This window comes from Lemur catta, chromosome 24 (genome assembly GCF_020740605.2).
Source record: "Lemur catta isolate mLemCat1 chromosome 24, mLemCat1.pri, whole genome shotgun sequence".
NCBI classification, from domain to species: Eukaryota; Metazoa; Chordata; class Mammalia; order Primates; family Lemuridae; genus Lemur; species Lemur catta.
Window position 1 is genome coordinate 5,676,322 of NC_059151.1, and position 140,483 is coordinate 5,816,804.

At 37.8% G+C, this 140,483-nt stretch overlaps 1 protein-coding gene across 5 annotated transcripts; it reads right to left on the reverse strand.

Annotated features, from left to right (window-relative positions):
• Positions 1 to 43,841: 43,841 nt before the first annotated feature.
• SNCA (synuclein alpha) lies at positions 43,842 to 113,857 on the reverse strand. Of its 5 annotated transcripts, XM_045536834.1 has the most exons (7): positions 112,783 to 112,851; positions 112,436 to 112,478; positions 111,192 to 111,337; positions 104,327 to 104,368; positions 99,909 to 100,051; positions 45,773 to 45,856; positions 43,842 to 44,443 (listed from the first exon to the last, which is right to left on the reverse strand). In XM_045536834.1, exons 3-7 carry the CDS (start codon positions 111,310 to 111,312, stop codon positions 44,411 to 44,413), a joined length of 423 nt encoding a protein of 140 aa, XP_045392790.1. In that variant the 5' UTR covers positions 111,313 to 111,337; positions 112,436 to 112,478; positions 112,783 to 112,851; the 3' UTR covers positions 43,842 to 44,410. The 5 variants fall into 5 exon arrangements, with proteins under 5 accessions (XP_045392790.1, XP_045392793.1, XP_045392791.1 ...); XM_045536837.1 differs by lacking the exons at positions 112,436 to 112,478; positions 112,783 to 112,851 and adding an exon at positions 113,753 to 113,857; XM_045536835.1 differs by lacking the exon at positions 112,436 to 112,478.
• Between the last annotated feature and the right edge of the window lie 26,626 nt (positions 113,858 to 140,483).

A 140,483-nucleotide genomic window follows, 5' to 3' on the forward strand; every position in this document is an offset into this window, starting at 1 on the left:
TTCTTTCCCTGCCCGCCATGTTTGATATTCCTGAGTCATTTCCATGGGTGAGCACTGGGACTTCCAGTGCTTCCTGCCAACAGGGCTAATGTCTTATCAAAAAGGGGTAGGGGAGGGTACATTTTGTGAGGTACCATACTACTACCCCCCCCCCCCTTTTGTTGAGACAGAATCTCACTCTGTCACCCAGGGTAGTGGCATCATCGTAGCTCACAGCAACCTCAAACTCCTGGGCTCAAGTGATCCTCCAGCCTCATCCTTCTGAGTAGCTGGGACTATAGGTGTGAGTCACCACACTCGGCTAATTTTTTCTTTTCTTTTTTCCCCAATAGAGATGGGGTCTTGCTCTCGCTCTTGCTCAGGCTGTTCTTGAACTCCTGACCTCAAGTGATCCTCCCACCTCGGCCTCCCAGAGTGCTAGGATTACAGGTGTGAGCCACCGTGCCCGGCTGACTGCCCTTTTTAAATAAATGTTGATGTTATTACAATTAACATTTATTGAAATAAATGTGCTTTGAAATGGTGCTTGGGAATCTTTTGAGCTCATACAGAGATTTATGGTCCAATAAAATTTTGAAAATGACCCTATGATTTATCCAAGGCTCATTATATGTCAGGTGTTGTGTTGTTTCATTTAATCATAACCACAATCCTGTAAGGTAGATGTTTGCGGAAGAGAAAAGTGGTCCAATGCACTAAAAAACTTGCCTGATGTTACCCACTGGAAAGAGTCAGTACTTGAGCCCAGGCTTCCTGGATTCCTCGTTCTGGGAACAAATTTCAATGACCCCTTTATGTTTTTATAATCCTTTCCCTTAACTAACTACCTGAACTTTTGAGTTGTTTCCCAGAAATGATGGATTTTCTACAAGACAAGGGAATTGAGGTTCCGAAGTCCCCAGAGCAGACTTCCTGAGCCTGGACTCACCAGCCCCTTCCACCTGCCCCAGGCACGTGGCCCCCCCCTTGAAAAGCCCATAATCTCCATCAGCCAGAGAGACAAATTCAAGGCAGTTTCTCTTGTTCTCCCTACAAGACATCTGTTGTATTAAGTATTCTTTTCTTCCTTGGCAATCCTCATTGTCTCAATAATTGGATCCTAGTGATGAGCAACCTGACCTTGGCCAAAACCCGCTTGTAGTTTTGATAACAGGGACAGAAGCCTGGTTGGAGTGGGTTTGTAAGAAAAAGGGAGGAGAGAAATTGGAAAAAGGGATAGACAAATCTTTCATGGGGTTTGTTGCAAAGACAGACAAAGAAAAGAGAGGTAGGAGCTGGCAAAGAAAGTGGAGTCATGGAAAGGTTTTTCTAAGATGGGAGAAATACCATTATATTTCAGTGAGGATAAGAATGATTGAGTTGGGGTTGGCAATCTGTTCTTGGTTTTTGGTGTGCTCTTGCCTGAAGAATGACCAGACACACTGATAGCAAGGCCAGCATGAAAAAAAAAATTTTGGAGGAAGAGCAAGATAGGTTTATAGAGCAAGAGCAAGACACATTCACCATAGATGACAAACGGACCCGCTGTCATTACAAGAGGTCCTCTTTATGGTCTGGGGTCCTGTTTTATATTGTCTGTATTGGACTCTCCTCGTGGTTCAAAACGTCACCATTGAACCACTCTGATGAACAGTTAATGACATAATAATTAGCCTTGGGTTACTCTAGGTCATTTTCCAGATCCTGTTGTGCCTGGGATGTCTGGCCCATGGGCTGGGGAATTAATTCCCTGCATTCTTTTGCAGATTGGCATTGCCTGCCACCTTCCCTCAGGTGTGGCAATTGCTCGGGGCAGGATCCAGGTGGGACACCCACTTTTGTCGTTAGGAGGGCCGAGATCCCTCACTACCTAACAGCTTTCTGTTTTCCTCCAGCTCCATTTCACTTCTTGAGCACAGGCTTGAGTTATGGAAGAGTCAGATTTAACCAGAGCTGTGGTATTAGCGCCACAGATGGAGTGGGAAAGAGACAGGGAATCCAGGCAGTGAGGGAATCGATGTCACTTTCCTGGCTTCAACTACCATCTCCTCTTGCTAAAATCGCTGCAGCAATCTCCTAAACGACATCTTTGCCTTAATCCTGCTCCTCTCAATTTCCTTCTCTGCACTACAGCCAGAATGATTTTTCTGATGAATAAATTTGAGATTAGTCTCTTATTTAAAACTCTAATAGTTATCCACGTCCCTAAGGATAAAATCCAAAAGTCCTTAAGATGCTTTCTATGGACCTTCATGACCTGGCCTTTGCTTACTTTTTAAGTCCCATTTTTTCCCCTTTTCCCTTCACACTCTTGAATTCACTCACAATTAATGGATTTTTAACTCCATGCTATTTCTAGCCTCTGGAACAATCTTCTCTCATGTCCACGTTCTTCTCGTGACTCCCATTTGTCCCCTCAGGACTCAGCTGAAACATTGATCTATCCAGACAGTCTTGTCTGCAATCCCAAGGCTGTGCCTTGACCCTCTACTCTTGTCTGTTTTTACTCATAAGATTTCCTTCGAAGAATGTTTTTGCCCTATTTAAAAATGAAAAAAAAAAAACTTGGAATACTGCTAATCTAGATTCTATATTAACGCTTGCATTTCACAGGGAGAGACACTGAGGTTCAGATTATGGGTAATTAGCGCGAGAGCCAATTCCTTTTCCTTTCCTTCCAGTGTTCTTTCTACTCATGCAGCTGTGACGCTGCCCTGGCTACTGCAAGTCCTTTATTCCCAAACACTCATTGGTTTTTTAGAGTGTACAGTGTCGTACCTCGACCTCTGACAAGCAGAATTACAGCTGCTCTCAAAGAACTTCTAATCTCAAGGAGAAACAGATATCAACCAACAATTATTAAATCATGGAGGAGGTGCCATATTAGAGATAGTCCAGATGTTTCTAATGTCTAATTCTAGTGTATTGGCTGTGGTTTTCATATGTGTTGATGGGATTGATCCAACTTCAATGTAAACTCTTTGCACACAAAGTGCATCTTTGGTTTCCTTTGTGTCTTCTGTCATTCTGCTTACTGTGTACGACAGGGTCTGCCTCATACCAGGACCTTGATAAAACTTATCGGTAGGGTGGCAATAAGTCACTGCTCTCTATTTCCTTTGAAACAATGAATGTGTGGCTATACCAAGCAAGGGATGTAAACCATTTTCTGAATCAGATTGCCTCTAACTCTGTTAGGAATGATAAAAATTACACTGAAAAGAAGTTCTTCAACTTGAAAGGGAAAGTGAGATAATGATTTTAATTCCTAACATGGAGCTGTGTGCTCTCCACAGTACTTTATTTATATTATCTAATTAAATAGTGACCCAATTCTGTCATTATTATTATTATCATTGTTATTTTACAGCTAAGGATATCAAAGCACAGAGACTTTAAAAAACCTTTCAAAATCACATAGCCAAAAAATCACAGAAGCTGAGATTTTAACCCAGGCAGTCTGACTATGAGGCATATATTTAATCAAATTACTATACTCTTCCCACTAATCTCCTTTAGGTCTTACCTAGCAGACCAAAACATCTATTGAGGGCCTGTTGTTTTTTCCAAAATTTACTTTTTTTTAGGCAGCAGGACCTAACCAGATTATATCTGGTTAGGAGAATTGTATCATAAGGATCTTCCTATAATTATAGTATATTATACTATATTCATGTCTGATTAGAGAGATTTCCTTATATTTTATGCAGGACTCATAGTTTTACCACTATTGATATTAAAATAATTACAATGCAGCTGATCATTCACATTTTCCAAAACTGATAATTACATCAGAAGATTTGAAACCCAGATATTTTTCTGGTAGAATTGAAAAGAGTAATCGAAATCAGATGAATTGAAAACCTGATTAATCTGAATGAAATGCAATTCAGTATTTCCCCCAAATAAAACTATTACTAATTTAAAAATCCTTTCTTCCCTGGTTGTCTAGTGGTTAAGAAGAAAAAAAAAAATTCTTTCTGCATCATGAGGTCAGCCCGTTATGCGGTGATTAATAGCCGGGGCAATTTGTTTTCCATCACACAGAGGCTAATATTAGATAACCTCTACTCATAAGCAGACAGGCTACTTTAAGCTTTCCTTTCAGAACTAGGCCAGCTCTCCAGAGAACCCAGGCTCCCTTATTTGGAGACAGATCTATAAATCGACTGATACTCACACATACCAAAAAGGCTTTTGGGAAGGCCGCTGAGAAGGTCAACCCTCCCGCATGATATTCACTGTAAGATAAATGAAGGAAGACAGCTTTTATAAGATATTTACTTTTTTGGATGAAAGTGTAAGTTCATATTCACATATAGGATCTTCGTATAATTATAGTACACTATATTCACATATGGAATCCTCCTATCCTTATAGGATACTATAGTATATTCACGAATTTAGGCTTAGGATTCATGGTTCTGCTGTTAGGACAGCCCATCCTACAAATGTTTCTTGTGATTTAAGGTATCTTAGAGATGTTTCAGACATTTTAGACAGCCACTCTAGCCTTTCAGTCAGCTAAAGGGCAAATGGAAAGCCCTATTGCCCCTGAAAAAGCAAAAGACTGGGAATGCAAAGACGATAAAGATTTTTAAAGAACAAATGGCAACTTAACAAGACAGGCAGTGGTCAAACGTGCAAGAACATCAGTGGAAAGCTATTTATTGCCTTTTGAAACATCAGAGAAGTTCCTGCTTTAAAGTCTTAATCTTGTTAAGATAAGAATTTGTCAATCAGCTCAGTGGGAAAATCGAATTATACTTTGACCTGTGGTTGGATGAGTTGCAGAGTATCTTTCAGGACAAGAAATTAAATAAAATAAATTCAATAAATTCAATTCTTCCTTGATGTAGGGCATCAATATTCTCCAGTCATCTTCTTTTTTCCTACCGCAAAAGATAAAATGTTGCTTAAATAAAGAGCTCCAGAGAATGAGCCAACATATTCTCCAGGAAAAAAAAATTTATTTCCCCCTACTCAACTTTTACTTGAAATCCTGCCACAACTGCTGGTGTTTTCTTTCCTCAGCTATAGTCCCCTGCATCTGCATGGTCTTCCAGCTTTTTCACGGTCCCTGTTACAGACATCGGTGATTGTCTACTTAACAGATATTTCCCTCTTCTTACCAATGGAAGTCTTTTTTTTTTTTTTTTTTTTTTTAGGTATCAATATTCCTTCAGGTGAGGGTATGCTTCAGAGAAGGCTAGCCCATGCCACAAGGCAGAAATCTTGATAACTCAATTACGTTTATTGCATAATTATGGCTTGACTAAGCCAACTTTGGTAATTTAATTGCCTATTGACCGTGATCCGTTAAAGCGTACTATGTGCCCTAATTTAGGCCAATAACACCCAGGTAGATAGCCTAGGATTCAGAAAAGATTTTTCTAGATCTTAAAAAGACACACCACAAGGATTTGTTTTGTTTTCCTTCTGTGAACTAAAATAAAATCTTAAGCCTCCCTCCACCCCCAGCATACTAAATGGACTCCCTCTTGGCCAAAATGACCCCAGTAAAACCTTAAAGCTAAAGCTAAGTTGCCAGCCACGAGAAGGGTATCAGATAGGCCTGATCATGCCCCCTTCTTTTTGGAGATATTCTCCACAACAATAGATACTAAATTATTAACAGCCTTAAGGCTATACAAGGCAAAGCTTAAAACACACCTGCAGGCCATCAATTTATTAACACTTAAGAGATCACTTGAGTTTCTAAACATTCAGTGGTTGTCTCTGGTTAACAGACATCCTCAAGTTGAAATACTCCAAGGCTTTAGACAAAGCTTCATTTCTTTAACCAATTACAAATCCAAGAATCTATAAAGCCACCTATAACCTATAAGCCCCCCACTTTGAGATGTCTCCCCTTTTGGGCCAAACCAATGTACACCCTCTACTTACTGACTTAGGCTCTTACATATAATTCCTGTTTTCATGAATGTGTAAAACCAAACTGTAACCCAGCTCCTCAGGTATATCTTCTCAGGAGTTTTTGAAGCTACAACGCTCCAGGCTGGTCATACAATTTGGCTTAGAATAAACCTCTTTAAATTATTTTACCATTTGGGTTTTTTTTTTTCTGTTAAAACCTATTTGTTTTACCTCCAGACATTGATGTTTATGCATGTGCTGTTTGGCACTGCTACACCCATTCTGAGACCAGGATAAGACATAAGTGACAAAAGGACAATAGCCGAATGGGAAGTAAGCCTTCAAGTACTGATTTATGTTTCCAAAAGCAATCACAACATTTCATCAAAAGGATTTGAAATGAAAGTATGAAGAAACAAAACCAATATCTATTGATTACACACATATGTATGTAACAGTAATGAATTTGTTATTCTTTTCCCTTGTTAACCAGTTTTTTGTTTATAGGGGTGTTGGCCATAATCTTCACAACAGGGAGGAAAGGGATTACCCCCTTTTTTCCTCCATAACTCTCAATATCTCAATGACTATTTATATTCTTGTATATCCTTTTTGTTGTGATATTTTTCTGTATCTGGATGTCCTGTAAGTGATGTCCCTGCTGTCCATAGGACGAGTTTTGTGACTCAGGTCTCTACCGCTTGACTTTGGTCAATGAAGAATGTGTAAGTCAGGAGTGTGCATAAAAGCACCTTCCTACCTCTCCATCTTCATTTCCTATGACTCCTCACACCATTTGAATCTTTAGCTAAACACAACCAGTATATTTCTTTGATACAGATATCCTCTCTCCTCCATCAGTGCCATTGTGTATGCATATGAGACAACTAACCCTAAGTACCTCAACCGCTAAAATCACTGGATGTAGCCTTCAAATGATGTTATGGGAACTGTGGGGTTGCTGAGCAATAAAAAAATCTATTTTCAACTCTCATTGCAAGAATGTAATTATTCTTCCTAAAATAAAAGGAGAAAGCCCTTCTCTTTAGCAACATGGTAGAAGAGGCAAACAAAAATACAGCTACTGTTCTGATCAAGGAGAAGAAAAGCCACTTCAGGGGTTAACAGGTAAAGCGATTTATTCAGCACGCAATTTGCAGAGCAGATGGGTTGGGGGAGGGTAAGAGAAGAAAGCGAAGTCTTTGTAGAAATCATTTGGTTAAGAATTCTTGAAACAAACTGAACAATAGCAGGGATTCAACAATAAATCTTCTAACATGATAAAATGGCTCCATCACAGACAGCATGCATTTAGACACTAGCATACACTAGGAGAGGTAGATCTCAGAGGATACGGTTTCTCACAATTTCCTTAATTCAGAGGGTGGTTTCAACAAGTTGGACAAAATAGTGGGTAACGTGGTAACCCACCACTTGTGGTTGGTGTCTGAAATCCGGGGGGCAGGGAGCAGTGTGATAGGACTGAAGCCTTAACCTGTAGGATCTGTGCTAACTACCCCACAGGATAGGGAACTTTAATATCAGAATTACTTGGTGTGGGAAAATCCACATATCTGGTGTCAAATGTTCTGTGTTGAGTGTGAGTATAGAGAAATAACAGTCACAACAACCTCCATGTCACTAACCCAAGCTCCATCTGGCTAAAGATCTAGTTCAAGACTCAAATCAAATGTTCCCTCCCCTGGGAATGTAGGGTCTGTTTGTGTCTATTCCTGATCACTAGCGGAATCAGTTAGAATTAGGATCAGCTGCATCAAACAGAAAGCCCAGTAAGAGAGTGGCTTAAATGTGATAGAAGTTTATTCCTTACTTATGTAAATTAGGTCTACTCAGGAAAACCCACAAATCTCAAGGAACTGTCCTGTAGAAAATGCATGAACTCATCCCACGTACTGGGTCTAAGCAGAAATGGTCTTCAAAGCTTATAATTGTCAGCTCACAATTTTAAGATGGAGAAAAACTAGTTACTACAGGCTTGTAGTATGTCTAAAGAAGAATCACTAGATAATATTTAATCACAGTGCATTGTTTTATGTTTTAAAAAGAAAGAAAAAACAGAATAAGAATAACTTGAAACATACTGCAAACACATTTTTCTTTCAATAACACACAATAAATGCAGAGAAAGAGGGATCTAGTCATGCCAACTCTTCATTTGAAAATTGCTCTCCAAATAATTGGCCCTCCACTGAAAATAAGCATTGCCCAATTATATGGTTTTCTGTTTGCGAGTACATTTAAGGAACTGGGACAGAGGGATATGAACAATTCAGCTAATGATGGTCAATGTTTTCAAACTACATAAAACCTGGGGTAATAGTTAAATCTGTTTGCTCAGTTATCCTGGCTAATTGTCCCAAATATCAAGTAAATGGGGAAGTTGAAGACATCTGCAACCAGACATCACCAGCAGGAAAATCATCTCATGTTCATTGCTCCAGTGATATCAGATTCCATTTGAAAAGAGGTAACACTCACAGAGACATCCTGCCATCTACCATTATTGCCCTGGATTTCATCAGATTCTATTAGCTCCTGGATTTCAGTACTAATTTCAAGAAAGTGCTTCTCAACAACAGAGAGAAGAGAGAGCTGCGGAAAGTGCTTCTTCTTAATGCTTGAAAAGATAATTTTGGAGCAAGTTAAACTCTTTTTTAAAAACTAAGATTATAGAAAATCGTTTTAGAGGAACTAATTTTGCTCATTAGTATTTTTGCAGTGACTGTTACAATACTGGGGGCACTTAAAGAAAATATTGTGATTACGCTCTGAAATGTGGTTGGGATTTTGTGCTTTCCCGATTGCTCTTGCTTCTGCTGTTACTCTCTCCCTTCCTGCCCACCCCAATGCCCATAAATGCCTCTTACACCTTATATTAAGTAATACACAGAGTTTAAAACATTATTTTGTCTTATGGAGAAATAATCTATGGTTTCTAGAGGAAAATAATTCTAACTATCAGGAGAGGGAAAGGGGGTTGAGTAGTTAGATACATTCATGCTTGAACACCAACTTTATTAGCTCATGAGAATTCAAGAAAGAAGGGAAGGAAGAGAAAGGAAAGAAGAATGAGAGAGGGAAGGCGGGAGAGAAGAAGGAAAAGCGTAGAGAAGAGTGGAATACAGGGATAGAATAAAAGAAGAATAAACACTCATGAGAGCGTTTGTGGAAGACCAACTGAATGAATTGACTCAGACCAGTACTACAGCTTTCGAGACTCTAACAAATACAACTTTTTAAAGACATTTTTCAGATTGGTAAAGCAGTAATTTTAAAAGGAAATGTGACGGTACCTCGCTACATTTAGAATGTGTTTGGTAGAATTCTGGGGAATTTTATTCAATTGGCAGGGACTTAACACATTATAGCTCTCCATTAAATTTGAAGAGGAGAGATGGGAATAAAATTCTAACTCGATTTTTTACTGCTTTTGGTGCCATAAAAGGAAAATATATCTCTCTATTATGATTCATACATTGTTCTCAGGCTGGCTTTATAGAACTGCATCTAAATTAGGCTTAACTTTGCTACAGGTGTTCCAGAAAAGAAGTATGGATTCTGGTTTAAGTGTTAACTCTCAAATCAAAAAGCCCCAGGTTTCCTTTCATATGTCTTGGTGTAAATCAGCTACAAACAGTTTTATCTGTCCTTGAAAAAATATTTCAAAATTGGCTCTAAAGTTTCATCTTCCAGATGGGCAGCCTTAAGCAGGCCCTGCTGAGATGGAACATTAAAGGCCTAAATATGCCATCAGTCAGCACATGAATTCCCCAGGTTGACAGTAAATATTTAAAGAGTTGGTGGCGTGTCACGAAAACAAAACTGCACCTTGTGTCTATGTAGGATGGTTTATAAATAAATCTGTTTTCCACTTTCTCCTGTGTAGTCGTTTGTATTTAAAGGCGCTGGGCCAGAGGTATTCTCAAGGGCTCACCAGTACCTTGAGTCACAGAGCTGGACCGGTATCCAGAATCTACAAAGAAGTCAAACAAATTAGCAAGAAATAAAGAAACAATCTCATCAAAAAGTGGACAAAAGACATGAATGTAAGTTTTTTGAAAGAAGATTAAAAAATGTCCAAAAAACATATGAAAAATGCTCAACATCACTGGAGGGAAATGCAAATTAAAACTACAGTGTGATACCACCTTACCCCTATCAGAACGGCCACTATTAAAAAGTCAAAAAACAATAGATGCTGGCTTGGCTGCAGGGAGAAAGGAATGCTTATACATTGTTGATGGGATTGCAAATTAGTACAACTTCTGTGGAAAACAGTATGGAGACTCCTCTAAGAAGTAAATGTTGGCCGGGCGACGTGGCTCATGCCTGTAATCCTAGCACTCTGGGAGGCCGAGATGGGTGGATCATTTGAGCTCAGGAGTTCGAGACCAGCCTGAGCAAGAACAAGACCCAGTCTCTACTAAAAATAGGAGGAAATTATCTGGCCAACTAAAAATATATATAGAAAAAATTAGCCGGGCATGGTGGTGCATGCCTGTAGTCCCAGCTACTTGGGAGGCTGAGGTAGGAGGATCGCTTGAGCCCAGGAGTTTGAGGTTGCTGTGAGCTAGGCTGATGCCATGGCACTCTAGCCCAGGCAACAGAGTGAGACTCTGTCTCAAAAAGAAAAAAAAAAGAAGAAGTAAATGTTGGCCTACCATTTGATTAAGCAATCCTGCTGCTGGGCATATACTCAAAGGAAATGAAGTCATTTAATCAAAAAGACACCTTCAGTCAAATGTTTATCACAGCACAATTCACAATTGCAAAGATATGGAATCAACCTAAGTGCCCTTCAGTATCTGAGTGGATAAAGAAGCATCTATCCTGAGTGAAGTATCTCAGAAATGGAAAACCAAGCACCATATGTTCTCACTAATAAGTGGGAGCTAATAGATGGGTACACATGGACACAAAGTAGTATAAAGGACATGAGACACCAAGAAGCGGGGAGGGTGGGGGTGGGATCAAAGCTTACCTATTGGGTACCATGAACAGTATTGTGGTGATGGGTACACCAGAAGCCCTGGCTTAAGCATTATGCAAGATATCCTTGTAACAAAAATACTTGTACCCCCTTAATTAATATTTTGAAATAAAAGAAAAATTTTAAAAATGAAATATTTGTCAACGTTGAAAGCTGATGATTATAAAATTGTTTGCAGTTATTAAGACATTTAAAATTTTCAACAACAAAATATTTCAGCAAGTGGGTGGGAAGTAGCGAGACTTTGAATATGCCACAGTAAGCCTTCTCTTTCTAAAAATCCACTCCTAAAGTTTTTTGCTTTTATTTTTTTCTAAATTAATGCAAGGGAAGGTGGAATTTACTTCTTTCTGCTTTTGGTTTCATTTTCACTGTCAGTGGACTATCACTAAGATTGCCAAATGCTGATCTTTTGTGGAGCTTAAAAGTCCTTTGGGAGAGCCAATCAGGAGACATGAAGTTTTTACTTCACAATTACAGTTAAATCCAGTGAAATGTGTTATCTCACGTGCTTGGGAAAGTAAATGCAACCTAGGACCAACATTCTGAAGGGCAGTTTGAAACAATATAAGGAGATTGAAAGTTACCATTGTGTTGTAAAGCTCTAATACATTAACATACAAACGAGGCTTTTATTTGGGATATATCATTGCCATCTCACCGAGCTGTTTTCTTTGCGTTAGTATTTATTATTTGATAGAACCATACTGTCCTTCTCACTCATTACTGAGGCTCAAACTGACAAATATACCAAGCGGTTCACAGCCCCATCTTCTCCTAGCAAGGACCAGTCACTAATGATGGTTGCAGTAAAAATGTAGAGAATTCTCTCTTGCTTCCTTATTCGAGATGCTCATGTGTTTCTTCATATGTCATCATAATACTAAAAACTACTCAGTAGCTTTAACGTAATACATTTCACTATAGAATTTTTCTACTGAAGAAATATTTTTTAAAAAGTTGGAGAAAGTTACTGTGCCATGAAAAAATTCTTGTTTGTCTACTCAAATATGGCTGGCTCCAAGTCCCTAAGTTCTCTGTCCCTTACAAAGATGGTACCATTATTGAATTGAGACAGCCATGTGTGTTGGGTCAGGGGTGACTCTGAGCTCTTCACTCAGCCATTACATGAGGGTGAAAGGCAGGGAAGCGCATTAGGTGTGACCTTAGTTCCCATCCATGCAGATTTTGCTGGATTCTGTCTTTCTGACAAAAATTCAACCAGTAGATGGCGCTCTTCATTCCAGGGAGAAGAGTGCACGTTCAGGGCCATCCAAGTAATTGCTGAATGTGAAAATGAGCGGCATCCTTCACAGATTATTATGGTCTCCGCCGACCGACTTGCATTCTAATGCCACAAAGAGACAGAAGATCAACACAGATCTATCTCCTCATTCAAGAACGACCCAGTGCGCTTGCTCCTGGGGATGTCTATGTGTTTTTAAAATAACAATGTAGGAAAAGATATGATAAATTTAAAAATATTAATTCAAGGACTCTGTTATCAACCTTAAAAATATAAAGTATATATGTATATACACACACATACATTGATGTACAAATCTATTTTAAAATATAATTCGGAGAACCTTTCTCTAGCACTAAATTTGCCTTAGGAGATAATACTGGAAGTAGTATAATTGTGTTATTTTTGTGTGTGTTTCTATAAGCCAGAAAATCTAATTGGACTATTTGTGGAATTTGAGAAAACATCTAAATTGGCAGTACTTACTACTAATGAAGACAAATTAGCCTTTCCCAAATTTAAGGCTTACTTGATACACATGACTAGTTTGGAACATAAATAAATTTAAACCTGGGCATTCTAAAAGACATTAGGGATTACCCTTAGGTAAGGGATCTTATCCCAATACCATATAACTTCTAATTCTGATATGAATAAGATTTTTAAAGTTTCAGCTTGCATAAAATCAATCAATAATTCTCCCATGGAGAGAAAAACTACCTCGTTCATATTCAGAGGCAGCCAAAAATTATGCTTGGGCCCAGGACCAGGTAAAAAAATTACAGAAAACCTTCGAACACCAATATGATTTGAAAGGCCTGATGGGAAAAAATAAACTCGGGTAAATAGATTAGAAAAAGGCATCGGTGCCCCGACTGGAAATGACAGATTGAGCAGCACACGTTCACTCCCGTAGCCTGCCAGCAATTCTATTGATGTAACAGAAAATACATTTATAAAGAATAAGCCTGTAAAACAAGAATGAATTTCAACAATAAGCCAGGAATTGTGAAAAATTCTAGAAGCTGGAAAATAGGATCAGATGGTAGAAAAACAAGGATAGAGAAAACTATGTCGAGAGTGTGTGCAGAGATGAGGGACTGGGCAGGAAAGGGCAGTTTAGCTCACAAAGCCCAGAGAAATTCCACGTTCAGAATACACAAATACAAAACGGGAAGGCACTCCAGAACAACCACCAGGATCATTCAGTACAGGCTGCAGTCAACACAGAGGCTGCAGACGGGTCTTCCTCCTGCTCATGAAGATGGAATGACCAACCGTCCCTGCAGTGATGACGGGTCCCCTGCATGAGTCAGTGTGGCCCAGAAGGAGAGAACAGGGAGAATGGAAGGAAAAATTAATCCAAGAAATAGTAACAGAACATTTCCAGAGGCAAGAAAAGATATGTCTTTAAAGGGCCTACCTCGTTATATTTGTATATATACTAGAAAAATTTTAGAAGCCTAGTGTGTAAGTTTCCTAGGACTATCATGACAAATTATTAATACCATGAACTGGGTGGCTTAAAACAACAGAAATTTCTCGTCTCACAGTTATGAAGGCTAGAAGTCTGAAATCAAGGTGTTGGTTGGCCCAGGCTTCCTCTTCATAACATGGTTACGAGGAAGGTATTTTTACCTATTTTGCAGATGCAACTGAGGCCCAAAGACATGAGTTACCTTTCTCTAAAGAATATCCCTGCAGCAAACCGAAGAACAAGAACCAAATTCCAGGTCACTCTTCTTGTGCCCGGGAGGCAGCAGTGACTGGGGCAGGCAGGCGGGTGACACGGTTCCAGGCTGATGAGCCTGGAGCTTTACAGCGTGGGGAGCATGGGAAGGGAGCCCCCTTAGAGTCACAAATCAGCATCGGATAAACAGGTGGTAGTTAGCAAAGATCTTGGAGGAAGTTATAGATTCCTGGATGTAAAAGAGGGAGAAACAGAGTCCTTGCCATTCCCAAATGCACGGTGTCTGTGAGAGGGAGATGGTGTTTAATAAGAGCATTCGATCGTGAAAGACAAAAGCTGGAGTGAAGGCTGGGAAAGGGTGAGCAAAGGGTGAGCAAGATGAGGCACAGAAGACCGGTTTTGGAGACATCAGTCCTTTGCCTAGAGTTTGTGTTGCTTATCCTTTTCTGGGCAGAGACAGAGCTGTGCCGTATTTAAACAAACTCTGTCATGCTCAGCTCTGAGTGTAGGCAGCTCTGCTTAGAATAAGACTTTATTATAAATGCAGCATTTCCCCAGGGATATGGGGTCACTTGAGAAAGTTATATTAAGCCAGGGCTCCCTTAGTTTTGGGGTGTACTTAGAGCGGGTCTAAATGGGGACTTCCTGAAGGGCAGAGAATTGGGAGATCGCTGGAGAGGAGACAGGGGACAGGATGCAAAGGGCCGGCAGAAAGCGTGGTGGCGTTTCTCAGTTTCCCTCTCCTTGGTCTATTAGGCAGATCAGATGGACCAAGTCAGTTGGAACATCATTTAATTTAGCCCCACGGCCTACGGGCAAAGGAAGAATTCCTGCCTGCAGCAGTCCTGGGGTCTCCCTTTAATAATGCATCTGTTCTGAGAGCAAATTTGAAATATTAATAAGCTCATTCTCCTTGAAGACCTTGAAGCTGCTTTTAATTATCATACCTTCGATTTTATGATCTGATTTCTTAGGCTTTTTCTACTTTCAGAACAAGGCCCAGATTTTTGAGTCTCTTCTTCCGGTTCACATAAATTTCATTCTCAGACTTGCTCTACCAAGTGCCTAGAATACTCATGCTCCTCACCCAAATGTACGCAGCCTCCTGTCGTCACAGTGGCTTGTCCCTGGTCCAGTCCCTGCTAATCACCTCAGGAGAAACTCCTTGGAGGTGTTGAAGGATGCTAAAGATCAGTGTACTATGCCTAGCAGAGCTATTTACATTTTATCCAAAGATACCTGAAGATGGAGGAGCCTTCTGATTTATAAATGCATCTTTAAAAGTAGAATTCCAGGTACTAAGGCCAGCTATGGCAAAAAGATTTGTAAACTTTGTAAAAAAAAAAAAAAACAGTGTGTGCATGTGTGTTTAAACCGACAAACCAACAGAATTCCTTCACAGGCCCTGTGGTAATATATTATTTTGAGCTGCATTATGGAGTATTGGGAAGATGCATTCCTTCCAGGTGCTCCCCTGACTGTAGCACAAAGGATTACTGCAAAGCTGCATGCTTCGTCTGTGCATGAGGCTACCTCTAGCTATTGCCATTGGACACGTACCGCAAACGATGCCAACAAACTGATTTTACCACTTTCTACCTTTAGGAGAAGTTATCTATTCCTCCATTATAGTTTTCAGGTGACACATGAGAACACGATTCGACAGACTGTACAGCTTTCCTTCAATACATCGGGAGAGTTTTGCTTTATTTCGGGAAGAAGTTCAGAAAGGTGATGGTTGTGATGACTCTTCTGGTGAATTCAAATAGCCATGTGGTTCAAAAAATAAAAACAATTTTCAGAAATATAAAAATCATAGTCAACATGGGCTTTTATAGTCATGGTCATTCAGTCTTCAAGGCACAGTTTGTTCTATTTTTTTTTCATAACACGTGCATTTTTATCATTTTTATCGCATTTTTTATTTTCAGGACACATTCCTATCCAGCTGCCTCCCTTTAACGTTGCAAGACTGACCTCTGACGTGCTCATTAGTGCTAACAACCTAAAGTTCGTTCCGATGGAGAAAACCGATGGCAGACTGGGAGCGGCCCAGGAGCGCGCGGCTCTCGAGGAAAACAGTGCAAATCGCGGGCGGATCCCGGAACATTGTGCAATCCCAGAGAAGCAACACAGGATACTCAGTGTGGAAAAGAAGTTGATGGGGTGATGCATTCAACAGGATGGAGGGGACATCTGCACGCAGGGAAGAATGGGAGGACAGGGCACCGGGGCGCCATGTTCACCCCGCAGGCCTCTGCCTGGATGGACCGGGGACCCGCCGGGGGTCCGTGTGGAGTCGTCACACTGGGCCACAGGCCTGGGGACGGGTGGAGAGGCAGCCGATCCGGGGTTTCTGCAGCTGCAGCCATCCTGTGCGCTCGGGTGCAAGGCAAGAGGCCAGCATGGTGCTCAGCTTTGTGCTGGTGGCCTTGACATCGCCCCCCACTGCGCTGGGGAGGGCGCGGGTTGAGCAGAAGCTCCTCTGTGTCTGGGAACCCAGCGCCCCCCACCTCCAGCGCACGCGGATCTGGGCGTGGGAGTTGACCGGGTCGCTGCAGGCTGGGACCCGGGAGGCTTTGGGTGAGGGTTTCTATGGGCCCCTGGGAGGGCAGGGAGGATTCCGTGCTCAGAATGAAATCGGTACCTTTTTTTTTCTCATTTGCGCTCTAAGAAAGAAGCTACCTCACAATTGTCCTGTAACAATACATCCCAAAGCATTGTGGCTTCTAACAGCTCATCTATCTGCAAACTGGCAGTTCGGACAGAGCTCAGCTGGGTGTTTTTCTAGGCTAATAATGTGTGCAGAGTCTGCTGCCGGGTCAGCTGGAGGCTGGGAGGCCCGGGGATGCCTCAGCTGGGACAGCTCCTTGCCTCTCTGTGTGTCCTGTCCCAGCAGGCTGGACCAGCCGCGTCCACACGGGGCTGGCAGAGTTCTGAAGACAGTGTGGCATGAAAGGCTTTTGAGATCTAGCCTTGCAAATAGTGCCCTGTGACTTCTACCACATTCTATTTAGCAAGCCAGCCCAGATACAGAGGTGAAGAAATGGACCCCATCTTTTAATGGGAGGAGTTGAAAATCAATTGAAAAAGGGCAGGGATAAAGAAAGGACTGAGGATTGTGGCCATTTTTGCAATGTGTCACGCTTATCATTGGCCAGGAAAATTGATGGTATGTCAACACTGATCTTGGTTGAGGGCAATGACTTAGGTCATCTCCCATGCAGGTAAAAGATTACCTCTGTGGTGTGGGACAGGTTTGAGGCAGAGAAGGGGCCACACATTGGTTGCTGCTTTGTCAGCAGATTTTAAATCATGTGCTGTCTTGTTGTTATTGTTCTATTGAGGAAAAATAAGAAACACTTCCAAAATGTAGCAGCATGCCACTCTATGCTTCCGTTGGCATTGAATAAAAATTTCCTTGCAACAAAAGACAAGAGAGAGACATACAGACAATCGTGACTGTTCTACTAAATTAGCCTCTTCATATCAAAATCTGTCAAGTTTGTGATTCATTCGGATAGCACTTGTTTTTGGTATAATAGCTAAACTGTTGCTTTAGTCTCCTGCATTCTCCTCTATTATTCTGCATTCTCCTCCTCATTATTTTGTTCAGGCAGGATCTTGTGCTGAATTGAACCATGAAATGAACTGTATTGAACATCACCAACAACCGAAATGGTCTGGGGTATCATCTGCATTCTCATTTCTGGCTGTTCAATTCTTTCTACAGTTATCACTTTGATAATAACGTAATGTTTTTCATTAGATATCAAATCATGGAAGACGATCACAAAGATGTGTTAAGTTAGCCCAGTTTAATGTAATAAAGGAATCAACAGCAGCAGTAAAAGCAGCAGGCACTAAATAAATCTTCACATTCCATTATTTTACAATGTACTTTTTGTTGACTGTTCTTGGCAATGATGCCCAAGGATCATTGTTTAACCCCAAGACATAATATTTGAGAACGGCTTGAAGCAGGTGAGAGAGTAAGCCAAGCAGGTGTTAGGGGAAGAGAATAACAGCAGGGAAAGATCCAGAGTCAGGAGGACTCCTGGTGTCCTCTAGGGACAGCAAGCTGGTCACTGTGGCAGGAAAAAAATCGAGTTAGGGAAAAAGAAGCAGATCAGATCAAAGGGGCACAATGGCGGGGGTGGGGGGGCAGATCATGTAGATGCCGTAAGGCCACTGTGATGACTTTGACTTTTACACTGCAAGATGGGAAGACAATTGCAAGATTGGGGGTAGAAGAGTGAAATGATTTGTCTTTATTTATGAAAGGATCACTTTGCCTACTCTGTCGGAACAGAACACGTATGTATTGATTGGGGAGTGGCGGTGAGCTGACAGCTATCATGGAAGCTGGGGGACAAGTTAGGAAGGATGATGTTTTCTCTCAAATTCCTTCTCTGCCTCTCCTCTCATTAGATCTATATAGTAGAAGTCCAATCCCTGCAAAATGTATTTCCCAGGCTCCCTCGCTAACTGGTTTCAAGTTGAGTTTGGCTAAAGAGAAGTAGTATCATAAAGTTAAAGGCCCAAAGTAGGAAGAGGCTAGAGTGTCGCTCCCTTTCTCTGTCTGGGGTTGTGCCACTAGTGACTGCCACACATGCTCCATGTCAAATCCCTGCTCCAAGGCCACGGTAGTTGACACATATTGGGTGATCTTGGCTCTTGGGTTCCAGTAATCCCACCTCTAGGGGTAGCAGCTGCCTGTAATAACTGATGTCTGGATTATCCTAACTCTGTTTGTTCTTGCAGATATCCTAAAATTCTTCTAAATAAAAATTTAATTTAAAATGGTCTCCAGTTAGTAGTTTCCCCAAAATGCCCGGCAGAGCCAAATGCAAATCCAGTCTTTTGTTTATTTTTATTTATTTATTTTTTTGAGGTGGGGTCAATGTACCTGGATGCTACCTGCCCATGATTCTTCTAAAACAGAGCCTGCAAATTCACATGACTTCCTCATGCATCCAGAGATGACATTTTTTTTTTTCTTTCAAGAAGGAAGACATTTAGGGAAACATATACATAAGGACAACAGAATTCTGTGTCAACTGGCAATATTAACCAAATTAGTTCTCCATTTATAATTAAGAAAAAAAAGCCGGGCGTGGTGGCTCACGCCTGTAATCCTAGCACTCTGGGAGGCCGAGGCGGGTGGATCGCTCGAGGTCGGGAGTTCGAGACCAGCCTGAGCAAGAGCGAGACCCCGTCTCTACTAAAAATAGAAACAAATTAGCTGGTCAACTACAATATATATAGAAAAAATTAGCCGGGCATGGTGGCACATGCCTGTAGTTCCAGCTACTCGGGAGGCTGAGGCAGCAGGATTGCTTAAGCCCAGGAGTCTGAGGTTGCTGTGAGCTAGGCTGACACCATGGCACTCACTCTAGCCCGGGCAACAAAGTGAGACTCTGTCTCAAAAAAAAAAAAAAAAAAGAAAAAAAACGACCACCAGACATTTGCAAAAAATCAATAGCCCAAAAGAGAAACACAACTGGATTATAATTTTTGGTCTAAGGTCTCTAAAAGGCTGGATAATTTTCAGGACATACTGTCCCAAAACACCATGACTTCGCTAATGGCAACAAAAAGTATGATAAGAAATGCCAGGGAAAAACTAAAAGCTGCACAATAAAATAATGATTTTAATATTAAGCAAAGTAAAATGCGGCATGATTTTGAGTGGTCAATGGAATGTAAGAATAAAGAATCCATTTGACTTGGTACTTGTGGCTGTGACAGGTGTCACAGAATTGGGTCTACTCAGAAGGAAAGGTAAATGCTAGTACATTACTTGGCTCAGAGTGAACAAATCATGATAATGAAATTATAATTTGTTGTTTTTAAATATTTGATCAAACTTTTGATTAAGCACCGATGAATTGAATGTCATTTTGTTGTCCTTTTGGGATTATAATAATGGAGGTATCTACATGGAAGCTTGAGAGGAGAAGATAATGATATAATAGGATCAATCACGTCCACCTATTACATAGCAGGTAGCTCAGATATTTGTCTAAAGTTACGATCAAGAGAAAGAATGGCTTAGGAATATTATTTAAAATTACTAAGGTGACCACAGAAGAGTTAAAGTATCAAGTGCAACAATGACAAAGGCAAGAAGAAATGGTAAATAATGTAAATCCTGATCTTTCAAAGAAAGAAGACAACGCATAATGTCTAATATTGTTAATCCAGAAAATAGAGCTGTAATTATTTTGTTCAGAGGTAAGGAGATAATCATCAGAATAGCACAATATAGAAGTAGCAAAAGTGGTTACCTCTGGAAAATATGATTATAGATATTATCATATTTCGTGCTGTCAAAATCTGCTTTTAATAAAGAGGAGTCACAAAGAGAATAACTTTGTATTTGAAATTCATATTCTCAGGGAATGTCAAGAAATTTATATATCCACAAAAGAATAATAGCTGCTATTTGAAAAGATAGCTTTTTGGAAAGTTAAAACAGTCATAGACATCTAAATTTTTTTTAGTTTTGATTTTCTCTTTATTCTGAGTTATTTAGAAGAGTGTTTCTTTCAGATTAGGCAGGTTTATTTTACTGCTTTTTCTGTCTTTTCTCTATTAAACTAGAGTTTTATTGTGCTCACAAAATGTCATGCATTAAAAGTCTACTTTTGGGAATTTTTAGAGATTCTCTTTGTAGCTGAAGAGACTTTTGTAACTGTACCATGGGATTTTAAAAAGAGTGTAAACAATCCTATTTGTCAGGTATAAAGATTTATGAAACCTAGATTATTAGAGTACTGTGTAATACTCTAGTACTGTGTTACTCTTTCTTGGCTATGTGCAATGATTTCCGAGCATGATTTCTCTCTCTACATCTACATTTTTCAAAGCCATGTTGTTTGCAAGGCAAAGACCATATTTATTGCATATTTAATCAGAATAAACTATTTTAGCTGTTTATGTTTTCACGTTGAATGTTATTTTGTTGAACATACATGCTGTCGGTTATACATCCTTTCATTATTATCAATCACCGGATACCTTTGCCAATGATTGGAAAAGGAAGAGGGAGAATGGGGGAGTAAAACTCGTTTTGTAAAAGCAGTGAGAATGCTGGTGAAGATTGCGAAAGTCAACTTTTTCAGAAGTCTGGAAAGTAACCAGAGGCTTTTAATAATCTGAGGAACATCTATTTTATAAAAATTGTTGAATCTTGGTTAAAAAAAAAAACAAAACCAGTGAGCTTTGTGGAGTTTTAACTTGCTTTATTCTCATTTCCCTTTCATCAGCTCCACGATACCCTTGGAAACTAACAGATTCAAGCCACAGTCATCGTGAAAGTCACCAGCCTGGCAGTCAACAGAGCGGGAGAAGGGGTTTGGAACTCACCCAAGTCCCCATCCCGCGTGACTGTAACCACTTCACCTGTGCAGAAGCCATCTGAAAACTCCGTTCTCAGGGGTTGTCCTTATCCATCCTAGTTTAGAGCCTTCTCTGTGGGAACAGCCACGTTCCCAGGTGTGTGTACGAAACAAACATTGGCAGTTGTTTAATATCACAGCTTCCGGAAGTGGAGATACCACTTAGGGTTAAGAAGAAGCTAAGAAACTTAAAAGGAGAAACTGGGGAATGAGAGGGCTTTAGAGGGCTTTGAAAACCTCTGCATATTCCTGGAAAGCTAGAAGACCACGTGCAGGTGCAGGACTGTGAACGTGTCCAGGAAACACCTGAGGAGGCTCTGATCTCTCACCTGTGGCTACGGCCGACCTTGAGTCCTTGCAGGATCAGGAAGTAAGGGTGAAGGCAGAGTCGGAGGCTGACAGAATGTTGAAGATGGGCCTGAGCACAAACAGAGTCCATCAACAAAAGCTGTGAAACTCATTGGTCCAAGGCATTTAAGGCGATCTCTGTCCAATCATTAGCTGATGAGGAAATTAAACAATGCAGACCTAATAGAATTAATTGAAGAAAGTCACAAATAAACAAAAGAAAAATTATAAACAGAGAGAAACAACAAACAGCAATAGCATCAAACCTTGGAAGTCTGATTTGTATATCATTTTCAGAGTTGTCACAATATGTTGTTTTAAAGGCCTCATTTTTCAATTAAAAAAAATATGAGACACACAAAGAAATGAGATAGAAGCATGGCCCATACACAAGGGAAATAAACAGGCAATAGAAACTATCCTTGAGAAAGGCCATTGGAGAGTAAGACATTTGAATTACTAATCCAAAGATTTTAAATTTGCTATTACAAATATCTTTAAGAACTAAAGGAAACCATGTCTAAAAACTAAAGAAAAATATGAGACTATTTCAAATAGAGAATATCAATAAAGACATAGAAATAATCTAAAAATTAAATACAAAACCTGTACTTAAAAATTACAATAACTCATATAAAAAATTTACAAGAGGGACTCAAAAAAGGATTTGAAATGGCGGAAATAATTAATGAAATTGAAGATAGATCCATTGGATTATTCTGTCTAAAGAACAAAAGAAAAGTAAATGGAAAAAATTGAGCAGAGCCTCAGGGACATGTGTGTTACCACCCAACATACCAACACAGGCACAATAAAAGTCCCAGAAAGAGAAAATTGAGAGAAAAAGGTAGAAAGAATAGCTGAAGACATAGTGGCAGAAATTGTTTCATATTTGATGAAAAACATTAATCTGCACATTCACGAAGGACACACACAGACACACCCAAATACACATGAATACACAAAACCAGTAACATTCATCAGTCTTAGTTGTGTAGCAGCAATTCATGTGTGAGAACCAAGCAACAAATGAGCCAGATCTGCTAATAGCTATATACGCTTGTCCAGTCTCTATCAAAAATCTTCTAGCAAATTAGAGTCTTGTCTTCAGCCTCCGAGATTCTCTCTTCTCCTTGGTTTAGCCTGTTGTTGGAGCTTTCTGCTGTGTTTTGAAATTCCCTAAATGGCTCTTTCATTTCTTTAAATTTTATCATATTCTTTCTTACGTTTTCTAGCTCTTTAATGACTTTTTTGTTAATTTCCTGAAAATTTTTTTGGCTTCTTTTTGTAATTTTCACCTTTCTCTTCAATTCCATTGATTTTATTTACCATCCCTATTTTGAATTCCAATTCTATCATTTTGGCAATTTCCTTTTGGTTGGGGTTCACTACTGTAGCTCCACTGTGATCCCTTGGGGGTGTCGAACTGTTTTGTTTTTTCATTTTTTTTTTTTTTTTTTTTTCTGATTTCTTCTCATCTGAAAACTCTTTTCTCAACTAAAGGCTAATAGGTTTGCAGGTCACCTGTTCTTTGCTGGGAGCTCATCTGCTTAATTAGAAGGGGCGGTCCCTGTCTGGAATGTTGACATGGCAGGGGAGGGGCGTGTGCACTAAAAGCCTGTAATGCAGCTGTTCTGATTGTCCTGTTCACCTGTGATTGTCACTGTTCAAGCCTGTGCCGGATGGTCTTTGGGCTGGGTGTCGGGTTTTTCCCCAGATAGTTGTAGGAAGTTCGAGCTGGGAGCTGGGTGAGACCCTCTCCACAGAGGCTGGCATGGTGGGGATTGCTCTGCCTGGGGTCTCCCCACAGAGGGACAGTGCCACCTGGGTGAGGCAGCGGTCATGGGTTCCTGGGCTGTGGGCATTTGCTCAAACCAGGTCCTCATGTAGTGGCAGCCGGAGGCGGGGCCATCCCTGGCGGGGGTGGAACTTGGCGCAGCTCTGCTGGCCCTGCGGCCGCGGTGGAGGTTCCAGGGTGGGGTGTTGGGGTCCAGGTGCAGTGCTGGAATCTCGGGGGTGGTGTCCTGGGCCTGGCAGGACCTCTGGAGCCACAGGGGCTGAGCCTCGGTTTCCGGTATGAGAGCCTTGGAGCCAGGACTGGGGAGGAGCCAGAGCAGGGCCGTGTGGCCGCGGGCTGATCCGACCTGGGGGGCGGAGGCAGGTCCACGCAGGCAGCTGGCTGTTCTGCAGGCGGCGGATGCCAAGTCACGTGGGCAGGCATCAGTTCCAGTGGCCCGGGAGGTGCAGTGTGATCTTTAGTCCCGCAGGCGACTCCTCTGCTCGGATCCCACCGCACGGGAGGGGAGGGGGCTTGGCGTCCAGCCGTGGGGACAGCTCAGAGGAGCCTCTGCTTGGTCTGCGCCCTCCCCGGTCTGGCAGGGGCCATGTGACGGCTACTGCTGCACAGCTGAATCCTGTGCCCACCCAGTGCCGTGCTCCTGAGAGCACAGGGTGACATCAGCTGCACAAACCTGGGATTGGCTGTCACCAGATCCTTACTGCCCCTGTTGTCCGGCTCGATGACTCCGCACAGACTCTAGGCAGCTCCCGGGTCTATGCAGACAGAGGCCTGTGGCAGTGCGGGGAGCCCTCTCGCAACTCGGCCACAGTCCCTGCAGGGCGAGCAAGGCGCCAGCGCTTAATCCTCCTAATTCTCCCACGTGTAGACGCCTCCCCACAGATCGCTTCCATCTTGTCGAATATATGGCCCATCATCTTCTTTTTCACACTGAGTGTCCCGTGTCGCTTCTCTGTGATTTCACAACGTTCCTTCCTGGAAGAGCTGTCCATAGGTAGGAATCTGCTTGCAATTTGCACGCCTTTCCTGAGCAGCGCGCTTGCACACTGCTTCTACTCCACCATCTTCCCTCCCTCCGGTCAAGTATTTAAAAATTGCACCGCTCTGTGCTGTATCTGCCACCGCCTGGCCTCCCTTCCTGGTGACACTTAAATCCTGAGTTGCGCATAATTCATTATCATGCTCTTCTCTCTAGCTCCCAACACAACCTACTTCACATTCTCATTATTTTCAACCGTCACTCAAATGTAGACTCTTTGGAAATAAGAGTCCCTGATCCTGTCTTGTTTCTTCTAAACTCCTTCCCTAAGTCCACTCTTCCATGATTAGTGGGCTGTGGAGATCATTAAACTCTTTGCAAAATATCTTTCGCACCTGGGATGCAACTGAAATCTCATTCTCCCTGGAAGACTCTAACATATTCCTTTTTCAAGCAAAGCTGTGTATTCTCCTGTATTTTCCCTCTTGGCATTGAGAGGCAGGGTCTGAACACTCTGTGCTCTTCACCATCATTTCAGACTCTTATTCTTTTGCCTTCTCATAAAAATTTCATGTTTCCTCATGGCTCATACCAATAAGCCCTACTATCTTCCTCTCTTTTAGAGCTAAGGAACAATGGAGTTGTTTATAAACAACGAGGACTTGTTTTATAAACAGTGTCTAATTCTCTGCTATGGATGACATGATCTTGTTCCAGAACCCTTAGGATTTGTGCTGTGGAACTTCTACTGGGGTTTGTAAGAAATTTCACCCGACATGTTTTTCTACTACAAATGGTGTGTCCCATTTTTAAGTTTGAAGCTGTGAAGGATCTGCGATGTTACTCTACTTGCAACATAACAAGTTAGGCTATTTATCGATTTATCTATCTATCTATAGAAATCTCTGGATGAGAGAAGAGACTATTTTTTTTACAGAGTATGTCAACCGTGTCTCAACTCCCCGCTGAGTAATGCAATGAAAGGCAGAGGTTGCATTACAGAAGAGGAACCCTGAGATTGTGAGTCGGAGTTTATACAGAACAGCTGGTGCATCTGTTCCTCCTCTCTAGGGAGAGACTTGTGCTCTGCAATGTAAACAAACCTTCAGGGAAAGGAGGAGAATGTCTCTAGCTTTTGTTTACCATTTTGGGATATAAACAAATGGCTCCAGGGGACAGTCATCTTTACTAAAAGATATTTGGTATTGCTATTCCATCATCCTTTACTCAAAAAGCCCAGATCATGCAGAAATGGAAAATATCAGTTTCACGACACTGTGATGCAAATCGCAGAACTGCTTCCATAGCAGCCTGGATCTGCTGCAGGGCACCTTTCTGCTCTAGATGCCTTCAAATTTGGCTGCCTTCCTTCCACTAAGGGTCAGAGCACTATTCCCAAGGATGGAATATTCTGCCCTTTGGACACAAAGATGCTCTATACTTAGCGGTGGGATTTGTGAGATGCAGTGATTTTTTTTTATTTATTTTGGAGGGGACATTCAAGCATCGTCCAGACCATTGGGCCCCTGAAAACTTTCCAGTGTAGTTGGTCCTGATTCTTCTCAGGGTTTACCTCCCATCTTGTGTACTTCATGCATTTAGCAAAAACTGTATTTTGTTAACATATTTGCTTCCCTCTTAATGGGAATGGAAATAAAAACATTTGCCAGATCAATGGCCACACACTATGCATTTGAGCCCATGTGAATTATTCCACATCCAGCACAGCAAACAGAATTAATCCGGTTGATTACTGAATCAATTTGGGGTATAATGGGGACCATCACACCTGCATTTCTTAAGCCTTTAAAAGTGGCACTAATCTCTGCCATTCCCTCCAAGATGCAGTATCGTTTTTGATTTAACAACTTGGCCGGTGGAGAGGGGGTTGTTGACAGTTTCATAGGCTCTGTGTGGCCTTCCTCATCACTGTATATTCCAGCAGTCAGGACAGGAACACACGTGGGAGTTCTAATAACAACCTAGCATATCTATACCAACTATAGATTTGGGACTAGCACTAGAGAAAGAGTTCTGGGGACCCACTGGATTCACTGTGGGGACAACCTGTCACAGTACTGTATTTATCATATGCTCCATGAACATCATTGAGTAAATGGCTGTAAATCCTTTGAGGAAAGATGTTGGGAGTCATTTTCCTACATACTTGCCCATTTGCAGGGTTAGGCAGGGTTCTTCCTCCTGAAGTTTGTCCTTCCTCCTCAGTTTGTCCTTTAGCGCATGTGTTTCAGATCTGAAAACTGACTCAGATATGGAAACTGGCAAGTCTTTGAACGCTTTTACTAGGCCTAGTAGCCTCAGCCTCCTTCCTTGATTTATTTTGCTTATATGGACTGAACAATATCATCTTAAGTTACCAGTGGATCTTGCCCCTAGGGAAGCTATGTTTTAGTAACCATTTCCATAGTGCCTTCTGGTATGGGCCTGCTGATTGCCAAGTCAATCTTGCTGTTCATTGCATCAGTTGTAACCGCCTTGATTCTGACAGGTCAGCACCACAGCTTAATATCTATTAGTTTGGAATTCTGCCATTCCCAATTGTATTATTAAGCCCAGTTCTGCAATAGAATCTCCTGCAGTTTTTCCTCACCTACAGAGGAAAAGTCACCACTGGGTTTACCAGTGATGTGGATACCTTTCTCACTAGAGCAAAATTTATTCTTTGGTAAAAGAAGTGTCCTCCAGCTCCACCCGTGGAATGTGGTCAGCTGGTAGGCTCTCTAACCTTACATCAGTATTCACTCTAGCATGCCGGTTTCCCCTATCTGCCATTGCAATTGTTCCATTTCTATTTCATTAATTGCAGGCCACTGCTGTCCCCAGACTACTAAGTGCCATCCTAGCAGCATATTAGCATGATCTCCTGGAGTTCTTACCAGGTAATTAGACTGTGTATTATGGGAGAATACTGTGATGTCAATAAATTCTTCATTATGTAGACTTTTGTTCCATCCATCCCCCAACTCTCAATCCAACACATGCAGGATCTAGGCCGGTCCATCCTTTTCTGGCTCCTGCAGTACATGCTGCCTAGATCATGGAGCTTCTTTGAGATATAGTCCATTTCCCCTTTTCTATTCCCAGCACTTCCCTGGCCAGTTCATGTTGAGGCTTGATGGTATTTATTGGCCTAGTGCTTGGGAAGGAAGGTGGGGCTAGATTTTTAAGTGGGGTTGCAAGCTAGAGACTGCTGCATTGTCTTCAAGCAGAAGAAAACTGATAGTCTCCAACAGGAGGTGTGGGACCTTCCTGTAGACCCAGAGAATTCAGGAGGGTCTGGGGCTTCAACATTTTCTATCAGGCCGGGCATGGTGGCTCACGCCTGTAATCCTAGCACTCTGGGAGGCCGAGGCGGGAGGATTGTTTGAGCTCAGGAGTTCGAGACCAGCCTGAGCAACAGCGAGACCCCATCTCTACTAAAAATAGAAAGAAATTAGCTGGACAACTAAAAATATATATAGAAAAAATTAGCCGGGCATGGTGGCGCATGCCTGTAGTCCCAGCTACTCGGGAAGCTGAGACAGAAGGATTGCTTAAGCCCAGGAGTTTGAGGTTGCTGTGAGCAAGGCTGACGCCAAGGCACTCACTCTAGCTCGGGCAACAGAGTGAGACTGTCTCAAAAAGAAAAACAAACAAAAAACCATTTTCTACCTACATGGCACCACCCACTTCTCAGAGTCTCACTCCTCTCCAGCCAGAACCTTGACTCAATGGAGCTGAGAATTGAGCCTCCCCTGGTGTCTGCTACTGGCCCGGATCCTCTGCCTTTTCTGTCGAAAGCTGTGAAAGATAAGAGTTACTTTATATGCTGCCAACAAGGACCTCTGACTTTCACATTTTGCTTTTGATCTGTGATTAATTACCCTCAGCCTTTCCGTGTCTTTCTCCAATGCATCAATTATGCTCTGCAAGAGCCATCTGATTCCATTGTCCTCATAATTAGTACTTGCACGGAGCCTCTCGAAAGCCTGACATGCCGTACTAGCCTGCGCAGTTCCATTTGCTGGTGTTTTCTTCCATTGCAAATGAGAAAGCTTAATAACCATCACTCGCATCAAACTTCGTTCTATCTTCTTGTTTCATACCTTTCTTCTCCACCAGGCAACACTCAAAAGCACACAGTTCAGTGTCTGGCGCAATGTAATCACTCTATTTATTGAATGTGTAAATATTAGATTTCTTTTATAGCCTGTGTGATGATTTTCGCTAAGTCCAATAATTGGTTGCTTGTTAATATAGTGTAAATAGAATAAGGCTAATTCTAATAGCTGATATGCTGGCATTGGATTCTGTCTATTGCAGTCTGATTCACAATAAGAAATAGATTGCAGTTAACCTAACGGTTATCATTTCTCTAAAACTGACCCGATCAGGCCAGTCTGATGTGTTGGGGGGTCTAATCTAGACGGCTCCAAGCTGTACCTCTTTTGTTCAAGCTTGTTGGAAACAGACACAAGGATTCTTGGCAGGGGCCCATCCACAAATAATAACATAAACTCCAGTTAGGTTCATTTTAAAATCAACTATGTAAAAATTACTTGCACCAGACATTTTAATTACACAGAGAAGTTATCACCTTTAACTACACACAAACACACACACACATGCACATATGTATTTCCTACTAACATTGAACTGCTCTGACTCATAGTGGATACCAGTGAGATGCCAGCAATGCTGCCTGAACCACTTGGAGCACAATGGAATCAGTTGTCACAGCCCCATTATCTGCACTCACAGAAGCCTCTGCTTTCCGTGCAGTTCCTCTGAGGCAGCCTGGCAGGCCATCACAGAGGGAATGCCATTCTGGCTTGTTTGCATCCTTAAGGGTGGGGTCAAGGGCTCCCAGGATGTTTTCCTTCTTCCAAAGAAAAGAAGCACAAGAAAGATGGAGCTTTGTGGAACGACCCTGGTGTGTCCACACCTGCCATTTGCCCGTGTGCACAACAGCAAGGCTTTCATTTCCTCATTGGACATCCATGCTCGCTTCCTGTCTTCCATGTGCTGGTGGTATCTGGCCCTGAATCTAACAGCCCCGCGGCACATATGAATACAAAGGCTCCTGTTGTATTTTTTTTTTTATCATTTCTGCTCTTGCTCCAGCTCAGCAGTCAGCTGCCCCGACAATGAGAGCCTGTCTCTTCATCTTGCAATTTCCTGTTCTCCATGCTCTCCTCCCAAGAGCCAACAAAAGGAATTCATTAAAGGAGTTAAGTGCTTGATTATTATGGGAGAGGGGGAGACAAATTTAGCTACTTTTGACCACAGAGGTCTTCACAAGAGCCACTGAAGTCAGCTCTTTCCTCAATTAACAGTAATTATAAAGAGTCCCCCACAATTTCCACTGTTTACTTCATTATGCTATTACACGATGGGCAGAAGAGTGTGGTTTTCGTTGTTGTTTAAACGTCAAGGACAGATTATGCAATTATTTGAAGAACTTATGTTTTCTTTGTTCTTTGCTCACTCATGTGCCACTTGTATAGTCGCTGGATTCCTTGGTAAGTTCTGAATATTAAAGCAAATAAGGCTAATACATGGTTATCAATTTCCTGCAGAGCAAGTCAAATAAACTTCTTTACTAACTTCATCAAGTGCAGTTAGTAACGCAGTAAAATCCTTTAATCTAAGAGCAGCCAAAAGCTCTAATACCTTATAATTCAGAGAAGGAAACCTCAGCTTATTTCCAAAAAGGCATCAAACCCATATATTTTTAATAAATGTATCAGTATATAGAAAAGTTACTTCATTCTTTTATCATACAATTAAATTTCCAAATTCCTTTAAAATTCAAGAGGGTTGAATGATTACATTTCACATCCAAGATTTTGCAAAAGCATTGAGTAGAAAAGGAAAAAAAAATAAAGCCAATTGAGCTGAGATTTTGATCAAAGTGTTTACTTATAAAAATAAATTTGAATACATTTTGTAATGTTGCTCTCCGTGTACTACAAAGGAAGACTGAGCATGTATTTTACTCGTATGCTTAATAGGGTGATAACCTGCCCATAATTGGTGACTAAATATTAAGTCTTAAAGGTATAGCCATCAACTTTGATAATCGTTACAATTAAATTTGGTAAATTATCCCACTCTTTTCTCTCGGATTGTAGGAATAGCTCTGGGGTTAGTATATGGCAGTCAACAGAACTCCCTCTCTGAAAACTGCCTGTCCACCAGTCATGGCTCTGCTATATAAACCACTTCATCTGCTACAGTTGACTGGGTCTGCCCGGGACACCTCATTTAAGCTGTGACAATCAGATGATGCCAGGACTTTAGAAAGTTCAACTGAAAGACACAGAGGCTGAGAAGCTTCCAGTAGCTGAGTTTTTTGCATTGACGGCAGTTGCCCCTGAAGCCTACAAATTCCCGTAGCCAGACCCTGCTCTGACACTGGCTTTACCTGAGACTGGGCTGTTCGATTCTAGCCTAGCTTCTGTGAGCTGTGACAGCATCCTCCTAAAACATTATTTAATCTAAATCCAGTTGGCGTCTGTTTTTGCAACCAAATGAAACTTAATTAATACCTTGTCTATTTTTATCATGCATATACATTTGTTTTCACATTGTAAGCATAATGTCATTTTACACTTCTCCTGCCTACTAACAAATGTAGAACAAATAGTTTTCCCTGAAAATTTGCGCTCAGATTAAAATGTTCGCATTAACCATAATGCAACAAAATTTCAGGTATATCAATACTAAAAAAAAATCCACATTTAATATTATAGTTCACTAAAATAATATTGCTGGCACAATATGCCCTTAATCTAAATATGCAGAAGGTTTTCTGTCAAAATATAATGAATTTAAATAACTTCAGGTGCTGTATTTTAGACAAATATATTCTTAGAAAGCTCATTTCTGCTGCTTAGTATACCACATTTCCATAATTCAATGTTCTAACTAACGACAGTAGTATAAAAGATAGTTGCTAAAGAACGCAGTACAATAAAGATCAGCTCAGCATTTTAAATATTATTACACATCTAACATAGAGCTTTTTAACAATGTAAATGCCCTAAAAATATTCCATGTTCATAATTCTTTTTTTAAATGTACAACCTCTTGCCATTTCACAAATAAGGAATAATATCAGCTTCCATAGCAACCCTTAGGTCATATCAAAATAGCATTTTACAAGTGAAGAATCAAATTAGTGATGCCATATCTCATTTACTACAAAAAAAAGCCACTTATTGAAAAATTTATCTTATTCTTGGATAAAGAAGCTGCTATTTTTGTCCTTTGCTGCCTTGTGAGATTGTCAGCGCCCTTGGTCTTTGGAATAAGTCTTGCCAAACACATATATTCAGTGCCATGCTTGTCATAGATACTCCATAAATATTTGTTGAATGAAGGCTTACCTCTCTGGGAGGCTAATGAAGAACAGATGCAGGCCAAAACAGGATGGGGACACCAGGCAAAAACATGGTAGCTGAAAAAACATTAGCAGGAGCAGAGAGAATGAAAGAAAAATACCAGTTGTCAGCTTAAATGGAGTTGGTGGATATAACTGAACAGCATAAAGTAGAAAGGAAGGAAAAAGAATGGCCTGCAAGACTATTTTTTTCTTTAAGTTACAGCTGTGATTTTAGTAGAAATAAAAATATGTTTCCTATTCGTTGATAAAGAACATCAATCCTACAGGTTTTTATCACACTAGAAGCAGTTACGAAGAATGTTTAAGTCTTAGGAAGTACGAAAACAGATTTGTTATTTTCAAGTTTAATTAGCAGCAGTGTGTTTGAGTCTCTGCTAGTCATCTCTTTCTTTTTGAGTTTTGTTTGTTTTGACATAGGTTTACAAGGGATTAAACTTCAAGTACTGGTAACCCCGAAGCTAAAGTACAGCTCTTGGCTATAGGTATCACATTTTACGTGATTTTGCCAATGATTCTATAATTCCTGGAGCTTGCAGGTAAAACAGTCTCTCTTTTTTTCTCTGTGTTTTACTGTTCTGACCTCTGTCTTTTTCAGTGTACCAGCTGATACCTACAGAAGAGATAGTAAGGATCCCTTGGGAACAACACAGTCGGATGATATGTTTTTTTAAAGGTAATTTGCCTTGATGATTAAAGAATATGTGAAATATTCATCGAGTCAGGACCCACCTGTCAGTTTACCTAGTTGTGCAAAACTATGGTCGTGCTCACTGGAGAACGGCATGGTGCCAAAAACACAGTCACTATTTTACTCACTAAAAATGGGTTGATTTGAATTTAATTATAAAATCGTCACTTGATTAACATTCAGTGTTTGGTCATTAAGTGGAGTCTTAGATCACCATTTCTCCAAGTCCTTTCTGTGGAATATTGGAGCAAGGCAATGATCCCTAGATAAGGAAGTTTCCTCGGGTACGTGAGTTTTTGAGACACTGTGCATGTATCGTGCTCTTGGAGATGAACGATGCTCATTACGATGTTAATGGCTCTGAAAAATACTGCAGTATAGAAGTTTAATTTGTTCATCAAATTCTTTTATATCTGTATAGCTCCTGGGAACTTGTGTTTTATGCAATACATTTTGTGAAAATAAGGTTTTAGTCAGTGATCCTGAGTAATTACACAATATTATTCTTCTTTTAATTCTCAATCTATTCTGGGTCACATCCACTTTAGAAGTGGATGAAGAATAGAAATGTTTTTTTAGCCAGAAAAAGTTATATAGACATATGGACATTAAATTTTACGTAAAATTCAAAAATTTGCATATGACTTAAGGATGATACTTAAAATCCACCATTGGCACTGTTTTGAGGAAACCTGAACCTCTTGGTTCACTTACAAAGTAAGCTTCCTTTTTGGTACTTCTATGGTAAGGTATATTTAGCTGTTGATATCGTAAGGTTTGTAAAGTTTTACTACAACCCTTTACTTAATGTAAATGTGCCTTTCACTTTTGTCATGCCGTTTTGAATCAACTTGCAAGGGGAAAGATATAGACATTATCAAAGAACCAAGAACAACGAAGCCAAGGTTGTTTATCCCTCCTTGTATGTTTTCTGACATACAGCATTTAGAATACTAAATCTTAGATGCATTTCTTTAGTGGATAAAATTCCAAGATATATTAGGATGTCCCTACTCCGTTTAGGTTATGACATTGGAAAGAATAATATTGAGGTCAGTTCAACAATCTGTAGAACATTTCTTTCGTGCTCTGTTGTAGCTAAAAGTAAAGACATGCAGACTGCATTTAGTTTGTGTGTAGTCTATTTCAAATATATCTAAGGATGAAGTACTTTTAGCTGTTCTATTACTTTCTCTTTTTCTCCATGTAAATTAGGACGGTATAAATATATAAAAAGATGTTGCTTTCCAATGTTTTTTAAATCTCTATGTCTGTGTACTTCTTACCAAATCAAAAGTCTTTTTGGAAATTGAGATAATGTGTGGGGAGATATTCCTGTATTGGTAATAAAGATTGAAACATTATTTCAAACATACTTCCTTTGGCTTCTTTTGCCCTAAACTCTTATTGCTCAAGGTTTTCTTTTTAAATTTTCTTTTCTTTTTTGCATAATAATCACCATAGTAATATAAGGAATTATTACATTGTAAGCTCAAACAGATATATTTATTTAAACTGCATATTTATTTGAACAATATCAATATCATTTTAATTGTATTACATCTAGCTGTTAAAAATATGACGTTTTGTTACATCAGTGAAGATGAGAAAATGGAAATGAATAAATAGTAGGTATTATTGGGTAATTTAATTATAGTAGATTTCATTTAATCTTTAAAATGAAGTGCAGTGAATATCATTATTCCCAATCTATATCTAATTTTTAGAGAGGCTGAGGTATTTTTTAGGGTCACATAGCTGGAATGTAGTAGAGCTAAAAGTTGAACCCAGAGATTCTGGTTGAAAGATAGCCAATATGTTTTTATTTTTTAAATAATTTTGAAATAACTGGCAGGGCAAGTATTTGGGGTGAGGTCATTGAAGTAAATATTTGCCTTTAGAGAAGCAGATTACTAAGGTTTAAAGCGTAGTAACTATTAAGTTAGTTTGCACAGTAGGCAGAAATAGGTTTCTTCTTTTTACTTTGGTGTAGAACTCTTATCTCTGTTTTCCTTGCTATTATCCCTGCCCTAGGATCTAGACAGGGATATATGTCATAAAAAAAAATGCTGTCACAGATTTTAATGCATTTTACACATATACACACAAACAGAGACACTTTTATGTCTTTTCTAAAGTAAATCCACTCCCTAACCTCAAACGTGGAGGACCTGAAGTGGCTGGCCTAGTTTGGAATCTTGTCTCTTGTATAGTTGCTGAGTTCACACCTGCTGCTTCTCCATCTGCTGCGCTTTCAGATCAGTAAGACCTTCTTGAAATATGTGGAAAATGTCAAACATAGTCCCAAAAAAGCGCTGTCTTCTTTTAAGCTGATGGTGTCCTGAGATGACCGAGGTTTCCTCTTTCCTGAAGATTAGCACTCACCCCTTTTTTTCTTTCTTTTTTTCTGGTGACCTAGAGTTTCTTTCTTTAAAGGATCATGACAACTTGGTCATGGTTTAAAGAACAGAGAAATAGCATTTCCAAAGTAAATGTCATTGTACTAGATGATAGGCTCTTGAAAGTCATCTATCTCTATACTTTTGAAGATATTAATTGTATATCTGAATGATATAGTAAGTTTGAGTCATTTTTATTTAGTGAATGTACACATGGGTTTATTTCCATCTCAATGTCAATATATGCAGTACAAGAAATTTTATGTTTAAGAATAACATTTAATGGTCTTTGATTCATTCGTTCAGATATTCACCCTGAGCAACATTCTACCAGGCAGTGGTAGAGCCCCAAAAATGTGTTCAGTGAGGAACTTAATGAAATTATATTTGTATGGGTGTATCGGGGGTTCCTAATCTAAATATGAAGTTCTTATTTCTTGTGCTGAATAGTCAGATATGGAATTTAATGTGTTTTCTTATACATTTACATGTAACTTCTATTGTACTTTTCTTAGATTACTTAAAAATTACATTTTTTTTTCCAACAGCAAGAAAAAAAGTGCAGGGGTAAGAGTGGCTCAAAGGAGCAGAAAGTAGTGAGTCCTGAATCTATTATATAGGAGAATTGCCAACATCTGGGGGCATTATTATGCTTCCAAGGTATGTTGTATCTCAGTGTTAATATTTTATATTCTTATTACAGACATATTCTGGAATATTGTCACGATTTCAAATGAAATCCACTGGCCTTAGTATTTGTGGCAATATAGTATTATTGGCTGAAAGTTTGTTTTCATTCTATCAAAAATAACAAGACACTCTGTAATATTGGGTGTTTGCTTATTTATAAAATGAAGGCATTGGACAGTTATAAAGGTATGTGACTCTCTCTGATCCTCAGCCAACCCACAGCTTCGTAGTCACACTGGGGTAGGGCTTCTTCACCCCTGGGAAGGGCTGATGGGCTGAAGGATCAGTCTTCTGGGACAGCTGTCAGCACTAATTGTTTGCCAAACCCTGACGTACAGAATTGCTCAGACTGATTTTTCTTTCTACATCTGTGTTAGATTCTAAATCCTGACCTGGTCTCACTCCTGATTTTTTTGTACCTTTTAACAATCTTAGACTCTTTTGCATTGTTCTCTCTTTGATGGCACTCAGGGAATCTCCCTATAGCGATCCCACTCACAACTCCTGTCTGAACTTAGCAGGATAAACACATCCATCAAAAAGAAAACAATGGTTAGCCAGAGGCAACACCACCTAGGAGCCTGAACTTTCTCAATGTACCTTTGAGGCTTTTCAGGATGCACAAGGCCAATCAATTTCGTTCCTGGAATTTGCATGTGGTGGCTTTGATTTTTCCCTGAAAGAAAAGATAACACAGAGTGGACTAAAGTGTGCATTTTATTTTAGAGACTATGAGTCCTAAACATGGCAAAATAGCAGTTTTCATATTTCTGCTTCACCTTGGCCTCAGATACGTATGGAAATATTTGGTCCTAAACAAAATTCTCAACGGCAGCACCGACCCTTATTAAAAATTTAAAATTTCTCAAAGTCTCAAGAGCATGGTAATAGCTTTGCTTTTGTTTTGCCAAATGCCTATGAGTCAAAGCTGACATTTTGGGCTAGCTGGAATGGTGATAAGGCATTTTAATAGAGCTTATTGTTAATCTGAAGGGATTAACAATAAATTAATCTCTTCAGAACCCTGGTCTTTTAGTCTGTAGCCTGAACTTGGTCTTGCCAAATTCACGGAAGGATCCAGAATCCCAGTGCCAAACTTCTAGCTCTGGAGGGGGATTCATGCAGCTGCTTGCTGTTAGACTTCCCTGCCCCCGTCTGGGTGAATAACACTTGTTCCTGTATTTTTAGTGCACTCCCTGCATGCTTCTGGCTACTTCTTGTTGGACCATTAGTGCATTGTCACTTATTGGATGTTCTTCTCCCTATTGCCCCCTCTAGACTTCTTCCCAGCCTTTCCTTCTCCCATAGATAAGTAAATTGCAAAAGGCTTTTCCTACACATCTTGTACTACAAGTACCTGAGTCTTCTATACCTGAATGTTGTGAGATGACTTCCCAGTTTGCACAGGTCATCCCACTGGGCCTTAAAGAAAAGAAATGCTTTTAACTCTGTCACTCGGAAAGCAGTGCTTGGGACATTTTTGGCTAACTGCTTCTAGAAACTTAGAAGAACTGACAAACTGAAATACTTGTCCCTGTCTATTCTGGCCTTCCTGTGGCCTGCCCTAAACGGGAAGTCACTGCAGCTTGCCCGGGTCCCTGCATCGTTAGGATGGCCTGGAACTTTTACTATTTCTTTCTCAGGAAAGATACTGGTTATAAATATGCTTTGACTATCTTTATAAAAGGAATTATGACTTGGAAGGGTGCTGTTTGTGTTATGTTTTTAAAAGAGCTGTTTGGTAATTTCTACTGGATATAAAAATAGGAAAAATTAAAATGGTTCTTCTGCCCCTCTGCAGGATAGTATTAATAATAATGATCACAAATAATAACAAAATGTCTTCTTTCTATAAACATTGAAAATTAAGTAATCTTTGTGTTTCTTATACAGATTTGGCTTCCAAGGAACTTAGATCTAAGTATAGGGTCTGAACATTATTCTTTACCATATGCTCAGTAATCTAATTTCTCCACTATCTATAAATGATATCTCACTTAAAAAATTTAGCTTTATTTCATTGTCCAACGTAATCTTCTGTTTGTTTGGTAGTTTGCTTGTTTGTGTTATTGAAAGTGAGATCTTGGTGTTTTGGGGATAAGTTAGATATAAATAAAAAATGTATTTAGAAGCCAGATGTATTAGACATATATCATTAAGGATTAGCTAGCAATATTTTCATATTGAACACTTTCCATGATTAAATATGCAAGTTTACAAATTGGTCTGCCCTAAACTGGTAATATGCATGTATGTATGAGGATAGGATGGAGAGGTTTGTCAGGAAAGAAACCGCTTGAGGAATTCAAGTCAATTATAAACTGTCAATATGAATTCTAATCTATAAAAAGGGGCCTATTATGTGGAAATCATTGTTATTCCAGACAGAATTACTTTGAGCAAACTGCTTCTGGCACACCCAGGGACTGTTGGCATGAAAACGACGACTAAAAGGTACGTCTAGTGGCCTGGAATGAGGTCTGATTGTGAAAAACTAGCAGAATGTAGCATTTGAATGAACGTTCTCACCATGGGCGGTGAGACAACAGTCATCAAAAACCCCATAATAGGGATTGATGGAGGTGTTCTTAGACATAACTTTGGGTTGTGTTAGATTCCTTTTCACAAAGGCACCAAATATCCACCAGTGTTTTACCTTCAAACATTGCTGTAATAATAAGAGCTCGGTTATTTAGAATATATTACAGGATTTACAGTTCCTTTAGATTATGTGTTTCCTTTTGATTTAGATGACATTAAGAAAATGGTAGGAAAGGTCCTTCTCTCAGCTCTTACCCCTTTGCTCATCACTCTGAGAGGTCGGCCTAGCTGGACACATGGCACCAGCCACTAACGGTGCCCAAGGCTGACTGCCAGGGCAGTTTGCCCAGACGACGTGCCAGGTTTCTCATCATTCAGATTAACTAACAAGAGTTAATCTTTGTTAGGAAATACAGTATTGAATACTAATTTTCTACGACTCTAGCCTAGGCTGTGACAAAATGTCCAGAGGGTAAAAGGACAAGTGTGCATTGTCCTACTGATCGACCTTCAACACTGCTGCACGGGCTGAGCAGACAGCGTACACCCACAGCCGGCCTCTCACCTGCTCGCTCGCTCTTTTCTGATCCTGATTCCCAGGGACTCCCCCAAAAACATAAGGAGGAAACAAGCAATACATTTCCTAGAAAGGTAATTACTGGTATCTGTTGTTTCTAGTGAAATGTAGAAATTGTCAGATAAACATTACTTCTTTTTAGGTCCAAAAGAGATTGAACCAAATGGAAGGGGGATGGAGGAAGATGATGGGAAATGGATTGAATTTGGGAAATCAATGGAGATTCAAGTGGCTGATTTTGTTTTTCTTTGCAGTTGGTAATCTGTTTTAGATCAGTGAGATGTACTTATATGTTTGGTCCTTTTTTTCTCTCTATATATGTAAAACACACCTCACTTGGATGAGAAGATATATGCCTTGATGAATATAGCTGAGTCTAAAGATATGTGTTCTATAAACATATATGTGTTCTATAAACACAGTGTTTATGGATTCAGTGCATATTCACCTCTTAGTAAATTATGCTTTCCCAACTTTTTTTTTTTTATACTCAATGATATTCTACTATGTACACACAGCTATGGCACTGTTGGTTATGAAACTATTAAAATGTCCCCAGGCTATTGGTAAATAGTCACTGCCTTATGCCTCCAAAGTGTCTCATCTTGATCTTGACTACTATTTTTGTATTGAGAAAATATAAATGAATGTATCTGAACATTTTAAAGCTTTGTTATGAATATTTCTTATTTCTTTTAAAAATACAGTATACTAGTACTACTACTACTGGTAGCATCATTGACTCATTGATCACCTGCTACCAGCCTAAGCACTCTACTTATATTAACCCATTTAATCCGCACAACGATGCTATGATATGCTATTATTATCATCCATATTTTTACCAGTGAGGAAACAGAAACACTGAGAGATTAACTGGCTCAAAGCAACACAGGAAGTGACATGACTGGGAGTGAAAGTTACATAGTCTGGTTTGAGAATCTAGGATCTTCGCTCCTACTCCTGCCAGCCTCATTGAGCAAGCATCCCTGACTGTTGTAGGTAAAAAATACTGTATTCTTTTCTAAGACAAACACATAGACTTGCTACTGTATTTGTTTAGATTCGACTCTCCTGGAGCCCAGCTTAGCTTTGACATTTACAGACACCGGTTAGCTTTCATCTTCTGCAAGAGAAAAAGTAAGTTGGTATTTAGTTTACCTGCAAAAGGGAGTTAGGAAGCCCTAGGGGAAAACTAATTAAAATGCAGCACTTTTCCAAGGCACTGTATCTTGCTGTGTTGCCATAGAAACAGAGGGAATTTCTGGTCACTGACCTTTGAGGGAATCTGAGGGTACATTTTCCTAAGGTTCGGAAGAGAAGCCATCCCAGTATGTCAACTTATAGTTGAAGGGTCAACATTTTGAAATGCCCTATGCAATCCTAGCTGATTTTAGAACCAAACTATATTAGCAAAACTTACCAGAGACTCAAACTAGAGCTTTTTGAAGGAATGCACTTAACTGCTTCCAATATAGGATTTAGAAAAATCAAAGATACTGTAGTAGCAATAAAAACATTAAAGAAAATCATAGACAATTATACAAGAAACATTGGAACTACAATCATATTTAGAAAAAGTCTTAGTGTTATATCTATTCTATTGCATTTTAGGTTCTTCAATTCTATGCTTACTCAAGAAATAAAATATATAATTACTGCATCAAAAAACACACCTAGAAGCCAAAGCGTATTATAAAATATTAAGATACAAATGTTATTTATACCCACAGATTCTTAATTCATGCCCTTTACTGTTTAATTTGTTTATAAATTCAGTCATTAAGTTATTAAATATATATAATTGAAAATCCTAGTTATACCTTAAATTATATTTTTCTTTGGCTATTTGACAGAAGCCAAGTACGCATGATTCAACAGGGAAAATGACAGTCTGCCTTCCTGTAGACTGTTGTTATTATTATGTTAACATATTTATTTTCTACTGAAAATAAATTACTTAATTCTATAATCAGGATAACCATAGTTTAGTTACAAGGAAATAGGTATCAGATACTGACAATTTTTGCCTAGAATTGGAAATATATCTCCATATGTATAATATCACTTATACCAGACATAGACATCTAAAGAAAAATAGAAATACATTAATAATTATATTTAGAAAGTAGGACTACTACCCCATTCCCTAGACTGCTGGAAGGTTCTCTTACATGGTTGTGTATCCTCCCTCTGAAAGCCTACGAGCCAAGAGCACAGATTATGGTGCTATATTGATAGAAACTCCTTGTTCTGTCACTTAATAGCTGGGTGGCCATGAGAATTTACGTGGCCTATGGGTGCCTCAGTTTGCTCATGTATAAAATTAGAATAATAATGGGATCTCTTAGAGTTGTTTCGAGAAATAAATGACTTCATACGGATAAATCACTTGCATCTATATTTGACACAATAATCTTTTTAGAAAAGTATATCCAATTTCAGGGACAGAGATCATGTGAAAATAAAAGCCAGTCCCGTTGCCCTCCAGACCTGCCCAAGACAGAAAGAACAAAGTAGGATGAACTCATCCCAGATAAAAACAGAGTGTCATTAGCGCGGTGGACAGAGGCAGTCTGCCAAGTTTGCAGTTAGAAAAATGTTTTTCTCCCTCAGTATGGACTTAGACGGCACTAACTCTGAGAATTAATGGTTGGCTCTTCGATGTATGAGTTTGTATGTGTATATGTAAGAATAAAAACTATTTTTTGCTTCTATACTGTCACTCACATCACTCAATATTTCCAGAACACTTCACTTCTGACACCAGATGTGTGCGGTTGTTTCCCTAAACCAAGCAATTCTGCAATTCCCTGTGCAGACCAGCCGGGTGTCCTGTTATTCTAGTCTGACACTATCCACCTGGAGTTAGACAGACCTATGGGTTAAGGGCTCAGTCCCCCAAGACTGCTCCCCACGTCAGAGGCCAATCACAAGTGATGGGTCTTCAGCTTACCCACAACTTTTGTCGGATGTGGCTCTCCATCCAAGGTCCCCGTGACTCTCTCCTCAGGTTTGGTATTAATAACTTGCTACACTGGTTCACAGAACTGAGGAAAAAAGTTTGCTTCCTGATTACCAGTTTTTTATAAAAGGGCACAAGTTAGGAACAGCCAGATGGAAGGAATGCACAGGGCAGGGTATGGGGGAAGAGCGTGGAGCTCTCTCTGGACATACCTCATGCTCCCTGAACCTCCATGAGCTCACCTGCTCGGAATTGCTCCAAACCCTGTCTTTTCAAGATTTTTATGGAGGCTTCTTCATATAAGCCAGATCAATTATCAACTCAATCTCCAGCTCCTCTCCTCTCCCCTTCCCAAAGGATGGGGTTGGGGCAGAAAGTTCCAAGCTTCTAATCCCTGCAGTTTGACCTTTCTGGTGAGCAGAGCCCACCCAGGAACCCACAGAGAGTCACCTGATTAGAACAGAAGATGCTCCTATCACCCAGGAAATTCCAAGGGATTTAGGAGTTCTGTGTCAGAAACTAGGGTCAAAGATCAAATATTAGAACAAAAGATGACCCTGGTGTCCCTGTTGCTAGCGAAATTACAAGGGTTTTAGAAGCTCTTTGCCAGGAACTGGGGACAGAAACCAAATATATGTATTTTTTTTTTACTATGTCTCAAATAGCTATTTACTGGCTGAACCAGAAAGATGAGGAAACACACTTACATCTCGCATTGGTGGAGAGATTTTGAAAAAGATCCAACATTTCCAAGCTAAACCACACATGAGGTTGTTCTGCTGTCAGTTGTGTGCCAAAGCCCTCCTTGAACTTTTAGGTAAAGCCCCCAATGGAGTTTTATGAGGCTGAGCAACTCAGACTTGTGGAGAATATATATCTGCAAAATAAACCTAGGACCAGACTAATCCTCAGTCCGCTTGTCAGGTGAATGTCTCAAGAGTGAATGTGGGACAAGCTTTCTGAAAAAGGCTTGCATTTTAGTGCCTGGTGCAAAATAAACTATTAAGATAGACAAAATAATTCACAAATAACAGCCAGATAAATGTTAAGGGAAGAAGCATTTTAGAGGAGAATTTCTACCAATATAAATACTTAAGTTCATGGTCAAACTTTGCTAATCTCAAAGTACTTTCTATCACTGTTGCCAGTCTGTTGTTCTCTTTTTTATTTTAATACCAACAACTTGTTATTTTTTAAAATATGATGCTTTAGGTAGATTTAAAATATACACTAACCATCATTTTCTAACCTGCTTTGAAATATATTGTTCAATTAACAATCCTTTCCTTGCATAAATATAACAAATGAAACAGACTTACCGCTTCTCTGTAGTGCAAGACAACACACAGCTTAGACTCGGTAGTAGTCTCTTTCCAATTAGGCAAAAAAAGAAGTTGCTATGGTGATCATCCTCATACTCACTCATTCTTCCTTTCTTCCTTGCCAATGCCCGATATACATCACATTATTCACGAGGACACATAAACTGCTGACACCTCTAGAATGTTCTTTCTTGAAATTATACTTTCTCCCATTGACTTTTAAAAGTGACTCTGTCATTTTTTCCTGCATAATTAAAAAATATTAACTGAATAATTTTGCAGTTAATTTATATAGGGTTTTTCACAGTCAGGTTTATTGTCAGCACCCATGGGGAGTTATGGATTTTCCCTCTAGAGAAAAAAATCTTCCCTAGAGAAAGAAGTATTCTAGAATTAACATAATTTAGCAAAATTTTTTAAAAGTCCATTAGATTTCTGTAAATCTAGAGAACTGGCATTTCTTAGGTTGATTCTCTAGGGATGTTAGTTCCCAGGGATGTTTTAAGGCATTTCCTGGAGAAGAGTATTTCTGATTATTTTTAAAAAAGCAGGGGGCAGGAATAATGAGTTAAACAAAGTTAACCAGGTTGTCTCAGAGCCTTTTATGTGCTAAGTGTTTTCTGAATATTTAAAGGGAATGTAGTAAAAATCATCGTTTACACTTCTTAGTTCCATATAACCCATTTTTGCAGTATAGCCTCTTAAGGCATCAATGTATATCAAGACACACTTTGGACAGTGTTGTTCAGGGAATTCACAAAGTGTAGGGTTAATAGTCTATCTCTTCTAACTCCTCTAAATTTGCTCCTTCTTCAAATGGCTGTTAAGAACTTTATATTTAAGCTCATCGTGTCAGTCTTCATTTCATATTGTTTATAAGCATGATATCAATATTAAAATGAGATGGGATAAAAATCAAATAGTTTTGTAATGAGATATTTTATTTTAATTTTCACCATTTATATACAAACGCAAGTTAATAAAACACTTCACAAAGCGGTAAAACTTCATAGTTCATATTTATAGGTGCATAGTTTCATGCTCTTTTTAAGTATTATATGTATTAACAAATTTCACAATACACTATTATTCTCGGACAGAAAGAATCATTAAAAGACACCTAAAAATCTTATAATATATGATAGTAAATCACAACTTCTCAACAACAGCAACCGAAAAATAATGGAGATTTAGAAATAAGTGGTAGTCACTTAGGTGTTTTTAATTGGTTTTAACATTTTTAGGTTTGAAGCCACAATATCCACAGCACACGAGGACCTGCTACCAGGTATTGGCTTCAGCACGAGGGAAGCACCGGAATGCTGGGCGGGGGCAGGTACGGATGGTTCAATCACTGCTGAGGGAAGACTTCAAAACACACTGTAAAAACTTTGAGAAAATGTCATGACTGGGCACACTGGAACTGAGCACTTGTACAGGATGGGACGTCTGTCAGCAGATCTCAAGAAACTGGGAGCAAAGATATTTCTTAGGCTTCAGGTTCATAGTCTTGATACCCTTCCTAATATTAGGAAAATCAAAAAGACAGCATGCAGTGTTAGTGTGAGTGGTCCGTCGTCTGGATTTACAGCAAATGAGATAGACATGGCTTGCCACTTTGAATAACATGTATACTCGCAACAGTTCTGCAACTATTGTGCTACAAAGAAACATAATCTTATTTTTAATAGTTTTGTCTTACCTGTCAAAAGTGAATTACGGTGGTAGCACTGTGACTTGCATAAAAAAACCCAACAATATTGGTAAAATTTTATTAGACAAATAAGTAATTTAATCCTATAAATAGGATTATTATCAATATGCCTTTAACAATGTCATTAAGAATAATATATAACATATCTGTAACACACTTGAACTCAATTTTTAATGAAATAATAATACATTTTCTTTTCTTGTGATATCTTTTTTTGGTTTTGATATCAGGGTGATATTGATCTCACAGAATTAGTTGCAAAATGCTCCCTCCTCTTTTAATTTTCATAAGAGGAACTAATTGGTATTAATTCTAATTAATTGGTATCAATTCTTCCTTAAATGTTTGATAAAATTCACCAGGAAAGCCATGTGGGCCTGAGATTTTCTTTGTGGGTAGGTTTTTTATTACTAATTTAATCTCTTTACTGTGTTATAAATCCAGTCAAATTTATTATTTCTTCTTGAGTCAGTTTTATTCATCTAAAAGTATTTTCTAATTTCTCTTTTGACATACTTTTTATTAAAGATGTTTTTATTTTCAAACAACATAAAATTAACAAACAAATTATGCTTCTTAAAATGCTAGACTGAAATATATCAATTGTTGCAAACCACACATTTGTCTTTCTACTCTGTAACTTTTGCAGGGTACTTTTACTTGCTATGCCATCATCCCTCTGGAAATGTATGACAATGCATAATTGTCTTCCTTTGACATTCAGGTGATTTCTCTAACTTTCCATTTTGGAATTTTTTTCAGAATGTAAGGTTTCTAATAAAATAATTCTCTAATGCAGGAGTCTGTAAACTTTTTCTACAGTAAAGGGTCCAGTAGTGAAAATTTTAAGTTGTGTGGACCACATATGGTTTCTGCCACATATCATCATTCTCCTCTTCCTTCTTTTTTCAAAACCTTTTATAAATGTATTATAAAAACCATCCTTAGCTTGCAAGTTGTCTACACAATACATATCCTGGATTTGGCCAACTTGTGCATGTGGAGGGCAAATGCTTCTCAATAAGGACTAATGCAAGAGAAATCTGAAAGGGACAGAGTTTGGATATTGTCTATTAGAAAGACCCAACTTGAACTCCTAAACTTTATTTTTGGAGCTATATGTATATAAACTGTTACCTCGGAAGGCATTTCATAAGCCTCACTGTCGGGATCCACGGGCGTATCTTCCAGAATTCCTTCCTGTGGTGCGCCTTCTTCACTCTAATATTTAAAGTGGGAAGCACAAAAAGAACATGATGAGGTGCCATTTTTCACTTTTTAAAAATCACAAACCTATTTTGGAAAAATCTTACATAAATATAGATAGGAATTTTGTAAAAATGGCACAACAATATTATTGCTGGCATTCTAAACCACACACTGTCTTCTGGAAAACATTGTGGCAACACAGGTTACTAATCCTGAGAGTGTACAACATTTTTGCCCAAGTAATTCATTATTCAGGAAATAATCCACAGTTATAGTCCAAAGATATTTTTCACAAGTCAATGATAGCAGTAAAACAATTAATAAAATGTTCAATAGATACTGAAGAGTTAAAAAGATTATCATTCGACTGCTCTAGATTACTGCAAAGGCATGTATTACTATGACATGACAACATGAGAACTTATTTATGGTATAATGTTTAGCAGGATATAAAATATTGTAGATATGGTGGACACAATCTATGTAGAATTCAGATGCAAGCAAAGGTAAAAACACTGGAAGAAAACACAACAAAATATGAAAATCATTTTGCTGGGTAGTTACGTATGTTACTTTTCCTTTTTCTAGATTTTTGACTTACATAACCATTTACAATGTAAAAGCATATATATTTGATAAATTATTTTCAAATGACAGCAAAGAAACAAATTCTTGTCTAAAATTTGAAGATTGAGACTATACATATTGGAGAAAGAAAAGCAAATGTATGGCCAGATAAGTTTTCTTAGGTATCTCTTCTTAGAAATTTAGCACAACAAAATTCAGCCTGAAATGGTCATGGCTTCAATAGTATTCTTCATTAAATACTTTGGTTGCTTTGCATTTATTCCTGCAAGGTAATTTTGAAAAGATGTAGTTCACTGAAAATTGAAAGCACAGAGAGGCAATGCGACTAAATGGACTTACTCAAAGAGATCAAATACTCCGTCTGCCAGTGTGGCTTATGTTTGACAATATGATGTGACTAAAGCCGCCCCATGGCTTCATCATGGAAGTGACTGACAGTTAGGCAGAGGGATAAGGAAATGGTTGACAGAGAGAAAGGTCAGACTTAACGTCACGTTTATGGTAGTTGGACAGAGAAGCCTATAGATATTCTCCCAGCCCAATGCCCTTTTCATAAACCAAAGGAATCCAAGTCATTTATAAGTTAAACCAAATATAAACCATCCCCAAACTACCTCACTTGTAAATAGGTATTGTTTTCATAGCATTCCACTTTGTGGTACAAGTCAAGGATACAAACTTTGCTGTGTGGTCACTAGTCACAAGGTTTGTAGTGTCACAAGACTCAAGCTCAAATTCTAGCTTCTCTAGATTACAGATCTTTTGTGGTGTTGACAAGTTTCTCAGGCTTTCTGTGAGCATTAACTAGCCTCAGTGACAACATGGGGCAGCAATACCTTCTTTATAACTGGGAGAAACAAATAGCATCATTAACCCTCTCATTAATATTTAGATAACTATTAGTGATAGCCACATATGAAGAAAATAAGACAAATTTCCTGTTTCCATGAATTTTGAAATTGAAAAGTAGAGATTTAATTTTCTAATATAATTTGTTAGATTTTGGATATAGACTGGACAAGCATAAATGGTATTAACAGATTTGGCTCATTTGTTGCTTGGTTCTCACAAATGAATTGCTGCTACACAACTAAGACTGATGAATGTTACTGGTTATGTGTATACATGTGTATTTGGGTGTGTCTGTGTGTGTCCTTCAAAGTTCAACCAAGAAACATTCGGTGTTGCTTGTGAATTCTTTGACTAAATTGATCACGTATTGGTATCAACTGAAATCCCACCCCCATGAACTTTAAATATTGAATGGCTGCTTATTTAAAAAAAATACATGCATTGCTGAGCATGCATTTACCTAATTCTTTTAAAATTGCACTCTATATATCTACAGGTTATAAAGTAAAATATGTATTACTTATTTTGAACTTAATACAGAGCATAAAATTGTGCTCTTATGCATTGTGCTTGAAGTCCATTGGACTAATCTGTTCTTTTTGAGGCAATTATGTAGACAAAAGAGATGGAGTTGCAACATTATTAATACTATTTAATATATTGTAATATATCTGACATATTATCATATAATATAAATATAATTTATAATACTACATCTAATGAGACAGATGTAAAAGAGAATGGTTTAAGTGTAAGGGCAAAGCATCAGCCTTGTACAGAGTGACAGGCCTGGTACAGTCAGACCTACAAGTCTATAATTATAGTATTTTCAATATTTTACACTGCCATATCAATATAGCAGCATTTTATTAATAAATTCTGTTGGCCTGACTTTACAAGATAAAAACTTGCAAATTTTGATGATGTAGTGTCCATTGTGTTTTAGATGCTGGAGTCTGTAATTTCTATCAACATTTTCTACTCATTTCTTGTACAAGGTGTGCTTTAGGATATGAGCATGCACACACACACACACACACACACACAGATTAAAGCAGACCACTGATCATCTCTGGTGAAACCTCTTGAGATCATCTTGAATCTCCTAATTAAAAAGTGCAACTGTAGCATATGATTTGTATCATAAATTTCCTTTGTTGCAACAAGCAAGACCTAGCAGCAAGGCTGAGTGACCTAGATGTAGCTCCTGGGTCATGTGCTGGGCTTCCTTACTGGCAAATGGACTTACTCTCCCTCGGCTCTGTTATACGCCTACTCAGAGTGTGTCTCGGCAAATTTACAAATTAGTATGTCATCAACCATCTGGGTCACTTGGGAATAGTCAAATTGCTGAATACCGTAAGTCACAGAGTAAACATGTTAAACACATTATACATTGTTCATACCTACAGGGAAGCTTTTCAGATTAAGAATGCAAATCTATATTAATTAAATGACATTTCTAGAGAATCCAGTCTGGCATAGAAATAATACATATTTAGAAGCCATTCACACTCTACTTTGAATAATCTTGGCAATCTCTTTGAAAGGAAAGAAAGATAAAGGGAACAGATGAAATAAAAACTAGTTTATTTTACTGTTTTTAAAGGTTTGGGAGTGGAGGAGAGAGTAAAGCTATTATGCTACATTAAACATATGCGTGATTATTTTTGGATGTTATTTATTAGTGTTATCCCTGAATCCAGTTTTAAATACATTCAACCATAAATTTAAAAAAAATTGGTGTATAAATCAGAAATCAGTATAAAATCTTTAAGAAGAAATTTTATTATATAGCAAAGAGGTAGTATGCTATCTTAAATCTTCATCCTCCTTAGCAAATGTAACAGGCAGTACAGTGGTTGCTGTATTTATGGTAGCACCATGTAATTAGCTGACTCACCTAATAAGACTTCACAGCACAGCAACAACTGCCAGCTTTCTTCCCTGTTATTTAGATATAGACCTGGTTGCAAATACTAGCATGCAATAGGAAATCTGGGAATAAACTATTTTCCCCTTTCATATCTAAGAATTGATCCTCCTCTTATATTAGTGAAAAAATATTATTATGTATCTTTAAGCCTATATTTACATTTGTTTGTTATTTTAAGCTTGCATGGAATGGATTCTTGAAGATCAGCCCCTTTGGTGGTGAATGAATAAGACATCAACAAAGTGCAAGTGGATTAAGCTGAGAAAGGTCTGCTCTCGTGTTGAGCTCAGAATCTAGGAGTCATTTCATCTTTGCAAACGCATTGATATTTGGAGGCAAGTCTTAAAGCTAAGCAACTGGGTAAGGGATCAGTGGAGGGAGAGGCTTTGACAAGGTATGAGATAACGAGTCTGCTTCTTTAGTTTAAACCTAGAGAATGCTTAAAAATTCTTAGAAAAGAGGAAATACACTGTGAAAATCTTGGTAAATCAAGGCTCTCAAAAATAGATGGAAACTGGTCTTAATACCTTACTGGGAGAAAGTACATCAAACAAAACAAACTGCTCATATACAAAAGGGTGGATAGGACTTATCGAGCTCTGATAGTGAAGGCAATAGCTTCAAAACCAGTGGATGTAAAACCCAGAAGAATCTTAAAGAGTAAGAATGTGTCTTCATTCTCAAAGAGAGTAAAGAATAGGAAAGGCTTTAAGAAAGCCAGAGTAGAAATATAGAACAGTCAGATGCATGTGATACCTTGAGGTCCCAGGAGTCCCTACACTAATGGAAACAGATGCCAAGTGAAGTTTGAGGAGCCCTCCGGATCTAGAAGGAAAACTCTTCAAATGAACCTCAGCCTTCAAGTTGGACTATCTTTGTTTATTTAGCATCTACCCCAGATAGAGGGCGCTGCGGAAACAACACCCCACAGACCCCAGTAGCCAATTTCGAATGGCGTTGCAATTACTTTATCCTGTAAATTCTTTTTTTGTTAAGTTCTGTCACACAGGTTGCAGTTGCTAGAAAAAGTTTGGTTACTTAGAAAAAGTTTCCTCTGAAAACCTCTATCCATGCCTTAACAGATGGGCTAGGTGTTTTCCTAAAAGGTCATTCCAATGACGTATTTAAATGCTTAATTTTCCATCTGACTCTGACTTGGAATAACAGTAATAGCTAATGTTTATTTAGTGCTTACTCTATTTGGTACCATTCCAAGAGTTTTACATGTATTATGTGATCTTAAAAAACAACCCTTTGAGGAAGTTACTACTATTTTCTCCATTTTATCAATGAATGTACAGAGATAGAAATGCTGGCTCTAAAGGCCACACTCTCAACTATTATGCAAAATCATTTCTTCTTGGAAAAAAAAAATCTTCCTACTAAATCATTAAGTTGGGCTACTTAAGGTAAAATTAAGTTCCCAAATAGTAATCCTCTCAAAATGCTATATAAAATATTTTCTGATTAAACATCTGAACTATCTCTAGTACTATTTAGAGTTTGTCACTATTTTTATAAAAAAAAAATAGGAGGCTAAAGGAACTGTTGAGATTGTGTGTGTGTGTGTGTGTGTGATATTTTTGCAAGGGCAAAAACCAGACATGTATATATATATATGTGTGTGTGTATATATATTTCAATTTCAATCACTACATGATTATTAAATCTGCAAACACTAAGTTGATGAACTTTTTGTTACAGGGAAAAATAGCTTATTATGAATTCAATGCATAGCATTTTCTGGTTAATTTAGACCTTTCATTAGAGTATGTTCTAACAGAGTAAAGACGATAAAGTTGTCGGAAATAAATTGTTCCTTTTGTTCCCTAAATGTATCACCCTAGAATTTTTTTTAGATCGGTTTGAAATATCACTTCAGTTTCCTACTTCACTCCTTTTGACCAACCAATAAATTTTTTGACTGGGTCCGAGGCCTTATCTTTTTTAGATCCCTCCCAAGCCCCTGCAACAAGTTCATATTGATTATCACAATAAAACATAACGATCCGTTAAGTCCATAGGGTAGATGTTTACTTATTTACAACCTTGCCTTATTCCACAGAGAATTTAAAGAGGAATAAAAGATTATTTCCTCATCACAACAAATGAATATCCTTTGCTTTGTCTAATATTGGCTTTTCTCTTTCTTGAAATAGAAACTAAATGTTTGTGTTCTTTTAATGACTTTTAAAGCATCTATTCCCTTATTTCTGGATTACATTATTGAACTCTCAATAAATCAATACACAGTTCTGTATTTAATTTTTTTGAACAATTCTCCCTTCTTTAATTTGATTCATTTGCATCTTCCTTCGGGGTATACTGAGTAAGAAACTCTTGATTTATGTGTCAGAGGAAGAACAAACAACAGCACACAGATTATTCTGTGTTTAAATTCTGCAACTGTTTCCATGGTTGCAAGGTGTAGAAAGGGTGTGTGAAAGTATGCTCGTGCTTGTGTGTGTCTGTGTTGGGAAAATATACACTGAGAAAATATACATCGTGACGATTTCTAATTCTATCACTTCGTTACGGAACTGAAACTGTGTTTACATAATCAATCTAAATACTTTGTACCTAGTCCCCTCCTTCCAACAGTTGCATACAGTACACTATTTGCTGTTTGGAAACCCAGGACAAGATATACTTTTAAAAGCATGGAATTTGGGGGGAGACTGACCTAGTGAGATCTTGAGCAATGCAGATGTCTCAACTGGAAAACGGTGATAATAAAACCTTTTTTGAGAGTGTTATCATACTAAATGAGATGATATATTAATACATAATGTAGCCTATAATGACCATTGCACAGTTGTAATAGCAAATATTTACTGAGCATCTACTATGTGGTAGATTCTTTTAAGCAATATTTTTGAAAGTATCCCCATAAATGTATATCATATATTATCTCAATAAAGATTGCATCATTGTTGTATTTCATCATATTGCTAATTTTATTTGTGGAGCAAAATTTGTCTTGGAAAGGATTGAAACAAAACTCCATTATTTCAAAAAGTGGAAACTTTTGCCTTATTTCATTGACTATTGCATTTGAGTCTACAATGAACCTCAGTATTTTGCCTTTCTCCAGCTGTGCAAGGTCTTCCTGTTTGTTCATTTTCTCTCAGCTGTACAGGAATACAGCTGAAAACCTGAGTAATGGACAATAGGCCTGTTGCATCCTAAGTACATCCTTGTGACATAGACAAGAAGCAAATGCTACAGAGCCTTAAGTGCAAATGCTACAAGAACATTGTGTTAATCACTCTTAACAAAGACTTACAAGCAGAAGCAGTGAGCTAGTGATATATTTATACCATAATGAGAGTGAGAAATACTCGTAGCACCAGTACTCGAAGATGAATATGCTTTTATCGATATTTATAATGCTGGTAAGAAGCATCTCTTATCCTTGCAATAATTTCTTCTTTTAATTGAAGCAAAACAAGATACACAATATGTTAAAAGCCATAGTCTTTCCTTTGTAGTCTCTTGGCTCAACCTCACACAAGGGTCAGTACTATACCTGTGAAATTCTAAACTGCTATAGCAGGCAGTTAAAATCTTGACATAGGAAGCACAACACAGGAAAAAATATAGAATATTGAGATCTTAGAAATGTCAAATACCAATAGTGTCATGTTAGTATTTATGACAATATGTCACAGTAACTGGTAGCATTGTGACTTGTTAAAAATATGCAATACATTTGTGTTTAAAGGGCTATAAAGTTTTGGCAGGAAAATTTAGAATGCAAGTTGTTCTGTACTAAAAATTGACCTAATAGTTATGGTTTTAGTGACATCACTATTAATTAATAAGCAATATATTTTCAAATGAGATGAAAAAATTGAAATTTGATCTTTGAGATTAAAAATGATTTGATACAATTTATCTTTATTTAATTTTTCTGAACAAATATTACATTTGTTTTGCACCCTTTTCCTACAGAAACTTTTCTTGTTTTGCTTACCCGCCATGTTTAGATTCCTCCTACTTTTGTTTAATTTTGATATTTCTGAATTTTAAGTGTAGGGAATGATTTAATTGTCACTAGACCTAACTTTTCCAGTGCTAGTATTTTTTTTTTTTTTTTTTTTTTGAGCTGTGGCTTTCCTATCCCGTTTTTCACATCTCAAAAAATAATTTGTTGCGGAATACCCATCTGTCCTATCTCTATGGAAACGAAGACGTAGGCAGCACAAAGATGATTTTATTAGAAAGTGCAGTAGAGCAGAAGAGCCAGTGCATACAATTGACTTCCTTGCAGACTCAGCAAATTTCACCTGGAAAAGAGTCTCTGCCTCTGTTGAGTTTTCCTGGGCAAATAAAATATTTGAAAGCCACTAATGTTCCAAACAGCAACAACAACGAAGAACACAGCCAGGTTATAGAACTGTGTTGGTGTTCTTGTGTGCTTATGCCCAGAAAATAAGCAAGTTGCAACTTCTCTGTGATTAAACGTCATTACAGTGTAACAGTTCTGGATTTGACAATCTAATCATTGAAACCTTTGTATCCTCATCCCATTATGAAGTATAAAAAATATTTCTTCCAAAGACATTTTTTAAAAAAAAATCTCTGTTGTAAATGAATAAAAGTGGTCCTTGCCCATCATTCTTTCTCCCCATGGGGCAGGAGACTTAGGAACATCTAAGGGTTCCTTGGAGCTAGTGTGAAAACCACAGCAATGAACTAAATAAACGTCTCCATCAAAAGAAAGATATAAGCATATTACATCAGAAAAGCCAGCATGATATAATGGGTTATCATTGATTAAGAAACTTGAGGCCCCTTTCATGCCCCATTGATAAATCATTATAATTTGACCACAATATCTAATGTCCTTTGACCTCTTCTGCGTACCTGTAAAATGAAGACTTTCAAAACACAAACTCCCATTAGTTAGAGTCAGATGTTACAAAACAAGTATTCAGTGAACACCCAGATGGGAAAGCTTAGAACTTCAGTTTTATTTTCTGCAAGGCCTACCACAATATACAATTGAATGAGCTAATAAATGAATGAAACAGATGGACATGGGTTAGTTTTAATCATATTCAGAACAGAAATCACTTCCACAGACTATTTAATGATGAACCTGCACATTATCACTCCTAAATCTCTCAGTAGGTGATGCCCCAGTTTCACTATTAGCTCTTCAGCCTTGGATGTTAAGCACTGCACTTTCCTCTGGCCCCCTCTTTAAATGTCACAGCTATTTCTGGCAGGTAGATGACTGCTTTGGTTAGTGTGAACGCACACCACCTTGGAGCAAAAGGGCACCCGAGAGAAAAGGAAGCCAACACCAGAAAAATAACTTGGAGAAAAAAAACTACAAAGTGCTGAAAATACAACAGAGATGCATTTGTCTACTTATAATCTAATGCATGTCAGTCTTAAAAGAATATAAGATGTTTAGAAAATACAGTGTTGCCCATGGCTGTACTTAATACTGTGGCCATTTGATACAAAGCAAAGTGTTCTTGCTCTCACAAAGAACAATTTAGAATTCAGAGCTCAATCTCTAAGGAGGGCTTTTAGACTCTATCTTGAAGCACACCGAGGAGATGGAGTTTACCGTTTTTGGAAAGCATAATTCAAGTGAGGGAGAGGGATGATGGAAGATATGTAGTAGACTTAGAAAGATCAAGAGGGCAAGCTGGCTTTTGATGGAAACAAAATATTACTATGCAGTTTCCAAACTGCTAAACTTATAAAGTCCAAAGACTTACCTGAAGGCTAAAACCTTTATTTTTTTTTATTGTAATGGAGGAAAACTGGATGTTATTTATACTGCCAATTGTGAAGTAAGTAAAAAGGAGATTTTGCTAATGGGTGATTTTAATATTCATGAATATAGAGGCTCAGCAAATTTCCTCCAATCTTTTTCATTGCAAGACCACAAATTAATAATCATCTTTACAAATGGATTTAGCGATATTGCTGTCTGATACTAATTTTTTCTTTGCCAACAGCAAATGCTTCTTTTTTTGGATATGTTTTATGGAGTTCACATTTCTCTATTCATTTCTACCTGAGCATGTCTTGATTTTTTTATTCAGTTCTCTCACTCTCACTATAGAATTTTTAAAAGCTGGTTTATTATATTGATATCCTCCCACCATAAATTCAGTAATATTTTGAGTTCCAGGTTTCCATCGACATTAGGCTGACTTTGTCAAGCATTGACACAAAAGAAAAGATTTTAAAAACAAAAGGCCTGAATCAACATGAGAGGTCAAATTTTGTAGGGTGTTTTGTGTCTTGAAAATTTTCCTGCTGTAATTATCTGAAGCCCTTGGTTAGATAATTATTGAGGGACTCTTCCAATTGTCCCTTTTCTCTACATAGATCACCACATTAATTAAGAGAGCCTCACTAGGGAAAGGTTGCTGTTCTGCATCTTTAAGTATTTTTAGTCCTTTACTCTCAAAAGAGAAAAAAAAAAAAAGCATTGAGAAAAAGATTGCTTCTCAGCCAAATTTTCTGATATGAAGATATTCTCAAAAAAGAAAAAAAAAAAAGAAACCCTCTGGAATGTGCCTTAACAGTCTTATTTCTGCACATTTTTAAAAGGAGGTCATTATGAAATTTTCACACATTTTATGACCTGCAATGTACCTTTCTAATCTGATTAAATTAGAGCTAATAAAGAAATATGAATCAGGTGTTTGCAGTGATCAAGACACTAAAGTTATATTTACACTGTTTCACAACTATAAGGTGTCAAAGCTTACTGAGGCAGGAAGTAAATGTACATTGTTTGATATTAAATTCTTATACCACATTGCAAGTTTTTAAAAAAATTATCTAGCTTTTATGTATATATAGTTACAGAGCATTAAGTACAACTTGCATGGGTATCACCTGAGATATTTATTATAAATGCAAATGCCTCGGTATTTATTTTAAATGCAAAAGGGGCTTTCAAATCCCATTACTGATGGCCCCATCTTCCATTCCTGGTGTTACCGATGGGACTCTCCGAGCAGTTTAGGAATCTGGATAAAGGAAGGCATGCATAAAACTTACAGTACTTCATTTTAAAAAGTGGTCTTTCGGAATTGCAAAAAAGTGAATGAATATAGACAATGTTTAAATGGAAAGTATCTTGATAATGGTCACTATTATTTTTTAAAGATTTACTACTTGATAGATACTCATTAGGGGCTTTATCATAACCTTAGGAGAGAGGTAGGAGGATTATCTCAGTTTGTAGGAAATGGAACCAGGAAGCTTGGGTCCAGGAGTTACGTTCTGAACTACCAGGCCAGGCGGCCTATCGAAGCACGTCTATACGTACATGAGCACGTGCCTGGGCATACATGCATATCACAGTGTTATCGATCTTGAAACTGCATGTTTGCATCAATGGCTGGAATTCCAGATGAACAAGAAAATATTTTTCCCTTCTAAACCATTAGTAGTTTATTGGAATTCATCACCAGTCTGTATCTCTGTGTATCTTTCAGCAGTACATTTAAAATATAACAGCTAGATGGGAACTTTTATAACTGTATGATATGAACACAAGTACAAGAAATATTCAAGTTCACACAAGAAGAAAAAACACTTTCTGTAGAAAACATTTACTTATTTACTTATAAACCTTTAGTTCTCTCTGGATTTGACTTTAAATCTTGTTACATTTCCCAAAAACTAATATCTTCTAGCTGACTTCTATTAAAGATTCAGAAAAAGAGAGAAGATTAAATATAACTGCAAGAGATTATTATAATACTGTCTATTCTCTCATTCTCTCTCTCTCTAGAGCACACCACTTCCTCCAAAATCAGTTAATAATAGTCTAACTCCCAGCAAGTTTTGTTTAGTTAAAAATATACGTGTACACAAATATATGGGTAAATACATTTATATCAGATATATGTACATATATTTTCTTTCTTGCATGTGATATATAGTGATAAAATACAGTCAGATTTAAGATTTCTCTACTCTGAAATAGACATTTCACAATTTTAATTCAAGACCCCTGGTTTTTTGAAAAAAAAAAAAAAATCTATGAAAGCAAATGCATCTGAGAACTTGGCTGAATCTGAGCTCATTTTGATAAGAAGATTCCACATTCACTTTTGAGTGATGATTTGAAAGCTGTCAAGACCTACCAGTTACAATTCTTTCTATTTATAGCATTACTTGAAAGTGTTTCACAGACATTATCTAACAATTTCTTCTCATAGCATTCTAGGATTATAAAAATGTGCATGGATTTAACTCAATAGGTATTGAGATGTTTCCCATTAGTAAGTTGCAACCATGCAATGAATGCCATGCTTAGCAATATTCTCCAATAAACTTCAATAATCATAAACTCATGCATACTGAAATTTATATTAAAACTTAATAAAATATTTTTGCTTCATTAAATGGATATATATGTGTGCATTTTGTGGCCAAAACCATCGGCACACTTCCACTGTTGCTGTTCTTCTTTTTCTTCTTTTTTTTTGTTTGTTTTTTTTGTTTCTGGCACATTTTGGGTTATAAATCAGAAATGACATGAAAATAACAATGTTAATCCTCTTTTTATAAAACCCAATGCTTTCCCACAAGTCTATTCATAAAATCCAAACTTCTTACTATGGCTTATAAGATCTAGAATAGTCTGTCCTATCTCCAGCCTTCATTTCTTCTCACAGTCACTATATTCTAGCTACTCTGGTATCTTTTATGCTATAAAAAACACCAGATTCACTCATCCTCAAAGCCTTCACATGCTCTGCCTTGGATACTTCCACCCTACATTCTACTAAGCCCACACCCAAACATCCTCTCTCTCATCATATTGGTTGGGCCCTTCTTGCCCTCCTGATTTCAATTTAAATGTGACTTTCCTGTATAAACTTTCCTTAAGCTGGGGTGTCTGACTGAATCCAAACAGCTAATGGGTTTTCCTTTTCTTATTGCTTTCTCTCTATGCTTCTATTTAGGATGCTTTGCTTGGGGAAAACAATAGGAAGGGGCAGTGTCTGGAGCATGGAAGTCACGGTGTGGAAGTACAAGAGGGGAATGAAGTCTATTCCCCAGTCTGGCTCTTGGGATCAGACCCAACATCCAGAGAGAGAGAGAGAGACCACTTCAGTAACTGCTTATGCTGTTGTTTTGATTGCAATAATTGGAATACTTAGGGGACAAGACACAAGGTCACTGGCGAGGGTGGCAGTGGCATGATTCTTCCCTTAGTAACTTGAAGGCAGCAGATTTCAAAAAGGAAAGCCAGGCAGATAAAAGTGAGCAGATCTGTTCTTGAGCATATTGAGATACCCTTGGAGATGCCAATAAATCACTGGGGAGATTGTGAGAGAGGCGTAGGCCCTGCAGATAGACTTTGCAATGGCGGGAAATCATGTTTATCCTCAGGGTGTCAGGTCTGAAGATACCTGGGTTAAGTAAATAATCCCCGGGACAGTAAGAATCAGCGATTACTAGCAGTTACAGATGCATCTCTGTACCAAAACAGGTAACAGCATCCAGGAATGATGCAAAGCCACACATCAATCTAATGTCTTGTCGTGCACATACGTGGTGCTTTTCCCTGTCAAATAGACAAACGAAGAAGTAAGAATAAATGTTGCTCCCAAATTTAAGGTGAAGCATTAGTCAGACTGGGTATCGTCAGGGAATTTTGTCTGTTTTCTAACTAGCTTTATTTTAGCACAGCCATAAATCTGGCTGTAATTGTCTTTAACTCCAGTGACTCATACATTTGAGCCTTTCACTTGACTCTCAACCGTGAAAAATTGCAGCTGATTTGACAATATGACTATGCTCTCACTCACATGCATGTGATCATATGAAGCTGTCAGTACATCTGTTTTTGTTCTTGGGAGGTTGACGGACTATCACGAACCATCTTATATCTTTTCCAGTCCCTTGTGGGTCCAATCGGATGCATTTGAGAGGCAGGTAGAGTTTGTGGTCAGTAAGTAGGTTTTTTCTGAATACCAAACAAATGGACATGTATAGAAATTGAATTGAGCACGAACATTTTTTTTTCCTTTACAGATTTACCTACTTGAAACATCATCTTACTCAATGAAGAAACTATACATGTTCTATAACCGATAATAAAGATCATTATTAACTGAGCTATAAGAGACAAAATTAATGTTTTAATCACAAGGATTACTATTTAAAATAGGTGAAAATTTACCTTTTCATCTAGAAACAAGTTAAAGCAAATAATAATTTATATTTAAATCACATTTGACACTTTTTTATAATGAATAGCAAATGGTTTCAAACTTTAAACATGTATTTGATATTTTCTTGGGTATTCCTGAACATGATTAAGGTTTCATTTCTCCAGGTATTTTTATTCATTCGCAGAGTCAAAATATCAAAACTTTATAAGGTTTCATCAAGTGCTAATTTAGCATTTTGGTTTTTATAATTAATTTGTAAAGGAGATAATAATGAGAGTCATCATCTGTGGATAGCTCCATTTCCAGATTCCAACAAAACCATGAATACATTTATGGCGCTGGGACTGAGTCAGACGGGTCTTATGTGCTCTCTGGTGTGTGGCCGTATTGTGTGGCAGTGGGGGGTTAGAACAACAAGGCTCAGTCATCTATTCGGACTCCAGTTGGAGCTCAGGCAACTTCAATTTGTGGTTATGATGATAAATTTCAAGAGAGTTGCACTACTTGTAGAACCATGTTAAAAATGATGCAGTGAAACTAAAAAGCCACCTATTTGGAAAATAAAAAGGCACCAATATACAAATACAAAAGAAATTCATTGGAAGATTTGGAATGCTTGTTTCCAATATAAGTGTCACAAAATGCAAATGTAAAATAATAGCACATATGTGTTAACATCATATTTTCATTTCATCAGTTCTACAAAAGAAAATATATGAATTTTTTGTATACGAAAAAGAAACTCCACAAAGCGTACTCTGTATGACCACTGAGTAAGGTTTTTTATGATTCTTAGCATGGAAAAATTGTGAACACAATGTATGTTAAATAATTTAAAATTATTAAATATTTTAAATATTGAAATATTATTTTGTCAATATTAATAATCTCAATTTTAAAATAACATATGATCCCAAAACATACAGTGTTACTTGTCCTGAAAGTTACAATTTTAAAAGAATTCAAGCTTAAACATTCTTCTAAATGATTCATGAGACTTAAGATAAAATATAAAAGGCGGACAAAGAGGGACAATAAAAAGCAAAGATTTTTAAGGAGCTCAGGGGAAGTTGAAAAGCATTTGTTATATATTCCTTAGATGTCTAAGCAGCAAATGGATACATAGCTTTCTAGGGAGTCCGCAAAAGTGCTAAAATTAAATATTTGGACATAAATGTGGGATGCAGAGTTAGCTACCCTTTTTAAAATTTAATATTTTCAAATAAAAATTAAAAGCAATTGTATATTTTTTCATTGCTGAACTCTAAATGAATATTATCCAAAACTGAGACTTATAAGAATAATACATTTAAAGGCCCTAGATGACTATAATACGAAAACAAGTATATTTACAAATGATGCATTTATTTTAAGTGTAGTTGTCCAGCATTTTCAACACCCTCCCCACTTTTGACCTGTTTTATCTTGACATTCAGCTAATGGGTGAGCAAAAAATTAAGTGGAATAATTGGGAAAAATAATTAAATAAATCATTATCTGATAATCTAAACAATAGTAATGTGAGATAGGTACTTTAGGCATTATTTGGACTTATAAATTGTCTAGTGATCTAATAGACATAATGGTTTATTCACTAATTGCTACTGTCATCTTTAGACGCTATTAACAACTCAAAGCAGTGAATTACACCCAAATAAAGGGTGCTTTTGTATAGGCATTTGTTCCTATTGCTAGTCATTTATTCTTCAAATATCTTTTAGGCACCACTTACAAAGATGACTGAAAATATAAAATCTGTCTATATAATAGAGAGAGCCAGTCATTGAATAGAATAGGTGTAAAGTACCAGGAAAAGATTTTTATCTAATGCAATCTGAACTGGACAACATATTTCTTTGTTGGAACTATTTCTATTTCTAGTCCTTAAAAAGTCACACACATTTACACTGGTGATTTGGTTTATAACTTCTCTGCACCCGTTGTCTTAAGCACAAGTATACACATTTGCAGCAATATCTCTGCGTAAGACATTTTTGATGGGATGAGAAAGTTTAAAATATAGATGTTTATTTCAGAGATGCTGAAATGGTTTATAAAAATTCTATGACTACAAGGAGTTCATCCAGAATGCAATTTACCAGGAAGGAACAATGTCATCTTCACATAAAAATAATACATGCGTGAGTGTTTTGAAAGGTTGGAATTCACTGTTTTGTGTTATTTTTTAAGCTGTGCTTGACTCACTACTGATGGCTTTGGCTTGAAATAGCCTTTAAAACAATGCCTGTGTATCAGTGCCGTGGATCTCAACATGAACTTTGTTGGAGCTGACCATGGTCCTATATACTCAAACATTTATGGGAGGAATGGAAGGTTAGAAACTGAGGCATTAAGTTGCTGTGATAGTTATTCTAAACAGTCGAGTTCAAAATTAATCTGTCAGTCCTGTTATCAAATGTTATAAAACATGAGGTTAAAAATAAATGTTAGGTAATTTATAAACTAGTCAAACTTATTTCAGACAACTGCTAATTTCCTAATATATGCACTGTTTTCAGTGTCTCTAAAACTGTCGCCTCTGCCAATGTGACTAACAGATGATGATCAAGTGGTCTGTGTGATATTATCAATTATACAGTAAGAAATCAAAGTCTTTCTTTCATCTTCTAAGCTGTTTGGGAAGAAGGTGTATGTATGTATAATGCGGAGCAAGAGGAGATTAACTTGTAAGCCATTATCTGATGCAAAAACAGACATTTACTAAGTTATCTATGAAGAGATGGTTCGATAACAGCTGAGCATTCGTATAACTCTTCAGGGACCCGGATTCTCTCAAGTGTGACAGAACACTCATCTCAACCGCCAGCACTCTATTTAAAAAGATCACATTTGGCAAGCGGCAAATGGTGTTTTGAGCTCTGCTCAGTGACAGGTTTGCTTTCTATTTGATTAACATTATCTGTTATCTGAGGACAATAAAATGACCTTCAGTGAAAACCCCTTTTAAATTCCATCTACCTGAGCTCCACCACGGATGGTCTATGGCTGTACTTTAAGAATCTTTAAAATATTCGAAGGTGACTATGAAAGAGAAATACGGGAAGCCACAGAAAATAACCACTGTCTAATGCTGTTCTGGGCACCACTAGGAAAGGACAAAAATTTATCCAAGAAAGAGAATATTGTCTACCCACCAAAATCCAAAACGGATTCAGCACAATTGAGCAATACACAGCACAACTGAGCAATGAATGAAACAGATTTGTGGTGAAAAACAGGTGGTGCTTGAGTGCCTAGTCTAAGGTGCTTACTTAATTCCTTTCCAGCATGGAATCTGTTCGACATCTAGTCTTTTGATAATATAGTAGATGAAAAAAGCCCCTATTATAGAATTTTTAGGCATATGCTACACATTTCTCGAATTATGCTTGTGTAATCACAAACAAGTGGGCAAAATGCTCCACCAGGCTACCTTTACATCCCTGTCTCTACTTCCACAGTGGTTTTGGTCTTGTGCCAGGAAAGGTGGTGGTTTGCTAAGAACCACAAGCTTTTTAAAGTTGACTTTTTGAATATTTTCTAATTTTTAATTTTTATGGCTACATAATAGTTGGACGTATTTATGGAGTGCATGTGATACCTTGCTACAGAACTCCCATGTCCATTCACAATTGCCAAGATGTGAAATGAACCTAAATGTCTATCAATGGAAGAATGGATAAACTTGACTTTGATGTGTGCTAACTGCAGGTTCAGGAGAACTGTTTGAAGTGACGAAATGGTGAATGAATGAGTCAATTAGCTGCCTGGCGGGTTTCTCATAACACTTTACCTAGAAGTTTTGCCTTTCCTCCCAAAACTGTAATAGGCACAACCAGTCACTATCCTAAGGTCTAGTTGGTGTGAGTCAAATGAAGAGAGAACTAGCAGTTTTATCTGAATAGCATTAATATTATGGTGGCTAGGAATGAGAGGTCAGGAAAACCTCTATTCATACTATTATTGTAATATTTTTAATTAGAAATATTTACATACGATTCATTTGTAAGAGAGCTCTTCCCAAAAAAGTGATGACAGTGCATAAAAAATAAATTCCATTTGCTTCTCAACCCCAAAGTACATAAAAACTGAAATATTTTCTAGCTAAATATCAGTTATATGTTCCAGCAGCAGCTTTAATTTCTCTCACATCCATTTTCTGCTACAATAAAGTGACAAAGCCAACTTATGTTGCATGCACATTTGTTACATCTAATTCTTTGTTTTTCATTTAGATAAGTATGCTTTATGTCCTAGGTACCACAGGAAGTCCCAAAGCTCAGAAAATCACTAATGAGAATGGAAGGAATTAGCCATCATGAAAGCTGCAGCATGTAGCTACTATGCAACATTGCTCAGAGTTCATGTAGCAGGTTAATCAGTGTAGCAGCTGTTCAATGAGCTTTATTGCAACTGGAGTCTCCTATCCTAAATCTGACACATCTGTTTTTTTTTTTCAAGACAGAGTCTTGCTCTGTCCCCTGGGCTAGAGTGTAGTGGGATCAGCTTAGCTCACAGCAACCTCAAACTCCTGGGCTCAAGCAATCCTCCTTCCTCAACCTCCCGAGTAGCTGGGACTACAGGCACACACCACCACGCCCAGTTAATTTTTTCCTATTTTTAGCTGTCCAGCTAATTTTTTTTTATTTTCAGTAGAGACAGGGGTCTCACTCTTGCTCAGGCTGGTCTCGAACTCCTGAGCTCAAGAGATCTTTCCACCTCAGCCTCCCAGAGTGCTAGGTGACATATCTATTCTTAAGAAAGATAGTAACTTTGTGTCTTGCAAAGAAAAGAGTCCTCCAAGGTTAGTTTTTAATGAATTAACCCTTCATCTTTCCTCAGACCTTTTCTCTTCTTTCTTTTCCTAGTATCCTCAGAAATATTTAAAGGATAATCCTATAAAATAACTTACATTGCCTAGCCTGGGTACAATGTCTCATGCATTGTAGGCACTCAACAGATATTTGTTTAATAAATGAATAAGTGAAGGTCGAGTGGGAAATTATAGTGTCAAATTAAAAATGGGTTTAGAGGTCATCATTAAGTTAGTTGAATTATTTACTATTAGCACCCTGTCATATTTTCACTGCTAAATTTCATATTATTCATTAAAGAAATGTGTTGGAGAGTAATATAGTTAATATATGAATTATCTATAACTTCCAATATATCCATACAACATGAGGTTCCTAACGTATGTCACTTTTCAAAGGTAAATTCTACACCATTTAGAGTTATAACACTTTTTATTCATCTTTTAAGAAACTGCAGATCAATGCTTGCTTTCTATAAGTAAAAGCTTATTGATTTATATAAGATGAGAAACTCTAGTGCAATATAAATTACATATACTACTTCTACAATAAATCTATAGGCATAAAATCATGCTTATAAAAATCGGCAGACCTAAACAAATGAGTACATATTTCTGTAAAGTTCATAGGCACCAAAGACATTCAACTTTTAAAACCCCACTGTGTAATATTAAATGGAAAATTATAAAAGGACCAAAGCTATGGCTACACACAAACTAATATATTTTAATAGCTGTGCTGGAACCAGTATGTCACCTCCTTTAACCTCAGCTAAAAAATATTTATACAAACCTTTCTATGCAGAGCTATCTTTAACAAGAGCATCCCATTGAGAAAAAAAGGAAATAGAAAGATATGAAAATTTTCACTTATTTCTAATTCCAACAGATATTACTTCACTGATATTCCATTTCTGTATAAATGCACATAGAATATGAACATTCCTTATAGTTCATTTTTACTAACAAATTGCCTAAATCATTTTCGGGCTATGTGCTATCCAGAGATATTGTCCAGTTAATTGGCATCATTAAGTAACATTTTGAAATTATGATGAGTTTGAATGTATCAGCTAAAGGCTTGATTGAACATTGATAAACCACGTGCTAGATGTCTAAAGAGATGGAATTCATCCCTTAGTAGGCTTTATCCTTATGTAACCTGTCTCAAATTTGGAAACCATTTCTTTTAAGTTGCAAACGTTATGTTCATGTGGGAAACTTAAACTATAATTTTAACAATTAAAAGATGATTTGAAAGGTAATGCTGCTCATGGCTGCCTCTTATTTTGGGGGTTTCTTATAGATTCTTTTAAGGAACAAGAACTACATGGAAACCAGATGCTACCATTGCTCTGATTTTTAATGCTGAATTTCTCATTTCCATTTTGGCAAAGGAAGCCAAAGGCATAAATAACCTTTTTGATCTGATTTTCCCCTATGTCAGTTCCCATGAGACCAGCGACTCCATTCTTCCCGTTATTGAAGGTTTACGTTTTGCGGCCACCTCTTATTCTTCCATCACTATACTCAACCATCCTGTGGCCAGTTCTTCCCAGGTCATTCTCTAACCTTAACCTCTATTTCAGAGCTGCAATCCATATCTATCCAAATATATGAAACATGAAAATAAAGCTAGTCATCTTTCCTTTAGGATAATAACCAGCATTGAATTGCCATTGCTATCGGGTTGGTACTATGCTAAACACTTTCTTTAAACCCTATGAATTAAGGGTAATTTTTATTCTCATTTTACATGTCAAGAAATCAAGGCACATAAAAATTAAAGCATCTTGCCCAAGGTCTCGCAGCTGGCAAATGATCTGCTACTAAAGACAGAGCTTGCAATCACTATGCTATAAGGCCTCTTGTGTCATCATTATAAACCTTCCATTGCATGGTCTATACATGTGGGCTCTTCAGCTTCAAATTTATCTGTCATGCAGTCATGACGCTAGATTTCCACTTGCACTGAAAATCAATCTCTGGAAAGACAGTCTGCAGAAGAAAAGAAATGTAGGCCTTAATGTACCTGAATGTGTTTATGAAAGGTTGAGACTTTATTTTGCATGGGCTGGGAAATCACGGAAGGATTGCAATGGGGGCTGAGCAGAATTGCATTGCAGAGAGAACTAACTGTAGATGAGGGGAAAGATGAGGGGCCCCTAAACTATGTTAATGTCGGCAACCTTGACAGGTGGGACAGAATCAGAAAATATTTGGAAAGCGAACTTTCTAGGCCCCTGTTATTAATCGGATGGAGAGAGCGAGAGCTGTTGACTGCTACGTCTCAGACACTTCATGACTATTACTGTAAGTCCACTAGGAGAGGGTTTTCCTTTGGGCTCTTCTCTCAGCCTGGACTGGGCCCTCCCAGTGGCTGCTTCCCCAAGCAGTAGAACTCCTCTTTTCCAGTCATCCAACATATCTGGATCATAGAAACTGCAGGGAAAAATGACAAAACCTGAGGCTGTGAGTGTGTTTGCCTGTTTCGAGGTGCATATCTTAGACATTGATAAACTTGTTTCCAATAGTGTTATTCATAACAGAGATCAACAAAACCCAAAAAGGTCAAACACAGGATTTAATTGTTTCTTTATATTTCCAAGTAAAAGTCCTCCTTGCACCCAAGCTGCGTTCACCATTCTATAGATATCTGGCAAATTCAAATGACTAGCTATTGTGGTTATGTTTCTACAACTCAAGGGGATTCTTAATTACTCATACACGCACACATATACACACTGTATAATTAAAATCATACGATGTTCAAGACAGTTCCCTAGTTGCAAAAATAAAATAGGTATCGTAACTCTTTCCCCCCACCACTTCACCAGAAAGGCTAATTTTAAAATGCGTGTTCCTTAGAGCTACCCATGAAATCCCATGACAAGCCACGCTTCATCACCGAAAGGTTAGCCCGGGCGGACTCTGGAGTCCCGTCAGCTGTGCTCAACTAGGTCAAGGTGACAGTAAGGATCAGGTAAGAAGCAAAACGAAATAAATGTGCACCAGACAATACGCTTAGTATAAGAGAACCTAAAACATACGCATGTGAGTACGTATGTCTATTTCTGGAAGGATGCTACAAAAACTTTTAATACCAGTTTTATTAGGATAAAATTTGTATTTTGGATAAAAATAGTTTATTTTGAAAAAAATGATTTTGAAGAGAAGACAACAAAAAGATTTTCATTTTTTTTACTTTATGTGTTTATGATTTGGGGAGCAGGGGAAGCAGATGAAGACAGGATAAGAAAAGGCATAGAAGGCCAGGGGCTGGCACAGAGACCAGACACGCAGCGGGTGCTCCGTGGAGAGCTGCTGAGTGATGAATGGAAACCAAGTAGCAGTCGCTAAGGTTTTTATGCAAGTGACATACAAACGAACTTCTCAAGGTGCCACGTCTAAGTTATGGCTTTGACACTGGCTCCTGGCTTTGACGCATTTCATTCCCAGGAAGGGCAGGCCTACGTAATAAACACCCACCACACACGGCATTCCCTGGACTTAAAAATACCTCTACAAGTTATAAGAATTTAGACTGTGTGGAAGGGACAATAGCTGGGCACCTTCAGCTGTGTGAGGTGACTCTCGAGGCTGGGGTGGACGCCCTGTCTCCCTCCGTCAAGAAAGGTTTTTGGATCCAAAGCAAAGATGCTGCCCTTTCCCCCAACAAAACCTCTTTATCGCAAGATGGGGGCAAGAAGCCTGGCACCCAGGAGTGAGGATGCAGACATCCTCTGTCTTGTCCTAAAAACACGTGTCGGGCTCTTGAAAAGTTCCCCTAAACAGACTGGCAATTTCTCCATTTCTGTTACTGAAGAGGATTTTAGGGACATATAACTTTGATAATTCCACTCCCCATTTCCAATGAGATAATCAAATCGAGTGCTCACTGTGCGCCAGGCACTTTTCTTAACAATTTCCTGTTATAGCTCGTTTAATCGAGGCGAGTGTTCTCATTGTCCTCCATTTGGGAGATCCGGGAGGCGGGCAAAGGGACTTGCCTTGAGATGACACAGTTGGCGACAGGAAAGCAGAACTCGAACACCAGCAACACAACCCAGAGCTGATGGTTTTAACGTGCTTATTTCATGCCTCACTAAGAAATCAGAGCAAATTAAAACCATGCCGTGATCTATTAATTTGATACAGGCAGACGAAATCTGAAACAACGGAGAGAACTCCAGTATTTGACAAGAACTTTCAAGTCGTTGTAGGACATAGTTTGCCGAAATGAACTTTTTCTGAACTTTGCATCAGAAATTTTTGTTTGCTTGTTGTTTTGCCCTGAGGCTGTGACCGGAATGAATGGCCTCTGTTTGCTGGAATGTTCCACATGCTTTCTCTCTCCCCCGTAGGTGTGTTTATTTCTATTCAGACCCCACGGGGCTGTGGGTATCTGCAAATTAACAGTTTCATTTGCTATTCTGCACAGGACACAGACATATCTGTGACCATGCCCTTATTATATAATGTGCAAATATGATTGAAAATATGCCATGCTCATTAAACTGAGATAAAAATCACATTTTGAAAACAAAGCTTACGCAGTGGATACGTTGGTGATACTAAGTTTGTAACTTGCTTTTACTATTCAGATTGCAAATAATTGCTAATGCAGGAAGTACTACAATAGTGAAAAGCATGGGCTTTCGAGTTTATAGAGCTTTTATAGAGTTTATTCACACTCAGAAGGAAGGGATAAGGAGAAAAAAAGAACAAACCAAAACAAAGCAGTTTTTTTTTCCCTCCCTCTCCTTTTATATATAAATCAGTTAAATCTTTTTTATCACATAGCATAAGAAGCTTCATGCTTTGGTTCAGGATGACATTATTCTTTTATCTGCATCATTAGTCATCAAAATGGTCTTCCCGTCTTTAGTTTCGCTGCCCCCAAATAGAACTCAGTATTTTTCTTCTAAAATACAAATTGTAGATGATCCTTCAGGAGCTTCTCACCACCTGTGGGATGAAGCTAACTCTCTCGAACACGAGAGCACCAGCCCAACCTTCTCATTTCAACTCCTACTGCTCTCTCACACGCATCCCTTTGCTAACTGACTCAGGCAGAGTAGAGAATGCAACACGCTTCTTGCCTCTTTCTAAATTAATATATGCTCTTTTCCCGAGTGCCTCAGCACACGTGAATCTGTTTGTCCCGCACGCCTTTGCTCACGTGTGCAGGAAGAACTAGACGTCAGATCTAAAGGAACATCGAAGGTGTCACTCCTTACAGCCCCGTGCCAATGTCTCAGATTCCAGCCCGGGCTGGATGCACAGTTTCCTAAGGACTTCCATTCATTCTGTGCCTTTTTGCTTTCTGTCCAGGGGCATCTCCGGTGCCAATGGTAAGAGGAAGCCTCTGCAGAATTTCAGAGCTAAATATCCTAGTGGCAGCTCTCAACGGGAGACAGGAGCTAATGGATAAATGTTTCTTCCTTTTGTGCTTCAGGCAGATAATTCAGGGCACCTGTCTGCACAATTCTTGAGAGGGTCCTGCGGATTAGAACCTCCTGTTGCCCTCAGTAAAATACCTTTTTCTCCTCACTTGTCATATTGTCTCCTGTTCCCGGGCATTGCCACCCACATCAAATACCTGCATTTCTACGCTATACTTGAGGCTCCGCTTCCAGGGCAATGAAACCAAGCTAAGGCAAGATCCAGCTCCTTTTTAAACTCATCCTGCTTCTGTGCCACCAAGATCCCTGAACTTAGCTCTCTTACAGAATTTATCACAAAAATTTCTTTAAGCATCAGGTTTGTCTTGTTTATCTTTGAATCTCTAGGGTCAATACAGTTCCCGGCCAACTAAAGCTGTTCAATAAACGTCTGGTGATTCGATACATGCAACTCATAATTCTCAGTTATGGACTGTTTGTTAAACTGTGACCTTTAATAAACAAACAAAAAAACCCCCCACACCTGTAAACTTAATACTGTAGCATCTAGTATTGACAGCTCAAAAATATTTGTGGAATGAAAGTGAACGAAGGAAAGTGACTCAACAAAAGACCAGACATGGCCAAAGTCTGGAAAAAAGTAATAGTGCCCCAGTATAGCTTCTGCTAGGTTGTGAGGGAGAAAGAAAAACAAGACCAGCAACTTTTGTCAGGCTTCAGACCCAGAGATAAAAACCTGGAGAGGGGAAAACAGTGTGGTCTGAAGACAAAAAGGGCGAAAGCAGGTTTCACTTTCTTTTACCATCTTAGTCAGACATGCTGCAAAGCAGTCTCAAGACAGCCACGCACTGGACCAGGTACCAGCTGTCTAACTATTCACGGTTTCATTGTTGAGGACCCAGAGCTATAAACATCTAGTGCTCCCCAAGTTTTCTTCTTTGTTAATGCCGGAGAAAGACATGATAGTTTGGCACAGATATGGAATGTTTTTGCTGGATCATGCATAGTTCTATGTCCTTTTGGCACGCTGATTGCTGTAGCCAGCCTTAAATCTTATTCTCCATGGTCACTCCACACACTATTCACTAACCCACCAATGAAAGGTTTATGAGATTTGTAATAATCAAGTCAGAGTCTTCTGACAATTTCCTTTAACAGTGTTCTATAGGCTTGAAGGTTAATCTTATATTTATGATTGCAAATAAAATATAATAAAACTTTTACTTGAATGAAATTCATGCATATCCTTACAACTATATTAGCCAGTAGCCTTAAACTAACAGAGTTCACTAAGAAGCAAAAGTGGATTCCTGTGTGGTGGTTAGGAGTGCACAGAAGTATGCTTCATCAAGGCTTGGAGAAAAGATGAGTGTGAAAATATGAACTTATATAAATAGTATCATTAGAAATAGCTAGCAAAGTTGAAGTATTTTTATAAACATATTACTTTTTAAGTGACTGAGCTATTTTTTAAAAATTTAATTAGTTAAACCCAAACATATTTATTATAACATTTATATATGTTTTGGGGAAAAATACTTTTACCCAGGTCAAATTTATCAGGTTAGAGGAACAATTTGTTTACCTGAAATATTTATGAAGATAAATGTTATGCTAAAAATTTATTAAAATACAGATAAAAGTTTCACCCATACTTAAACATGATTAGAAAATAAAAAGGCAATAAGCTGTCATGTAGGATTCTGGGGTTAAGTACAATCCACTTGTTTTTGCTGGTCTCAGATGCAATGGAATTTGGAGGCCATGGGGCTGAACTCCTTTGTCAAATCAGAATGTGAAAGAGTTCATAAAGTGAGCATTTATACTGTTTCATTTTTTTGGCCACAGTTGCAATAGTAAGTTGCAAGCATTTTGCTTTGTTTAAAAGTTGAGTATTGTAGTCTGTTTGTGTTGCTATAACGGAATACGTGAGGCTGGGTAATTTATAAAGAAAAGAGGTGTATTTGGCTCACAGTTTGGCTGCCTGGAAGACTGGGCATCTGGGGAAAGCCGCAGGCTGCTTCCACTCCTGGCCAGAGGGAAGGGGGCCTGTGTGTGCAGAGATCACATGGTGAGGGAGGAGGCAAGAGAGTGAGCACAGAGGTGCCAGAATCTTTTTAACAACCAGCTTGCACACGCGAGAGCTGACAAAGTGAGAACTCACTCGCCTCCTCTCTCAGGGGGGTCCTTAGCCTATTCATGAAGGATCCACCCCCATCACCCACAGACCTCCCATTAGGCCCCACCCCCAACACTGGGGATAAATTTCAACATGAGATTCAGAGAGGATAAATATCCAAACTAAATCAGTGAGTATTAGGCCTGATTAGGTCAAATATCCACATTTTCATTCACTGCTTAAAAACAGATTCACACTTAGTCATTCTTCACACTTCTCTCCCTCACGTTCTCACATCCAAATTGTTAACTTTTTTCTCTATTCTCACATTTGCAGTTTGGTTCAGACCTTTGGTGATCTCTCGTTTATGTGCTTAAATTTCTGAAGTAGAATCCCTACTTCTAATATATTACATTGTCTTAATTCTGTGAATGTCATTAGAATTTTCTTTCTAAAACCCAAATGGGATTTCACTAGTCCCCTATTCAAAAACTGTGTCCACATTGCCCACTGGCTATAGAGTTCAAACTAGCATGGCATAAAGTGTCACTCACTATGTGGCACAACTATCTTTCCAGCTTCCCCTCTGGGTTTTCCTTCTCTTGCTCTCAGCATGGTGTTGAGGATATAAAGGCAAATTCAACAGTCATTGCTGTCAGTGAGCTCATAGTTTAAGTGAGGAGAGAGACAAGCAGATCATTATAACACAATCTGGCTAGGACAATGACAGAAGCATGCACAGGTGCCATGGGAATGAAGAGGAAGGGTATGGAAGCCATACTGGGAGGGAGAGAGGATTCTAGGAGACTTATTGGAGGGCACAGTGCCTTCAGGAAATCTTGAAGTGTAGGGAAGAGTTGATGAAGAGAAAGAGAAAGAAGACAGAGGAGAGAGCCACAAAGTTTTAATAGATATAGCCAAATACCTGACTTTTGCTATTTTTCTTCCAGTTGTCTTTTATGTACATAGCCAGAAACCACTTAGAACTGGCACACAAACAAGCTAAGTAGCATAAATGGCATCTGGTTTCTTTCTCGGTCTCAGAGGGCAGTGTTTCATTAGGAATTCTTCATTAAAAATAATGTGGAAGGTGTTACTTTTACAGTTTTCGTGTCTTTGAATATGATGAAATTATGTGAGAGGGAGGGTGATCTGGAAAAGAAAAAAATCTTTTGATTTGAGAACAGATGGTTAATAATCTTCATAGTGAAGAACATATTCAAGGTTAACGACCTACATGCTGAACTCGTTTTAATTTTTAAAAGCCATTTCCAATTGAAAATGCCATGCTTTAGCTGAACCAACACTTATAGCATTTTCAAAAAAATATCTTTATACCTTTGGAGAAGTATTCTGGCTGCCAGTTCTCTCTGGAGCAACAGTGGGGAAACCTGGGTGGTTACTCCTTTGTGAACACAAGCACTCATACGGAATGGGTTGTTTTTAAATGCATAGGCAAATACGTTTTGTCATACTAATGCTTTAAATACAAATCCTTCTAGAATTATTTTATTCCTCGGAACTCCAAGCCTAGTTCTAACTTCTATCAGGAGTTAAATTATTGTTTATCTTCTAACCAAAGTCTACTTGAAGGTCCTATCATTTTGATGTGGGAAGAATTGGGTAAAAAAGAGTTATGCTTGTCCCAGTTATTAACAGAATATTAAGAAAGATTTTTAAAAATGAGAATAGCAGCTCCAGTTTTCAGCTATTTGATACATTGCACTAGGAAATAGGAAGGCTAACAGATTGGGTCTGCAATGTATTTTTAAGATCACACTTACAGTCTCCTAATTTAAATTTCTTTTACAGGGATGACTTGAGAAAACATACACTCCTTCTTAGTCTTTACACGTATATTTTGATGGATCATACACTCTTACCTGAGCTAGGTGATCATTACCTCTTGTTACTTACTACTGTTCCTGTGGACAAGTGAATGGGCCATTTGGCAACCAAGGAAAACAATTTTGCCTTCATACCTGATTTTAACATTCAGCTACAGACATGGCTTTTGAATGGGAGAACAGATATCTTCCATTTCCTTGAGTCCAAATTTAAGTACGGTTAAGCCTACATTATGGGAAAAACAATTCATCATTTTTTTTTCATTTGTGGGATGAAAAATGCAATTTAAACATTTCATTATCTCTAGCTTCAAAACTGCCTTTATGAAAAATTTAAAAAATATTTCTTTTGAAGAAGCAAAACATAATATTTTCCATTAAATCTTAAATGTCTGTCAGCTAAGTAGATCCTTAGGAGACTATATTATAACTATGGGTTTACAAGCTTTACTAAGAAACCCATTTACAATCATGGGCCTTTTTCCAGGATGGACGTCTTAAGACAGATTTTCTTTTTAAATTCTGGCCTGGAGAATAGGGAGAGGAAGTTAAAAAAAAAAAAACCCTATTTATATTATTTATATGAGACATATCTTTTTTCAATATCTGTATTTAAAATACTTTATCTGTAAATATATTAAACTATATAATACAATACACAGCATGACACAGGTTAAGGTCTGTGACTTATCACGATAATTTTGGGTCATTTTTCTGAGTTAATTTTATAAGTGAAGAAGCAATCAAAGTGACCAAAAGAATGATTAATGCTGCGGAAATGCAATGAAGAGGTCAGGGACTGGGCTAGAGAGGATGGAAATAAATATACTAAAAAGGGGAAGAAAAAAAGGAGAAAAGAGTATGTTGTGGCTTCTCCCCATATTTCCCCACGGCAGAATGACAGAAATGAAATCTGAGGACCACTCAGTAGCAGTCAATAATTATCAGTGGAAGGAATGGATGAATAGGTGGTTGGATGAATGGATGAGTGGATATTTGTGCCTGGGGACCCTTCTGTCATTGTGAATAAGCAGTCCAAGGGAAAATTTCATTTGCAATGCTTCCTTCACCTGGGAATAAACAGACTTAAAGACACGCACTAGAAGGACAAGGGATTGCAAAGCTCAGATTTTTATAATAAGGGGAGGGAAAGCAAGCTTGAAAATTCCTTGTTGAAGAAAATTTTTGCACCCTAGTAGCATGTAATATTTCTCCTAATGAACAGAGAAACCTTGTCTTAGAGTGAAAGGAAGCATGTATATCGATGTCATCACTATCAAGCATCTTGCAGGTAAAGGAAAAGGATGACCATACATTAAAAAAGAAAAACATCGTTCCTTCTAAGACAGGTTGAGAATGAGGAGTATGGAGTTTGTAGCTCCATTACTTGAAAATACAAAACTGATCAAGAAAAGGGACATTGCCAGCAGAGAGGCTCTTCAATATTTTCAGAACACAGAAGTGTTCATAAGGTAGCACTAAGGAAAGTGATACTTATTCTAGTGCTCATCTTGCTACTTTCCAGTTTTGTGACCTCAGGCAAGTCAGTCAATTACTCTGCGCCCAGGATGAGTCTGAAGATAGGGCCTGTACGGATTCCTTCCAACACCAAGACTGGTGGTTCTGCAGCCACAGCTACCTCTGGAAATTCCACTTGCATTTTTGAAGCTTCCCAAGACTATCAGGAATTTAATATCTATTTATTAAAAAAAATCTATGGTGGTAGTCTCTAAACATAACCCTGTCATGTGTGTACAGAGATGTTTTTATTAAAATTTCCTTTAGGTTGTTCCTTCCCAAGGTAGTGGAAACTGTGCAAATCTTAGAAACTCATTTACAGTTGATATTATTTTACTTGACTATATAAAACTTAAGAATCCATTTTCCTTTGGTAATAACAATATACTTTATTTGAGATATCTGAATGGTTACTCAAGTCATTTTAATCTAGATACATAAATTTAACTTTAAAGGAACTCTGTTCTAGAAATACGGCCTGAGTCTATCAATATTTATCAAGCAATGTTTATTCTTCTAATATAGCATGGGAAGAGAATGTAGAAGTCTAGCAACACAAAAAAGGATTGATTTCAAATCATATTATATAGGTTTTGGAGACGGGGTGGCAAAATATTGTTTTTCAAAAACCAAGCTGTTCTTCAGGAGCAAGAACACTGAATTCCCTGGTTTTCTCCTTCTAGTCCTACTACACCCCTGGCATCATATCACTTTTGTCAATCAATAGCATCCAGAAGGTGTGACAAAATGCCAAGTAATACTTCCGGCAGAATTCCAGGAATTTCTTTCCCCTCTTTAAAACTGTACCATATGAGCTAGGTTTATTTTGAAATGTCCATGAAAAACAAGTCCAATTTTTTTAAAAATTGGCCTCTCTTAGAGATGAAACGATTTTGGAGATGCTTCATAAAAGTCCATTTGTTCGTTTTATTCGTTTTAATATAGCTCATAAATCTGTCCTCTATAAAGAGCTTCAAAATTTTACCATGTCAGATGCTACTGGAAAATATATATCTAATATGTCTGATTGAAAGACAATGGTCAATATGTTTATTAGGAGAAATATCTCATTCATTAATCTTAAAAAATATTATAGGAAAATCAATATAACCTGAAGTTGAAACTAAGGATCATTAAGTAAATTTGATCATTTTATTTATCAAAAAATAATAATATTAATAAAAATAGTGTTTTACTGCTTTTAAAGTATCTTTACATATGTTTCCATTTGGCTCTCACTATAACCCCACTATTATACAAGCATGTATACATACATGCATGTATATATATTACATACAATGACCCCCTTATTATGCATAAGATTTAGAAAGGGTAAATAACATGAATAAAGTCACAGAGCTCTTAAATGATGTACTACTGATTATAATTTCTAAATCACTTCTATAGGATCAGCTGGTTTCATTGATATTAAAAGATTATATACAGCTATAGGAGTTCATAATATTCTGCTAACTTCTTAGTTACCTTACGTGCGTTTGCTCAGGAAACTATTGTAAAAGCAAGAAGGTGAAGCAATTAAAAATGAGGAATATTTACTAACTAAGCTTCAGGAGTTTTCAATATTTTTAATGGGAGATACACATCTCCAATATTTACTTCTCCAATCTTTCCTAAGGAATTGATGAGGATGTAAACCAATATTCAGATGTAAGGATGTTTATCAAAACATTATTTATAATATGTATAAATTATAGAAAAACTTCAGTGGTCAAAAACAGGTGGATGGCATTTCATTCACAAGTAAACTGAGACCAGATCACAAGTAAACTGATTCACCCATAGACACTGCAGCAGTTAGCAGATTTGGGACTTCAATCCATGTTAGCAATCTGCAGATAGAGAACTCTCTCTACCGAGATATTTTTTATATCATACTCTAATTGTATGACTGAGAGTTTGCCCAGTTGTTCATTGTGTATAGATATGGGCTTGTGTATAATTGCAATTAAAGAACATTATTCTTTTAAATTGAAAGAAAAGCGAAATGAAATGAGTGGGTAAACAGATTATAGCAGAGCCAAACAGGTTTCTATGTTGTTGCATGTAATGAATGTTAGATAATACACTTCATACTCAGTATCTTCTGTTTTTGATTTGTTTGTTTGTTTGTTTTTTGTTTTTTAGAGATGAGATCTTACTATGTTGCCCAGGCTGGCCTCGAACTCCTGGGCTCAAGGGATCCTCCCATCTCATCCTTCCAAGTAGCTGGGACCACAAGTGCCTGCCACCATGCCCGGCTCATATTAAATATCTTTTCAAAGTCTTTATTTCCCTCAGAAGTCACAATGTTGCATGATGCTCTGGTGGAAACTAAAAACTGTGAATTCAGAACGTCTCTTTTATATGACAACAAAACATCTGAATTAAATGGAGCTTAAAATTAAGTCTCTTAAAAGGTTAGGGAGCAGCCAAAATCAATACTTTCGCTGATTTTTTTTTTCATAAATAAACTTTACTTGCCAAAATAATACTTTGGGTTCCTTTAGGGAAGCCAAAGAGGAATAGCAGCGAAAAGATAATTCAGACATAATAAATAAAAGAAAGTTCTGAGCTAACACCCATGGAGGCTTCAACTGCTCTTGTGGCATTAGATGCTGGTAAGAGTGAATTGTTTCCAAGAAGCCAAGATCAAGCTGATACACAAGCTGTACATTAATTACTTGAAAAAATTCCCAGTGGGGCAACATCTAAATATATTTCCATGAAAATAGCATATAGTTTTGTTATAAAGCTGATGATCTAGCCAAGAAGGTGTCTGACCTCCAAAATGCATTCACTAATAAAAATCTAAGGAACATTTGGATAAGAGTGAACGAGAAAATTTGCAACACAGATAGATGGTCTTTGGCCATGATAACACACTTGGCCAGATCAATCTCAACGATCCTTCCATGCAAAGCCCTTAACATGATTAGCTCGTTGTGAAAAATGTAGCATTTGCGTTATTAAATGTTTTATTCTTGTTATGGTTGTAAACACACAATCTTTATCTCTTGAATGTTAGCAACTATAAATATATTTACATAATAAAAAATAAGACTGAAAAAATAACTCTTTTAAACTACAATTATTAACCCCCCAACCCAAAACACCTTCTGCTTTGTCACAATAGCATTCAAAGATCACTTCTAACCATCCCACATAAATGTACTGCTAAATTGTACTCAAAAGATTATTTGATTTCTCTTAAGTGGCACAAACCCTATGTAGGTATGACTATATTCCACATATCCATTCTTTGTGAGCTTTTTTTTTTTTTTTGAGGCAGAGTCTCACTCTGTTGCCCGGGCTAGAGTGAGTGCCGTGGTGTCAGCCTAGCTCACAGCAACCTCAAACTCCTGGGCTCAAGCGATCCTCCTGCCTCAGCCTCCCGAGTAGCTGGGACTACAGGCATGCGCCACCATGCCCGGCTAATTTTTCTATATATATTTTTAGCTGTCTGTATAATTTCTTTCTACGTTTAGTAGAGACGGGGTCTCACTCTTGCTCAGGCTGGTCTCGAACTCGTGAGCTCAAAGGATCCGCCCACCTCCGCCTCCCAGAGTGCTAGGAATACAGGCGTGAGTCACCGCGCCCACCCTTTGTGAGCTTATTCAAAGAAGTGACTTTGCCTTATAAAATTTCTATATCCCCATCACCTAGCTCAGTTTCAACCAAAGGAAAGGTTTGTGTTCAGGGTATGTTTGCTGAAAGGAAGATAATCTCCTAGTTAGTATCTGTCCACACACAGAACTTAATTACAGGTTGCTTGAGTTTGCTGGCTGTCCACTGACATCTGTTCTCAGTCCTTTGTCAGGGTGTGTGTCTATAGACCACATTTTCCAGTTGACTTTGAATTCATCGTGGCCGGTATTCTGAGGGCAAAAGGAAATCATGCATGTTCCTGTAAATGGAAGATGGATGCATCCCCCTAGAAGGCAGTGGGGCTGCACCAGGAGAGGAGTTTGGGTCCCTCAATCCCCCTAAGCAACAATCACCCACCTGCCAAAAACACCTACCGTGGACTTAGGTGAATGAGAAACAAACTTCTATAGTGTTTGAGCATTTTTATAGAAGTTCATGCTACAGCATTTTATATACACATGATCAGTAGATGTTCAATAGATAAATTATTTTTAGTTAGGTTTTAAAAAAAATTTTGAAATATATTCCAACCTACAGAAAAGTTTCAATAACAATACAAGGAATGCCCATGTCCCCTCCACCCGGAATCCCTCATTACTAGCATTTTAACCTCATTTGCTCTCCATGCCTAATATATGCATGCATTTGTGTGTGTGCATGTATCTTTTTCTGGCATGATGATGCATTAACCCTAAATACTTCAGCACGTACCTCCCCCAAATAAGGATTCTTTTCTATACGGACACTGTGTAACTGCCATGACCAGGAAGTCAACACTGATACGACGCTGCCATCCAAGCCAGACACTTATTATATGCTTATTGTTTGCTCAATCATGTGTTCAGTGTGACAAATGTCATAACCACTCTGGCTTCCTCTTTCATCCACCATCTCTGCATCCCTGTCATTTCCCACTTCTTTGCTGCTGGGCTCACTGCCCATGACCTCTGCTGGGCAGGTGTGCTCAGACACCAGCCACCAACGTTTGCATGTCCCCATTCCAAGAGGGGAGGGAGATGGGAATAGGAAGGGAAAACAGGAAGGGCTGGGAAAGGTGGAGGAAGGAATTCATTTTTAATATAATACTCCATGAAAAGAAATGCCAGCAAGTGACATTTTTGAAAGTCAGTAGTAAGAACATCCCCAGAGGCTATTTCATACGGCCATTTACATTCACTCAAAATTCTGTCAGAGTTTAAAAAAAAACAGTTGAGGGGGCTGAGAAATCAGACTTGGCTGCCAAATTTGTAATTCTCTTTGCTGATCAGCCTTGTGTTTTGCTACCTCTTGAAATAATGGGATCCAGCACCCAGCGCGGGATTCATCACTAGGATCAAAATCAAAGTCTTCCTTCCCTTACTCCTTTGGTTGTAACCTATCTTCCTAGGCTTGAGACAGTGTAAAGATCACAGAGAACACTGAACATTCTTTCACCTGTCTGGTGGCAGAACTCAGATTACCAACAAGGCCTTATTTATGTTTGCTTAATGTGTTTACTTTTTATATCCTGTATCACAAACCAAACACTGCTTGCTTACAAATGTGTAAGCCAACATGATTTTTTTTGTCAAAGCAAAGCTTTTCTCTGAAATATAGCTACACAAGAAAAGGTTTATAAGAAGTGTATAGTACACATTCAGAAATATTTTGTCTCATAGATGTTTCAATAAATGCCTCATTTCTATGTAGGAGCTATAAGATTCCTGTTAAAAATACAATTCCTTCCTTGAATATTCACAATAGCTTGCCAAAAATTCTCACAAATGCATAAAGACACAACTGATTAGCAGTATCTTATTTAAAACAATAATCATTTAGATTCCAGATAACTTCAACATCTATTCATTATGATTGTGTTAATCTTATCAAAATCTCTTGATTAATGTCCTATGTATAAAATTTTATCAAGTACTTTGATAAATTTACAGAGAAGTAAAGGTTTTCTTCAATGTCTGCAACAATATTGTTAAGCTGAGCTAAAAAGAACCGAGACAAATGAGGAAATATAAGAAAACGAATCATGATTTAAAATTATGACAGGAACACAACATTGTTGCCTAGGGCTCTGTCTCCTCAATTATAAATGTATTTCCTCCCCACATGTGTTTGTATGTCTTTTGCCTGAGCAAAGAAGTTATTTTCACGATAGAAATTACGTTAAGGATGTCTTTTAGTTCCCAAGACAAGTCCAGAACAGTCTTTTTTATTCATTGTGTCATGAAGCTATAACACTGTATCGTTAGCACTACATCTCCGACTAAGAAATTCTCATAGTCCATTCTCCAGACCCAGGTTTCTCTACTATTTCTAGTTGTGCTAGTTACACTAGCTCTCAGCAGTTAGCTTTCCTAGTTCTTAAGAGTGAGAGGGGAAGTCCTGGGGCTCTCGGCAGGGGAAGGATTCTTACGTAAAAGCAGGGGTGCTACAGAAAGGGACTCAGTCTCTACAAGCAGCTTTGGACAGCAAGTGTGGTCCAGGTCTTGGCAGTTTGTGAATGCTGCTCAGACTGTCCTAGGGCTCTAGGAGCAATCGTCAGGGAAAGGACTGTGGCTTTGGTGACAAACGTGATGGTGGAATAAGAGTGGGAAGAGGTACGAGCAATGACTAAGGACAATGAAACAAGAGTGGAGGGACAATTCCAGCAGCAGCCTACCTGTGCAATGCGACCCTGGTCTGGGGGAAATCATCTCAGCTGTGTGTGTGTGTGTGTGTGTGTGTGTGTGTGTACACACATATACTCATCAAGTATCCATTTAATACACCAATTGGAATATTGCAATTTAGTGCCCATAGTAATATTCAATATCTTCAACTGCCCAGACTCCGTGTTTTATAGCACACTCTCTGACATTAGTCAGAACTAATCACACCATACATATTGGAGGGATGTTTTGGTATATATAAGCTACCGTTAAGGATTTATGTGCTTTGTATTATTTGTGGTCTCCTCTCACCTACCTCGGGAGGCACAAGTGACATAACTGAGGCAGCTCAGCGCGTCCTACGAAAAATCTCATAAAATAAAGGTCAAAGATTAGGTAGGACAGTCATGGTATTAATTTGTTTTCCTTAAAAGGTGTTCTCAGGTCAAAACTGAAGTCACTGAGACATAGGTCTCTCAGTGTTCTGCAGGTGCGAGGAGGGCAAGTGTGTTGATTTCCTTTGGTGGCTTTTTTCTTGTCTCAGAAGAATAAATTAATACATTCTAGGCAGCTGTGATTTTGTAAGAAAAAATGAAAAATGTGTTTCTCTGTCCACAGAGCAACACAATAAGGATCCCCTCCCATGACCCCTCCCCTGTCATCATCACTTGGCCTGGGGAATGTTCTTAACACAAATCACTTTAAAAAGTGACAATACAGTGTTGCCTCAAAATCATTCTGATTACAATTTTCTAGTTTTTTGTAAATACATCTGCTACTGAATTTCTTGCTTCTGTGTTACATGCCAATAGTTCCTACAGGTAAAAATGTCTTATAAACAAGTATTTTTGACCCAGCTACCTTCAAACATGGATAGTGGCCCCTCCAAATTGCTGTCATTTGAAATAAAAATGAAAAGGACTCAAACATGAAAAGGGCTTTCCAACTTGAGGAAAGCAAATCTTTTTTATTTGTACTAAGATCTTCACAAAATTTTCTCGCCTCTGGATGGTTTGTACTGTGGATGCTTCTGAAGAGAAACAAAGACATATAGGATCTCGGCATTACCTGTGTTTATTTCTAGAATGCTAACTTATGCATTTTGTTTTTGAAATAAGCATTTTCCTATTAAATTATAAAGTAATGGTTGGAAATGTACAATGGACTTGGTATCTCTCCATTGTTTATCTGCAAGTTTTATCTAAAATATTAACTTTAGCTTTACTGATAGAGAAGAAACTAAGATTTCTAAAGGGTTAGGATACAGATAATAATGCCTAACATTTTTGAGAGCTTACTAAGTGCCATTTACACTCAAATGCTTAATCTTACTTAATGCTCATGGCATCACTCTGGAATTCACTCCTATAGTCACCACTTTACAAATGAAGAAACAGAAGTACAGTGGGTGAGTAACTTTGCACAAGTGGGCAGCACAGGTTTTCTGACTCTAGATTTATGCTCTTATCCCTGGCGCCATATTGCTCCTCATGGGAAGGGAAGCTATTTTTCTTGAGCCATTTAGAGATCCCATAATGTTTCATCAAAGTATTCAATATTTATGTTAAAAACAGCAAAAGCTTGGACACAAGGTATACCAGACTCAAACAATCGTGCCAGGTGTTTCAAATAGTAGGAGAACAATGAGCCCTACTCAATGTAGTACACTATGCAGCAGACGATTCAATGTTCCTGGAAACCACAGTGCTAGGAAAAGGTAATCACAGAAAACAAGGATAAATTTGAACTCATACTTGTTTTAAGAAAAATTTCCACCAGGAGAGCAAATTAAAAGCAACATGAAGGTATACAAACATCCTTGGAATTCTGCAAGTGAATACAAACTACCTGAGTTATGCGTTCAGATAATTTGGATCCTCTCCTGTGGCCTAATAAGTTGGTCAAAAGATGAAAACCTTTAATTAAGCTGCTCTCTCCCATTACCATGATTCAACTGTATACATAGACATGGTAATCAACTTTAGGAATAATATGCCACCAATAACACTAAATATTTTATCTGATCACATTGCTTGTAGCACACATGAAATACTCATGTGCATTACTATCTATAGCAACACTGTCCAATGGAACTATTATGTGGGCCACATATGTAAATTTAAACTTTTAGTCACATTTAAACAAGAAAAAAGAAAAGAGTGAATTTTAGATTTTATTTAATACAACTTATTCAAAATGTTACAGTTTCCACGTGTAATCTATACAAAAATTATTGAGGAATTCTATGTTCTTTTTTTGATACTACATCTTTGAAATCCCTTGTGCATTTTACACCTTCATCTCAATTCAGCCTGGCTGCTTTTCAAGTGCTTAATAGCAACACGTGTCTAGTGGCTACCATTTTGGACAGTGCCAGTATAGAAATCAACAGGAAACATTTCATTTGCACGTACCTATCATATGCAAGAAATTATACTAGATACTAGGGAAACCAAGAGGAAAAAAGCCATCTTTAAGAAGTTCAGCAGAAGCAATTTGGGCAACAGTTTCCATAAGAATTTATGGCAGGGATTGCTGTAATCTTGGGCAGAAGTGAGTACCTTAGACATTTGAGATTTAAGAAAGAGTTTTAGGCATATGATATATGACAAACATATACACAAATCTAGGAAAAGCCTGATAAGTTCTGGTAACAATGGATGGACACAATTTCTTGGGCATTCAAGGGTTAGCTAACCCTTAAATGCATGAATGAACAAATGACAAAAGGTAAAACATTGGAACAAGGATGCAGAAAAAAATGTAAAAACTTTAAAATACCAGTCTAACGACAAACTCCAGCTTCTAATGAATGAAGAGCCAGTCAAATATGTTTGGGTGAAAGATGACGTGTGAAGCAATATACGTGGCAGGTAAAAGAAGTTACCTGGGATGGGAAGGTAAACCACAGCTAGACAAGCTCAGCATCTATTGCCCTGATGTAGGCATGAGTTGATGAGAGTCCTGCCCACCTTCCCGATGGAAGATATGGGAGAAGGAATAAAAGAGATTGGAAAAGACAAGAATCCTAAAACCATGTTATGGCTCAATGTGAGAGAGAAGGGACTATGAACGCGTCAACGACTTATATTGTGGGTCATAAGAAAAGTACTGGCATCAACTGTGGTAACTGGCATAGAGGGACTCCTTGTTTGGGTGAAGATTCAGTTCAACTTAGACACCTTGAAATCACAGTGATAGGGTGATACCCAAGTTAAAATGTATAGCAGACAAAACAAAATATGAGAGTGTATATTAGGCAAGAGATCTCACAAGAAGTATAGACAAACGGATAAACAGTCGTAAGAATATATGACATTGCTAAGGAAAAAGGAAAAACTTGGAGAGTAAGTCAGGGATAAGAAACAGGTTTTGTGTCGACTGCTCTGGGGACTAAACTAGAGATGAATAAAAGAATCAAATATCAACTAGACAGAAAGGCCACGCACCTGGGAGCACGCAAACATATGAGCTGTATAAATGTCACGCTTGCCGTCTTCCCTGGCTATATCACTGTGCAAACTATCGGCACACAGCAGCACACAAGTGAACGCAGTCGAGGGTTATCTGTGTCATCATAAGATGCTTTGTGAATATGCCACACTGTCCTTTACGTTCGTGTCCATGTTGTACATAACCAGACTGACTGTAATATGAGTATTGTGTGTGCCCTTTATTAATAAATCCCTGTCTAAATCCCACAAGGATTTCTCTAAAGACAAACCTGACTTGCTAAATATTACTAACTCCAGGTTAAATCTAAATACATTCCATAAAATACTACCAGATATACTCAAGAGACTTTTGCATCTTCAGTGCTGTCTTTTCCCACGTCTGCTATTTGCATGAGTTTCTTTTGCGGGACATGCTGATTTATTTCTTCTTCCCGCTTTGGAAACTCTCTCCACCCTGCTCCTGCTCTGTGCCCTGAGAAGATGGACTGTGTAAACTACATCAGGGTTTTTCAAGCAATGACATTTTACACAGGATGCTTCATCATGGGAGGATGCCCTGTGCATTGTTTAGAAGAATCCTTGGGCTCTACCCATCGCGTGCTAGTAGCACTGTTCTCCCTGCTCCCCAGAGTTGTGACAATGGAAACTGTCCCGGGAACAAGATTGCTCCTGGTTTAGAAGCACTGCTACATCAATGCACTGCTTTGCCTTTTGGCTACCCTGTGGGTTTGGCTGATGGGAATACCAGAAAGAGGGAACAGGGAGGGAGAGAAGTAAGGACAGGCGATTTGTTTCCCAGATGTGCACTACATGCTGCACCAGGCCAGTGCTGGCAGCTGTGCCGTTCTGTTCTAGACCACAGCTCCTGCGGGGCAGCCATCCTCACACGGCTCTTGCTTGCTTCTCTCTCTCTCTCTCTCTCTCTCTTTGGCCTACTGGTTGCAATGGTGCCCTCTGTTACCATCCTGAAGTACTGCACGATTCCTGGTGTTTTTTCTAACCCTGCCTGAAACTTCATATTAATTCTTTTATAAAGTTCCCTAAAATTACCTAATTTACATGCACCATCTGTTTCCTGCAGGAATTATAATTGATACAGGGTAAGCACATATAAAAATATTTACAGGGCCAGGTGTGGTGGCTCACACCTGTAATCCCAGCACTTTGGGAGGCCAAGGTGGGAGGATCCTTTGAGGTCAGGAGTTCAAGACCAGCCTGGGCAACAATATGACATTCTGTCTCTACAAAAAAATTTTAAAAATTAGCTGGGTATGCTGGCACGGGACTATAGTCCTAGCTATTTGGAAGGCTGAGGTGAAAGGATTGCTTGAGACCAGGAGTTCAAGGCTTCAAAGAGCTATGATGATGCCACTGCACTCTAGTCTGGACAACAGAGTCAGACTCTGTCTCTAAAAAACAAAAAGTGAAAAAAAAATTATTTACAGAAAAGCAAAATACTAAATAATCACTGAGATGTTTTCTTCATATTAGTTCCAATCATTAGAATGTTTTGTGAACACAGCCTTATCATGATCATGGATTCACACTTATATTACTTGTTATGCCTTGATTTGCTCAATGAAGGTGCGCTATGAAAGATCATTAAAAACACTTGCTCACTCTTGCTACCCTCAAGTGAAATGGAAATATGAATTTATATAAAGAGTGGCAAGTCAGTGAAACTGTAAAACAGCACTACGCTCAAAAAAGAAGTACTGAGATTGCAAAGAAACGAGATTGAGGCCCTAGGTAATGCAAACCTGTTTCAGTATTTTATTGTCATACCTTGTAAATAAGCAGGGAAGTAGAACTCGGTTATTTTACGAATTTAGTCATGCAGTCACTCACTGAGTCAATAAATTCTTGGGGCTTACCGTTTTTGCAAGCACTGATTGTGCTAGATACTGTGGAGATTGCAAAGAGGGAGCAAGACATCTTAATCTGAGGAAGATTTTACAATCTTCTGAGGCACAGGCTGTAGGTGAGGTAAAATGTGAACGTTACATCACCAAAATCACAAAGAGTCTTCTCAGTGCCCAGTGAGGGGCCACATGACAGGCCCACAAAAATATTTGTTGAATATGTGGTTAAATGACATTTGAAGAAAGGAGAAAAAAAAAACATAATAACTCACAGTGCTACGTGGAAGTTGTCAGTGTGACACACTTTTCCCAGTTTCTCATTGCATATCTTATGCACATCATTCTCTTGTGATCCAGTGAAGGATTAACTGCTCTATTCATGCCTACTTTAGAAGGACATTGAGTTTTACTAAAGTGGAGCACAACAGTACAATGTAGGATGGCTGAAATAATGTAAAATAAAGTTCCTACTATTCTGCTATCTAATCTGGGCTTTGCATCATTTTGAGTAGACTTTATTTCTGAGAGAAGTTTTAGCTTTACAGAATAAATGCACAGAAGGTACAGCAAGGTACAGTCCCCTTATACTCCATTTCCTACCACCCAATTCCCGTACTACTATCATCTTGTATTAGTGTGGTACATTATTAAAACCAATGAACCAATACTGATATATTATTATAACTAAAATCCATGGTTTACATGAGGATTCACTCTTTGTGTTGTACAGTTCTGTGAGTTTTAACATTGGATCATGTCATGTGTCCACCATTACAGCATCAGGAATGGTTTTACTGCCCGGAACATGCCCTGTCCTCACCTGTCCATCCCTTCACCGTTTCCCAGAGCCCCTGACAACCACTGTTCTTTTTACTGTCTGCATAGTCTTGTCTTTTCCAGAATGTCACATAGCTGTGATTCCAGCCATATGACAGTATGCGATATTTTCAGACTGGCTTATTTCACTTAGAAATATGTATCAAAATTTCCATGTGTTCTTGTGGCTTGATAGCTCATTTCATTCACCTATTGAAGAGCATCTTGGCTGCTTCCAAGTTCTCGTAATTATGAATGAAGCTGCTATCAACATCCATGTGCAGATTTTTGTGCAGACATAAGTTTTCAGCTCATTTGGGTAAATATCAAGTAGCATGATTGTTGGATCATACGGTAAGTCTAGGTTTAGGTGTGTAAGAAACTGCCCAAGGTGTGACGACTGTTTTGCATTATCACCACCAATGAATGAGAGTTCCTGTTGCTCTGTATCCTCAACAGCATTTGGTGCTATCAGTGGTTTGGATTTTAGTCATTCTAACAGGTGTATTGTGAGCTTTACTATTTAATAGCTACGTTATGGACTGGCAAGAGCCAAGAAAAAAACAGAGAACCAGACATTATGCTTTTCTGTTGAAGTAGTGAGCAAGTGTGTTGAGACTACAGAAAAGTTGGATGCTAAATATAAAGAATTTTGTAACAGTTATACTAATAATGAGTGATTGAATAAATCTTAGTTGTGATATACACAGGACATAAACCTTTCACTTTGCATTCTTGCATTGGTATCAACATTTCATTTGGTAAAGATTTCAGCACTGATGACTGTCAGTGCCTGTTAATTGCTGGCAATTTTGAGTAACAAGGTCTTTTCTGCAATATGTCTGAATATACAGAATGAGATCATGTGATAAGCCCTCTGAAACTTTCCTGGGATGTGTAAAAGTCTCTGTGATGCAGTGGGGTGAGCACTGAGCTTGGAGTCCGTGGATTTCTGTTTGTTTCTTCCGGGTCACTCATTGACCACGTGACTTTGGTTCACCCGACTTCTGTGAGCCTCAGAAATGCATTTGAAAAATAGAAATTCTATTATTTTTTCTGCCCACCCTACTGTGAAGCTGTTATCATAATAATACTAACAACAACAAATAAGAAGAAGCATGTAATACATATACTGTGTATTTGAAATTATGCAGTTTGAAAATCATGAAGCGCTATGTAAAATGTAAGGTCATGTGAGTGATGATCCTTACACCAAAGATTTTACAGTTTGTCGGGGAAGCATGAAGCTAACCAGAGCACAACTTGATGAGTGCTAGAATTGTGCTCCAAGAAACTTCCTTTAGGAACAGGAAAGGACTGTAAATATTAAGCTCTTTTTCTCCAGGCTCTGGGACTGCATTCATCCCATGTGATATCTACCACATTTCTAACATGGAAATTTTCTTATTCACATTTCATACAAATGATGTAAGTGAATAATGAAGCCATTTATTCATGGTCACACACTAATGAAGACACTGTACTTCTATTCTTAGTAGAAGACTAGAGAAGGCTAGATTATATATCCTTAACTGCAGGGGCCATTTCTCGAATCCAAATTTCTAGAATTCAAACGATACCACATAACATACCTTACCCCATAGTTTATCGAAGGTGCTAAAATAGGAGACCTCTTTGAATGGAAGTCTTTAAGGGCAGAATTCCTATTTATGCAAGAATCAGTTTTTGACATTGACTCTGTGCTCATAGTGTTGTCTATTTTTTCTTCTATCAAAAAAAAAAAAAGCCTCCACAACAATAACCTTATTCTATTTTGACCTTCAGTACCAAGTACAACCGGATAGAGTATCAAGATGAATTTGTGGCAGATTTAGTATCCTCTCTGCCTCATTATCATGGCTGCCCAGAAGTTAAGAGGCTTGGAGTTATTCCAGTCTGATAAGGAGAAACAGACATTGAACCAAGTGTCTGGAGTTTAAAATAGATCTAGGATAACTATTACTTTAGCTTTTCTGATATTTAATATGGGAATGAGGCAGAAAAGAGGAGTTTGAATAACTGTGTTCCTTTTCCCTAAGATCTAAGAACATTTCTTATTCATTCTTGTATCCTAGAATTTATAATAGTGTACGGTGCTGCACAGAAATTCATTAAATATTAGTCAAATATTGCATGTGAAAGGAGGCAGTGGTGTAAACAGGATGTAATATAAATTTTGTGGGCTTACTTATATTCTGCATTTGCCTATAAAGTTGCTTTTTAGATATTTTTGCTGTTAGAATCATTACTGGTTTCTGTCTAGGGGTCACCTTCAACCCTCCTTCAAAATACGATGTTTAAAAGGGATAAAAACTAAAACTGTAAGTGTATTATTCTAGCTTAGATCACATAAAGGTTCTGAAACGGGTAGGTAAAAGATTGCAAGGTTTAATATATGATATATGCATTAATAGGTCTTGGAAAAAAGTATTGACAGCTATGAGCTTGTGTGAAATGTGCCTGAATGGACCAAACAATGATATTCTGAGAAATAATGCATCTTAGAATAGTAAATACCAGCCAAATACATCATAACAGTATCATATTGACTTCTCTCACAATAAATACATAGAAAACATTATCTCTACCAGGAAAAATATCAATGCTGTGTTAACTGGTGATTCCATTTAAAATATTTTAAAACACCTTCCCTAAGGGAACAAATATAATTATGAAAAAAACTAAATCTTTCAATAATCAAAAAATATATAGAAAACAAATTAAGAAAAGCATATTCAGAATTGAGAGAGATATTCATAGAAACTGACATAAAAAGAAAGCTAAAAATCAATTTGAACAAGAAAAAAAGAAACATAATCAAAGGAAAAGGGGGGAAGTGCATGAGAAACACTAGATGAATGCAAATTTTCAAAGTCATATTCTACCAAATTTTTAAAATTCACTTTTAAAGAAGAATTAACCCGGATGGCAGCAAAAGCCATGTCTGTGTATCTGGCTGATTTGGGTTCATTTAAAACTTTGGGTAGAGAACAATGAAGTGAAAATGTAGGGCAAAAATAATTCCCTACAAAATATACTGAATAAATCAAGAAAAAAAATTGGCATTTAGATTCATATAACCCATTTCCCAACATTTTCAATGTGGTGGAAAGTATTAATTCCAAGCCAATATCCAAATACATCCGGTAAGAAAAGGTGAGGGTGAGCCCCATCATTGGAGCGGCCGTTGCTTCTGCTCTATAAGTTTCACTCCATGGGTCAGAAGAGATCTGAGAACAGGAACTGAAAAGAGCTGTGGCCCTTAAGCTACCCTGCTCAAACAATTCTCACTGGCATCTAGATCTGATAGACATATTTTGGATTAGGAAAGAGTCAAGAGATGCACAATTTGCATTGGATGTGAAGCTAATGGCCCTTACACATAATTTTGCTGTAGGATATCAATTAATTCCCTCTTGCAGAGGAGAAATTGTGAAGCTAAAATGGTTTCGACTAGATCAAACAGTATAGTAGGCAGAATGTACCTGTAGTTTTGAATAAATTCTTCACTTATTAGAAAGAAGATCTGTCTTGCCTAAAGACACCTCCTGAAATTAGGATTTTTTTAGATACGTCAGTATAACCGATGCATAAAATAAATTACAAAGCCTTCCTCTTAAATCTTGATCAATATTCAGAGATGACTACTCTGCATCACAAAAGCTAACTCATTTTAAACCTTTTTCTCTGCTCCAGTGAAGTCTTTACTGCTGAAGTGTTCCAAAGAAATAAATAAAGGAGCCTCGTGTTTCAGCAGGGCCGCTCAGGTTCCACACAGCTGATGAATCCAGGCAGTGACAAATGACCCTCCTTTCTCTCCCTCTCATCTTGCAACTGAATGCTGTTACATTCTTTGCAGAGGAAATGTACTGCACACTTCATAGCTGTCACCCTGGCATGAAAGGCAGAGGGAAGGGGAAAATCCTCTTTTGATCTGGCTAAACATTTCATTTTATTATTTATATACCAATAACCACGAGAAAGCATGATGCTTGAATACAAAATGTGGAACGTTGTTTTGGAAAGCATCACTTTTCAAAGGAAACACATCGTGGGGAGTCGGGGTAAAGGATCAGCGTTTTCAGAGTCCCCGGAAGCTCCCTGCCTTGATATTCCTAATCTTCTTTCTGGCATCTTCTGCTCACCAACTGCCTAATATTGGAGGCATGTGGTTCTGCCCATCTGTCCAACAGTCATTCTAAGTTATGTGGTCTACTTAGAAAATATTTGATGGAATATGAATAATGTATAAGTAATTTTTAAATCTCCAAGATTCATCTCATGAGTGAAACGGTTGCTTTGTTCGTAAGGAGAAAATTAATTTCATGGATCCATGTACGATAGATAACTAGAGCTGCTACAAAAGTATGAGAATGCAAGAGCTTTTGTGATAAGTATAAAACATATAGTTAAACACAGTAGAATACTCTCAGATTCTATAACACACAAATTACTAACACACAGTGAAATCACATGGAATTCTGATGTAGACAATGATTTCTTTACTATTTTACACATTCCTGCAGTTTGTCTTTTTAAAATTAAGAGTAGAAATTCTCAGCAGCTTTTTTTTTTGAAGAGGAAGACCATGTCATTTATCTTTGCTTTCAGAAGGAAACAGTTCACATTTAGCTAATAATTCATTTTCTATGTATTTATGGGGTATTAGGAATGTGGTTGGCAGATTCAAAGAATAGGGAGAAGGGGAACAGGGAGCAGGGTAGCCAGAGGCGGGAGGCAGTGTACAAGGAGAAAAAGGTCAGAAAATAAGAATTTGATGAGGGCCAGATAACATAGGCCCTTTAAACCACAGCAAAGATTTGGACTTCATTCTGTGTATGACAGGAGGCCATTGGATGGGGAAAGATGTGATCTGGTTTATCTTTTAAAAGAATTACTCTGAATGGTCAAGAACAGATGAGCCAGGATGCAGGGAGATCGGTTTAGAGGCTAGGGAAGGAGTCCAGGTTAGAAAGATGAAGGCCTGGCCTAGGGCGGCAACAGTGGAGACGGGAGATGTAGTAAGATTAGGGAAGTGTTTTGAAATACAGTCTAGGAAAGATGATTAGCTAAAGGATTAGACAAACGGTATGAAGGGAAAAGAAGCAAGAATATGCATGGTATGCCTACAAATGTTACAAGATCAAAGTAAGGTGAAATTACTATGCATTTTAGCAGTTAGGGAAAGCTTTCTGGAGTTCTGGAGGCTTGATTTTTTAGCACAGATAAAATTCAGACATGAGACATAAAAGCCTTCTCAGAAGTAAGACAGAGTTGAAAGATGTATACTGTAATTGTGGTAATTGGGAGGTATTTTGAAGGTACTTGCCCACCTAGAGTGCAGAGTTTTGTTGAGTAACTGTGAGATGTACGGGTGAAAAGAAAGAGAGGCCAGATAAAACAGGGCCTTGAGTAACAGGAGTAGGCCTTGGGCCTTGAACCTACAATCAATAGAAAGCCATTGGCTAATTTTCTAGAGCTAATCTGGCCTGTAACTTCCAGCTTTCCAGCACACTATATTAAAGGAAGTACTGCCAAAACCCATTTCATGGATTCCAAAGATAGAGATCAATGTAGATACATTTATAAAATGACTGAGCTCTGAGAAGACCAAGCAGATTTCTAAAAAGCAAAATGCTACCATAAATTCCATTACACACACACACACACCCCACACCCAACATACACACGCAGCACTAAACCCCCAGTCATACGATAAACCAGTACCAAAAAATAAAAAAGTCAGTGTCTTGCAGTTTCTTTTTATAAAAGCACCAATTAGTTTCTAATAAGAAAGCAGAATGTGTGAAGGAGAGAAGAAATTTCATTCACCCAATTAAGAAGAAAGACACAAATATTTGTTATCTGTAAGAAATACACATTTTTTCCCCTCAAATAGTTTCAGGATATTTATCACATGAAAAACAGGCACTCAGGGGAGTTTTTCCCGTAAAGCCTTCATTTTTTTTATACTTTTTTTAAATCTGAAGAACTAACTTCTCTTTGCAGTTGAATTCTACTTCCAAATGCATGTATCTATGATTCAATCCTTGTTATGTTTCAATAAACTACTAGGTTTTCAAAAATGTAACTCATTTTAAAATGTGAACCTAGACATTTAGGATGATCAGACATGCTAGTTACTATTAACATGGTATTTTCTAACAAGATCATATGCGGAGATTATAAGGGAAGCACCAAAGAATAAAAATGACTCAGTCTATGTATTAGGTCTTTGTTCATACATAAAATAAATCCATACATGGTGGATGGGCTTATCTAACTACGGTAGAAATAAATTGATGACAGCAAAATGTCTGTTAAAAAACTCCATTTTTGCAACTTCCTATATCTTGCCCAGCAGATTAACAAAAATACTGAAAGGTTATTTGTAAGCTTAGGGATTTTGGCATGCTGCGAATAAAGTATATTAAAATGAGAAAGGCAAAGTTTTAAGGATACAGAAAAATAAGAGGATGACAGCTACAATGGTGCAAATTCATGTGTTGGAACTCAATCGTCAGTGTGCCACCTGAGGACACAGCATTTGTCCCTTCCAGAGGACACACAGCAACAAGATCCCCTCTTGGAAATGGGGAACCAGCCCTCACCAGACACTGAACCTACCAGCACCTTGATCAAGCTTCCAATTATTTGAGACAACGTATTCCATCAATCATTATTAAACACTTAAGGAGAAAGTTTGCTACGAATTAAAACATTTCACTAATATTGTCATCTCATTACTACCTTCTTATAAATGATATTAAGATTATGCCTATGATCTGTGTGTGCTTCTGCAAAGGAACATGAAAGGTTGCCAGTGACCTGTGGCTTGTTTGTGAAATCAGTATTAAAATGATTCAGCTGAAGGCAGCATACATCATCTGATTCATCCTTTAATCAGAGGGTTCATAACACTGAAGTGTTTAAAAATAAATTTGCATGAAGTGAAACATGACAGCTCTGGTAAGTCAAAGGAAATACGTAGAAGAAGGCTTCAATGTTATAGATCGTGATGTCAAATCTGACATTTTTCATTATGCCTTTAGTTTATTCATCTAGGACACAATTGCTTAATTATCCTTATAGGAATTAAGCCCGAATTGCAGAGTATACATGCTTTTATTCATTTGAAATCAAGATTTTAAAAAGCTCTTTATGACCTATTTCAAAGAAGAAGAAATAACACCACTGAACATGGATATTTCAACTATCTCAGGCAATAAATATTTCAAGCTTATTTTTTGCATGAAAACTATTAATCGCCATTAGATAAGTCAGTGTCTAAATGGGATATGATAACGAAGCTGACTGCTGTGGACTTTCACTTTCTAAAAATCCAGAAAATTACAAAAATATAAAAACTTCAGGATTCAACTCTTCTAGAGCATTCCATATAGCATTAAAGAGATGCTCATTTGTTCAGCAAGGATGTGTCTGAGTAGCAGTGACATGCAAGGCATTGCTGAGGAGCTGGGACTGACCAATGTTCTAGTGACAAGTTCTACACTGTACACATAGCAGCACTGCAGAATAACTCTGACTCAAGTTATTTTCTGTATGCAATATTCTTGGTACAGATCTTTCTTCCTCAATAGAACTCAGAAACATAAATTTTGTCTGTAGAACCTCACAATTGGTTTGAACTTAAAATTTCTTACAGTACATTTTTAACCTGTTTCTACTGTGCCAATAAAATGAGCAAGTTTCAGGAAATTAATTGCTTGACCCATAACTTCTTGTGTACACAGGTAAAAATATAGATCAAAAGATCTATTATTCTGTTGTGTCAAATAGAGAAGCTCATCATGTTTGATAAAACAAATTCTTAAAATTTAAGATAACTTATTTTTCCTCTAAGGTTTTCTAAGTAAAAATTATTACTAAGGGTAGCTTCATTTATATGATCAATTTCACAAAAACAATTATCTCCTTTGATTTCTTTTTGACCTATTGGTTTGTCAGACTTGTGTTATTTAATTTCCACATATTAGTGTTTTTTGCCCATTTCCTTCTGTTATTGATTTCTAGTTTTATAGCATTGTGGTCAGAAAAAAATAATATCATTTCAATCTTCATAAATGTGTTAGGATTTGATTTGTGGCCTAACATCTGATCTATCCTGGAGACTGTTGCATGAGTGCTTGAAAAGAACGTGTATTTCTGCTGCTGTTGGATGGAATGTTCTGTGAGGATTTTTGTAGAGAAAAAGGAACCCTTGTACACTGCTGCAGGGAATGTAGATTGGTGCAGCCATTATGAAAACTAATACGAGATTCTTCAAAATATTAAAAGGCCCCCCCCATATCTGCAGGTGCCTCATTCGCAGACTCAACCAACCCCGAATCAAAACTATTTGAAAAAAATAAAATAAAAATACAACAATAAAAATCACATAAATAAAAAAGCAATACAGTATGACAAGTGTTTATACAGCATTTACATTGTATTAGGTGTTATAGGTGATCTAGAGATGATTTAAAGTACGTGGGAGGGTGTGCGCAGGTTATCTGAAAATACCAGGCAATTCTACATACGGGGCTTGAGCGTTCAGGCATTTTGGTCTCCACAGGGCGCTGGAACCAAGCCCCTGTGGACACCTTGGGATGAGCGTGCACACAATGGAACACTATCCAGCCTTGTAAAGAAAGGAAATCCTCACATTTGCCATAGCACGCATGAACCTTGAGGAGAGTACAGACAGACAAATCCAGCATGATCCCATTTTTATGTGGAATCTAAGGAAGTCAAACTCATCGAAACAGAGAGGACAATGGTGGTTAACAGAGGGAGGGGAGGGAATAGGGGGTGGAGGGGATGTTGGTCAACGAGTACAAAGTTTCAATTAGGTGGGATGGATAAGTTCTGGAGATCAGCATGGTGACCACAGTGAATAGTACTGCATTATATACTTGAAATTTGATACGAGAGTAGCTCTTAACTTTTGTCACTACAAAAAAGAAAAAGATAGCTATGGGAGGTGATGGGTATGCTAATTATCTTGATTTTTATAATCATTTCACAATGTACACATACATCAAAACATAGTGTTATACACCACAAATATATATAATTTTTACTTGTCAATTATACTTAGTAAAACGGGGATGGGGGTGGGGAGCCACTTAGGTATTTGTGGTCATATCTCTTTTAATATCAAAAGTAGATAGAGTAGTACATCAAAGCAAGCATGTCCCAAAAAGATAAATTTAGCAAATAAAAAATAAAAATGTGCTACTAGAGCTCTTGGTGTCAAACAAAATAAAACAAGGAAAAAAAAGGGAAGGAACAAAGGAGGGAGGGAGATGTGGGGGCCAAATACCCCCAAAGAGCATGAAGGGTGAAAATCAACACCATCCTTCCTCCATTCCTCTTCCAGTGTTCCTGCTCTCTCTTTCTCACTTTTCTTTTTCTTTCTTTCTTTCTTTCTTTCTTTCTTTCTTTCTTTCTTTCTTTCTTTCTTTCTTTCTTTCTTTCTTTCTTTCTTTCTTTCTTTCTTTCTTTCTTTCTTTCTTTCTTTCTTTCTTTCTTTCTTTCTTTCTTTCTTTCTTTCTTTCTTTCTTTCTTTCTTTCTTTCTTTCTTCTCTCTCTCTCTCTCTCTCTCTTTCTCTCTTTCTCTCTTTCTCTCTTTCTTTCTTTCTTTCTTTCTTGAGAGACAGGGTTGCCCAGGCTGGAGTCAGTGGTGCAATCATAGCTCAAACTCCTGGGCCCAAGTGATATTTCTGGCTCAGCCTCCCAAGTAACTAGGAAGTAACTAGAAGTACAGGCATATGCCACCAGGACCAGCTATTTTTTCTTTCCTATTTTTTGTAGAGACAGGGTCTCACTATGTTGCCCAGGCTGGTCTCAAACTCCTGGGCTCAAGCGATCCTCCCATCTCGGGCTTCCAAAGTGTTAGAATTACAGGCATGAGCCACTGCATCTGGTGTTCCTGATCTTAGAGAGAGGCACCAGCTACCAGGAGAACGGCACGGTCATGAATCTACTTCTACAAGCTACACATCATGGAGTCCTGCTTGCCACACTCCTCTTCCTGGAAGTTTCTGGCCCATTGTGAGCAATCATTATTTCTTGCATGATCAATGAGTGTCTCAATAAGGTCACTAACAAGCAGTTAAAGCAAAAAAATTGCTTATGTATAGTCTCACCAGAATCATTTTTATTAGAGTCTAAAAGACGAAATTAAATTATTTCAAATTTCATAATGAACAAATTTAATGATTCTATTTAAACTCTCCAGGTTTTTTGGCATCCCAGAGATGCAGCCAGAATTACAGGTGTTCATTAGTGTATCCCTTGAGTTATTATAGAAACTCAGAACTTGATTGCTAGACTGAGCTTTAACAATTTTCTAGTAGAGTTCATTATTTGAGAAAGAGTTTTAGGAGATCTGCTAGAGGTTGTCCAGCCAGGTGGTGACAGAGCACAGATAAAGACCAGTCGTTTTCACTTCCAGTCCAATGGTTTCCTCACCACCATGCAGCCATTTGTAGGTTTTATGGCTTCCTTTTTCATATTAGAAGTTTGTTAAGAATCTATAGTACCGGTAAGAGGAATATCTCCTAATGGTATTGTCACATCAGATTGCTGCTTTGAAATATTAAAATAAGCAGCAATATTTTTTAGAAGGATGGGAAACAAGCCCAATGTTGTACAAGATGAAACACCTTCGTGCTCCATTTGCAATTTATATTGTGTGCCTTAAATGCAGGCGAAGAGGGAATAGCACATGTTTCCTGGTTTCTTAATATTGTGAAACAATGAAATTCTCCATTTAAATCGAGTTTTTCATAATTCGATTTATGAAGACCTAAAGAAGGGTAGGTTTTGAGGAAGTGGTGGGGGTAGTGATATAGTGCCACAGTCCCCAACCCCAGGTTCCCCCCCCCAACAAACTGGGCCGCACAGCAGGAGGTGAGCCGTTCAGATTTTCCATAATTAGCATCAATGGCACCAGACAATGGAACTACAAGTGGTCAACCTAAACATATCACAGGTTTTTCATCTTGCCTTTTGTATTATCAATATTTGAATGGGCTGTCAAGGTAGGGCTGCTAGTTAGGACTGATTATATGAGGTGAAGACACACAGAGAGCCTGCCCTCAAATAAAACCTCTTTCTAACAGTTCTCAGGAGATCCATTCAAAACCATTTTGATTATAACTTTCGGAGGGTTGGATGGCTTCATATAAGCCACGGTTCTTATATTAAGCATGTGATTATAAAAGACCCAGAAATAAAAGTCATTCTGCTTATTCACTTTTGTCCTTCCTCCCCTCCCTCCTTAACTTAATAAATATTTATTAATTGCCATGTATGTGTTAGGAACCCTCATAGACACTTGGGAAATATCAGTGAACAAAACAAATATATTCTACTCTCATGGTGCTTACATTCTTCAAGGGAGAAATACAATAACCAACATACATAAGAAATAAGTAAATTATTATCTTTAAAGGTGATAAACACTTTGGGGAAAAAAAGAGTAGGAGATTGAGAATAGCAGAGGTGAGAATGGTTCCAGTTTCACATAGATCAGGGAAGGCCCCACTGAGAATCTGGTATCATTTAACGAAGACCTGAGGACATGAGTCAAGTACAGTACATGGTTTTGGGAAAGAGCTTTCCAGGCAGAGGGAGGGGATAGGGCCAGGGTATGCTTGATTTGTTCGAGGAATAGCAAGAAGGCCATTATGACAGGGAAAAAGCAAAGATTATCTTGCTATGGTGGTCATGAAATCTATACAATTTCCCCTTTCAGTTGACATCCATACTCTATTACTTCCATGTTTAAAATGAAAGTTATGACCTTTATAGAATCATACTCAAGCCCCATATTTATCCAAAAATGCAGCCAGAATTCTTCTGAGAATTTTTAAATCACTCCAAAACCATGATCTCTGGTTGGCACGTATTTTAAGTCTCTCAGCTCCCACAAATATGTATTTGGTAGTGAACTGTTATGTGATATGCAAATATGCCATTTAATGAGAGATGATGTCATTACGAAGAAGTCAAGAATTTTGGAAATTTAGAGATTAGGCACAAAGAGATGTGTTATTCCAACAAAGAAATTTCAAGATTTATAGTTAACATGAAAGCACCCATTCTTTCTGAAATGTCACTGTTCCTTTTGGCATTTTACTACATTTTTCATATCATTAACTTTCTTCCAGAAATTGAAACAATTGTGATTATTGTACAAGTTGCATGGCATTTATCTGGGATAATACCTCAAAAAACAAGATGCATATAAAAGTAGTACTTTTTTACAAGGGAGGGTCGGGTCGCCTTCTCCCACAGTAAGCAGTTTCTGCCTCAATGCATCACATGAAAATGAACCGTAATTTCACAAACTTATAAATACAATGTAAAACACACGTAGCTATACCTTGCCAAATTGGTCCTTTTTGCCAAAGCCAGTGGCAGCTGCAATGCTTCCTGCTCCCTCCACTGTCTTCTGGGCTACAGCCGTCACACCTGTCACCACCGCCCCTCCAACATTTGTCACTTGCTCTTTTGTCTTCTCAGCCACTGTGAGAAATCAAGAACAACAACAACAGATTGAAAGATGGTAGAATGACAGTGACTTAAAAGAATTCCACTTTCACTAGCCATCAACTTCTACACAGCTATATCTACACTTGCTATAGACAACTGAGGGGTCAGAAGAAATAAAAGCTACTAAGATTTCCCTTTTTTTTTTTTTTCTATTTTTCCTCTTTTCTTTCCGCTTTCCTGACCGGGAAGCTACCAAGATTTCTAAGTGAGTGTGGTTCAACCAAACATTTGCTAAGATATTTTGTTGTAATCATGCAGGTATTAAAAGGTTTAATGATCAGGAATACAAAGGCATGCACAATTTGAATTTGATTTATATTAAGGAAAATTTACAGGAAGTAATGTTGACAGGCACAGTTATATTAGTAGTTGAATCAGACTCAGTGGGAATTTATTTCTTTATTTCAATTCAATGCCATTCCTTTGACCTCACTCAGCAAGTTCATTTTCACCACACCTTCCCAGTAACAGAACACATACTACTTACCTACGTGCTCATACATGTTATTAACACATATGAATGAACAACAGCATAAGAAATGGCTATAAAGGAACTTTGATCCTTTTATGGGCCTTCAGATAGTGAAAACAGACGGTTTGTAATAATTGAATGGATTTTCAGTAATTTTAATGGGAACAAAGAATCTAGACCAGGGTGGGGAAGCTTTTCATGTTGCAAGGCCACATTAATTTCGCTGTAATCAAACAAGGCACATTCAAAAACTTCAATTAGATATACTTAAAAATGTACGTTATTTAGTAAAAATCTAACTACTGTGTACTTAATAATTTCAAAAACTGAAAACTATTTGTTAATTTTAAAGTTAACTAATCTTTTAATGAGTTGGTTGTGCCTGCTTTTTGTTGGAAAGCATTTGAATATTTGGTTGCAGCGTGGAGGGCCATGGTTTCAGTTCATCCTCTAGATGGGTATCAGTCATTTGTGAATTTAAGGGTGTCTTGATTAGGGTTAGGTGGGAGAATGCAGATTTGCAGCAATAAGTGGTTGAAAAGCAAGAAAGAATTTTTCGGGCATGTTGCCGAAGGCGTGGGTATTCTACTGCATTTTTCCATATTTCAATTGGATCTTTCTTAGCATTAAACAATGACTTTAAAAAGTCATCTACTGAGACCTCAATCAATTCCATCTGTAGTTATTTAGGTGCCTTGATGATATCAACTAGGTGAGGCTGAAATGCTAATTTGAGTGTGATGTCATGATTCTCAAAGTCAGTGAACTTTTCATTGCATTCTTCAATTAATAGGTCTATAACAGCTGTGTATTCTTCAAATGATTTGCATATATCATCCTGCTCATCAAAGACCTTTGTGAATTGTGCTGCCATAAACATTCAAGTGCAAATGTCTTTATTATAAAATGTTTTTTTTTCCTTTGGGAAGATGCCTAGTAGTGGGATTGCTGGATCAACTGGTAGTTCTACTTTTAGCTCTTTGAGGTATCTCCATATTACTTTCCATAGAGGTTGCACTAGTTTCCAGTCCCACCAGCAGTGTATGAGTGTTCCTGTCTCTCTGCATCCATGCCAGCACTTGTTGTTTTGGGACTTTTTGATAAAAGCCATTCTTACTGGAGCTACGTGATATCTCATTGTGGTTTTGATTTGCATTTCCCTGATGATTAGAGATGTTGAGCACTTTTTTATATGTCTGTTGGCCATTATTCTGTCTTCTTTTGAAAAGTTTCTGTTCATGTCCTTTGCCCACTTTTTAATGGGGTTGTTTGATTTTTGCTTGTTAATTTTCTTAAGTACTACATGGATTCTTATTATCAGACCTTTATTGGATGTGTAGCATGCAAATATTTTCTCCCATTCTGTGAGCTATTTGTTCTAATGATAGTTTCCTTGGCTGCACAGAAGCTTTTTAATTTGATCAGGTCCCATTTATTTATTTTTGTTGCTGCTGTGATTGCTTTGGGGGTCTTCTTCATAAATTCTTTGCCTAGGCCAATGTCTATAAGAGTTTTCACAACATTTTCTTCTAGAATTCTTAAGATTTCACACCTTCGGTTTAAGTCCGTTATTCATTGTGAGTTGATTTTTGTGAGAGGTGAGAGGTGTGGATCCTGTTTCAATCTTCTGCATGTAGTTATCCAGTTTTCCCAGCACCATTTATTGAATAGAGATTCTTTTCCCCAGTGTATATTTTTGTTTGCTTTGTCAAAAATTAGACGACAACATGAGGATGGTTTTATACCTGGATTCTTAGTCCTGTTCCAAAAGTCTACATCTCTGTTCTTGCTGACAATATGATATTATATCTAGAAAATCCCAAGGATTCAACTAAGAGACTCCTGGAATTGATAAATGAATTCAGTAAAGTCTCAGGATACAAAATCAATGCACAGAAATCAGTGGCATTCATATATGCCAATAACAGTCAAGCTGAAAATCTAATAAAAAATGCAACACCTTTCACAATATTTGGTTTTATACCTGAGAACCCATGTAGGACATTTCAGAGTCTTTAACACGCCAAGGGGAAGACAGGGTATGCAAAATTTCCCAACGTTATAAAACCATGGAAACACAAGCTTGTGGGCTACTGTCCTTCAGAAAATGTTTTGTAAAATGTTTTGTGAAATGTTGACGAATTATACAAACTTCGGTCTCTCTCTTTCTCTCTCTGTCACACACACACAAACACAAACATGCATACTCAAATTCGTGTTTGTGTTCTGGCATTCTTGTCAACAGTTACCATTGTCCATCTCCATAGCCTCCATTAGATCTTTAGGTGACAGTATTAGCTCTTTGCCACATGCTTAACTGCTTGCTAAACCACATGGTTTCTCCCTCAACTATCAAAATGAAACACCATTAATCTAGATTAGCCCTCTTCAGATAGTACAGTCCCCAACTGTCTGCTAGCCGGTTCTTGTTAAAATTAAGTTTAACAATATCATATTTACAGAAGGTCACTAGAAGGCAACACAGTCTATTTACTTGCCTAGTTCTCTGTATTATATATTGGATTGCAACAGAGGCATTGAAAGCTACATAATTAGCTTCTAAGAGAATCAGGTGCAAAAGTATTCTTTTTTATTTTTAAGCCCTTGTTTTTATCAGAAGTACACATTTAAAAAGTCATATGAAACACTTTTCTCCGCAAGCTGTAAAAATGTTGCTCAAGAAAAGTCCACTATAAAGCAATAAGTAACACTAATATAACACATACTATTTGCTTTCAGTTTTCTAGTTGCTTTGTGTACATTATTAACTCACTTAATTCTTTTACAGATAAGGAAACTAAATCACATAGAGGTTCAGAATCTTGCAGAAAATCACACAGTTCGTAAGAAGTAAGCAGGAAGGTGAACCAAGGAGGTCTGAATTCAGTGTTTATAGTCTTAATTAAAACACTGCATTAAGATTCCCATTTCATTTTCTCCATTTCTATTTTATAATTTAGTGATAGGAACGTCTTATTTTTATGAGGCACTATTACGTTTAATGCTTTCTGATCACATGAATTATGCTCCTGATTACCTGATTATATCTTTTGCTTCACCACACCTGTCAGGAAGTGTGTAGTACTGATGACATGAAACTCAATGATAGCAAGTCTCTGGGCTCTTAATTTGTTAAATTTTGGTTTTCCTTTGATTTTTCTATTTCTGTTATGATTTTCCTCATCGATCTCATAATCTGATGATGATCACCATCATTTTCATCATTTTTGCTATTTCTTTATTGGAAATCTTCTTATAGACTTACTCAAATTCTTGGTATACAAATATACTACAAGTATAAACACAATAAATAATTTATAGATTATCCAAGGTGTGTCCTAAAATGTACTCTGAATCATCAAGGCAATATAATCAGTATAGTTCAGGGTTGGAACATTTTATTGTACTCTACAGAAAATTTTACTTGGATCTTTCGAAAAATGGTAATCTTTACATTTTATTTATGCCAGCAGTTTGCTAATACATTTTTGGTCAGAACACTTAAATGCACAACTACTGTAAATTCAACGCAGCTGGTCAACTCAAATTCATCATTCTTGGCAATTCAATATGTTTTATTTATTTATAATAAATATTTACCTATTTAAAATACTTCATAAAGAATTAAGTTTAAACGAGGCTGATGCTATCTTAACATGTTCTGCCATGGGCACAGTGATGGTTTACAATTACATTGTGACTGTTCAGTGCTGGGGCCATGCTGGCTCCTAGTTGTTTTGAATCCCACCCCTGGATGTGAGCCTCGGGGTGCTTACCTGTTGTCACACCGTGCACCACTCCTTCCTTGGTTTTGGAGCCTATAAAAACAAACAAATTCAAATCATAAGTCTCCGAATGGCCTTATATTGCTGATTTTTAAATATTATACTACTAATTAGGAAATTTCAATTTTCAGATGCTCAGGTATGTGATTTTTGATGCCCATGTCCTTGGGGAGACAAAAAAAAAAAAACGTAAAAGGAGGAGGAAATCCAGCAACCACTGCAGCAAGTAGAAGAAAGCAAAGCTAACAGGAGGTTCTCTGGAATGAAGGTTTTAGCACAAAATGACTTATCCCCTTGCTTCTCACTTCACATATCAACTTACAGAGGGGGGGAAAAAGTGAGATAACACTGGGGCTTGGTGAGAAGATGATTTTGGACTCATAACTGCAGAAGCTTTAAAAGTACAGCACAACAGAGAGATTAGTTAACACATGAAACACAAATAGAAGGGGAGGGAAGGAAGGCATTAACATCTGTTGAACACTCATTATGTAAAAGGTGTTTTACATTTCATCTCATGTAATCTCCATAATATCCATTTAATATAGAAATATGATGCCCATTTTATATATGAGGAAATTCAATGAGGAAATTCAAAATCAAAGTTAAGTGATTTGCCTAACATTACACATGGAATAACAGGCTATAAGCATATTCTACACAAAATAAGAATTTCTCCCAAACCTTGATCATTACTAAACATGTATACAAGTAATTATTATATATATTATTAAAACTGAGCTTGTTAGCATTTTATTCATAACCTCTCTAATGTTGCCTTTTTCAGTGTAATTCACACCAGTTTTTTAATTGAAATATTTTTGGAAAAAATAACCACGATGGATTAAATATTGACTTGAAAACTCACCTATGACTCAAATAATGTATTAATAGTTCTACCAAGACATAGAAGAGAATTAAGAAAATGAAGACATAAAAACTGAGAATGATTTAAGCCTATGTGTGGATACTAAGATAGTTACCAATCCTCAGCTTAAAAATGCACTAAGTTTTTAAAAATCCTTACTAAGTAGTATATAAGCAATAACTGAAAACACTTTTTACAAAAAAGGAAAAAATGTAAGGGGGCCTCAGTTTCCTTTTCAGTAAAATTAATGCATAAGATTAATTAACTACTCTCAAAGAAACTGGCTTTTAAAACTGCAGAGTCTAGCATAATGACCTGGGTAGTTAAAAGTCATGGTTAAAAGCACTGACCTTGGAGTTAGAGCCCCAAATATTCAGTAAATATAAAGTATTGATATTTGCATTGTTAATAACCCTCATGATCTAATGCAGATAATTCATGGATCAACTTTTGACAAACATTGATCTGAGGTAGTGTCTTAGTTTCAAATTTATTAAAAATTCAGAAATGCATTTTTGTGATCTAAATAATATGATGATCAATAAGATGGTCAAAATAAACATACTGAATCACATGAAAAATGTTTATTGAATAATTTTATGAATATATATAAATATGTTGTTAAGTGAAATTTGCATGCATCATAGTTAAACTTATTTACAAAGCAGCCAAGGAAAGTTTCTACATTTAATAAAATAAATATATTAAGAAATTTCAATGTGAAAATATTGAAGGAACTCAATAAATATTGAAGGAACTCATATAAATGAAATTGTGCAATTTTTAAATGTGTTAGAGGACAGAGGATAGTATTCTCTCTATACACGTGCATATATATATACGGGGGTGTGTGTATTTTACAGGCAAAGCTCCCTTTGCATGGTACTGCGGGATTATAAGATAACCGTATAAACTGAGTTGAAACTGGTAAGTGACCTTAGTAATCAATGAAAAAATTATGACAAATCAGTGGCAAAAATCATGATTATTCCATGACCTTTAAAACTTTTTGTCAAAACATTAAAAATCATCTTAGTTATTTACAAAAGTATAAGGAAATGAAAAATACTAAAACTAATATTTATTTAGAATACTGTAATTTAAAACATAAAGAATGAAAATGTTTTATTTCTTTGTAAAAATCTGATCGAGTGTAGTTTAAACAGTGCTTGCAGTCTTCTCTTTGCATAACTCCCTAAAGGGAGTGGCGTGTTTTTATGTCTTACAAAATTGTCATACTTCTAAGTATGGATCAGTGTCCAACATGTTATCCTTCGTACTGTAATGTCATGATATATCTCTGTCTCTGATGGTACATATTATGTGAGGTGTTTTTGCGGCACCATTTCCTCTGGAATGCCTTCACTCTGTTTATCACAACCACTTTCCACATTTGTGTTGATGTGTAGACCTTCAGTAAGTTCCTTTGACTGCATAGCTAGAGTCTCTTGATTGCAGCAATGATAACATCCCTACAATCAGCTATTCTACAAATTAATTTGTTTGATTCAAATTTTAATTCCAACATTTTTCCCTTCATTTCTTTGCTACACTTTCATCTTTATTGGCCAGTTGACTTTTTTGATCACGTACTTTTGTGAAATATCACACGTGCTTATCACTGAGAGAGAAGTCGTCTACACAACTACAGAATTGTGTTGTCCAGGGACTGGTGTTATTTAACTAACCATGGTAACTGGAATTTGTGGAATTTGTGTAGTGAGAAGAGTTTGTATTTAAGAGAATATTTCTCTATTCCTCATCACCACGCCCTGCACCCCATATTTTTTTAAAAAATGACTAGTAGAAAGAAATGTTCAACTGCTGCTCTGTGGTCATTCCTCTCTGCCTCAGCAGTAGCTGAGAATTTGACCCTTAGTTAAGTTGTTGGATGTATTCTGAACCAAAGACACACAAAAGAGAAGTAGAGAGTACAACCATGGTTATCAGAGGTTGGGAAGGGCAAGGGGAGGAAGAGGTTGGTTAACAAATACAAAATTACAGCGAGATAAGAGGAATAAGTTCTAGGTTCCATAGCATTGTAGGGTGAATATAGTTAACAATACTTTGTTGTGTATGTTCAAAGAATCTAGAACAGAGGATTTGGAAAATTCCCAACACTACGAAATGATAAATGTTTGAGGTGATGGATCTGCTAATTACCCTGATTTGATCATTACACATGTATTGAAATATAATTCTGTACCCCATAAATACGTGCAATTATTATGTGTCAACTAAAAATTAAAGAAAAAAATTAAAAATAGTACTACCATATGACCCAGGAAGCCCTAGTTTGGGCATATACCCAAAGGAAATGAAATTGCCGCTTTGTAAAGACATGTGTACACCCATGTTCAGGTCAGCATTATTAACAACAGCCAAGATAAGGAAACAACCATATATATTCATCGATGGATAAATGAATAAAAAACTGTGGTACATATACATAATGGAATACTAAGGAGCTCTGAAAAAGAACAAGATCTTGCCATTAACCACAACACGGATGAACCCGGAGGACATCATGCTAAGTGAAATAAGCCAGACACAGAAAGAAAAATAGTGCATTATCTTGCTTATATATGGAATATTAAAAAGAAATTCAAATATACAGATAGAGAACCAAACAGTGGCTGCCAGAGGCAGGGGAATGGGTAGGAAATGGGGAGACACAGGTCAGAGGATCCAAAGTAGCAGGAGTGTAGAATGAACAAGTGTAAGGATCTAATGTACAACATGAGGACTGCAGTTAATAAAATTGTACCGTATTTGGGATTCATGCTAACTGATTCTAGCTGTCCTTGCCACAAAAACAAACAAAAACAAAGGTAACTATATGAGATCATGGATATATTAACTTGCTTCACTATAATAACCTTTTTACTCCCTGTATATGGCCCATAACTTCGTGGTGCATACATTCAATATACACAATAAAATTTACTTTACAAAAAAGAAAGAATGCCACTAAACCAAACCATTAGAAATTATAATTAATTATATTTTATATCTCATGTGACATATTTTATATTTTTTGTAGAACTCCAAATAAAGAGATGAATACATACCTAAAAAAACAGACAAATAAGAATCCTGATAAAGTTGCTATGTATCAGACCAATCACCTGTTCTTTGCTGTCATAATTGTTTATTAGTAATCTGTAATTGATGATCAGCCTTTCATTCATGAGTATTCTGTAATCGATAAGACATAACTACAAGGTGGGTACCAGTTGGATGTGAGACTAGCAAGATACAAAAGCTGAAAGGACACCAGAGCTGATGGCTTCCCTGATCTGAGGTGGCCCACACCTACCACCCTGTCTTGTCTCCTACAACCTCACAAGAGCACAGAGTGGAGAAGATCAAAAGTAACACCTGGGAAATGCGAGAACTCAGGACATGCACAACTACCCGGCTGTTGTGCATGTCCTGTTGACTTTGCAACCTGGTGAGGTGAAGCACATTGTGACTTGAGAGTTTGCCATCAATCACACTGATGGACCACTGCTGTGACTGAACAGAGTGGCACTGGAAGAATTTTGAAGATGATCATTTTCTTGCATTTATTGTTACAATACTTGGTATTATATAAAGATAATTAAATTTTTTCTGCTTTTGAATTTAAATCTAATTTGTAATTTCTGAGTCATGTGATGGAAGAAATTTTTGTCTAATAAATTAAAGTATATTGATTGGAAATTTGTGTACACAGATTAACACAAATGGAGCAAAAACCATAAAAATAATACTGATTATTATGGCAGATCTTCATGTAGTTAAAAGGTAGTTGCCAAAAGCATATTCTTAGGAGGAATGAGATTACATTTCATATGAGGCTTCTGCTAAAATTCTTCAGCCATAAGAGAAATTATAAAATTTTCTTTGGTCATGTCCAATCTTTCATACTAGTTCTTAGTAATAGTTTTGGTAATGAAAGATGAAAAAATAAACAGAAAACACGTTGGAGAAGTAATCATTCTGTTGGAGAGTTTATTTGATAATAATAACCATGGCTTCTGTATATGAAAGTGTGCTCAATGATTCATATGTTCTGTTTTACTATGACATTTTCACAAAAATTCTGCAAGGTAGTCGCATTTTTCTCAATCATACTTTTACTAATGAGAGATGTGATGCTCCATCTTCCTCTAGACCCTACACCTAGTAAATGATGTAACCTGAACGAAAATTTTGAATTGTCTGACATCAAGCCCATTTTCTTTCCACTTTACCACTAGTCAGTTAACTACAACCTCTGGACAATTCCAGCCCATCATCTCTTTTGGTAAATATAGAAGTTTTATTGGAACACAGCCACACGAGTTATATGTAGTTGAGTTCACACTTCAACAGCACAGATGAGTAGCTGAGACAGAGATCTTATGGCTTAAAATATGTGCTATCTGGTTCTATACCAAAAAGCTTTGCCAACTCCTGGACTATACTACTGTGTCTTCATATGGTCACTTTTCATCTTGAATCCTATGTGTGAGTTCATCTCAGTTAGACCTTAGAATATAACCAATAAATAATGTATAGAGCATGCTCTGTGTTAAATACCATGACAGATAGAGGAAATGATTTCAATGAAAAGTTATAAAGTAACTGAAGTCATAGAATAGATGCAAACTCGTACTTGCAGAACTTGGAAAACTGAGGACAAAACAGAAAGATATTGATAATCTGCATGTCCCTTATTCAGTATTCCAAATTCCATCTAAAAATATATAATTCACACTTCACAATATTAACTCCTCAATTTTTGTCCTCTTATAACACTATTTCAATGATTTTCTGAAAAATATGCTTTAAGGTAGAGAAAGAAAGAGTAATTTAACTGAAGACTTATGAGAAGATTAATATAAAAAGAGTCTATGAAGACTGAGAAAAAAGAAATCTGCTGTAAACTTTGATGAAAAGCATCCATAAAAAATCATTCCAAATTTAAATTTTCTCCTGCTCATCTATAATATATTGGCAAGACAGTGTAGCTTTCTTCTACCCCACAGACATAGGCGGAGCACCCGTATCATCCATGCCACTCAACATGCTCATCCTCCACCTAACTGTTCATCAGGGGACTCCTGCTACTATAGTTGCCACCACAGTGTGGAAGAGCTCAGAGGAGCAGAGGAGAGGAAGAATGGGCAGAGTGTGTGTGTGTGTGTGTGTGTGTGTGTGTGTCTATTCTTTCCCCAAAGAATTTGAAGTGGTTTGCAAAATAACACCCAATTTAATAGGAGAATTTGACAGAAGTTAACAGCTCAAGATACAGAAAAGAGAGCCTTGGGTGTATTCTCCAAGGTGGGAATTTAAGAACAAGTAAGGTGACAGGCACCAATCTCTTTATTAATACCATGTGTCATTTGACAGATGAACCATATAAACATTTCTAGGACATTAGTAGCAGTCTTCAAGTGCTTTCTTCAGCACCTAATCCCCAGTGTTCACAGCGACCAAGTGATCCCAAGAGTAGTTCCACCAAAGACTAATCTGTTCTTTCCATTTCGAGACCACAATAGGTCTCTTTTTACATATTGCAGGACCATATCAAAGTCTTATTTTAAAATCAGAATACATTAAAATTAGCAACTATTATTCATGATGATAATAGAAATCAAAGGCCTATGAATGATTTTGATTCTGAAGAATATTCTTGCTTATTTTTTTAAAAGCCTACGAGTTTTACAACTGTCCTCTGAAATACAGTCACTTGGGCACAGAAACAGTCATTTAAAAAAAAAAAAGAAACGAAAAAGTCCTAAATATTATCTCAAAAGTAAATAATCTGGAAAAGCACTTTTTACTATTAGCTCAAATATACACACTCACTTACCTACACATGCCTCTGACTCAGTGCATCCTTTTGACAAGCCGTGATGCACAACTGAATCAAGGGAGAACTACCAGCATTTAGAATATTGATTATGCTAACCCATCAGTCGTGAATAAATACCAAAATCAACTTTGGGGTTCACCTACCTACATAGAGAACACCCTCTTTTGTCTTTCCCGCTGCTTCCGCCACACCCTGCTTGGTTTTCTCTGCAGCAGCCACGACTCCCTCCTTGGCCTTTGAAAGTCCCTTCTTGAATATATCCATGGCTAATGAAATCCTTTACACCACACTGGAGAGCACAAAATACACTTTGAATGAGAACTTTTGGGTAAAAGAAAACCAAATTGAAACCACCCAAGGTAAAAAAAAAAAAAAACTGAAAAATCAATAGAACCCCCCCCAAAATGTGAGACTCTTTTAAGTGTACCCTCATTTCAAGCATTGGACAAAGCAGCCTTTTTTTTAGCTTTGGCATTAAACATGCAGCATCTCCCATCCATCTTGGCTAGTAGAAGTCTAGCTGCCTAAACATGGATTAGGATGAATCATCTGAGCTGTTCCTAGTGCATTTCAGAAGCGCAGTTGCATGAAAAGACAGACCTCTCTTTCAACTTCCCGGCGCCCAAAGGGTGGCAGTGGAAGTGAGAAGCACGTGTAGAAGAAAGAGCAAAGGAAAAGAAAGGGAGCTGGAGGATTAGGGTCAGGGACATCCTTAAAACGAATCCCGCAAGAGGGTTAACAGGTTCACCTTGGAAAGGGGTAGGAAGAGAACTACTCACTCCGGGTGTGCCAACTGGCGAGCCTAGGGGCGCGTGTTAATCCATCAGGCCACCCGCCCCCGCCCTCAGCTATCTCCCCGGAGCAGGCGCCGCGGGTTCACACCGTGGGCAGTTTGGGGACCGGCGCCAGCCACCCGAGGGGGCGTTCTCAGCGGGAATCCTAGCGGACCCCGCACCTTCACTGGTTAACCCTTTACCACCTGTTGACTTGCCCTCCCTGCACTCCCATTTAATTATTTGCAGCTTACTCTACGGAGAAAACCCAGAAAAGGGTCAGAGTATGATATAGGTAAGAGAGAAACCAAAGTTGGCTGCTCTTGCTCCCGGGAGCATCCTCGCGTTTCCCCAAAGACAAGCGCATCCCGGGGAAGCAGCCTGACCGCTCAGCCTTTGGGGAGCACGAGGGGGGAGTGCAGGGAGCGGGAGGAAAGCCAGGTCAACTCACTTCCCCTAAGCTCATCAAAGGGACGAGCGCTCACCGCCCAGAGACGTGGCACCGCGGGTCCTCACCGCGACACCAACCCCCTCCCAGCGTTCGCGACGGCTCCTCTCCCACCCAGGTCCTCCAGGATTTCCGACGATGTCCGCTTAGATCCCCAAGTACTTACCTGCGCGCCTGTGCTTCTCCACGACTCCGATTCCAACCCCCCTCTTTAAAAAAAAAAAAATTAAACAATTCCCAAATATTATTTAAATGGGAAGAGGGAGGAAAGGAGCGCACAGGAAGGGCGGAGGCGGAACCGGGAGAGCGATGGTCCCCAGGGGAGGGTGCCGGCAGCACCGCCCGGCGACAGGAGGCTGGGGGCGCGGGAGGCAAACCCGCGAACCTGTCGTCGAACTGCCGCTGCCCGGCCCCCGCACGGGAGGATGCGGGGGAAGGAGGCCGAGGGTCGGGAGCGCGGAGGATGCTCCAGGCAGGGCTGGGCCCCGGGTCTGCGCCAAAGCCCGCACACACCTGGCTCCCGCGTCGCGGCGCTCGGTCGCTCGCCCCCTCTCTCGGGCCCCCTGCTCCTCGTCGCGGCCCTCCTCCTCCTCCTCCTCCTCTTCTTCCTCCCGCCCGTCCCCGGCTCACCGCCCCCACAGCTGATTTGTCAGCGCCTCTGCCCGCCCCTGTCTCCGCGCCCCGCCGCGTGCGCTTCGCTCCTTCCCTCGGGTGGGGGTGGGGACGCGGACGGGGGTGGGGACAGCGGGTGTCACCCAGCGCAGCCGCGCGCCGGGCCCCGGAGGCGGGAAGGCGGGGAGCTCTGCGCTCCAGCCCAAGTTCAGGGTCACGGGGACTCCTGCTCTCTTCCATCCCCCTCCTTTCCTGTCTCCGCCTTCCCTCTGCCTCCTCTCGGGGACCCCCTCGTCAGAGCCAGCCTGGGGGAGCCGGGGGCCCCCCGGATCGGCCCCCAGAGGCAGAGCCTGTCACCTGGGGAGCTGCCGAAAGGGCCGGGCGGCTCGGGAAGGCTGCTCGCGTCACACCGGCACCGCCAGGTGCACGTGTCCCCCGGGGCGCAGCAATTTCATAAACGTGAAGGGGCGTCTTAGGTCAAATAGCCTCAAGGTTTCCGTTTGTTCTCAGGGTAGGACCAGCCCGAAAGGCTCGCGCGGGTGGGGAGGCGACGGCCGAGCCGGAGTTACAGGTGGAGGCGGCGGGAGGCGACGCCGCGGATCCTCGTCCCACCCCACTGTCACCATTTTCTCCTCCGCCAATCGGCGGCTGCCAGACGCTCCCTTCCCGTCGGCTGAACGCGGGGTCCACACGCCCCAGCCGTCTGCAACCAGCGGTCAGGAAAGGCCTTTCGCTCTCGAGATGGGAGCTACTTTCCAGACCCGAGTCCGTGGTCCAGGCGACAAACTCAGCGTGACGTGTCCTCCTGGACCATCACACCCTATTTCTTCAGCTCCTTCTGGAAGGGACATTCAGTCCACACCCCGCTCACCTTTCTGGCTTATGACTCGCTTTGCCCTCGGAGCCCAAACCTCTCCCTCCCCACCGCGCACAGACAGACACGCGCGAACTTCAAGACATTTTTGTGCATCGCTTAACACGTTTGCACCTCTCTGAGAGCTGCGGGAGGAGACAGCTGTTCCCAGATCACACCAGAAAGGACAACCAGGCTCCTCCCACTAGCAGATTGCCTCTGTTTGCAGCGCCTGGATGGGGAAGATGAGTTCAGCACTGCAAGGAAAAACAAATTTTTGCTGCATGTTTTTTTTTTTTTTTAATTTTGTTTTGGGTTTATTTTTGTAGAAAATAATGCTTTCTCTGATCCTTTCCCTCATTTGGGCTCTGAAAGTTGAGTAAAATCCAATGTAAATCTACAACACAACTGTTTGAAACCACAAGGAACAGGAAGCAAATGATTCTATATAAAAGATGTTTATGAAATAAAGTATACTAAAAAAAAAAAGAAGTAAGGTCACAAATTGCTTAAACACATCCTTGCACTCTTGGTCTGTCTTTTTGAAGAGCAGCTTTTCCATAATGCAGTAGCTCATATTTCGTGTTTCTTTGGGATCAGAGAAAGAAGGTTGGACTTGGAAACAGGTTTGCTGTCTGGTTTTGAGACCTTCAACAAGTTATGTTTTTCTATTTCCAGTTTTCTCTTTTGCAAATGAGGGGATGGACCCAGATGATCCCTCTCTTCCACTTTTTATTGCAGAAAATATTCAAACATATATTAAAGTAGGGAGAAGAAAGGGATCCCATGTGAATATCACCCAATTTCCACAATTTTTCAGGGCTTAGCTAATCATGTCTCATCTATATACTTACACACTTTCTGACTACCAACTCCTTCCTCTTCCGTTTTACTAATTTCAAGCTTTACCTATCTTTTCATTTGAAAACATTTCAGCATTCCTCTGTAAAATATAAGAATTATTTAAAAACAATCACAGTAGCATTAGACTATTTTATAATTGGAGTATAATTTACATAGAGTGAAATGCTCAGATCTTAAGTGTCTCTTTAAATCAGTTTTGAACAGCCCATGTATTACTGTAACCCACACCATTTTGAAGACACAGAACATTTTCATCACTCCAGAAAATTTCTTTGTACCCTCCTTGTGCATATTATAGAATTTCATAAAAATCTAATCATATTTTATCAACTTTGTTTTCCCTTTGTCTGACTTCTTTAGATCAGCATATTTGTGAGGTCCATTCATGTTGTTGCATGAATCAGTAGTTTGTTACTTTTTATTACTACCAGTAATAAATGTTTTCCACAGTGATCCATCACAACTAGCTACCTCAATGGACTATTTTAATAATTATTTAATATATTATTTCATGTGACATATTTATAGTTTAACAGGGAACTCCTTGAGTCCTGGTACTTTCAGTCAAAGAGGTGAATATAATGACAGCTATTTTAGGTCTCATTAGCAGACCAAAAAGGGAATTATTTGGAAACAGTTGTGCTTCTCATAAACATAGCATGATTCTACACTTTTATATGGTATTTTATGTTTGGCAGAGGACTAATGTACTGTGTCATTTAATCATAACAAGTGGATAAGTTAAATTTTACGTACCTTTTATAGACAGAGAATCTGGGGGCTCAAAGAATTTTGGTGATAAAGGCTGAGATCACTGAGATTTTAAGTGACAGAGCTGAGATAATCTAACAGGGATTGTTCCAGAAGGCACAACTATCTCCCAAATTAGCAGTTATTCTCTGAAGACTCACAGATTGGGTGTGGTAAAGGTGGGCAGGAAAAAAGCAGAACTTAGATGTGTTAGAAATAGCCTTTGAATTTGTATGTGACACTGGAAATCAGGGAGAATTTATGCTGTTATAAAACAGTGCTTTCATATGTGAAATTTTGCCTTTTCTTTATTGGCAATATGTGGAGATGATTTCTCACTACCCCCCCAAAATTGTTAAATAATATTTTGTCATGTTGAATTATAATTATATGTTTTGCTTTTTCACTCCTCAAAGTGCCTTGAACACAGTGAACATTCAGTGAACTTTTAATTACAAATAATATCAATAGTGATATTGCTTATGTCCTACCTATGGTCTCTTAGCTCTGTATTCGTAAAGAGGCAGAGGTATTCAAGGACAAAGAAGGGAAGTGGAAGCTATAAGAAAGTGTTTTTTCTTTTTCATCATTGAGTAACAGTATGGTCTTGAGTAAATCTTTAGCCTCTCTGAATATTACTTTAAAATTTAAACTAATTGAATGGCCTGTAGGAGTCAGAAATAATAACCCACTGGGAAACATTACTAATGGGCACATCTTGTTAATGTGCACCACATGTATGTTTGGTTTCCTCACTGATGAATGAAATCTGAACATCCTTAATAGGATTGTTTTATCTGGGTTTAATTCAGTGATTTAACCATAGGGTAACATTCTATGAAATGTATGCTTAACATAGATTTTGTGTTTTCCCCATAGTCAGCTGAATTTTTAGGTACGTTGTTTGGTGAGCTTGTGCAATAGCAATGACAGCAGAGTAGAATGGCAGGAAAATAAGGAAGCAGCCTGTGACCAAATGATTAAAATTGATTGGATATGTTTAAGTGAGGAAAATATACTCTTTACTATCTTTGGATGATATTCCATGTTTGTTGTGAACACAAGGGGCAATGTCATGTTGATCCTTGGTCCACCTGCTCTATTCTCTATCTGTACCTCCCTCTCATCTTCTGTGAGTAAATGTGATATGCAGTAGTGGGATCTCAATGGGCTTCTCCTGTAATTTCATAGTGGGTACAAGAGGGAAAGCCTAGTGTATACTGTTGGGATGGCATTATGTATGATTTTGGAAAGGGAGTCAGCTTGAGACAGGGTAATAGAGTTACTCCAAAGATATAGGAAGAGAAGTAAGTGTCCAAAGAAGATTCTCTGATTTGACTCAGGGGCAACTTCATATTGTTTCTACAATACCGTAGACAGCAAAAAATAATGGGCAACAATGTAGAATGACTATGAATTGTAACTGCTGGAAAACACTGTGCTAAACATGTTAAAATTCAATTGGATGTCATTTTAAATAGCGTTGTGGTTTTTATGGTCATAAGAACATGAAGACATGCAAAATTTCAAGATTAACGATTTAAAGCCAGATGGAAAATATCTGTAAATATTTTAGGATCTAAAAAGTTCAAATGATTTTAATATTCCACAAAAAACATATTGATGAGCCCAAGAAGTACACTCAACTCTGGTGAGCATGGTAGACTTCTGAGAGTAAAGGTACTAGGTGCAACTTCAACGCAGGGACTTACCAAGGCTCTACTACTCATTAGCAGCAACTCAGATCAAGCATCTCACCTCTCTGATCTCTAGGTTTCCCATCTGTAGAAATGAAATGATATTTTACTTGTCTTGCATGGTTGTTGTAAGAGGTAAATAATAGGGTTCTTAGCAAAGAGCCAGGCACAATGGAATCCTCAACACAAGTAGCCATCGTTATCATTTTCTGGCCCCCATGTTTTGGGGGTACCCTAGGAAGGACTTTTTTGCATTGCAGTTGTTTTCAGCCTTATTCTCAGCCCTTCCCGGTCTCCCACCCCACCAGCAGCACACAGGAGGTATCCGATGCTTTCCATCAGTAACTAGAGATGGACGTGGTGGAGAGACAGTGGGAGGAGTCAAGGAGCATTGATAGGGGTCATTAATGAAAAAGCTGCCAAACATCTCTTTTCTCTCCCTGATATGTGGGTTACAATAACATCAGTCATAGCAGTTTGCATTAGCAGCAGTGATGAAATATAATAACAGGGGCAGAATTAACATTCACTATCTTTATTGACATTTTTGCATCCTTAAGCCTGATTTACTCACAGGGACAGTGGTGGAGTTCTTCTGCATGAATTATCTGATTTTCCAAGAAAAAAAAAATGATATGGAAATGGTGTTCCAAGTTTGCCAGATTCTTTGTGCTAGTGGCTCAGAAAGGCTTCAGAATGAATGTCCAAGTCAGAGATGAATGCAGCCTCTAACATTCCAGGTGAGTGACGAATTGACAGACTGATAAGACAATGACAGATCTACTTTTCAAGAGCATTTGTATTCAAAAAGGCAGAGAATAAATGAATTTTGAAAATCTCGGAGGAATTTATGTTTTGTGTATTGTTTTGAACCGAAGTCACAATGCCTTTGTAAACAGAGAAATCACAACCAATTAATAAAATGAGCATGTTTCTTATAACATCAAAAATACCCAGGCGTCGAATATATTTTCCTCTTTAGTTAATTCGAGAGTATGAAGTGATATTTAAGATTTTTTTCACCACTATATAAAAAGCACATCATTAATGTTTTGAAAACTTGTTATTCCACCTAACACTGAAACTTTATGTTATTAAGAAATTTAAAAAAGGAAATCATTCAGAGAAGAAATTATTTTAGTGGTTATTTGATAGTGACTTTGATATGAAAACATATCTATGTCAATCAATACAGATTTGTAACATCATTTTGACTATAAAATGTTACATTACAGCATGTCTTTAATCAATCATCTATTTTTAATTTATTTGTATTTTTAACTTTTAAATATACATCAATTGAATTCAATTTCTGTTCTTTTGTCTTCCCAAGAGTAGGAAAGCTTGTCTATATACTCAGTCTACTAATTCTTTATGTATATTTAAATATCATTACGTTACTCTTAAATCAACTTCTGTATAGTAGACAATGACTCCTCTCTAAGTCTCACTGGTTCTTTTCTGAGTCCATTTCTATTTAAATTCTCTTTAACTTTCCACATTAAAATATTGGACTAAAAGTTGTTATGTGCGAATTTTTTTGGGGGGGTGGTGGTTAACCAGAATAAGAAGAAACTCCAAGTAATCACATTGACCACAAAGATATTTTGATAGTAACACTTGAGAATGGTTGAAAAAGTTGTGAATTCTTACTTTACTTATCAAAATTTATAGTGCAGAAATATATCTGTCTGCATAGTAAATCTCTGATTCCTACAGGAAGTCTAGCTAGATATTTCACAGACATATTTTTAAATACATGTATAACAAAGAAAAAATAGTATACAAGCATCTTCACATAGTGTAATATTCAAAAGGAAAAACTGATTTATATAAACAAACCTCACTGTTGTTACTCAAATGTGTGCAGCTCATTTTCAAGTAAGGAAGAGCGTATACTTACCAGATCATTAAGATAGAGACAAAAGAACAGAATACGTGCACACACATACACGCACACACAGAGAATGCAGACGTTATATATGCTAAAGAAAGAATAGTAGTGAAATTATGGGTCAAGTCTTTTTAAATGTAAACGAGACCTGTGTTTAATGGCTTTGTTTATCTCTGTGTGAGTGTCCGCAGCAACAATCAATTAAATGAGAGTTCAGTCTGCTTAATCATCTTGGATTATGGGCCTAACCTATAGGGAACATTTAAATAGCTAAAATAACATACTCAAGGTAGGTTAAAAGACAAAGTGGATTTCCATGACAGGAAAAACGGCTGTAACCCTCCACAAATATAATTCTTCTTTATGTTCTCGTGTTATACTAATAGTACATGCTCATTAAAGAAAAGTAAGTAAATGCAGATAAGAAAAAGGAAAAAATAAGCAAAATATCAGTATGCCCAGCAACAAGAGATAACCTTTTGTCTGTCCTATTAAAAATTACCTTTGCTAAAAGCCCACTTAAAAATACGTACCAAAATCATTCAACATACATCTTGACTCAGCAATTCCACTTTCAGAAATGTATCCCAAGAAAAAGTGTCAGGAATTGAATTATAATCAAGTTATAAAGAATATGTTTTCTGATTTTACCACCCTTACTGGAAACATTTGGAAGAACAAAAGCATCTATTAACTCTTGAACTTCCTCCTCTGTGGGACTTTCAGTTCTAAACTGTCTAGACAATTCAGTAGAAAGTGCACATGTTGACTGGTAAATAGGGCATAGACAATAGAGAATATTCTAAGGGATTAACCTTTTAAATGTCTTTAAATGTATCTTTAATATGTTTATTAAAAATAAATTTGTTTAAATGTATTTGGGCTTTGAAATTCTGATCATGGGCTGACATACTGTTAAATATTTAGTGCAAATCGATGCCAATTTATGGAATAATTGAGGACCACACATTCCTTTACATCTCCAGTGCCTGGTGTGTGTTCAGAGCAAGTACCCAGGAGGTTTCCGAGCAATTCTACACCTGCTGATTTTCAGTTTACAGTACTCAGCCTCTCCTTTGGTTCCACTGTTTCTTGCAGTAGAAAACTGTCTACTTACTCCAGGGGCCTGCTTTGGTCTGGACAGTACTTGTCTTTGGAACTTGGCATTTGGCCCCAAAGGCTTCCTAAACACGGACTTTTTTCTGCATGAAATGACTACTTTTGGTTCAAAATGTTATTGCATCATACTAGTTTGGCTATTGGATATTTTCACAAGAATAAGATTGGTTCAGGCACTTTAATTTTTTCCCTTTTCTTACCCACAATTTCCACTTTTACTGAAGATATTACTCTTATTCTCCCATTCATGAATCAAATTTATCCAGACAGTAGAATTATTTATTTTTGTAGAGTGATGGAATTTGTCAGAATAAGAAAAGACAGCTTTGAAGAACTCATTCATCTATTTCCATTCTTTTCACCTGGATGTCAGATTGTTTCTTTCTCTCAGTTCAGAAACTATTGTCAAAAGACAAAATTACAGCAAATTTAGTTTAAAGACTTTAATTGGCTTTTATTTGTGATTCTAGAGTCAGGCAACACTTCATTCTATAAAAGAGGATGAGTATTCCAATGAGCTGAGCAGAGGAATTCGGTTTTACAGACAGAAAAGGGCTGAGGAAAGCAGAAACATAAAACAAAAACTAGATTGGTCATTTCGAAGTTACTTTCCTTGTAAAAGTTAAAGCACAGGGAACTTCCAAATCATGCCCCCTAAAACGGGCATGTCTGGGGATTTGGCCATTCTTTCTCACTTTCCTGATTTCAAGGAAGGTCAGGTAAACAACTTGGTTAGGGCTTGGTGAGGTGGGACTTTAGCACAAGTCACTCCATTTTGGTTCAATCTGTGGGGCCTGGTGCTGAAGCTCAGTCCAAACCAATGGCTCTTATAAATTTTATTTAACACCATCAATTCTGGAAGCAACACTTTGCAATGACAGAACTGTTGAACACCCTACAAAGAAAACAAAAACTTGAGAGCAGCTCTCCAGAGGAGTGTAGATTCATGGATCCATTGGGAAAAATTAGAGTACTCTGCTTACCACATTAGCTTTATGCTGTATTCCTCAAATTGCTTGCCCTTCCAAGTGCAACAGAGTGCTCTTTATGCCCAAGTGGCAAAATTGTGATTCAAGTGGAACTTTAAAATAAATGTGGTTTTATAGATGCTGAAACAAGCACCAGGAATAAAGATGATTATATTAGCAGTAAGTATTTGGGCAACGTGACAGGCTAGCTGCCTTTGAAAACTAAAATCAAATATCTATGATCCCAACCAGATCACTGTCACATTTGCTACCACTGGACACAGCAAATAGAAGAGATTTACTTCAACACTGGACTGATTCAGGGTATGGGATACTGCTGTTTCAATAAATAACACAGCAGGGTATTTATGCACTAGATAACAGTAATAATCCACTTATTAATCACTTTAGAGTCCTAAAACAGAAGATGTATCTTGTTAATGAATATCTAAGATTATGATGACAAGTAATAGTTTATCAGAATTAATGCCAGTTTTACAACTAAATCCTCGTATTTGGGTAATCAACTGAACAGACGGTGATACTTCAATAGTTCTCTGATTGTATTAAATCAAGACATCGAATATTGAATTGAGAATTATACAAAGGCATTAATTTTCTTTCCACAAACACGAGATACTCAACGCTTTGTCGACGGATTGTCACAAAACCAGCACACATTAATACCTGAATAAGTGAATTTGCTGAACAAAACGCTGATGGGAAAGATTTTTCTAAACTTACAAAATGTCACTGTGCTAGTTACAAAGCTACTGCTCTTTAAGTCTGAGTCTATTTTTCTTTTCTTTTTGTTCTGGTCCTGGGGCTAGGCTCTGCAAACTGTGTTCTTGTGCTGGCTGACTTTCTATAAGATTCCACCAACTGAGGACCTTAGAGGATAGTAGAAGGCAGAGGAAAAAGGATTTGATCCTCTTATTTGGTGGCTGTTACTGCCAGTGTCACCCCACTTCTGTCATCTTCCTTCATTCCAACAGCAGCAATGAGTTCCAGCCTCTGGTTTCTTTCTGGATTTCCAGATACAGTCGTATTGCTCTCCTCAGGGATTCCAGGACCAGGAGAGCAACACTGTCTCCTTGGATAGTGGGGGTCCATCTGGGGTCCATCAATGTGGGATTCCTCCTTTGGGCTCCTGAGCTACCATCATCGGCCGTCCAGGCAGTGCCCCTGGATCATGGGTCTGACTGCAGCTCTTCAAGCTTCTCCTCTGACCTCCTGAGGTGCCAGCATAAGCCTGGGGCACCCTCTCCTTAGAAGTGTGAGTGCCAACTCTACGGAAGTCCTGCTTTAAGCTTGTTGGTTCTGCTAACCCCAACTTCTGCCCTTTATTGCCCTAGTCTTAGGGTAGATCCCTGCTTCCTGCACACTTATTAAACTTTCTGTTACCCCATTATGTCCTTTCGAACTCCTTCAGTACAACTGAACCAATCCCTATATTAAATCCTCTCTGTTGAAAACCTACTGTTGTTGCTATTTTCCTAAGACTTCACTAATACACTCAGTGATTTCGATAAAAATCTCTAGTTGCCAATTTGATTCAATTCTCCTTCACGTGACATTTTTATTCCAGAATGCACCAATGTATCACACTTTGTTTCTCCAAGGTGTGTTTCCCATCCCCTCCTCTCTTTCCTCTCCTTCTTCTCCTCTTCATTCATTTCTCAAATATTTGCATTTAAAATCTGTGAAAAGTTTGAGTTGCTTTCCCACAAATACATAGCTTTTTTAAAAACTCATGTAGTATTTATTGCATATATTAATATGTATGTATATGTGTTTATGATCAACTCATTGACCAGTGACAATTCATAACAACAGCCACAGTTTGATCCCCTATATGAGTTTCTAAAAAGGCCAATCTCCCAGTGGTCCCGTTTATTTTTTAATTGGCATATAAGTCACATGATTTTAATTAAGAATCCCAATTAAATTCTCATTTGTGTTTGAACATTGTGTTTAATATCAATTGTTGAGGGAAATTTTAACTCATATCCTTTTTACAAACAGTCATGCATATTAATATGTAGATCTTATGTTTCTTTAAACTCATTTTGGGAATTTAATACAGCCATTGCTTGAATGCTTCAGTTATGTCACATATTTGTTGTTCTTCTTTCGAACAAATTATTCTTTATTATTTATTGAAAAACACTTAAATTTTTAAAAAATCTTGTAGTATGTCTCCAGGCCTTTAAGATTTAAATTTTAAAAACATTGCAGTGTCTTTCACCTGATTGAACTTTCAAAGTGAGTAAGGTATCAAAAATCTCAAAATGGCAAGAGGAGAGTTGACATGCATTAACACTCAGTGTTTGCTTAAAATATGAGGAATTCCCACAGGACAAAGTGCCAGACAGTTTCTATGCAGGGAATATGTTAAATTCAGAGGCACTAGCAGTAAAAGCACTGAATTTATACATTTAAATCTAGATTTTGTGACCAAAATGATAAAGAGCCACTTTCAGCAACTTTCTCTGTAAACACAGAATGTTCACAAGAAAAAGAAATAAGATCTCAAGTGATTAAGTCGTATGTTTTCCTCTAAAATAGTAACTCCCAGTAAGACTACTCAGGAATCCTCTTTCGTCCTTGCTCAAGACCTTCATGATAATGTCACCATGCGGGGTCAGAGTCAGGAAGTATCTCTTCTCCCCTCTCCCCAACCCCATGTCCAGTTGATATTTGACCTTCCAGTATGAGTTACACTGCTAGGATTAGAAACAGTCCAGATCAGTTTATCAACCAATCTTCAACACACGCACCCTATTGGAAAACACTACTGAGCTTTATGTAACACGTGCACATATTTAGAATAGCTAAACTGTTGCTACTGGTTAAATTTAATAGTATCACCAACTGTAGCTGTTAGCATTTTAGTCCAGGGAACATGCAAATCACTAAACTTCATAAAAAAATGTATAAGCCTTCAGTCCAATAACAGCTAATTGCAGTGAATGAAATAACCCAGGCCAATTCCAGGCTCACTGGAATTAGCCATTATTGGGCAGAGAGTTTATAAAAAAAAATAATTATAGAGAACATAGTATTTTGCAATTATGTATTTAACAGGCTATTGGGTGTCATGCTCCCTAATTCCCAGAATTTTTGCAAAGACCCAAGACTTAGGAATAAAAGGTATGACCACCCACATTCTAAAGAGATCTGCCAACAATTAGGTACCTGTACCTGGAAAAACACAGCCATTTCTTTTCAAATGAAGCCTCAGGCCCTACTTTCCACATAAGGAGAGTTCTGAATAGCTAAATTGGAGCTTCCTCCAAGAAAATCACTCATAGAGTTAGGAAGCAAAGAAGACATTGTCTATTGCATTGGTTGGCTGGTCACTGAGTTGTCGAATCTGAAGCCTTATTTTGCCTGGTCAACAAAACTGAGTTTTAACACGAACCTGTTGGAGTTGGAGGAGGGATATATATAAACATAGAGACTGTGATCTATTTCGGATTCAGAGATTTCTGAAGGTGGAAGAAACATGTTACCTGAAGGCTTGGAAGGGACTGTGCTGTCATGTGCCCAGGAGAATCCAAGTGAGCATCTTGCCATCGCAGCTCCCTGCAGCCCTGGAGCATGTGAGCGAAGACCCCAGTACTTCCTGTGCCTCCAGTGAAGGACAGAGGTTGCAGGCAGGGGCTGTAAGGCATCGGTCGTGAGGCATCCAGAGAAGGGCTACCCGTGAAAACCTCTGAGGAGGGCGATGCCACTCCTCCATTCCAACGAGAGACTACCGGAAAGTCTGACACTGCTGGCAAACCCTGCACAGAGAGCCACGTATTAGCAAAAACTACCTGCAGCTGATGAAATCAGAACACAATAGCAACCAGGGACCTGATGTGCTCACACCATGTATCAACCATGGATGCCTAAATTGATCTCGGTTTATTCCAAAAGGGGGAAGGTGTGAGAAGGTGTCTCCAGAGATATCATACAGTTCTGGCCAAATGTGAGGGGGGAGGAAGTTTTGAATTGGTTTAACATCTGTTGGACTAAATGTAATCATTGAAATTTGTCATAGAATTATCAGTTTTACCCAGATTCTGTTAAGGGCTGGGAAAGAGAAAGCAAACATCGTGTGGTTAAAAGCAGTCGAGTGAATAAAAAAGCTTCATATTTACATTCAGTCCAGGTGAGGTTGCCCGGTACAGGGGCTGCCTCGGTTTCCACGTCTGACTTGCCCTCTGGACAGCGAGTCCTGGAGTCAGAGCTTGGTCCTGTCCATGTGAGTATGCACAGGTCCCAGCCTAGACCCTGAAACTTAGAAGAACCAATTCCAATAAATGTGAAGCATAATTAAATAAACTTTTATACGTTATGCCATGATTTTGGCAAAAGCATTATTGAATTCAGATGCCTATGTAGGAATATATTTCTTATCCTGTTCTGTTCCTATCATCCTGGACTAGTCTGTAGCATTTTTCTACTGTTGATAATCCTCTACAGTTTGAAACTCTCTAACCTCAGGTTTCTACATGGTTCTTTGCTGATTATTTTCCTGCCTCTCTATTTCTTCACAGTCTTTTTTATAGATTCTTCTCTCTCTGTCTATTCATTGCTCCTCTAAAACTTATTTCTCATCCTGATGTCCTCATTTGGGTGAATAGCAGCACCAAACATTAAACCTCCCCAACTATATACACTACATCGGTGGTTCTCAGGTGAGCCTGAGGCGAGGGCTGAGAATTTGCATTTCTGACTCGTTCCCCAGGTGATGCTGGTGCTGCTGTCCCAAGAACCACACCTGGACAACAACTGCACTAAACTGACTGAAATGTCCAGGTGGCTGGTGCCAAACAAACACAAGGTAAATTAAACCACAATTTTACTACTTTAATTTCTATTTCTTTTAGCACCTTATGCTATTTTCTAAAAAATAGCTTTTCTTACATTAATTCTGTATATATGTAAGTTATGCATATATTGTCATTCCATGTCCCAAATGAATAAGTGTTTATTGATATCCTATTCTGGCCTAGGCTGTGCTCTAAATGCTTTAATTTAATTAAGCTCATTTAATCCTCTGAAGTGTGCTGGGTATTAATAATGATATTCACTTTGCAGATAAGGAAACAGAATCACTGAGGCCATAGATTGGGCTGAGGACCCAGTCGGGGCTGATCCGGAGCACTGTTCTTGGTGGCGTGCTCTTTTGTTCTGCCTTAGCCAACAAATTCACAGAGGCATCAGGGATATACCCCAGAGCTCTGCTCCTCTTGTTCTAGCACTGATGTATCCTGCTTTGAAATATAAGGTGCTTTGGGCAGTGTCGCCGCGTAACAGCACGTTGTTAATCCAGTGCAAAGCACACTGAGCTGCCCGTGCATATTTAAGCATTTAGAAGGCACTGGGAATTGTATATTTCACTTTTATGGCCCACAATTTATTCCCTAGACAATAACACAGGCTTGTGTAAATCCTCGTTTATGGGTTCCGTGCCCTGGATTCCAATCGAGTGGGGAGCTATACCTAGGGGACGACCGACAACGCTCTGAACCTCAGCTGGAAGGCTGCCCTCCTCTCACAAGTCATAATAAACATGGAGGTCGCTTAAAGAAAGAAGTAAGATTTAACCATTTTCTGATGGTTTTAAATCGCGTAGCTTGTGCCAGGATCTGCAGGGTGTGCAGTGCCTTTCAGGAAAGGCACTCCCAGCCTGAACAGGGTCCTGATGGGCCAGTCCCTTCTGCCTTTCCAGGTTCTAATCTGACACCCTAGGCCCACCAGCTATGGAGTCAGCCAGATACCCCAAAGGAGTCTGGGACTCACACCTGAAGCATCATTCTGGCGCTCTCTGGTCAAGTCAGGTCCAGGACGGAAGCCTAGCTTTTCTGGTCATGGTTATCATCTCTTTCTTGGTCTGGGTGCTGGTTACATAGCTATGGTAGGTTTGTGAAAACATACCAAGCAGTAAATTTGGAGAATAGGAAAGAGAACAGTGTTAAATAGCCAACTTCCCCACTGTTTTCCTCAAGTGCAAGAATTTCGTCTTAATTCTTTGTGAATAAAAGTGTTTACTAAATACAGCCTGGAGTAAAATGCGCTTTTGATTTGTTGACCTACATAGAACTAAATGCTAGAGTTCAGTACTGAGTCTTACGATGTTTGAACGTGTATGTCTGTACACGAGGGTGGGAGAGGGTGTGGGCATCAGGGAAGGCCCAGAGATACTGACGTACACTAGAAAAATCTGTTGGTGCTTCACGGAATGAATTATGTAAGCAGCACCAAGAGGCAGCATCTGTGAGAGCAAGCCGAACTAGAAGAGTGCAATGGAAAGGACTGTTGAGTGTAAACAACAAACCTGTATCTCAGCAACAAAAGCATGCATTTCTGAGTTAATTTTTTTCTCTTGGGCATCTGGAAAAATAGTGGCAGTTTTAATTGTGAAAAAAAGAGGCAGGAAGAAACTGTGGTTCCGAGGAAAGCGGACTTCATTTTCTTTTTTTCAATGTTTTCATGCATTGCTAGGATAAACACTTCTGCTTACTCGGCTTTCAAACCCATGGGTCATTGTTCAAGGATGTAGCAGGTGCTTTCCCTAAGACAGCCTGGCACACGGGACGAGAGGCTGGGGGACTTTATCATTTCCTGACACATAGCAGATCCTTGATATCTCGGTGCTCCTGCTGTGTCCTTTAAATGCTGAGTGTAACCATGCGTTTATATGTTGGGAGATAATATGGACCAACTTGAGGGAATTGATAAGGTTGAATGTGAATGACTTAAAACAACAGTCATATTCAAACTAACTTTAGGTGTATTCTTTGTCTTCTTGTATGTAACCTTATTAATATATTAACATGAACCCAACACAACTTTAGATAAATGTTTCTAATATATTTTAAGACTGAACATATTTAAAATTTTTTCTTTTGAAAAGAGATGAGATTTACAAAATAACTGCAAAGTATAAAGAGTTCCTGTATATTTTGCATTTAGTTCTCTCTGACATTAACATCTTATACAGCCATGGAACATGTATTTTAAAAATGATCATTTTGTTCCTTGTTTGTAATTTCAAAATATTACAGGGGTACAAATATTTTTGATTACATGTATCGATTTTGTTGTGCTTGAGTAGTTTACATTTTGTTTTTGAAAAATGAAAATTCTGACTGTAGACAAAACTTTAAACATTTTTCACAACTGTATCTCTCTTTGTCCACATGCATGCCTCCTACATGTGCGTGTCATGTCATAAACAAAATGTTTTTCCTAATATTTAATATACGAGTTATAACATTTTGTGGACTATGAGACAGAACATATTCTATAGGTTACTTTAAATCCCTAGTAATGTTGGAATTTGTCATATTCTCTTTGAGATGGTTCATATCCAGTGGAAATATTTATTTATTCTGCCTGTGAATTACAAGTGAAAATTATAAGTCATTCAACCAAAAATATTCAAATTTTAACTTCTCTTCTTTAGATCCCTAGATTTTTATTTCCAATAACTCATCATGAAAACAAGCTGAAAATTTAATTTAATCAAAATAAATTACAGATCTGCTAAAAATCTGTCCAATTAGTAAAAACTGTATTTTTGCCAACTGAGAAATGAATATTCCATTATATTCTTGCCATCCTGTGGCAATTTCTTAGAATATATGGCTAGGAATGTATTATTTGTGCTGTGAAAATAATGCATACATTTCAACCATTCCAGTTACCATAACAACAGAGCATAATGCATTTTCCTTGATTTTGTTTTCAATCAAATTCGTTAGATTTGATTGCCAAAACCAAAAATAAGAGGGAGACAGAAAAAGAGACTAGTAATTACAGCATTTCTACTTCCAAACAGAGGTAAAGGATTAGGTTTGTGTCCACTCTTACCTTTCGATATTGGTTACATAGGCCTGTTTGTTGAGTGATACTCTATAATAATGTCCAGGTAGAGCGAAGAAAGGTACATTTAGCATCTCTTGCAGCTTGGTGTGATATGAGATTAAATTTTGGCTAGTTAAGTATTAGCAGAAGTGTTTTATAGCAGCCTCTGGGACCTTCCTTAAAAGACATCTTGTGCACACTCTTTGCTTCCTTTTCTTTTCCATCTATTCTCTGTGCTACCTCCTGCAACACAGATAAGATGGAGAGAGCTCTTACCGTCATTTTGAACCCTCAAGACACAGGATATAACCTAGAGATGGCAGAGAAGTAGCTTAGCTATATTTGGGTCCTTGAGAACTTTCTGGAACACAGTTGCCATTCAGCACTTGACTGTCTTTCTCAGAACTTTTCCAAGAGAGAAATTATTTCTATTTAAGCCATCGTTCTTTTGCATTTTTCTGCTTTTTGCAGTTTATACTAATCCTAATGTGCTATATCTCTATGAAAAGTAGAAATATGAAAGATGGACTAGACATTTATATTTTTCAAGAAAAATTGATCTTTATTCATTTACATATATGTCTGTCACCTGTAAACATTTGACTTCGCTACTCCTGTTACTGTTATTGTTTTGGTGGACTCTGGATTACAAACAGGATGCTGGTAGCTCTCAGGGCTTTAACCCCACTCTTACCTGACACTCCCCCATCAGAGATCTCAATATACCTTAAACACTGCTTATATTTATCTCGTTTTGTTTGTGAGAACATCATGACATCCCAAGATAATTAATAAAGCCCTAGACTTTTGCATAATCAGAAATGGGGAGTGACTACTTAAGGATTTTGTTTCTCAGTCTTGGGAAAATAGGTAAAGATGATTAAATCTTACCCTCGATGTTACTAAATTAGCAGAGCAAATGCATACTGTTCATAGTATACTCAAAACAGTTGAACAATCCATTTATATAAATTCCATGGAGAACTAGGAATAGTGAACATATAAACTAAAATAGCAGTCTCTTCTAAGCTACATATGAAGAAATACACTGAAATAGAAAAAATATATTAAGTGAGATTAAAACAGTTTAGTTATATTCAAGATCTATTTTGTCAAGCAAAATAAGAATCTGAAAGGAATGGGATAGGGAAAATGTTAAAGGATGAATTATTAATATTTTTCTAAGTGAGGAAAACAAAGATATGGGACAAATTACTCTTGAATGATAAAACATTAGAGAGGAAAAGTATATATACTTTAAGAAAAGCGATATAAATAAGAGAAACAGGATAATGACAGATCAAGAATATTTTAAGACTAAATTTCCAGAATGTTGTTCTAAGGAAAAACACTTGGCACAACAGAAGGTATATCACCAGGATTGCTGAAAGTAGAATTTAACAGGAGACATAAGCACATAAATGGTTAAAGTTGGCAACTCTACCTCTGGCCTTCACCAGCAGCCCCAAGGTGGACCAGAATAAGGGAGACATTGAAATAAAGTTGCAGACTAGAAACATGCAAGCCAAAGAACTCAAGTCCGTGGCAAAATTCTACAATAAATGAGTCTGCTTTTCTTACATCAGACTAGGGTATTATTATCTTCTGTCGGAACGAAACAATTTTTTTTATCTTTCTTCCTTCCTTTTTCCCATATGTTCTACCCTTGACTATAGTTCTTGAGGGAAAGAAAAAGACAAGTCGACAATTTTGCTACTTTATTTTATTTTACTTTGTAAGTTCCATGTGACTGCCAGGCATGGGGCTTCCCAATGGCTATGAAGTTCTAGAAGAGTCCAGCCTCTTCCCCCACAGACAATCCTTAGCTCCACCCATGCTCAGAAAAGAATATCACGGTTTCAAAGTAGAGGGTTAAATTGCTATCCGGGTAAATCAATTTGATTATGAGCTTTGATTTCATATGCTTTAATGTTAATGTTTCTAAAATGTGATCAATCAGCTTCTCGACTACCGTTAGATGTCAATTCTGAGCAAGCAATATTTTATTCAAGATAATACAAAACATTTTACTTCAAGGTTGAACGCCAGTAAAATTAATTCCTGAATTAAATCTACTTGTGTTTCTGAAGCTGAGACAGTCATTATGAATTTTTTTAATAAAAAAGAAAGGAGAAAAGTAGAAAAATAATTATAATGGGAATCTAGAATTTGATAGTGCCATCTGTTGTTTAGAAACAAAATTGCAGGTGCTTTAAAGCCACAATTTCTCTGTTAATTTGCAAGAAAAAATTTTGTTCATGTTCTCAATTTATTCCGAACAGAGAAACATCTCAAGGAACTGGGAAAGGAAGAGCAAACCAAACATAAAGCCCGCAGAAGGAAGGAAATAACAAAGCTCAGAGCAGAACTATACAAAATTGAAATCAAAAAGCAACACAAAGTTTCAATGAAACAAAAAGGTGGCTCTTTGAAAGAATAAACAGAATCAATAGCCCTTTTGCAGAATTCTATGTGAGGGGGACTCCATGTTCCAGGCTTTGAAAATGGAGGGGGCCATGTGACAAGGCATGCAGACGACCTCTAGGAACTGACAGTGGCCTTCAGATGACAGCCAGCAAGAAAAAGGGAATCTTAGCTCTCCAATTGCAAGGAATTAAATTTTATAGTAAGCCTGTGGCTTGGAAGAGAACTCTGATCTCCAGACAGGAACACAGTTTAGCTGGCACCTTGATTTTACCCTTATTACACTGAATAGAGAATGTTGTGTCCAGACTTCTGACCTACAGAACTGTGAGCTAATAAATGGATACTTTTTAAGATGTTAAGCTTGTGGTAATTTGTTATGCAGCGACAGAAAACTGACACAGTGCATAAACATTTAAAATTGTTATGTCCTCTTGATTAATTGAATACTGTATCACTATAAAATGACTTTCTTTATCACTGGTAATATTTTTTGATCTGAAATCTACATTGTCTGAGTTTGATATTTATTGAACGAGGTGCCTAACTAGATGATGTAAAATTATATTTGACGATAATATTATCTCAGCATATAGGTGCAAGACAATCCAAGCACACATTCAGATGAAACAATATCAGAAAACAACAAGACTCATAAAAATAAGGATATTTCATTAGGAGAATTACTTCTGTAAAGTACAAGATTGACCATTCGTTAAATGTATTCAATAACAGTTTAAAAATAGGATAAGAATTCTGATTTCGGATTTTAGATATCTTTAAAAGAATTCATTTCTTAACCATAGCATTTTGTTATAAAATTTATATTTTTACAGATAAAAGTATAATAGATTTAAATATCAGCATTATACAAATGTGGGAACCCCCATCTCTACCCATCTGCTACAGAGCTGTGTGTCTAACGTTCTCCACCCTACCTGATATATTCTCCAACGTGACCCAATCATTCATCAGATTCCCATGACAACGAAAATATTCATCATTTCTTGATGGCTGCAGAACTTATTATGTAAGTTTTTCATCATGAAGTAAAGGTTTAATTTTCCAAAGGGGTTATTTTAAAACACACCTTTTGAACCTAAAAGAAATCTTATGGTATGAAAAGTTGAGACATTTTTGCACAATGTACTGTTTCTGTGCTTTGTGGCCTCTGTGGGCTGAGCCACGTTTGCAACACTGTCCTTCCTTCAGCACCTTCTCCCCGTCTCTACATCTTTGCTTAGGAACCACAGGTAAAAATATAGCTAGTCTGCTATCTTTCATAACCCATCCTATGTCTTTATTCAGCAAGGACTAGAACTATTGCTGTTCCTAGAGCAGGAACAAAATTCTGCCTTAATGGAGTTTATATTCTAGTAGAGAGAGGGCAGGCAACATACAAAATTAAAAGTAAATTGTATGATATATTAGATAAGAATAAGCACTATAAGAAAAATAAAGCAGGGAAATGCAGAATATTGGGGCCGGGGATAGGTTTTACTGTTTTTAAAAAAATAATCAGGGAAAGCCTCAATGAGGTGGTAATTTTAAAAAGACTTGAAAGAGTGAGGGAGAAAGCCATTTGGATACCTGAGGAAGAGTGTTCCTGGCAGAATAAACAGCCTGTGCAAAGGCCCTGAGGTAAGACCAGTGTGGCGGGCCCACAATGGGCACGGTGTAGAGACAAGGTCAGAAGGGGGCGAGGTGCAGCCTGCATAGGCTTATTAGCCATTCTATAAAGGAAATCAAGTGGTCTAGGGACAATGACAAACATCACAAATTCCCAAGAAGGAGTTCTTCCGTCTAAATCACCTTCTGCAAGAGAAGTGATGTAAATAAGCAGAATGAATGGTATTTTTTAAACAATCAGTATCTTTCTCTTTTATGAACTTCCAAGCAATCAATTTTTCATTGCTTTTGCATATTTACTCAGTCCTCCATCTAAAAAAATTAGAAAAAGATAAAATAATAAAATAAACTCTCATATTCCCAATATCCAGATAAAAGTGTCAATATTTTGACAAAATTTTTATCGTATTCTTTTTTGCCTTTGCTGAAGTATTTTAAAGCAATTCCATATCATTGCCCCCCCTATATTTCTACATACATGTCTAAATATATGGACATACTCTTATATTATTACAAAATCATTACCACATATAACTCAGTCAAATTAGTTATCTAACACCTAGTCTAAGACCAAATATTTTTTATTTTCTCAAAATGTCTTTTTGCAATTGGTTTGTTTAAGCCAACACCCAACTTGGTGGCATTTCTTAAAGAGTAATGACAATTTTGTTGTACATGTAGGCTTGCCTTGAGCGCATGTTATTTTAAAAATATTTTAATATTTCTTGCATACTAAATTAGGGAGAGAATCAAGCAGTTAATTCTATTGATAAGCATATTAAAATTGGCATTATATGTGACTTTAAATGAAGGTGCTCAATCCATATAATGCATTTGTGTAATTTTTGTGATTGTCATGACTAAGACAACTAATTCACTACACTATCACTTAAATCACATATCTGATATTTTATTTTTTTCAATCATAGAAGGCTTAGGTTACATACTTAACAGCTTCAGTGCATTTAAACTTACATGAAATATCAGAGAAAAGAAAATGACAAAAGCAGCCCAGGTGATGATGATAGAGCACAGAAAATGAAAATAGTCCCAGCAGGAATAAGTGGAGGCCTAGCATTCTTTCGAATAAGCATTTGTTCCACATATTATAATTAGTAATATTAGGTCTTAGTTCCAATGTTATTGCAACACATTTACAAAGCTGCATTTGATTTAGGCCATATGGACCCTCAGTGATAAAATCTGTCCGGATTTTCAGAAAGCCTGAAATGTTTTCTTTGTATATTTCCCTAGAGGTTAAACAAGTTTTTCATAAAAATAAAAGTGTCCCTTCTTTCTTCACGCAAAATCAATGACAGCATCTCTCTCTCTTTGTGTATGTATTGCGTTTGCCTTTCCTTTATTAAGGGGTCTTCAATAGCAAGGCACTTGATGGAGAGTGGGTAGATAATGATTTAATGCTGATGATGCCGTTCATCAAATTCCAGAAAAATGTGAATTTGTGTCATTTTCCAGTACGCACTACTGAACCTGAGCTAACAAAAGAGATTGAAGCTTAATGAATCATCCTATCATCTTCTTCCAACAATCATATGCTGACTGACGGCAAATTTATCCATCTCCTTCAAGTTTAAGGGAGATTTCTTTTGGAAGATGAAATTTGAAAAGTCTGAGATAGTCCAGTCACTGTGTAAAGTTTTTATAATAAAAATCGATCTCTGACTGCCATTGGATATTACATTAATTTCTAGCAGGTAGAATTGTTTTTCCACCTTTGCAGATATGTTTTAAATGTAAAATGTTGTTTCTTTTTCCACTTTCACAGATAAATGTTAATTACAAGGGTTTTTTTAGTCCCTTAATTTAAGTTGGTAATTTAATATTTTTTTCTTCCCGGTGGTTCAGTGTGGTTCTTGGATTCTTTGCTGTACAGATGTTCGATAGCCTTTCTAAATAGATAAAATCTTTACTTTCAAATAACTTTTGTCTTAAATACAAAATAAGTCATTGTGTCCACACAAGGATGTATTCTCCCTCCTAAGCTAGAGCCTTTGCTTAGTCATATACAAAGATAGAGATAAAATAGACATTATTGATAATATTTTTATCTAGCATTTTTTGAACATTTTCTAGATAGAAAGTCTTTTGCTAAGTCCTAGACTATTTTATTTATACTTTATAGTAATCCTATAAAGCAGGTGCTACTGTGATCTCCAGGTGAAGCAACCGAGGATTGGAAAGTAGGATTAACTTGGATGTCAGATACTTTGCCTGTACTGCTGCTGAAGACACAGATACTTGTATCTACCAAGAAACTCAGTGTCCTAAATGAAACAAAAGTTTTCATAATGTTCAACTCCAAGGTCAAATGTATTAGTGTTCCTGTCTATACACTAACAGAATTATACAGTGTCATAGAGTGTCATGTTGGGAATTGAATGTACAGTCATCCAAGCAGACAAAGTTTTTGCTTTGGAGATCTTATATTTTAATGAGGGAGACAACCAGGCAATAATAAGTATATCTTATATCAGAGAGCGATAAGTGCAATAAAAATAATAGAAGTATATAATGAGCAGGCCATTTAAGGATGACCAATATTTTTAAGGACTCACATTTTAATAACTTTTTACATTAGGAATTTTTACCTTTTGCAAAATGGAAGATAGAAAACTTACTTTCCCAATCACCTTTCAGCTAGGATGCAGGCCATAACTTGTGTTATGCTAAACACATACACGAACATAAGATTTCAATATGAACTTAGACGTCATGAAGACACTGGTTTCATTTAGGACATTGCGTTTCTTGACAGATGTGGTCGTAGAGGAACCCAGTCTTCAGGACCAGTACTGGTTGACTGTGGTATAGTTCCCAACAATATTGGTGTGAGTGGGGCCCTAGCGTCACTCGTATGAGTTGTAGTATTGACATGATGTGTTACTTAATATCCTTCAATAAATTTTTTTCTTCTTAAACTGCCTTTAGTGACTTCTCTTGTTTGCAACTAAGAACTAACTACTGGGATAAATGTAATAAGTTGGTCATAAAAGGACAGCTGGAAGAGATGTATTCCAGAAAAGTCATAAACGTAAGAACAAAAAAACACATGGAGAGGAAACAGTAAATAAAAAGTCCTGAGATGGGAATTAGTTTGATGTGTTTGGACTAGAAAGAATATTAGTATGTCTAAGATGGTAATGGCTTAGACTAAATTGGAATGAGTGAAGGTCACAGGAATAGGTTAGATTTCAGATATATTTTGAAGGTAGAGGTGTCCCTTTTGTTTGTGTAGTGGATATGCATCATGAGAGAAAGCAGTTGGATGAATTGTGGTCACTTACTGTTAGTGAAGTGGCTAGAAGAGAGATTTTGGTTTTGGTTTTGTTTGTTTTTAATGGGGACTGGGAAATAAAAAGCTCAGTTTTGAACTTATCCCTTAGACACCTAAGTGGAGGTTTGAATTGCACCATTAGCTGTAGGAGTGCAGGAGAGAATATTGGGTTAGAGACACAAATTTTGGAGTCATCTGAACATAGATGATGCTTAAAATCTTCAGATTCGAGATGACCCTCTAGGTACTAATATAAGACAGGGAATGCAAGAGGGCCATGTACTCAGCTATGGGGCATTCTAACTTCAGAGGTTGGGGAGAGCAGGGGGAGTAAGGAAATGAGACTGAGAAAGAGTGGCCAATGAGATGGGGAGAAAAATGAAGGGCAGTCTTGTTTCCTACATTTGAAGCAAAGACAATGCTTTAAAAAAGATGGGGCCACAAAGCACATCAAATATTGCTGATAACTGAGTTAATATGACATCTGAGAATTGACCATTAGAATTAGGCAGGATGGAAATCATTATGGAGCCAGGTCAAGGAGATTTTGAGAATAAGTGATTTAGTGGAATAAGAAGTAATGAAACCTTACTGGGCAGTAGGGGTTGTGGAGAGACTAGGATATAAGCAAGTGGGCATGTGGAGTATGGTCCACTGATTTTCTGTAAAAATGAACAGAGAAATGGGGTTATGTCTGAAGGCAAAGAGTATATAGAGAATTTTTTTTCTCTTTTCTTTCTTTCTTTTTTTTTTTTTTACCATATTCACATCAACACAGAAATCTATTAGAAATAGTAATACATGATTTTGCAAACTTTTAAATTTTTATTTTGTTTTTATTTTTTAATTAATTTTTTTTTTTTTTTTTTAGCTAATGGCTCACTGAAACACAAATTGAATGATAGGGCATCTTGATACCAGTGTACCCAATTTCATCAAAACTGCTCAGGTTATTTAAAAATGAATATAGAGTGGACAATTTTAAAGTGTTGAACAATTTACGTGAAAGAAATACTTCACTTTATCTTATCAAAAATGTTTTGTTTTCTTTTTACATGCTAAAAGGCTATAAAATGGAAAACTTAACCACACATATTTTAGGTTAAGAATATTTAAACTTCCATGCTAAAACTCTGCTTACAGAGTTTAGAAAATAAGATAGAAGACACAAAAGCCAGGAAAACAGGGAAGCATGATATTCCTGAATTAATAATAAAGCAATGCTTTGTTCTTTACATCAAACAAAGTACAGATAGAGTTGGGAAGACAAGACGTACACAGTGGGACAATATGTGGAGGCGGAAGACAGTGATATTAATGATCTTGACTCTGTGTAGGTCTAGGCTAATGTGTGTGTTTATGCCTTAGTTTTCTTTTTTTTTCTTTTTTTTTTTTTTTTTGAGACAGAGTCTCACTTTGTTGCCCAGGCTAGAGTGAGTGCCGTGGCGTCAGCCTAGCTCACAGCAACCTCACACTCCTGGGCTTAAGTGATCCTCCTGCCTCAGCCTCCCGAGTAGCTGGGACTACAGGCATGTGCCACCATGCCCGGCTAATTTTTTTTTGCTATATATATTTTTGTTGGCCAGATAATTTCTTTCTATTTTTTTTTTTTTTTTTTTTTCAGTAGAGACGGGGGGTCTCACTCAGGCTGGTCTCGAACTCCTGACCTCGAGTGATCCACCCGCCTCGGCCTCCCAGAGTGCTAGGATTACAGGCGTGAGCCACCGCGCCCGGCCTATGCCTTAGTTTTTAACAAAAAAGTTTAAAAGGTTAAAAAACAGTTAAATAGAAAAAAAGCTCATAGAATAAAGACATAAAGAAAGAAAATATTTCACACAGTTGTATGATGTGTTTTTATTTTACACTAAGTGTTATTACAAGAGTGAAAAAATTTTAGGAAATTTAAAAGTTTATAAGATAAAAAAGTTACACTTACGGACTCAGAGCAACTTCCAGTCCTGCATGCTCCATTTGTGGTAAATGCCCTATATAGACGGACCATTTTTTTTCTTTTATAACATATTTTATTCTACCTTTTCTATGTTTAGGTACACAAATACTTATTGTAGTGTCACAATTTCCTACAGTATTCAGTTACTGTATGCTATACAGGTTAGTAGCCTAGGAGCAGTAGGTTATACCATATAGCCTACGTGTGTAGTAGGCTATCTAGGTTTGTATCAGGGCACTCTATGACGTATCTCTATGGTAAATATAATTTTACACTGTCATGGATCTACAAGTCATGCATTGTTTAAGGGTAGAGATACATTCTGAAAAATGCATTGTTAGGCAATTTTGTCGTTGTGTGAACATTCCTTTCTATAATCTATGCACACATATAAATTTATAAAAATGAATGGATGAAACCTCTGAACGACTCCCATAGCTGTTTTTTCCCTTTAAAATGCTTATTCCTTTCCACCTTCTAGTAGAGTTTAGTGTGTATATATATATGCATATATATACTATATATACTAAATTATGCATATATTCTATGTGCTGTACCTTGATGTCATGTATGTATATGTACATATATATATACCCTATATAGTATATATAATATCACACATATTATATACTAAATTATTCATTAATATTAAGAGTTTTTATGTTGTTTGTACCATTTGAGTAAGGGTACTACTAACCATACTACAGTAATTTGCACAGAGTCATCTTGATGTTTGCCTGCATCGTGCCCACATAGTATTCTCTGCTGAATTCACAGACTTGGGTTTATATGTTTCCATGATATGAACTTCAAATTTTTATTTCATTAGATAATTATTGCTTTAAATATATTTGCCTTTTTAAATTTTATGTGAAAATATGTACATCCAATTTAAATAATTTAAAATAAAATAATTTATTTTAAAAGGTAATGCTTAAGTCAAGCATAAGTGTCAAAGCAAAAATATTAGTTTTTATTTATGACTCATTAATTTAGTCTACTTGTGATAGGATAATGTATTTATAAAGCCATTAAGAAGTTGTGTACCCTGACTCTAAATGGGACAGGCTGGTGGCAGAGAGGGGAGAGGTGAAGGCAGTGCTTTTCCTGTATTTGGCAGGTCATGTTGGTAGAGAACTCTGTGATAGAACTTGAATTATTTTGTGAGAGAGATTTATAATAGTATGTTATGGTTCTACTCATTTCATAAAAGCAGGGCAACTAATGGAATGCCTGCTTCACTTACAAAAAAAGAAAGAACACCGTGTTCTAGTTTTTCTTTCCTCTAAATAGATTTTATATTTTCTTTTTTCTTTAATTTTGTCTCTGAAAAGCAGAATATTTTAAAAATTCACTGAAATTTAGATACAATGAACACTTTCACCCACATCAGTCTAAACTTTCAAAAGCGTTTCAGGCAGAGTGATGTGAATGTGACAAAGTCTGGAGACTTTTTCAGCAACAAACAGCCTGGAGACTGCTTTTCAACAGTGAACAATGTCCTTAGTTGGGGAGTTTCAGCAGATCAGAGAGTCAAAAAAATCCATAAGGGAGCCAAATAAATGTGAGGAAGAACGCAAACTTATGTCACTGCTTCTGCTACTTTGAGCTACAAAAGCAAATAGGAAGTCACTTCAGTTCAACACACTTATTGATCAGCTATCATGCCTGAGATTGGGCCTTCGATATTGAAAAGATGAACAAAGCACAGGTCCCTCCCACCATCAGTTTGCAGAGGAAGATCTATTATATTTACGCAACAGAAGAAATGTGACGAATGTTGCAACAAAGCTGCTAAGTGTAAAGGGATTCTGCCAACTAAAGCACACTGAAGTTTCTCTATGACAAAGATTCCCAGTAACTTTTTCCCCATCCACGTAACGAAGCTGTATGAGAAACTCTATCCTGCATTAGCAAAGTCTTAAGAGATTTTATCAGTGAGTTGTGGGGGTGACTATGAAATGGGACCAGGAATGCAATCCCAGGCTGCAATAATTGTGCTAATCAAAAAGCTAGGGCAGGAGAGTAGCCCAGCTTCCACTATTTTGTTCTTGTTTCTAAACTGGGTGGACTTAAATGTCTAAATCTTAATATGTAAGATTTATATATTATGCCTATTGTCTGGCTTAAATATTATTAATTAACAAAATATAATGCCATCAATGTATTTGAGAAAATTCTCTTAGCCTTACATTATTCTGAACACTTTAACCGTGGTGGTGGCTAAAGCTTCAGGTTGGATAAAAATTTTTCACTAAGAGCTCTAGGGCCCAGGGCTAACCGAAAGGACACGAG

Bases quoted from the DNA above. Each gene is read 5' to 3' on its own strand.
- SNCA (XM_045536837.1), bottom strand. From the start codon at position 111,312: ATGGATATATTCAAGAAGGGACTTTCAAAGGCCAAGGAGGGAGTCGTG. The intron at 100,052-104,326 runs GTAAGCACCCCG...GATTTCTCACAG, and splicing joins GGTGCACGGTGTGACAACAG to TGGCTGAGAAGACAAAAGAG. The intron at 45,857-99,908 runs GTATAGCTACGT...TTTAAATATTAG, and splicing joins AAAAGGACCAATTTGGCAAG to AGTGAAGAAGGCGCACCACA.